Raw genomic sequence first — 144,179 nt, 5'->3', positions numbered from 1 at the left:
GTGTCACACTGGGTTAAACGCAAAAGTCACTATAATTGCATAGGACGAATGTATTCTGTTAGTCCATCTCAAACAGAATTATTTCATTTACGATTATTATTACTTACAATAAAGGGGGCTACAAGTTTTAATAATTTAAGAACTGTAAATGGAGAATTATTTCAATCATTTACGGCAGCATGTTTGGCTTTAGGTTTAATCGAAGATGATGATGAATGGAATCGAGCTATGAATGAAGCTGTTGGATGGATGATGCCACGACAACTTCGTAAATTATTTGTACGAATATTATTACATTGTCAGCCATTACATCCTGAAGAATTATGGGATAACTTTAAAACAGCTTTGTCGGAGGATTATGTTCGACATTTTGGTATGTTACAAGGACAGAAGAAAGCATATATACAAATCAATAATATGCTTTGTACTGAAGGCAAAAGTCTTGCTGATTTTCCACAAATGGAGCAATTATTAGAAACTGAGTTGTTAAACGAAGAGAACCCTGATAGCCAAGCATGTTTTGCAAAATCATGCAATTTGATGTTGAGCACGAGTTTTTGACTAGTTGCTGTGTATTTGCTGAAAATGTAATGCATATTCATACACATTCAACAACACGAGGGCAGATTTGAGACATTTCATGTCATCAAATTCAGAGCAAACGGACAGCAACTGTTGCTCATTCCCCAATAGGAAAGCATTTCTAAAACTATATGACGAAATCTTATAGGCAATTTATGTTTTGCAATTATGTAAATATATTTCAACTAATAGATGTAAAAATATTGATCTTTTATGCCATATTAATTATTGTTTGCGAAATGAAATACTAAATAGTATTTCGGCAAATCTATAACGATATGGCGAATCATCTTAGCAGTATATTTGCAAAGTAAAAGTGTAGAAAGAAATTGCTCACTAATTGAGAAAAATATTTCAGCTATATTATGTTTAAAATACATAGGAATATAATTGTGCTTGAAAGAATGAAAGTAATGCTTAAAGAAATACACAATTATTTCTAAATTATAATATAAAAATATTACAAAATAAAACATTCCACATTAAGTATAGCAAAATTTTAAATAAAGAAATAGTTTCCAATGGGTTGCATGTAAACTGAGTTTTCGAAAACAGTGATGCTACAAACAAAAACGCGGTTCGCTCGCTTCGGCAGTGGAGGGAATAAGGCACAATACGCAAATTGAAAATAAATCGGTTAACGTGTCTTCATATATCATTTTCGGCGCTCAGCGGCGCCTGCGCCGAGCGCACACGTATATATGAAGCTCTTTCCGCTCTTTCCATGTGTGCGCGTCTGCGTGTAGCAGTTGGCAGTTACGAACCGGCATGCCTGACTTCACATTTCACGTGCATTCACGTTGTGGCTTGTTTGGCGTTGTGGCGTCTTATTCGTTATACTAATTCGTATTGTACAAAGAACTGTACAAAGTCTTGTACAAAGAAAGTGTCTCGGAAAATAAGAGTCAATCAAGATTGTGATGAGTGTTGAATCGAAAGGAATACGTGTAATGTATAATCACGTGTCAAGCTAGAAAGGTCTTACATTCCGAATACATAACACGTATGTATTTATTCATGTTTTCTTTAAATTATATAGTTTTATAATATTGTTTTATGACATAATTAACATTTTTAATACATATATAGACCCAGACAGCACAAAATATTCCAATAATATTCTGATATTCTTCCATATATTCTAACAACCACACGTTACGCTGCATGGGTCCTCGGATTGAGATTTCTTTTGAAGCATAGTTAGTTTGGGCCTACATAAGATATTTATAGTAAAACAGTTTGAGTGCATGGGCTTTGGTTGACCATTAGCAGGGCTTCAATGTTGCATCTTTAACTAGCACTTTTGTAATGTAATTTTTTTACCCACTACTTTGCAATAAATTTGAGCAATATTTATCCATATCACATTTATATATGCCTACCAAGTTACAAATAATACACAATTGCTAAAATTAACATTATTATTTACGCAAAAGGCAAAAATCATTATTACACATAAATGATTTGTCTGCGTTTTACTAGTAATGTTACTTTTGGCAATTGTGTATTATTTTTAACTTGGTAGGCATATATAAATTTGTGATATAGATAAATATTGTTCAAATTTATTGCAAAGTGGCGTGTAAAAAGGTGCCATTACAAAAGTACTGGTTAAAAGTGCAACATTGAAGCTCTGCTAATGGTCAACCAAAGCCCATGCAGTCAAACCGCTTTACTAGAAATCTTATGTAGGCCTAAACTATAACTATGTTACAAAGGAGATCTCAATCCGAGGACCCACGCAGTGTAAAATAACGTGTGGTAGTAAGAATATTTGGAAAGAATATTCTTAAAAATATGGAAGAACTTTATTAGAATATTTTCCGAATATTTTGTGCTGTTTGTGTATATATATATAAAAGATTATATTACTCAGAATATTATATTTATTTATTGTTAATCTTTGCACGTGTATAATATCATAAATATTTTTTCAGGTTATATTGTCTTGTTTGGCGGTGTTTATAACAATATTTTATATTCTGTGAGGAAACGTAATAACATTTATCAAGGTATTTTTGAAAGTTATTGTTCATTCATATATTTGTATATAAAATATTTGTAGATGTGAAATGTGCCTTTCAAAGAACATTTATTGTATTTATGTATTGTTTACGTGCTATTAATGCGGTCAGCCTTGTCAGCTTTATTATAACACAATTTAACAAAATTCTCATTTTTTATATATTCATAATTTGTGCGTTAAGTCTAAAAATGTCATATTTGAAAAGAAATTTTTATTTAAAAACGTCAATTAGTCGTAAAAATCCAAACACTGTTGGAATTTGTCAACGTCAAAAAATTCGTAGAGAGATAAAAAGAAATTATATAAAGTTTTCACAATTAAAAATGCCTGAACAAAATAAAAATGATATAAAAGTTTCAATGGAAAAAGAGCAGCTTTGGAGTGAGAGTAATCATCAAGAGAAAATATCTAATACATTATGTTTTTCGTCTGTAAACGGATCCTTTTATCCAAAAGAAATATGTATTCCGATATCGTCATCACATATTAGTAATACTCTAAAAAATGATAATATTCATATTAATACAACCTCCTCCGATATTTTCGAAGATAGTAACGTCAGTTTTACAAATAACAATATTAGAATTGACAACGATGTAGAATGTATTAAACAGAAATTGGCAAAATGTTTTATACAATGTGATTTAAATCATTGTCAAATAGAATCTATATTATCTATATTAAGAAGTCATAAATGTTTAATAAATCTTCCAAAAACTGCGCGAACTTTGTTACAAACTGAAACAAAGCCTGTAACTCTTACAACAATCGGTTCAGGTGTATATTTGCACATAGGATTTGAAAAAGCAGTTAATAATATTTTACAAAATATTCCCTCAGAATTAATACCAAATAAACTATTTATTGATATTAGTACAGATGGTGCTTCAGAAGATAAGAGTAGTAGAATTCAAATATGGCCATTACAATGCAGAATAGTTAATATTTGTCGAGAAAGACCTGAAACAATAGGTATATATTGTGGTAAGAAAAAACCAGACAATGCCATGGAATTTTTTTCACAGTTTTTAATTGAATGCGAACAACTTAGGTCAAAAGGTGGAATTTCTTTTAACAATAAAATTATTTCATGGGAATTTCGAGCGTTCATAGCAGATGCTCCTGCACGAGCATTAATGTTAAATCATTACGGGCACATGTCATATAATCCGTGTTCAAAATGTAAGATCACTGGTGTTCTGTCTAATAAAGGTCATGTCATTTTTCCAAACATTGATAATGAGAATCGTTCTGATAAGGAATATCGGGAACGAAACGATGAAGATCATCATAAAGATGGTGATACACCTATAGCTTCTCTTTTTCAAGATATTGTAGCACAAACTCCTTTCGAGTACATGCATTTGGTACTGTTAGGTATAGTAAAGAAAACATTAAGTGCTTTTGTCACTGGTAAATACGGAAAAAATACTAAGTTGTCGAAACATTATATTGACATAATATCAAACAGATTGAATATTATTAGCTCTTATTGCCCTCGAGAATTCAATCGCAAACCCAGATCAATTTCGGAATATGGAAATTTTAAAGCAACAGAATGTCGGCAGCTTTTACTTTATACCGGTATTGTTATATTCTTTGATATTGTCGAGCAAAACGCTTACAATCATTTTTTATTGTTACATTCAGTTATGAGATGTCTCTCTAATAATTCGCCATCCGAAAAATTATTATATTTTTCTGAACTTGCAATAAAATCCTATGTGCAATTAAGCTCAGTTATTTACAATGAAACGTTTGTTTCGTATAATGTACATGGCTTACTTCATTTAGTAGATGACGTGAGAAGATTTGGTTCGGTTGATAATTTTTCTGCATTCCCGTATGAAAACAATATGACTTTTTATCGAAAAAATTGTCGAAAACCTAATCAACAACTGCAACAAATAGTACGAAGAGCATCAGAAAAAAATAAAATTGCTAAAAAAATAATCAACAATTCCATTCAGAGCATCATCGTTAATAAAATGCACAGTAATGGACCACTTCCAGAACATATTTGTTGCTGCAAACAGTTTTCGAGAATTCGTTATCATCATTTAGATTTAAATTTACGTAAACGCGACAATTGCTGTATTCTTAAAAATGGTGCTATTTGCATCATAGATAATATTATTTTTACCGACAATTCTTATTTCTTATTTGTACGTAATTTCAATCTTATTGAAGACTTTTATGATGTCGGTATAAAATCTTCGACGATCGGCGTATACAAATGTTCAAACTTATCTGACATAAGATACATAATTGCTATACATTCTGTTAAATCAAAATGTTACAAAATGCCTATATGGAAAAAAATTGACGATGATGAAGGAAGCAATGAATACATCTGTACTGAAATTGCTGATGAATATGTTATAATTGAAATGTTACATACTCAAATTGAGCAATATTGCTAATATTGCTAATGTAACATTTCAATTTATTATTGTTAAGTTAACTGTAATAAATAATTTATTAAATAATAATAATTACTATTATTATTATTTAATAGAAAGGTATCATTTCACATGACATGTATTATATATATGAAAATATCTATTATTTATGTGCATAGTTCAAATATTATTTTTCCTATACAAATTGATAAATGTTACGACTTTCCACTTTTAAAGACTTGGAAATAAAATAATCAATAAAGGTACTGCAAGAGTGAGAGATAAATATGTTTATAATTTTATCTATTTTACTTAATAAATTAATTACTATTTTTACTACATTTTTATTTCAGCATGGATAAACGTCAAAAAAGAAAAAGAACCAAAACTAGAAGATACATTTCAACGGATGATGATAAATATCAATATAAAAAAAGTAAGAAAAACAATAATAAAGCACTTGCAGTATTTGATTGTATCAAAAAAGCAATGGCTGAAAACTATGACGAAGAATCAGAAAAACATAGCAATTCAGAAACAAGTGCAGATAGTACAGATGAAGATGAACAAAGAGAAATGGTTACAACCGACAAAGAATACATTCAAAACTCTTCTCTGCCGTGTGAAGATCAAAATACTTCAAAAACCGACACGATACATACATTGTTAAATGTCGGTCAGCCTCATACAAATGAATATAGAAGTACGCACATGTGTAGATACGAAGAAACAGAAACATCAGAATTACAGTCATCTAAAAATCAGTCCAATTCTTCCAATGACTTTATGCAATATTCTTGTAATAATGAATTACCATCTGCAACATCTACATGCACTTCAATTTCTAGTGATTCATCTTTGTCACAGATGTCTCATTCAATAATACCAAATTTCAATACATTTCCAGCTGTATCAGGTATATTAATTTATATCTTATATTGATATATTGATATATTTGTTTTATTAAATTTGTAAATGTTTTATATTATTGTTAGAGGACTTGTATTAATAATAATATTGAATTATTTGTAGAGCAAAATACAGCTCTATTGGTCCAAGATAATACACAAGAACAAGTAAATAATACTCAACAATTACAAAATAAATCGGCAAATGATCAACATAGTATCAGTCACGATAGTAATGCAATAAAAACAGGAATAATTCAAGAATTGAAAAGGTAAATTTATTTATATTGTTGCATATAAATTATGTTATATTAAATATTGTTGCATATAAAAATATAACCAAAGTTATTTTATTGTTATTTTATATTCAGAATGATCGAAGGAGGTTTTCACGCAATAAACAAAATCCTTAGGTAATCTTTAAATATTTTATCAGTAAATAAAATTTTAAAATATTTATATAGTTATTAAATTACTTTATACTTGCAGAAATCAAGAGCAGCATTTAAACGAAATAAACTTACAATTAAAACGGAATAACGATACATCAATTCCGAAAAAACCGGAATACTTTCCGATGCAATCGGTTGAATGTTTAGATAAATTCGAGAATTGCTCTATTGAAGAATATCAAAATACGGTTAGTATCTTTACTAATTTTAACAAATTAAATTAAATTTTTAAATTTGGTTTTATAAAATTCCTATTTTTTATTTTCTATGATTTTTATTTTCTATTTGTATTTGTAGGTTTCATATTTTATTTTCCTTGGTGGATTGAACCCTAAAGAATGTGTAACTGCTATGATTAAAGAAAGTATCACAGACGACTTTTCCGTGAATATTACATGGAGTGGATATGGAAATACAGTAGAAATTGCTAGTCGCAAATTAACAAGAGCTATATATGGTAAATTTCATATCATATACTATGTGCATAAAATTAATACGTTTATGTTAAGAAAGAAAATGTAATTTTCAGAAGCCTTAGCAAGGAACAACAATTTTCCCAAACCAATGGTCACAGAACTTCAAGAAGCTATAACTGAAGGACTTCGCAATGCAAAGCAACGAGTAAGGAATAGAGAAAAGGAAAAAAATGATAAAAGAGAAAAAGGAAAAAGAAGGGTTTTAACCGAAAAAGTAAAAGAAAATTTGAATATCATAAATTAATATAGTTCAATTTTTATTTCTTATTGAATAATTTTACTCAATAACTTCCATTTCGTGCATCTAGTAATTTCTGACTCTTATCTCCATATTTTTAATTAAAAGAAAATATTGTAAGAAAAAGAAAGGTTTTGAAAACGTTTAATTTGATGAAAACAGTAACATTTTATAATTATTTTCCTAAGATATTAATTTTTGTAATCGAAATTTTAAGATTTTCTAAATAACTAAGAATTTTTTTGTTTTAAAAGTTTTTTCTTATTATTATAAGTTTATGCTTTACGTTCTTTATGAGTGTCAGGAATATATTTATATACAATTATTTTCGAGAAGTTTACTTTTTGTTTAAAATTCTATGTACTAAATAATATAATGTACAAGACAATATAATGTATAAGATATAAAATGTATTTAATACTGAATGTACTTAATAAATGTACTTCATTAAATAAATAAACTTGCTAATTAAATAAATAAACGGTTTATTTAATTGTTATTATTTCATAGTTATTTAATTGTTATTAGCTAAATTATTTCCTTAAAATTTGCTGCAAATATTGCGAAATGTTTTTACTGCATTAAATTGTCACAAATATTAAAGGTTGAGATTTTATGTTTTCAAATATTGAAATAATTATAAAATATTTATATACTAAATTGGATTTGTATAATTTTTGACAAATGTATTTGCTAAATTTTATTCTGACAAAACTGTTGCGTTATGGCGAATCATCTTAGTGCAATTAGTGAGAAATTTTTTGTCAAATCATGATGTCATTATTGTGCAAAGTTTCCACAATTTTCCTATCGGGGTTATGTTGTTAACCAAATAACTTCCATTTATGGAAAACTTTTTGCTTTGTCATTCGTTTTCGGCAACGTAAGAGCAACATGATGGTAACAGAAAAAGACACCGATGTTTGTGCTTCTGTCGTATATTTGTTACAAACTGTTGAAATATATTAGGCTTGTTCGTTTTAGCTGCACTGGAGCTGCTCTGGGCTTGCTCTACATAGAATAATACAGGACAGATAAATAGTGTCGAGTAAATCCAGAGCAGCCCCAGTGCAATTAAAATAAACAAGTCTATTAATTTCTATTTTATAACCCATCCCCACCCTATGTCATGTTGGAGACACAAAAGATAAAGACTTAAGAAGTCGGCCATTGTTATGCTACATCTACATAAGATACCAGTCGCAGGTCGCAAGCGTTGCGATCCAATCAGTATCGAGCTAGCCCAAGCTAGCTCGACGCTGATTGGATCGCAACGCTTGCGACCTGCGCGACCGGCGTCTTATGTAGATGTGGCATTATTCTCGCTTGGCACGAGGTGTTGTGCGTTTTCGGTGAATTTGTCAGAGTGTATAAAAAACGTTATAGATCTTTATTTAAAGAAATCATCGCTTCTTGAAGCATCAGTGAATACGGGCGCCATTATTGCATTAGCACGTGCAGGTATTTCGATTTTTTTATATGGATATGACATTGACTTGTGCGATGTAAAGAGGTTATGTCAATATACTGTTATGATTATATATTTTTAATCAAAGTTTATACTGCTACACACACAGGATTAGTAGATATATTGTTATTATTTAATCGTAATGAATCTTATGACGAATACTGTAAATAAATCAATTATATCAAGATTTTATTGCAAAAATTAAAAAATAGTAATAGTAAATTATCTCATTTGAATCGAACATTACTTCTATCTTATAAAAATATGAATCCAATTGCAAGTAAAAAGTGTAAAGTACCTAAACGCCGTAAGCCTATTTCGCAATTAGACCGACAAAGGCGATCAAGGCTTCTCTTTCAGATAAGAAAAGTTTATCAAAGAGATTCTAATGAGCAACTACGTAATATTGAACAGTTTACGCCGTCTCTAGACACAGTATACAAAGATATTCATACAAATGAAGTAGAGTCCTATGATGTAAACTTGAGGAGCGAGCAAAGTATTTCCGACACCTCAGTTATGTATGTCGAAAATGAAGAAAATTTTGAAGTCAATTTGTCAACTGTAGACGATAATATAGTTGATGGTGTATTTATGGATTCTGTAAATGAAGCGTTTCAAAAATCCTTAGCATCAGCTTTTATAAAATGCAATCTCACGCATACACAAGGAAATATAATATTGAATACTTTACGATCTCACGAATGTCATTCTTTCCTTCCAAAAGATACTCGTTCCTTACTCAACACTCCGCGTGAAAGTATTCCGGTTCGTACAATGTACCCTGGACAATATCTTCATATTGGCTTTAAAGTAGCTATTAATAACATTCTAAAAGAAATTTTTCCGAACCAGATTCCTCTTGTTCTCGAGATAGACTGGAATACAGATGGCGCAAGCTTGAATAAAACTGGAAAAAAACAGATTTGGCCAATCCAAATTTCAGTCAATAACATACCTAATAGCAAACCTCAAGTAGTGGGAATTTACATTGGAAATAAAAAGCCAGGTAATATCGATTTATTTATGGAAGAGTTTGTTGCCGATGTTCAGCAAGTTATCGCAAATGATGGTACAACATTTAATAATAAACAAATCCCCATTGTACTAAGAGCATTTATTGCAGATGCTCCAGCTCGAGCCTGGTTATTAAACCATTATGGGCATACATCTCGTCATGCATGTGGAAAATGCTGGGTTGTTGGCATTCGATATGAGCAAAGAATGATTTTCTTAGGTACGAATCATCGTCTAAGAACCGATGAGGAGTATATTCGGATGACAGACTACGATCACCACAAAGGAATTAGTCCACTGTCTCGGTTACCTATGGGGATGGTAACGCAAGTCCCGGTAGAGTATATGCACTTAGTGTGCATAGGGATAGTTAAAAAACTGCTAAACGCGTGGGTTACGGGCAAATATGGGAAGAAAACAAAATTATCAGGCCGAAACTTAGAGTTGACATCAAAGCGACTTCAACTTCTTTCTCATTACTGTCCTCGAGATTTCGCTAGGAAACCTAGATCTTTAAGTGACTTTTCAGAATACAAAGCAACTGAAGGCCGACAATTCATTTTATATACCGGACCTGTAGTGATGCACGGCATTTTGGAAAAGCAAGCTTACATCCACTTCTTGTTTTTACATTCAGCAATTCGTGCGCTTTGTAGTAAGTCACCTTCAAGAACATTATTACTACGACGTGCAGAAGTAGCCATTAAAAAATTTGTGGAAAAGTGCCAAGTGTTTTATAAGCTTTCTTTTCTTTCATATAATGTACATGCATTATTACACTTGGTCAAAGATGTTGAACACTTTCGTGAACCTCTTGATAATTTTTCAGCTTTTAAGTATGAAAATAATATACCATTTTTCAGACAATTTTACAGAAAACCTCATCTTGCTTTGCAACAATTTGCCCTCAGACAGGTAGAAATCAATATACGAAAAGAGCTTCGTCCGACACATATTGTTACATTTACAAAAATTTTCGACAGGCATAGTGAAGGTCCCCTTCCAGTGGGAATGTCACCTCGACATTGTCAACAGTACACGAAGATACAAACTGAGAACATGTTTTTCAATGTTACTTCACTCGGCAATAATTGTTGTGTCTTAAAAGGCTGTACGATATGTGTCATTGAAAATATACTCGAAATTAACGAAACATATCATTTTGTCGTAAAGAAATTCGCAATAATGGAAGATTTATACGATGTCGGAATTTCGTCATCGTTATTAGGCATTTACAAATGCTCTGCATTATCAAACGATCTTTGTACAATACCTATTACCGATGTACAATCTAAATGTTACATAATGCCATATTGGAAAGTCATTGATGATAACGGCTCTGATTCCAGCACTGATTTGGATGCCGATCAGCCGGTTGCTGATGAATATGTTGTATCTGTTCTCTTATAGAAAATTAAATAATTACTCAGAATAAAAATCATTAATAATTAATCAGAAATAAAAATTGAAAGAAGCAATCGAAAGTAAAATGGCAAAAAGATAATTTCCATTAATCGAAACTAATGAATGTATTATTTCGTCACTAATAATTTTTTTAGATGTCTCACATTCTTTAATATGCATATTCTACTTTAAAAATATACAACTTGTTAATGAGATATTAATTAAAAAATAAATAAAATTTTAGAATAATTCATTCATTAGTTTTTGTAATTTGATTATTTACAGACAAAAATACTGTATGTACATTAATGCATTGATCGAGCGGTTAAATTAAATTATATTACGAATCCTGTGTGTGCGATTAAAAAACATAAAATACTTTAATCAAGAATTGTCGTAACCCCACATCGCATGAATAATCATTAAATAAATCTATAATACTTGTACGTAGCGAAATGTTTGATGGTATATGAAAGTAACAACTCATTTGCAAAAGGTAATGATAAAAATGTATAGTTCTAATAAGTGAAATTTTTTGTATGCGATTTTTCAGAGTAAAATCAAATTTCTAGTTTTTATATTTATAGACAGTTCTGTGGCTGAACTGTGTAAGGTGATTGACATGGAAAAACGAAAGGTGATAAATCCTCTCAAGCGCAAACAGGCTTTTGCAGCTACCAGCGTCAATTATAAATATGGGCGAAAGCAATTTTGCTCAAGTCAGTAAGTGCGACACTGAAAACTCCAGTGAACTATCATTTATTTATATCATGGTAATTCATTAATAAAAAGAATATTAGATAGCATAATAAATGTTTGGAAACTTTATTTTTCAATTTTGTTAATATATTCTTTTACTATTCAATGTTCTGTAGTTGTGTATGATATATATATATGATATTTATGTATGAATTTAGTAATTTAAACACATATTAATACTAACAAAATACTAATGTTCAGAAACCCACGGCGTCCTGCAAGAATTGTAAGGAAACCGAAACGGTATGTGACCACTTCGTCGAGTCAGGACGAATTGCAAGTCATATCAAAAAAAAAAGTTACAGAAAAGCCAATAGATCTTCAGAAGGATATAGATGATATTCACAACACATCGTTTGAAGAGCATAAGGAAAACGCAGCAAATATTGCAGAAAATGTACCAAATATTGCAAAATCTCAAAAAACCATCAAACCCCAAAACAGAATTGCAAACAGGATTATCGGAAGTAAATCTTTTCAACAAAATGAAAGTCAGAATGACAACAAATACAGGCAGCTACTTTCAACGCCTTTAACCCCTCTTATACTTGCTGGTATGTAGCTTAATATTCTAAAACTCTCTGCTATACACGATTAACTAAACATAAATTCTTTATAATTTAGTTTTTATAAGTTCCGGACTTCCACAAAAGATCTTGTAAATAAAATGTAACTTTAAATTGATGGACTTTTGATGTTAAAAAAATGTTACATTGAGAAACTCTTCAAACCAACGTAACGATCAATAAATTATTGCTCTTCACCGGTAAATGCCATTCGAAGAGTCATTATGCATTTGTACAACATCAAAAGCCGAGCATTATTTCATCAAAATAGAAGTAATTTATAGAGGCTTACATGGAACATCGAGACATTTTAAAACTGAATTATAAATAATTTATGAATAATTTTGACTTATTTTAATGCTAACGCCAAGCTTAATGTTTTATTTATATATAATAAAAAATCACACTTAAAATTGCAGAACCGCAGCCAGAAGTAGTAGCCAGCAGTAATGAATCATATTCTTTTACCGAAGGAGTGCCTCAGAATAATGACTCGGCAGTTTTGAACCCACTGTTGCATTATCGAACACTACAACATTTGCCGCACGTAAGCGGATACACCGAAGGATACTCGGGAACTATGCAATCCCCCCAAAGAACATGCTCAGCAGTATGGACTGCTACTGGAGCAGGAATATCTTCGTCAAATTGCAACAGCAATAGCTCGCAATATCAGGAACAGCAGCATAATAGACCTAACGAGTTTTCATTTACTCAAAGAGATTATCACTATGAAGCAAATGCCGCACAACGTGAGCCTTCTGCTCATTGGAATGCAATCATTCGGTACATGAAAATTTTGTTTAATTTAATGAAAAATATTCTGCCCATTTTACCCTTTCATCAATCTTTATAAAGGAAGATTAGAAAAAGTACAATACATCTTATATAAGTTAAGTTCAGTTGGGAATAGTAGACGTATCCCCATATATATACTAGTGTTTTACCAATTTTACTTTTCTAACTTAATATACGCCGTTTTTTACATGTAGAAAACATTTTTACACAATAATAATGAGCTTTTATATCAAGAATTGTGCGGCAAAATTATTATGTCTTATGGCTACGTCACATGTTACTTCTTGTCTTGGGCTCAAGCCCTAAAAGAAATGCAATAGTACATAGATTGAACAGTAATGTAAATATTCTTCTATCTTGTAGATAAATAGTAGTTATTTCTAACATATGTAAAGAAATGTATTGTTTGTTTCAGGGAATTGGACACCATCAAGAAAAGGCTCGAAGACATGCCGACAAAACAAGATTTCAAGTAATTATCTTTTTTTTAAGCTATTCCTTGACAGTTTGAAAATATCTAAAAAAAGAAAATCTAGTGACATATTGCAGTCGGAATTTATATTTTTTAAATTGATTACGTCTTGTACGTATGAGAGAAAGAAATTGATAATAAATGTAAAATAAATAGTAAATAAATATTACATAAACAAATAAATAATTTTCAAATAAATTCGTAAATTTATTAAAAATTAATAATAAATAATAATAAAAATAAAAAATAATAAATATATTTAAAAAATATGAAGTAAACGTTAATTGAACGTTTTTCAAATTAACTTCAAAATGATAGTAATAACTGTAAAATCAATATAATGAATATGACATCAATGTAAAATAAACATTAAATTAACACGTTGTACATGAAAAATAAGTACAAAATAAAATTCATATAAATATTAAATAAATAACTTTCAATTTATATATACAAATAAAAACTATATATGTCAAATAACACAGAAAAATCTGCAATATGTCCTATTACATCATACTGTGTGTTTCAGAGTTCTGGACCAAAAATTGATCAAGCTATTGAAATCGAGATCCGCTAAAATGCCGACGAAACCCGATTGCCTTCCTTTGGAGTCTGTCGAGCAGGTGGAACTTTTCGAAAATATCGAAGAGGAGCATAATGATCAAGTCGTAAGTCTTATAACATAATACATTATATACCTATATAATATAATTACATATACATATAATATAATATATAATATAATGTATACACGATGACATGAATATAATGAAGCGTTTGTTCCCTTTCTATAGATTTTTTCGAGTGGAATTTCAGTCTGTATGTAAGCACAATAATTGAGGAACTTTAATTTTAATGAAAATTACATTATGAACTAACTACACTCTGATTGCAGTGATATTACTCATATAGTTATAGAGAAGAAAGTGAACTCCAAGATATCGAGTGAAAAATTATTATAACTAGAGTAAAATTTGTTAGTTTGCAGATAAATTTTAACTTCAATAAAATTTACTTGCATTTCGTGTTAATAGAGTAATAAGATTTTATGAACAGAATAATATTTTTCATGTATAATGAGATTTCTTTATCTATGTCGTCATAGTGTAGAAAATAATTACAGTACTATTAACATATTTACATTTTTATATGCAAATATGTTTTAGGTCGCTTATCTCAAGTTTTTGGGAGGTCAAACAGTTGACGAAAGCGTCAAATTTTGCATGAAGCAGATAATCACAGACAAGGCTTTAAGCAATTATTCTTTGTGGGGAGAGAAGGATGAAAACATTGCATTATACAACAAAAAATTGTTATCAACAGTATACGGTAAGTTTTTTTATTTATATTACTATAATTTAAGGTGGAATTAAAAGAATAAAAAGTTCAAAACATTATGTATACGATAATCACGACACTAATGCTAACTCTTAGTAATATTAATATTTAATGTTCGATATAATCAAGGTACAAAATTATTAGTCGCTTTTATATTACTACGTAAGTTCTCGTGCTTGTCAAATTTTATTTTTTAATCCGAACCGATCAAAAAGGTAGGAAACAGTAACATGGATATTCAACTTCGCATTTTTTCTTATTGGTTTCAATAGATGATATAATTCAGGGCTCGAAATTATTTCATCTTTTCGGCCGATTCTCGTGGTATACGTCTCCTTTCCTCTTCTTACCGCGCGCGCGGCAGCCACTAGGGCCAGCGCTGCCGAGCGTTAAGAGCGGCGCTATCCGATAAATGTTATGTTCTTCTCCCTTAATCATTAAAAATAAAAAAAAAGTTATTAAAAATATTTTTTTCACTTTTAAATTTATTATGTGAAAATATTTTAATAGATTTCCACGTCACCCATAAGGTACTATTGCTATAGAAAAAAAAAATATTTTTAATAAATTTTTTTAACATTAATCGGATAGCGCCGCTCCTAACGCTCGGCGACACTGGCCCTAGCGGCTGCCGCGCGCGCGGTAAAGAGAGGAAAGGAGGCGTATACCACGAGAATCGGTCGAAAAGATGAAATAATTCCGAGCCCTGATATAATTAATCAATATACATTTGAATTTACATTTTTGTTAGTTATATTTATAGAAACGGTAGCAAGCAGCCCATACTTCGCGAAGCCGGATAAAAAGATATTTTTCGAGGCCGTAAAAGAAGCAATACGTTTCGTCAAACAACGTCTCAGAAATGCACAAAAAAGAGTTCCTGGAGAAAAAGGTCGTCGCACAAAAAGGCACGAGGAGGCCGATGCTATATTTGGCGAAAATAAAACTGAAAATGAAAATTAATAAATATTTTTAAACATATATAGTATAGTATATAGTCCGATGCTTCTCGGGAAACGATTTTCAGATCCATGCGTAAAGTTTTAACTAACTACATGTAGTGGAATTGACCCTACAAAACATGTATAAATATGTGTATATACGTATATATATATATATTTTTATATATATAAATAAATATATATATGTATATTTTATTCAAATAATGTGTGTACTTTATTATTAAAAAAAATTTCTTTTTATTTGTCCTAAATCTATTCCCGATTAATTTTATTTATGAAACAAACATTTTTTGATATTTCTGCCAATTAAAAATTAATTAGTGATACAAAAATTCAAACTCGATTATATGTAAAACAATGGAATTCTTATTATTTTAAATATATGCTTATTTCACGGTAATAAATGATAGAATGAGAAAAAAGTAAAAATATTTTAAATAATGAGAATTTCATGATTTTAAATAAATTTGAATTTATTTGCCTTTGGCCAATTTTCCATCGGCAATGGAAATTTTTTCTAAAAGCCACTTTGACCAAGTTCTGATTAAAGTAATCGACGATTAACTTTTAATGTTATTAACATTTCTACCGATATACTGATACATCGCGAACGGATTACTTTCATCAGAACTTGATCGTAGCCCTAAGAGTAATTATTTAAAGCAGATGCAAAAAATATATTCATCCGTTTTCGACATGTTGTTGCATTTTTGCTGAAATTTATGACTCGGCATGTGTTGTTGGCAACTTGCTGTCATTTTGCTCTTTATATACAGCGATAAACCGTTGACAGCAAATACACGACAAATTGTCGGCAAAATATGTTGAATATGTGTGATGTCAAACCAAAAACAAATGCCTGACTCACCTTGTTCTAAATTTGCTGAAAACTCATGCGTTTTGTTTTCGGCAACATGACAGCAAAAACGCAGACAGGTGGCTATCAGGGAATGATTATGTGATATTTGAACAAGCTATGGAAATAGGTACCAAACAATATAAACAATTAAATGATAAACAAAAAGAAATAGTTGATCTTGTGTTGAATAAATTAGATAACAATATTTATAATAATAATTATTGTTTTTATATTGATGGTCCAGATAGATCAGGTAAAACATTTATATATACAACTATTTATCATTTAGCAAAAATTAGAAAGAAACACGTGTGTGCAATGGCTTTTACGGGTATTGCAGCGACATTATTACCTGCTGGAAAAACAGTTCATAAGACATTTGGATTGCCGGTTCCATTATTTGCTGATTCAACATCTGCTATTAAAATCCAATCAAAGGAAGCTCAATATTTGAAAAATACAGAAATAAATAAACACCGACCGGACGGTGTTCGTGTAAAGGTGCCGGACTTTGGCACCTGGACCGTCGAGATTGGGCAGGAGGCGACACAACGCGTTCGCCATCCTGGGAGGTCCACTCTGGGAGCTAGAGCATCGAAATGTTGTATGAACTCTTAGAGTTCATCCAGGGTAAAGCCTAGATATTTCATCTTGGACCCCACAGGGATTCGGGACCCTCCGACGTTGATGTATGTCGGAGGTGGTCTTCCTCCTGTCTTCTTGTAGAAGAACAGGGCTTCTTTTTTCTTGTAGAAGAACAGGGTTTCTGTCTTCTGAGGAGCCACCTCTAACCCTAGGCCCCGTATTACGCGCACTACGCTGGCCACGGCTGCGGTTGCTACAGCCGCGGCCTCTCTTCAATCCTCCCCCCGAGCCATGACAAGTGTGTCGTCGGCGTAACAGACGACGTCAAAGCCAGGGGGAAGGGCCGCTCGAAGCACTACATCGTACCCGAAATTCCACAGCATCAGGCCCAAAACAGACCCCTGTGGAACCCCGCGGTACATCCTCCTCTCGCACACCGCGCCTGTTCCGTCCTTGTATGCGAACGTTCTGCCCCGAAGGTAGTCCCACAGGACTGCCCGGAGATACGGGAGCAGCTGAAGATGTTCAAATGCTGCCCCCAGACAGTCCCAGGGGAGGAAGTTGAAGGCGTTCACAATATCCAACGATACCGCTAGTGCCACCTCCTCCCCCCCCCTCCCCCACTACGGCCTCCGAGAAGAAACGGACGTGGCGTATTGCATCCAAAGTCGACCGTCCCTCCCGGAAGCCGTATTGTTTATCACTTAAAGTGGGACCATCCCGAGACAGGTGCTGAACGAGGCGCCCTACGATTACTCGCTCATAGAGCTTACCCGCCTCGTCCAGCAAGCATATAGGCCGGTATGCGGAGGGTTGCTCCGGCGGCTTGCCATCTTTTTGGAAGAGAACCAAATTGGCTCTCCTTCACCGCGAGGAGAAGGCGCCGGATCTGAGGCAGGCGGTGAACAGCCGCCCCATCCGGTCGCCCAGCACCCTCGTCGCCAGGGCCCATGCCCTGCCGGGAATTCCGTCCAAAGAGCTATTTTGATTAAAATAAAAGATAGAACTATGTATCCGTATTACACACAGAATGATCACAATATGATGTAACAAAGCTTCAGAAGCTTAAGTGAATAATACAATTATATTCCTTAATTTATTTCAAGTAAATTTGAGTTAAATTTAAATTTAAAAATTTAATTCTTTGTTTAGACGTGTGCATAAACAAACGAATATAAAGTTTAATGTGCGCAGTAATTATTTTATAAATATTAATTATTTCAAACACTAATCTGCATTTATTTTTTTATTTTACAGATCAACTTTGTGCGCGTAATCGGTGCTACAAAATATATTCGTTCCGTCGTATAGTATAACAAAATGCGCGTCGGGAGTGCCGTTAATGCCGAGAGTTATAGCGAATCTATAGATGAACGCATTTTTGCTGTATGACAAATATTGGAACACGATTTTTTTTTTACTTTAGGCTTGGCTCGGGGGAGGGAAAGGTCGGTTTCAATCATAAAATCTTGACTACGGCAGGGCAATCTTCGGTTCTACGTACAGCGCGCTAATTGTACAGATAGCCGGACTGTCGAAGGTAGTCGAGGACGGCTACCGGAGTTAGTCAAAGGCTACCGATTGCTTTTCAGATGTCTTGTATCTAGTCGGTTGATTGCATGACTAATCGCATCTCATCTTCTTCGAGCTTACCTTTGCCCTCTGTTTTGAGAGAATCGTGCCCCAATTGATAAATGTGGTCGTTTGAAACGCGGACGAAATTCGCGCGTAACGTCGCAGCTTGGACAGTTCGGTTCGATTCGCCTGCGATGTCGGGAGTGTCGTTTTAAGTATCGCGCGATTTTCGTATTCAGGTACGCATGCGAGCAATGCATGCGCCGCGAACGCGTGTGATTCAGTGTAAGTGCTTCGAAGGACCACTGAGAGGAGGAGGAGGCTCAGGAGGAGCATCGGGCGCCGGCGGAGCAACTTTATGGTAAGCAATAATTCATTTATTTGTTGAAAATATTGTACATTAAAATATTTGAAAGACAAAATATTTACATTAGTTAATATTTATCATTATTAGAATTTATTCGCATATTTTTTTACTTTTTATTTAAATAATTAAACTTTTTTAATAATTCTTTTATTACATATTTGCTTAGAAAACGAATTAAAAGTTCAATGTACTCAATATTTTTTATGATTTCACAAATATTTCATATTGTGAACGCTGCTATAATTTTGATTTATTTCGTGTTTTATAGATCAACTATGCAGATCAACAGAACGACAACTCCGCTGCTGCGCATCAATCGGTGAGTTAGTTTAATTTGTCTTTTATTATTAAGATAATGGATCGAATAATAGTGTGAAAATATATAGACGCGAGACACTTTGCAGGTCGTATAATTTTTATTGTCTTATAGTAATTATATCAAAATTTTATTCTCTCGTATTTTTTAAAAGTATTTTGAGTTGTACGTGCATTTGTTTTTAAAAGAACGAAGTACTTATTTTTTTAGTTAATTTATATTAAATTTAATTATGTGTTACCAATATTATTATATATATCTAGAAAAGATACATGTTATATTAGATTATAATTATAAAAATTATTAAAAAATATGTAACCTGCAAAATGCGTTGTACATTAAAAAAAAGCAAAGTGTTTCTAATTTTGATTTTGATTGAGCCCGAAGTTGAAACAACTTTCATCAGCCTAATTGAATCCATATATTTGAATGCATATATATTAAATATTAATTATATAATATTAAAAATATAATTATACACCAGAATACTTTGAATAAAATTATGAAAAGTACATTATTTCTTCGATTCATTATTTTAAAATGGATAGGCTAGGACTTAGATGCGTTGATGAATATTTAATCCTGGAATATTTCCTAAATGTATTTCATGATTGACAGATCAGAACAAAATAAATTGAATAATTAACAGAAAGTTTGTAGAATTCTTTTATGACAGAATTGAAAACAATTTTTATATGTTTATATATCTTTATTTAATAATGTATGCACAAGTTGTTAAAGATGGCCAAAAATTGTCGAAAACAACGGTGCATATATAATATTACTGTACAAAGATGACTCTAAGCATATAAAAATTGTTTTTAATTTTATTATAAAAATTATTACAAATTGTCTAAATAATCCAATACATTTTTATTCTAAATAATGTACTTATGTTTGTTTATATATTTATTTATATTTTTTTTATATGAGAAAAAATATAAGAAAAAAAATATTTAAAAAAAAGATTATACATAAAATAAAAGAAAAAACTTGTTAATACATGAAAAAAAAGTATTTGCTGCCGCAGTAAATTTTATATAAGCTATCGTAGCAAAATTTTTTAGTTAATTATTATTTGAACAGCAAAGAGATTTGTTATAGATAATAATTTTATTTACCGAAATTAGTTTTGTTAAATCTGCAAATTATATTATAGCAGAAACTGAGCCGAGCTCTGCGCTAGCGTCCTGCGAGAAACATCGAGATAATCGCTCTCGGATTTTCGATGCAAATAGCGGTAACTGAGCTGAGCTCTGCGCTAAGCATCACTCGAAAAACGCCGAGGTCGTTATCCTCGTAATTCTCTCAAGTGAGAGATGTCATTTGCGTACACGAAAATAACGTGATATTAAATCGATACTTATAAATTAAATCGTTAATCGTTAAATCATTATCTCTATCCGCGTTTCTCGGTTTATTTGATTTACACGAGTTTTTAGATATCTACATCTTTTATTAGGTAGGATTTTCTATTAGATAGAATTGTTTTATTAGGTAGGATTTTTTGTTAGGCAGGATTAAACAATTTTGTATAAATTTTGTATTTTTTTTATTTCTGTGCATCGATAAATATTGAAACTTCTGCTTTGACAGTGAGTTTGCAGTTTGTCGATGACAAAGAAAATGACAAAACTTTGGGTGGGCAAACAGCAAGATTTTCTTTCGAAAAACGAAAGAAATTTCTTCCGCAAATAAAGCATTATATTGAAAGTAAGGCGTTTAGATGTTTAAATATATAGAAAATAACTTTCACGATAGGAAAGTTTTCTACAGTTTTATAAGATACTTTACTCTTTTCAAATAAAATTTTTTAAATTTTCCATAAATCTTTTAAACGTTTAAACGTCTTTATTGACATCTTGATAGCAAATAAACTATTATATTAATTTTTATAATTAAAATATTGAGTTCAAAGGAATGCTGAGGGTACATCTTCCTTTTATTTAATATTATTTCTGTTTTATGTTATTTTGTGTATTATTTCGGTGAAAAATTAAGAGGGCAATATATATAAGAAAATATATAAAAAGGTAATATAAAACAAATTATTGTTAATTCTATTTTAAATTATTTTGTTATATATTGTTACATATATTTTCCTCTATTTATTTTTCGATAAAAAAATGTTCCGTTTATTTGAAAATTTCATTTGTATTCTTTTGCGATTATCTACTTATCACTTAAAAGATATGAATGTTCTTTCAATTTCTTACATAATTGCGATTACCGTTGTAGTCGATCTCTTATGTAAAACGATGCAAATGGAATCTTCAATAAATGTACAACATGAATATAAATGTACAAAATAAAATTTCCAATTCGACAATATTCACATTTATTTGTTTTAGGTTATCGGACAATGATATATTATGACAATGAAAAATAAAGAATAGTTTCCTAAAACAAAATAAATATTTTCTGGATTTTTATTAAACGCTTTTATTTTTTAGGTGTAATTTGTCAGGTATGATTTTTCAGACTTTTATTTAATGTTTCTTTATCTTTTATATTTATATATTTGATATGTATATGTATATCTGGTTAATGCTTTTAAGAAAGTTTTTTAACATGCTGTTTGATGTAGCGTCATAAAAATTTTAATTTTTTATCTATAATTATTTTCAGATTTTAACTTAAAATTTTAATTTTTCAGATTTTAATTAAGTTTTTATTTTTTAGGTGTGATTTTGCAGGTATAATTTTTATTTTTATTTAATGTTTCTTTATCTTTTACACTTTTACAAAAATGTTCCATTTTTAATTATCTTCTTAAGTGTATTTTGGTAGAATTATATTAATATTTAAAATGTTAATTATTTACTGTTTACTCATTGGGGGAGGGAGGCTAGATCGAGGCGCTCAAAGATCACAAGCCTCTGGGCACAAATTTTACAAACGCGACCCTGATCGCACCGTCGAATAACTTTTTCAAACAATACTTCCAATTTCTCTTAAAATTTACCATTTTTCCAGTAAAAAATAATTAATTTCCTAACTTCTAGATTTGTTTCTTTGCTTTTTCTGCCCATGATAATGAATTATTAAAACGAGAAGTTATAAATGGAAATCGATGCTTACTGAATGCTTTTCTATGTTATACTGACTATCTTAAGCAACAATCAGAAACAAATACCCATCGAAGTTTGTAGACTGCATTTGTTTTAGTCGGTTCGTAGCGTGAGCAAATAATTTTGTGACGTGAAAACGTGTAAAGAATTGTTATGACCTGTTTTTCTGTAATTATAAACCACAATGTTTCAAATTTTTTTAACGATTCTGTTATATTGAACGGTAAATTACGTATTTCCAAATTAAAAAATTTCAAAAAGTCCTTTGTTGTCTCATTATTTCATTCATTTTTGTTGCATATTTTTATTTACCAATCTTTTATAAATAAGATATTCTTAAAATAATTTTTGACAATATCTGATTTATAAAGGATTGGTAAATACACAATTTTTTAAAAAAGCAATTTTTAGGGTAGTCATATTTTAAAAAATAAACAAGTATTCGATCCGACCAATATAGTTTCAAGTTTTATGACACGTTTCTTTTCAATTGATATACAATATTTGTTTTAGAAGAAATTAAGGTCTTCCAGAACAAGCATACAAAATTGTGTGTATGTGTAGTGTTAAGAATATAGAATTAAATTTTAAAACTTAATTGTTAAATGAAACTTTGTGCGGTGCACAATTTGCACACTTGCTTGCGACGATTCATGACTATAGTCCTCTCAAATTATAGATGAAAAGATTGTTTGTACTGTCTAGCTTGCATTCGTGTTTAATATACGAGTGTTTTTGCATCTATTATAGTTTACGTGTAAACGCCCAACCCTGGCTTTTAATATTTAAAATAAGTTATTGGTCATTACTGTATGAAATATCTATAAGAGTTTATCATCTTTTTAAATATTAACAAAAATGCAATACTTTATTTACACACACGCACGCACGCACGCACACACACACAAAATTATAGAAGTAATTTATTAAAATAATTTAAATGTACATTTTCAAATTACACAGGTTATTGAAAATAACTGATCTTTTGCTAAATAAACAGTAAATGCAAAAGTAAATACTACAATACATGTATTTACAATACGTGTGTATTATTTCAAATCTGATTGATATACATAATCATGTTTTACAAGTATGCATTATCGACACTTTGTAGATATAGCAGATATCAGAACCAAAAAGTCGTGGACGTAGCACGGAAAAGACCCAAAAGATCGTGGACATTACCTACGGGATTCTTGGACATTGGTTACGTAGTTCAATGTGCACGTTTTGTGCATATAGAGGCGCTAGCCCACAGAAACACGTAAAATGCGGGCATGTCCAGTCTCAGTCTTCTCTCTGTTATTACCAAATATTTGGTAATGAGGACGGAGTGATATAGTGATTATTACCAAATGTTTGGTAATGAAGACGAAGTGATATAGTGATTATTACCAAATATTTGGTAATGAGGACGGAGTGATATAGTGATTATTACCAAATATTTGGTAATGAGGACGGAGTGATATAGTGATTATTACCAAATATTTGGTAATAATTACCAAATCACTTCGGCCTCATCACCAAATATTTGGTAATAATTACCAAATATTTGGTAATTGGGACGAAGTGATTTAGTTCCCATTGCCAAATATTTGGTAATTAGGACGAAATGATTTAGTTCTCATTACCATATATTTGATAATTTAGACGAAATTTTTTAAGAGTGGATACAACTTGACAGCTTGAGGTAATGTAAACAATTGTCATAGAAACATTTATAAATTGCTAATCAATATTGCTTTGTCAATCATTTAAATATAAACTGTCAAAATATATTTTTTGCACATGATATTGAGATAACCAATCAGCGTCGCGATAAAACTGCAACAATACACTTCGATACTTTCGAGATTTCGATATATTCGACTATCGACTTCTCATGTCTTTTTTAAGAGTGGTAAAAAACATAAAAAGCAATATTATAAAGGTAAAAAACATAAAAAGCAATATTTTCATAAATGTATTTATAAGTTGAAAAAAAAACAAAATAATTTATTTAATTTATTTATTTGTTCTAATATATTTATTTTATATATATTGTTTAGGTTTGACATGGTTAATGGTGTATAGAACTGAAAAATATCAAAAATTAAAGGCTGAAGTTGAAAAGCAGAGTAAAAAATGTAAGTCTACAAAATATCTATGAGGTATTCAAGATATTTATGAGGTATTATATGAGGAATTGTATATACAAAAAAATATCTGCATAAAGTGATTTTGTTTGCCAGTAGAAAAAAGAAAAGAGGCTCATGAAGACTCTTTGGACAAGCAGCAGAAGAAGAAGATAGAACGCGAAGAGGAAAGATTAAAGAATAATAATCGAGACTTATCTCTTGTAAAAATAAAATCCATGTTTGCTATTGGATTTGCGTTTACGGCACTGTTAAGTATGTTCAATAACATATTTGATGGACGAGCTGTTGCAAGATTACCGTTTGTTCCAATCAGCTGAATACAAGGTTTATCCCATAGAAATCTTCCAGGCGATGATTATACGGAATGCTCATTTATATTTTTATACATATTATGCACCATGAGTATCAGACAGGTAAATTTAATTTGTTTCTTTGAATACATTTGGTTATGTATTAAACATTTAAAAATAATAATAATTTTAATTATTTTAATAATTTGGTTATGTACATATTTAAAAATAATAATAATTTTAATAATTTTAATAATTTTAATAATATCTCAAATAAAGATTTTTATTTGTATTTGCTAAAAGTTTATGATGCAAATGATCAAAATGTATTGAACTATGCATGAACAAGAATTCCAGTATTGTATTTATTATATAATTGTATTTATTGTATTTATTATATATTGTATATTTATATATAATATATAATAAATATATTATATTTATTATATATTATATATAAATATATAATTATTATATTATTATTATTATATTTATTATACAATATATAATAAATACAATAAATATATTTATATTTATTGTATTTATTATATACTGTATTTATTATATAATTTATTATATAATTGCTCAGAACGTCACATTAGCTATTAATTTATTGCTGGTAAAAGTATATATTTTATTTCACGATGTTTTCTGTGCTTTTGCATTTTTTAATATTTACATTTTTTATAATTTTTTTGTGCCATCTTTTTTATTTGGTAATTCTTCTGCTTCTGCAAAAAAAATTATGTATTATTATGTAAATATTAAAATTTGTTTTAAAAAATAATAAAATTATAATAATAATAATTGTAATTTTATACCATCCAGTTTTCTTTTTCTAGGAGTATTTACTCCTTTTAATAGCAGAGGAATCGACATACGTCCTTCTTTCTTTTTTATATCTTTCAAATCATTAACTATTAAATATGGCGGATCAGCTATAAAATCATCATAAAATTATCAAAATTATGTAAACACATGCGTACGTGCGCAAATAATTTTATAAAAATAATTATTTTAAATTAAAAGTAATTAATAAGAAATATCAATATTTTTACCGTTACTTTGCATGCATCCTATTATTTCAATTTTATCTCCCTTTGTCAAATCTAGATCGCTATACATATCATAGGTAAATTCCAGAATATGAACTTCCAGCTTAAATAAACCATCTGTTATCGACCCACAACCAATAATTTTATTCAACTTATTATTAAAAATTTCAGAAAAGTTGGTTTTAACAAATCCTTCCAAAACTGAAATATGTAAATGCATGATAGTGAAAAAAATGTAAAAAGCTTGAATTTTATTAGTATTATCATAATGTAAAAATAAAATAATTATTAAAGAAATAAAATTTATAAAATATTTTGCGTAAAAAAAATTTTCTAAGTAGCAGTTTTGGAGAATTTAGACATAAATAAAAATATAACTAACTAATGCGATCGGTGCTATTCAAAACGTCTTTTATTTGGATTGCTTTAGGTTTACCACTTAATGTTTTTATTGGTTCGAAATATCCAAGATTGGATACAATCGTATTGCTACGGATTAATAACTCGTATTGAACGTTTCCATTATTAAATAGATTATTTTTTGGTAATCTTGCCTGTGCACCATCTATGTGAATTATCTAACAAAAACATTTAAATTTAAAACATAAATTAAAAATTTTTTTTTTGAGAATTTTTTTTTATTTAGAACATTTTTTTATTTAGAACATATTTTTTACTTTATTTCTTATAATAATAATTTTATTTAGAACATATTTTTTACTTTATTTCTTATAATATGCCCCCCCCCCCAAAAAAAAAATTTAAATGATGTGTCCTTAATTCCTATTATTATTTAATTTTATTATTATTATTGAAATTATCCCAATAAAGAAAATGAAGCAGTGCCAATTTATTATATTTACACTTTCCCATTCGAAATTGACAAAATTGACAAATGGATGTGTTCAAAAAGTTCCAGGCTTGATAAATAAAACATATTGTATTTATTTTTAATATTTATTCTATACGATCTTCTTAAAAATAGTTCCCTTTCTGTACAATGCACTTATGCTAACGCTTTTTCCAGCTTTGGAAACACTTTTCATAGGCTGATTTTGATTCTGAGAAAAAAGAATAGTAAAAGAGGAAGTAGATGATCAACCTATAAAAAATGTTTCTGAAGCTAGAAGAAGCGTTGGTATATATACATACATATAATGTATGTGTGATTAAAAAATTCCAGGCCAATTTTTCGACTATCACATCCTAAATTTCAGCAAAAAAATTTAAAACACACAATTTCGATTTTGCTAAATAATTGCTACCCTTTAGAATTTATTTTTTCTACTATTAATAAAAGGATTCAATTCTTACTACATAATAATAAAAATAATACATCTCAATTTAAAGAGAGAGGAACCAAATTTTTTATAATCCCATATGTCAACAATATTTCCGAAAAACTTACGTCCATTTCTAAAAAATACAATTTTAATACTGCCTACTATTGTAATAACCGATTAGACAAATTTATAAAAACTGGCAAAGACTTTCTTGATCCTATGCAACAAAGCGGAGTTGTTTATAAAATTTTGTGTCATGATTGTGATGCCTCTTATGTAGGCCAAACAAAGAGACAACTTCGAACTAGAATCAAAGAGCATCGCAGTGACATTAATAAAAGATCTGGTTCTCCTTCTACCATTTCGAGCCATAGATTAGAACACAATCATGATTTTGAATGGGATCAAATCGAGGTTTTAGATAGAGAACCATCTTATAGCAAAAGGTTAATTTCAGAAATGTTACACATAAAAAAACAACAGAATAGCCTTAATAAACAAAGTGACACGGATTTCCTTCCTAACTCTTACCTACCCATCCTTCGCAAATTTCCCTCCTCTTAGACTCTTTCCAGATCCCCCTCCTTTTCTCCCCTCTTCCATATTCCTTACTTCCCTTCCCCTTTTCCTCTAATAGATCGGCCCCTTGTCCTTCTACCAAAATCTTTGCTCATTTCAATTTCATCATTCATTCACCTGACATATATCCGAATGGACATATCAAAGTTTTATTCTATCCTTAAGGACTTCAACTTTCTAATGGGACACCAAAACATTTTATCAAACTTTGTAATCTTTGGACTTTCTTATATTCAACTGATATTATGATCAAAGGTAAATGTTGCTCTGTTTTCTTGCAAATTATGTGACTAACGTCTTTCCATTCATGTGTTGGGTTAAATTCGTTTCACATTTTTATAATAGTCTCTATTTTATTTCTTTTATTCATATTTCTCATAGATTGACCGATCACTCGTCGGCTTCTCATTTTTTTGCAATCCGTTAAACATAAGGAAAGGGTAGCAAAAAGAAAAATGTCTTCAGAGCGTTGCTGTGCATGTCGCATATTAGAACACATTGATTTATAATTGGTTCGAATTTGAAGACACATTTACTTCTACATTTTATTATATCATGGACACTCAAGTAAGATCTTCTAACCTGCATTTCTTATACGATGACTTTGCGTTTGCGATACTAATTTATTATTATTTTAATTTACTTTTTATATTTTATTTTACAACGAGCGTTCAAAATTTTTCAACCGATATGCGTTAGCCTTGCGGAACATACTTGTTTTATTATTTCATGTTTCCTCTGTAACGTTTGTTTACTTATTTTGATATTATCACTGAAGATGGCCGAAATAAATGTGCCGAAACGTTTGAATTGACATTTTAGTTACTTATTATTTTTTGAGCATCTAACACCCGGCTCTGGGTCAATATAGCCAATCTATTTTTTAATAATTTTTTATTATTATGGCCCAAGATTGACTTTTCTTTTATAATATTTATTTAATTCAAATAAATAATTATTAGAATCAAGTAAATGTTTATTAGAATCAAACCAATATTTATTAGAATTAAGTAAATATTTATTAAATTTTAGTAAATATTTTTTTATTTAAGTAAATATTTTTTTAATTAAAATAAAGAATTTTTTTGATTCAAGTAAATATTCATTAGAATCAAGTAGATATTTATTTGATACAAGTAAATATTTTCTTGATTTAAATAAATATTTATTAACATCAAGCAAATATTTATTAGAACCAAATAAATATTTTTTTGACTTAAGTAAATATTTCTTTGATTAAAGTAAATATTTATTAAAATCAAGTAAATATTTATTTGATTCAAGTAAATATTTTTTATTAATTTTTGGTATAAAATTAAAGTACATTGATGATTTAATTTCATACAAATAACAATCTCCATTTGAGAGATCGACTTTGAAAGATATTCGCAATTGCTCGATGATATTTGTTAAAATTTATTTCTTTTAAATTTCAAGTACATAATTACATTATTTAAAAACTTTAAAGAAATAAATTTTAACAAATATCATCGAGCAATTGCAAATATCTCTCAAAGTCGATTTCTCAAATGGAGATTGTTATTTGTATATAAAATTAAATCATCAATGTACTTTAATTTCATACAAATAACAATCTCCATTTGAGAGATCGACTTTGAAAGATATTCGTAATTGCTCGATGATATTTGTCAAAATTAATTTTTCTAAAATTTTTTAATAATGTATGTATAAATAATAACAAAAAGATAGCAAATAATTTCAGCATTAATGATTTTGTGCTTTGACTTATGTATAATATTTTTCTTACATTGCCTGGATAACTTAATATTGAGCTAATAATTATAATTTGTTACTCTATTTACAATTTTAATACTGAAACCGTTTTAAGCTATAATATTAAGCTATCCAGCCAATGTAAAAAAAAATATTATACATAAATCAAAGCACAAAATCATTAATGCTGAAATTATTTGCTATCTTCTTGTTATTATTTATACATACATTATTCAAAATGTTTAGAGAAATTAATTTTAACAGATATCATCGAGCAATTGCGAATATCTTTCAAAGTCGATCTCTCAAATAGAGATTGTTATTTGTATGAAATTGAAGTACATTGATGATTTAATTTCATACAAACAACAATCTCCATTTGAAAGATCGACTTTGAGAGATATTTACAATTGCTAGATGATATTTGTTAAAATTTATTTTTTTTTAATTTTTAAATAATATAATTAAGTACTTGAAATTTTAAAGAAATAAATTTTAACAAATATCATCGAGTAATTGCAAATATCTCTCAAAGTCGATCTCTCAAATGGAGATTGTTATTTGTATAAAATTAAATCATCAATGTAGATTAATTTCATTGATTTGACTTATGTATAATATTTTTTTTTACATTATTTTTAAAATTTTTTACATTTATTTATTTATTTATATACATACTTTTTCTAAACGTCTTTTCCTTTTTCTACTTATTTCTTCTTAAGAGGATGCTGAAGTCATATTGTTACCGACCGAACTTTTAATTTTCTGGAAAGTATGGCATTTTTTATTGCTTTGATAGAATTACAAATCCTTTGGTGTAAGTAAAGTGCACATGCTAATCTTTCGGTGGATAGTGAAATTTAAACCAAAAAATAAAAAAAATTTTTGAAAATTTATCGACAATGTCACCTCAAAGAATTATATCTTTTATATCAAAATTATACTGCTTTAATCTGCAAAACAAGAGTGTGTGCCGAAGAAGAGCGTATGAAACAATAATGGAAAACCAAAAAAATAGAGCTTAGAGATTTATTTTCAAAATGCCATACTTTTCCAGATTTATGCAAAACATGCGTGCAATATAGAAGAAAATGGTGAAAAAGAGCTATAGATTAGTTCCGCGATTTTGGGATAGAGGCGCTATACAGTTCTCAGTGCTATCTGTCATATGCAGAATCTTTTAGGTTAGTTATGTGTGTTAGTTGTGCGTGTGTGTGTGTGTGTTTGTGTTATGTACTACAAAACCCGGCTGAAAAAAATGGGTTGAAGGCACTCTGAAGGATAAAAAAGTGTATGTATTATACATAAATTTTGCAACATTTTTGCAAATATTTATATTATTTAGTTACATACATTCATATTCTAATTTCTGTAAAATACTTTTATTCATGTGCTTCATGTGTTTATATTATATATATTATGTGCTCCATATTATGTATATTCACATCAAAGTATCTATGTAAACAGTTAATATTATTTTGTATATTGTATATATTTTTATAATAAATGTATATGTCATATAACTTATTTATAAAGCATGAAATATAAAGGTATTTTTAGTTTCTTGTATGTATCACTTGTAAAAAAATTTGGATAAAAAAAACATTAATTTTGTGACTTGCAATAATCTGTTTCAATATATACTTCTTTTAAATACTTACAATTAGCCTTATTTTATGCGTTTACCTTGGTATCTAAAATACACATCAAAATGTAAAATTAATTTCTAGTTCAGTAGAAAAAAAACATTGTAGTCTTACACCAGAGAGGAATGATAAAATATCATGTATATTTAATAACAAATAAATCACTCTTCCACTGACATTATACACAACTTTGCAGAAATAATTTTATTCTGTGAATTTTGAATGTGTGGTGCAGTTTAAAACACACAGTCGAAATATGTTTATATTTTTTAAATAATAGTTCTGATTTTTCATGAATCACAGTGGTTTTATAAAATGTTCAATTTTAACAGTTTTTATTAGACTGTACTTTAGACAATATTATATTTTGCCATTTCTCTCTGTTGTAAGACAAGAATGTTTCGTTTCTACTGTAATACAAATACATTTTCGATTTTGATACGTATTTTAAATACCAAGTTAATCACATAAAATAAGGCTAATTGTAAGTATTTAAAAGAAGCATATAATAAAACAGATTATTGCAAGTCGCAAAATTAATGTTGTTTCTTTTATCAAGATTATTTTACAAATAATAGACACAAAAAAATAAAAATATCTTTATATTTCATGCTTTAGAAATAAAAAATATGGCATATATCATACATTTATTGTAAAAAAAGTATACAAAATGATGTCAATTTCTTAGAAAGATATTTTGATATGAATATAGATAATATGGAGCATATAATATACATTATATATATACATAGAGCATATGACGTAATAAAAATATCTTACAATAAAGAATAAGACAAGCCAGAGGCGGTTTTCTCGTGGACTGGCATTAGAAAATTCTTATTCTTGTCTTCAAGCCAGAGGCGGCTTTTTTGTAGACTGGCAATATAGAATAAGACAAGCCAGAGGCGGTTTTCTCGTGGACTGGCAATATAGAATAAGACAAGCCAGAGGCGGTTTTCTCGTGGACTGGCATTAGAAAATTCTTATTCTTGTCTTCAAGCCAGAGGCGGTTTTCTCGTGGACTGGCATTAGAAAATTCTTATTCTTGTCTTCAAGCCAGAGGCGGCTTTCTTGTAGACTGGCAATATAGAATAAGACAAGCCAGAGGCGATCTAACGTCAGCTAACAATTTTTAATAAATATAGTCAGAGGCAATCTAACGTCAGCTGACCGTTTAGAAAAAAGACAGCTAAAGGCGATTTATTCGTGAACTGGCAAATTGTAAGAAATATAGTCAGAGGCGATCTATTGTGAGCTGACAATTTTAAATAAATATAGTCAGAGGCGATCTAACGTCAGCTGACCGTTTAGAAAAAAGAGCGCCAAAGACGATTTATTCGTGAACTGGCAGATTTTAAGAAATATTGTCATAGGCGATCTATCGTGAACTGACAATTTTTAATAAATATAGCCAGAGGCGATCTAACGTCAGCTAACAGTTTAGAAAAAAGAGAGCTAAAGGCGATTTATTCGTGGACTGGCAGATTTTAAGAAATATTGTCATAGGCGATCTATCGTGAGCTGACAATTTTTAATAAATATAGCCAGAGGCGATCTAACGTCAGCTAACAGTTTAGAAAAAAGAGAGCTAAAGGCGATTTATTCGTGGACTGGCAGATTTTAAGAAATATTGTCATAGGCGATCTATCGTGAGCTGACAATTTTTAATAAATATAGCCAGAGGCGATCTAACGTCAGCTGACAGTTTAGAAAAAAGAGAGCTAAAGGCGATTTATTCGTGGACTGGCAAATTGTAAGAAATATTGTCAGAAATGATCTAACGTCAGCTAACAATTTTTAATAAATATTGTCAAAGGCGATCTAACGTCAGCTGACCGTTTAGAAAAAAGAGCGCCAAAGACGATTTATTCGTGAACTGGCAGATTTTAAGAAATATTGTCATAGGCGATCTATCGTGAGCTGACAATTTTTAATAAATATAGCCAGAGGCGATCTAACGTCAGCTAACAGTTTAGAAAAAAGAGAGCTAAAGGCGATTTATTCGTGGACTGGCAGATTTTAAGAAATATTGTCATAGGCGATCTATCGTGAGCTGACAATTTTTAATAAATATAGCCAGAGGCGATCTAACGTCAGCTGACAGTTTAGAAAAAAGAGAGCTAAAGGCGATTTATTCGTGGACTGGCAAATTGTAAGAAATATTGTCAGAAATGATCTAACGTCAGCTAACAATTTTTAATAAATATTGTCAGAGGCGATCTAACGTCAGCTGACCGTTTAGAAAAAAGAGCGCCAAAGACGATTTACTAATTCGTGAACTGGCAGATTTTAAGAAATATTGTCATAGGCGATCTATCGTGAACTGACAATTTTTAATAAATATAGCCAGAGGCGATCTAACGTCAGCTAACAGTTTAGAAAAAAGAGAGCTAAAGGCGATTTATTCGTGGACTGGCAGATTTTAAGAAATATTGTCATAGGCGATCTATCGTGAGCTGACAATTTTTAATAAATATAGCCAGAGGCGATCTAACGTCAGCTAACAGTTTAGAAAAAAGAGAGCTAAAGGCGATTTATTCGTGGACTGGCAGATTTTAAGAAATATTGTCATAGGCGATCTATCGTGAGCTGACAATTTTTAATAAATATAGCCAGAGGCGATCTAACGTCAGCTGACAGTTTAGAAAAAAGAGAGCTAAAGGCGATTTATTCGTGGACTGGCAAATTGTAAGAAATATTGTCAGAAATGATCTAACGTCAGCTAACAATTTTTAATAAATATTGTCAAAGGCGATCTAACGTCAGCTGACCGTTTAGAAAAAAGAGCGCCAAAGACGATTTATTCGTGAACTGGCAGATTTTAAGAAATATTGTCATAGGCGATCTATCGTGAGCTGACAATTTTTAATAAATATAGCCAGAGGCGATCTAACGTCAGCTAACAGTTTAGAAAAAAGAGAGCTAAAGGCGATTTATTCGTGGACTGGCAGATTTTAAGAAATATTGTCATAGGCGATCTATCGTGAGCTGACAATTTTTAATAAATATAGCCAGAGGCGATCTAACGTCAGCTAACAGTTTAGAAAAAAGAGAGCTAAAGGCGATTTATTCGTGGACTGGCAGATTTTAAGAAATATTGTCATAGGCGATCTATCGTGAGCTGACAATTTTTAATAAATATAGCCAGAGGCGATCTAACGTCAGCTGACAGTTTAGAAAAAAGAGAGCTAAAGGCGATTTATTCGTGGACTGGCAAATTGTAAGAAATATTGTCAGAAATGATCTAACGTCAGCTAACAATTTTTAATAAATATTGTCAGAGGCGATCTAACGTCAGTTGACCGTTTAGAAAAAAGAGCGCCAAAGACGATTTATTCGTGAACTGGCAGATTTTAAGAAATATTGTCATAGGCGATCTATCGTGAGCTGACAATTTTTAATAAATATAGCCAGAGGCGATCTAACGTCAGCTGACAGTTTAGAAAAAAGAAAGCTAAAGGCGATTTATTCGTGGATTGGCAAATTGTAAGAAATATTGTCAGAAATGATCTAACGTCAGCTAACAATTTTTAATAAATATTGTCAGAGGCGATCTAACGTCAGCTGACCGTTTAGAAAAAGGAGAGCCAAAGACGATTTATTCGTGAACTGGCAGATTTTAAGAAATATTGTCATAGGCGATCTAACGTCAGCTGACAGATTTGAAGAAATACGTATTTATTTTAGCTAGCAATTTACTGCACGTGTGGTCTGTTTATATTTTATCAGATAATTTATAAGGTCATTTAACCTTTTTTCTCGCAATTAAAATTCTAGCGTATGGCTGAATGATGTACATACGAGACAAAATAGACTTATACAAGGTGTCTAATAGATATAAGTTAGATATGATAAAAATATTTTATTTGAAAAATGTATGTATAATACTATATATCTAATTGGAAAAATATGTTATATGCTTTTTCTAAATTTATTCTTATGTAATTAATACAAAATAAATAAATAAGTTAATTAATTATTGAATACATACATATACATATTGAATATAGTTATCTTTATTTTGTATTTTATATAACTGAAATGATATATACTTCCATTATTTCAGTCATTATCATATAAAATACAAAATAAAGATAACTATTTATTGAATATATGTGTATATGTATATATTAATTAATTGATTAATTAGTTATTTAGTATTTACTACATAAGGATAAAAATAAGAAAAGTATATGACATTTTTCTTCAGTGATATATATAGTATTATATGTATATTTTTCATTTATTATTTTGTCATATTTAGTTTGTATTTATTTGACACCTTGTATACGCTTATGTTTTCTCGGACATTATATTGCAGCCTTGCAACGAAATTTCAGTCGAGGAAACAAGCGCAAGCATCGTTTGTTTACAAACTTCCGATGACACACGTACACAGACCACACGTCAGTGTAGTGAGTCACCACTACAAACAAATGCGTACACACGGACCTACGCGGCATGGGAGTGTCCCGTTTGCGCACATAAGCGAACGGACACCGGAATTTTTCCCAATCGGACACAGTGGCAATTGGACACAAGTTAGAACGGACACAGTTGCAATCTGACACAGATGCAATCTGACACAGATGCAATCGGACACAGTTGCAATCAGACACAGATGCAATCGGACACAGTTGCAATCAGACACAGGCGCAATCGGACACAGGCTGACCTGACCGTCCTGACCTGGAACTGATTGACAGAACTAAAATAATAGTATAAATGATTATATTGGTATAATGGTATGCTATAAAGGCTTGTCTACATGGTCATCATATGGACAGAGTAAGTATTTTCTAAAGAGTAAGAATAATTCTAATTAAAAAACTAAACGATTAAAACATTTATATATTTTGTAGGTTATAGCGGTAATGTTAATTTTATGCGAAGCACGTACCACAGCACTGTATGAAATAATTTGGTCAAAATAGATCTTGTTCCCAATCTGTTAGTGAACATAAAGTTCACATGACAATGTTTTAAACTATTAGTTCAGAATATGATAAAGTAAAAATATAATTATGAATATAGTATGTATAAATTTTTATTGATAATAAAATGTATAAAAATTGCATAAAAATGTATAAAAAAGCACAACCTTTAGCTGTACTTGTTTATGAATTAATACCAAGTTGCATTATCTTGGATTTAAGTGTGGCTAAATATCTTTATCTTCCATGTTCCTTTATCTCTACCTTTCTGTCAAAATAAAAAAAAGATAGACATATTCGAGTTTAGCTTAAAGCCAAAATAACATTAATATAATCCAGCCTGAATTGAACATCAATTATCCACATAAAGAAAAGAAAGTGTAACTGCAAGATAAAACGCTTACACACTAGTATTTTATTTAATATTATATATTACAATAGCTTATATAATATTAAGAATAATTGGAACTACATGCATAAAATAATCAGTGGAAACACAATTTTAGCTTACATCTTATTTTATTGCAATACAGAATATAACGTACATCATATAATATATAATCCAAACAAAATATTTTTTATATATTATCTTTTTTTCCATATTAAAGAATATGAAAATTGCACAAAAAAAAGTAATTTGTTACTTATAACAAAGTTGAGAAGAAATGCGTGTGCGACATTTACTTAAGAGCTAGGTTAGCTCTTAAGTAAATAAAAAAAATATTTATGACAAAATGACTTTAACGACACTTGCAATTTGTTTCTTGCAAATTGGACATTTTTTTTCATGCATATTTGTTAAAGTATTAACACAACGGGCACACATACACATGTGACCGCATGGTACGATTACTTGATTTGCTTTCGAATCAAAGCATATAATGCAAATTCCCTGCGGTACTTCATTTCTTAAAGCTGTGTGATCATCGTTGAAATTTGATGAAGGCTGCTCTATAGAGTAATATTATACAATATTATCTAAATCATTTGTCATATTCCAAAATCCGTTATCATCCTCCGGAACTATGAGTATATTTTCGGCGACATCTGAAATATATAATACATAAAATATATACACACAAAATAATACGTGCTATACGTGACATACATATATATATACGCGCGCGCATATATATATATATATATATATACACTCACCCGAAAAAAAAGCGGTACACTGAAAATGTGGGAAAAATTCATCAAATTTCAACTGACGATAACTTCGTAAATAATAAAGATAGAAAGTTCTATAAAATATAGAAATGAAGCTAAAAATCTCTACTTTAAGAATCAATTTATTTCAATGTTGCAAAATAAATTTATTGAAAATGGCGGATGACAAAGCGCGAGCATGCAAAATTGAAAAATAATGGTTCGAGTTTGCGACGGTGCACGGTATAAACAAAAAATTGTAGCTTATTGGGATCAAAAGCGTACGAAAGTACAGTCTCCTCTTTAAAATGCTTTTTTATGCATCTTGATACGATGATTTTTCGCCGAGAGATTCGCATTTGAAGAAAAAGGCAGATTCTTACTTCAAATGCGAATCTCTCGGCGAAAAATCATCGTATCAAGATGCATAAAAAAGCATTTTAAAGAGGAGACTCTGTACTTTCGTACGCTTTTGATCCCAATAAGCTACAATTTTTTGTTTATACCGTGCACCGTCGCAAACTCGAACCATTATTTTTCAATTTTGCATGCTCGCGCTTTGTCATCCGCCATTTTCAATAAATTTATTTTGCAACATTGAAATAAATTGATTCTTAAAGTAGAGATTTTTAGCTTCATTTCCATATTTTATAGAACTTTCTATCTTTATTATTTACGAAGTTATCGTCAGTTGAAATTTGATGAATTTTTCCCACATTTTCAGTGTACCGCTTTTTTTTCGGGTGAGTGTATATATATATATATATATATATATATATATATATATATATATATATATAATTTATGTAAAAATGTACACACAGGAGGGAGTACATAAAGTATCGGTGCTCTTTTGGAAAATATTAAAAATATTATATAAAATAAACTAATTTTATTTAAAAAATAATAATAACTTTGAAAAATGATCATAATTAATATTTATCAACTGTATCATCTAATTTTATACGAAATATATTTTAAAACAAAAAATTTTCATCTATTTACCGTGTAAATGACATTCTGTCACTTTTGTTGGCATGCCTTCACTTTCAGGCATTGAAGTCTCACGAATCGTGGGATTATGATCCCCTTCAGACCCAGTTTCAACTGATGTACTGTTTTCTGGTGGAAAACGCGTCCTTCTTCGCCGTGGTCGACGATGTGTATTTTTATGTGTATTGCTTGAATCAGTATTATCACTTTTGTTAAATTCTAGATAGAGAAAAAGAGAAAGAAATCAAAGAAAATAGAGTCATAAAAATGGAATATAAATGTATTAAAACAAAAAAAATAAGTATGTATAATGTATAACAGTATAATGTATTAAAACAGAAATAAATCTATATTTTCACCTTTATCATGTTGAATAGATAATTCTGATAACAAATCGCCGCAAATGTCATCTACTTCATTGTTATGCATTACAGATGAGGAAGTTGCATCAATAAGATATTGTTGAGTCTCGGTAAATTGATGAAAAGATTTTAAAAATTCCGTCAGAGCAATCCTGAAAAAAAAGAATAAATTTTTTTATTACAATTAAACAATATCTAAAAATTTTTAAAGTTTACATACTTATATTTCTAACAATGTATGATAAGATATATTGTATAATAGATAATACCTATTTTGTCTCAGATCTTCTTGTTTTTGGAGTATAAAATCATTTCTTTTTTTGCTAATTTTAAGATTAGAGCGTCGTACTTGAAGATTATTTTTTGCGCGACCAAAATCAATTTGCTGAGTAATGATCAGTTTCTTCAAATTATCTATATAAAAATAAATCTGCCTTTTAACGTTCTCTTAAAAAGTATAAATGTTATTAATAAATAATTAATTCTCTAATAAAAATATTAATCTATCATTGATGATTGTTAAAGACCTGTCGCTCTATATATTACATTATTTATTATTATATAAATACATATTAAATTATTTATTATTATGATATATTATTTATTCATTTATTTATAAAATACTTATATATAATTACTGTATAAATTTGTTCTTTATAACTAAATTGTTTTGCACTGAAAATGAAACAAATATGTTTTTAAAGAAAAAAAGATAAGTGAACAAATATAGAAAAATCAATCGTAAAGAATAAAATCCTTTGTTTTACTAGATATAAAAGTGATAAAAGAAATAACGTACCTATAAATATCCAGATGCTTGTATGTCTACCAAAATGTTTTGATGCTGTATTATGGAAGCTTTCTACGAAATTGTTAGTTCGCACAGGACAGTTGTAAACTGAAACTTTTGTAGATATATCAAGCCATATATTACGGATATACGACATAAACCGCAACACAGCAGGATGATTATCACATATGTTATCAGCAATACGTTGTAATATTGTGAACGCTTCTTGAAATCTGATATGCGGTATTAATGGAATTGCCATTGCCATTAATATTAAGGTTTTTGGAGCGTTGGTTAATCCTAATTGTCGCCACTTGCGTAATATTGCCTGAAAATTGTTTAATTTTAATTTTATTAGAAATGTTAATGAGTTTTATGTGTATTGTATATTTTATATTAAATTTATTAGATTATTATTTTACTTATTGAGATTAAGATTATAATATGTAAATAATATTATATATATATATATATATATATAAACATATAGACAATCACAATGCAATAGCATTAAAAATAGAGTACTAGTCAAACATCTAAAATAGATGTTAAATTCAGATTCATATATAAATTTATTAAAAATAAAGTAATAAAACTAAAATATTGTTCAAGAAATGTTAGCAGATATTTTAATTAATCCATTAAATTCTGCAAAATTTGTTAAATTAAAAAAAAAATTATTATGCAAATAACACAAAATTAAGAAAGAGTGTTAAAATAAGAATCAAGTTAAAGTAATTTTGTGCAAATTTTATAAACAAAGTAGTGCGCGCGCGTGCACACACACACACACACACACACACACACACACACACATGCGCGCGCGCGCGCGCACTCGCGCACGCACGCACGCACACGCACACACACTATTTATATATATATATATATATATATATATATATATATATATAATGTTCTGAAAAATATACTAAAACTTGAAAAATACTTACTTTCTGCAGACACTATCAAATATTTCTTTCAATGGTAAAGATGTATCTCGACAAAGTTGCAGCATTTCCTGTTTCATGATAAAATGCCTTACTTTCCATTTTATTGGAACATGAGTATGATCTTGAACTAAATGTATTTTGCCATCTTTATCAACTTTAAGGGTACCAAAACAATTCGTAGATCGACGAGTATTACATCTCAAAATATTTGGATTACGAGAATCCTTGTTATAAGTATAATCATCATAAACGTAAATTATTGTACCAGATTTCCTCCCATTTATTTCCTCCATCTAAAAAATAATTAAAAAACGTTAAAATTAATAATATAATTTAAAAAAGTAGAATTAGAAATTGCTGGATAATAATGTTATATTGAAATTACTAACAGTTTTGCTATACATAAGCATTTCTCACAAATTCTTAGAATGTCACAGAATTCATTTATGGCATACATATCTGTACTACTATTAATAAGCATCTCCTTAAATGCACTCATAGATATAAACAATACTTCACTCACACTATATACAGATGCTCTGTACTCAATTAATATGTATTTTTTAAATGCAAAAACTATTAAGTGTTACTATTTATTTTCAAAATTAACACATAGTTTTTTCATTAAAATTACAAAATAAGCTATTTTCTTTTAAAAGTATAGTACAATACATAAAATATAATAAAATTTGGAATAGCATAACTTCTTTCCACATAAGCTGAATTTACATTACAGTATATAGAATAATATTCGACTATTATCGAATATTATCTATAATATTTTGCAATTTATTCAGAATCTGTTTTATGCTTAGCAAGCTATATTAAACTGAAATTAGCCATATGCTGATTAAATATTTCATATAAATAAATATATATAACGGCAAAACTAATTTCTTAAGAAAAAGTTATTGTTTATGAATATGTACGTGATACTTCAAACTAGAATTGAATACATTAATACATAGCAAGTAAAAAATTTTTCCTTTAAGTACTATTTTACTTACATTTGTAACGGAATGTTGACAACAGGCAAAAATACGCTTGGATAAGAACAATGTAAAAAAATATTTCGGTATATTTGATATTCTTCTGTAACTTAGAGTTACAACACGAGCACGGTAATTATAACAAAAGCGGTATTACGACAAGAGCATCTCAAGCACATATAACGACATACGCGAGCATAATATATATATAATATATAATATAGATTTAAGGTTATGTACCGCGGAAAAACATCGCAAGAAACATGCACGCATACGCTGCATTTATCAGATACAACGTTGGCACGTTATAACAAAAGCGATTTTACGACAAAAGCACATCAGACATGTAACAACACGAGCTCGTGGAAGATTGACCGCGTTCAGCAGAACAACTGCTGAATTGTCGTCTAGTCATCACTTAACGTTGATTTGTTGGTTCTAAAAGTAAGAGCCAATCACGTTCGATTGCTACCAAGCGATTTGGGTTGCGTTCCGTTTTGCGCATAGCACGCATCGTTCGCATCGCTAATGCTTAGCGCATTGGCTGCGTTTTGTTTCATTATGCGCATGATACATGCTTTGAAACGGAACGATATTGAACGCATTAGAAGCGGAAAATCAAAATGGATTCCACAATAAATGTAATGATACTCTGCGTTTCTTCAATGAAGACTGGGAATTCGATCAATGACTCTTCCATTATGACTCTTCCTATTTTGACACTTTTTATAATATCGCTATCAATCGCCATATGCAATTACGCAATCGCATGGAACGCATAAGCTGCTGCAACTCAAACTTGAGGTAGCTGATGCGTGTATTATGCGCTGCAGGTGGTGGGAATCTAGGGAATTCTAAGCGCTGTTCATGCGCGCATTGAGTGAAACGGAACGTTTTCTATGTAATTCGTGCGCATAATGTGCGAAACGGAACGCAACCATGTTCTGCTGAACGCGCCCATGGTACATGGCATGGCAAAAAGCGCACAAATATGGCGTGGCTCCGAAGGTTCTCCCCTCTTGCGGCTTGCGCACAAAGAAAAGTGGGAAATTAGCGTGCATGCTCATATACGCATTTATTACATGCAGTGATGCCAATTCGAGCTCGCTGGTACCATTGGTACCGTAGTGGAGGGGATACCCATGGTACCAGCGAGCTCGAATTGGCATCACTGATTACATGCTTAGACCGATATTCATTTTTCAATATTATTAGTCACATTTAGCAGATATAACAGTTGTATATCAAATAGTATATTGCAATCACAAATAATGTTTACTGATTACTGTGTTTCAACTGTTGATTCTGCTAAATGCGACCAATGTACTGCAAAGCTAGTCCTACATTGGTTGTTAAATTATTATAACATCGAGATGCCGGCTCATTTTTTTTGTTATATATACGCCCAAAAGAATTTCGAAAAAGCTATGCAGATAATGCGTTTTTAAGTCAGTCTTATAGATACGGTATGTTTTTACTAACTTTTTCCCTTAATAAGAAATAATTTTTAATATTTGATTAAATGCGTTATATACCAAATATAAAAGTAAATATAAATATTTCCATCTTTTCTTCTATGTTTAAATTGTTCCTTCTGTTCCATCTGTAAACATATTTTATCTTTATTAGAATATATAAATTTATACTTTTTAAAATAGATTTTCTTAAATAAAATAATAAAAATAAAATTAAATGTGTTGCTTTTAACATAATCTATTTAAAAAATGTTAAAAATGAATATTTTTTTTAAAATTGAAATACTCTTTGGCAATGTACAGAACATAAGTACAAGTTTAACATTTTTTTAACATATGATGAATATATATATAGCAAAAAAAATTTTTTCAAGATATACAAAAAGCATAAGCTTCCAATTCCATTTTTCATATATCGCTCATTTGCTGCAACAATGACATAATTCAAAATTTGCTAACTTTGAGTCACTTATATAGAAAAGAACAGATTTTGCTTGTTACTAGTAGAACAAAAGTGAAATATTAAATATCTCTATGAGAAAGTTGCTTCACTGTAATATAAAAATTATAATAAATTGTAACATTGAAACTTATTTTCTGGAAAATCATTACTTCTTAATTATATCACTGTTGTGACAAATTGTTGAGTCACTGTTGTTGCAAATTAGCGATACGTTGTTAAAAATAGAGATAAAGAGAAATTTATTTTCTTCATACTTACATAACGTGATAAACATTTCCCACATATGACATTTTACGCAATTATATGCTGGCAAGGCACCATCTATGCGAAATTGCAGTCGTTCCATGCAATACTTGCAATATACATGGCCACAATTCAATGCTTCTATATCCCCATTTAATATTATGTAACATTTGCTACATACTGGGGGAGTATTTACTGAAATTAAAAATACGTTTAATTTATCATAATAATTTAAATTAATAATTAAAATTTTTAAACAGTTAAAGAAGACTTACTGTTGTTGGAAATTGTTCCGCATGATAAGCACGGCCACACACACTCTCCCAGCATATATAATGAGCAGGTGTGTACTCTTAATTCTGTAGGATAAGATTCTCTTAAAATGAAAGCTAAACGTTTCATTTCATTGTACACCGTTTCACGAAACGGTCGTATATTATTATTAATTTCAATTATTTCATCTTCCATTAGATGTACAAATTTGCACACTCTATTGCCGTTGCATGATTCGTTATTACAGGCTATGATTTTATGATACATTTTACAAGGCTTTCTATAACACACGCGTATCATATAATCACGACAAATCATTTTTGCAATTAAAACTTATATTTTTGGAATAAAAGAACGACAATAGCAAAAATAATAATAGACAGAAAATAACGACAATAGCGAAATGTACGACACAAGCAAATATAACCTATACCAAAGTTGCATGCCGATAGTACTATGAACATTATAATATATAGACCACGCGTTGCATGGTCGATTTCATAAAGCCCGTATCAGACTAAAGATTAGAAGATTGAAATTGCGAATTAGAAATTGTAATTTAGCCAATTAGTATAAAGAAATAATAAGAGCTGAGTAAAATAAATAAAACGTATTGAATAAAGTGTTGTGCAAGGGTTCTTTCGAGATGCGATGTCCCTGAGCGCGCGAAATTCTGACAAGCTGATTGGTAAACTTTAAGCCTTTCCCATTCAAATACTATAGTAGCCTCGACATTTTGGTATTAAGATTTTCGTCTCCAAATGACCTCAGGAATCTGCCATTAACGGGTGATACGGTAAGTCTGGGACACCCTGTATAACAGTATTAGGTTGCTTTATACTAATTAATCAAATTACAATCTCCAATTCATAATCACAATTTTTTAATCTTTAGTCTGACATGCACTTAAAGTCTGTTCCTTTGGCAGAACTGGTTGTATTAATACACAGTTTATACTTTTTTTCTCCCTTTGCTAAGAAATCATTATATTTGAGTTATGTCAATGTTATAGGAAACTGCTAAGTTTCACTATAGTAGCAAATAAATGATATTTTATTGAAAGCAGAAATATAGCTTTTGCACACAGGACGCAGTAAAGGCCTATCCAGACAAACTTGCATAGTCGCATAAACATATGCATAAGGAAATTGATTGGTCCATAAGCAAATGCATAAGGAAATGGACCAATCAATTTTCTTATGCATATGTTTATGCGACAATGTAAGTTTGTCTGGATAAGCTCTAACGCTTGCTGTGCAGCAAGAAGCGACGTGATAACCGAACCGTGATAATCGCTCTTATGGAAATATTGTAAATTGATTAGCTATCGCTTTGTCTTTTGTCGCGCGGCAAGCGTTGCCGTTTTGTGTGCAAAAGTCAATAAATATCGTTTGTTCGTATCGCGTGCCCCAACATGTTTTTACTCGCTCAAATGCGCTTTAATTTGTTTGTTCAATCAATTGGAACGCGTTAACCAATTGGAAGCGGGTAAGAGCGTGTTAGAGCATGTAAAAACATTGCGATGCGAACAAACCTAAAAGATGGCTCTTCGTAGTTTGCTGCAACAATAATATAACGCAAAAATGATGATTTCTCAAAGGTTATTGCACACAAAAAAGGTTTTAGTATTAATCGTAAAAAATAAGCAAATCAACCAATCACACTGAGCAATTAAGATTGCGCTCGCGTTATTGCTCACTATGATTGGTCGATTCGTTTATTTCTTACGGATAATGCTAAAATTTTTTTACGTGCAATGGCCTTTAGCAAGAAGAGAAAAAAATTATTAACTGTGTACTGATGCAGCCAATTCAGCCAAAAAGAACAAACTTATAAAATTGGCCATGCAACGCGTGGTCTATATTACGTCTATGGTGCTACCGGAATATGACATATTGTAGCGTATGTTGCATATTGTTGATATAACATTTTCGCTCTTGTCGTTTTCGCTTTTGTTGTTTTCGCTCTTATTGTTTTCGTTATTAATTATTGTCGTTTTTTTGCTTTTGTGCAAATATTGTGAGAATATTTCGGAAATATATTTTATTTTTATTTTGTTTTATATATTAGGTGTTAGATATGTCATTTTATGGCTTAAAACAAGGTAATTATAGCTTTTATATTATTCATAAAATTTTATATTTTATAACACATTATATAGTGATTTATGTTACTTCATAAAATAATACACCAAAAATTTTTCAGAAAATGTCTTGCAGAAAGCTTTCTGTCCAAAACCGAATTGCGCTGATTTGAATTGTGGCTTTGTTCACTCATATAAATACTGTTATGAATACCAAAATACAAAGTGTCCCAGACAGAATTGCCCGTACCTACATTGCACTAGCATTGAGCAATTTCGATACACAGTGACGGGTAAAGCGACAGACAATCTAAAAAGAGAAGTTGGCCGAACGTTACAAAGTGTGAACATATGCGGCGATTTCAAAAAAAATTTATGTAAACGAGCGATTTGTAATCGTCGACATATTCGTCATAATACACAGCAGCTTGAGTGTCCGATATGTCAAGAAACAATTGTAACAAAAACTTTTGGTGCGGCGACTTGCGGACATATATTTTGTTATAACTGTGCCTTACAATTTATAAGTCCTGATGAGGAAGGAATTAGCATAAAATGTCGAATATGTGAGCTACACGTAAAGTACAAAAAATTTATATGAACTTCAAGTATAATCTTTTATCAATACTATTTTTGTCCTTTTTTTGCGTTTATGTACTTTGTATATACTGTTTATGTAAGAAACAGTTATTTGCACAAATTAAATATTTAAAAGAAATATAGTATATAATATTGAGAATATATGTTCTACATATCATATCTAAACTATTTTTTTCTTATTGTATTATTTTCTTTGTATTATTTAATATAAAAATTAAGAATACAATACAGTAATATATATTATATCTATTCAAAAGATGTTTTGTATATTCAAAGCATAAGTTTTTTGATACTGCACAAATCTTATAAAAACTTTACGTCTAAATCTTTGTATTCAAATTTAATATTTACGAAACAAGATATTTGAAATATGCAAAAAGCATCTTATTGTTATGGTTCTAGATAAAGAAATACAGAATTAGATAACAATAAAGAATAATTTCTTCAATGTTTAGTTAAATGCATAACATAAGAGTTAAAGTTACATTATGTGAGTATGAAAAAAATAATAAAATTTCATCGTATAAAGAAATAAAAAACTTCCAGAGTTATCGCAAGGTTACTTTTGCTTTTTGTTCACTTCCTAATCTGTGTATCAATATAATCTGTTTCAGATTAATTTTTATTCTTCTTCAGTGTACATAGAACACATTCTTATGTCTTACCTTTGATTTTCGCCTAAATTTCATAGTCAGTCTCTTACTTGGTTTGGAGTGATGAGTTAGATAAGGTAAAGGGAAAGATTCTAAATAGGCTAAAATGGAAAGAAAAAGAAAAAAAGGAAAAATTAAAGACAAAACAATAGAATTAGGATAAGAAGAGGATAAGAAGAGGAATTTTAAGAAAGAGAAAGAGTAAGGGTAACATACAGAATAGAAGTAGAAGGAAATAGGAGTGCAATAAGAAACAAAGAGCCAATTTAAGTATTTAGATAGTGAAAAATTTAATATGAAATAAATATTATATAAGAACTAGTCGATTAAATGCAATAGATGAATACATGTAAATAATAGGTATAATTGGTAAAATAAGATAAAGATTGTAAAGTAAAAGAAAGAAAATGTAATAAAAATACAAACAAGTAAAGTAAGTAAATAGTAGAAGTAAACAAAAATGTTAATAGTAAATAGTAAGAAAATAATAGCAATAAAAGAATGTACTTAAAGTTTATATAAATTCTCTGTACGTTACATGTAACCTACACATTGGACATTGTATAATTATTTTTTCGTCATTACTTATAAATTGTAAGGCACAGTTGTAACAAAATATATGTCCGCACGTCGCAGCACCAAAAGTTTTCATTGTAATTGTTTCTCGACATATCGGACACTCAAGCGGCTGTGTATCAGGACGAATATGTCGACGATTACAAATCGCTTGTTTACATACATTTTTTTTTAAATCGCCGCATATGTTCACGCTTTGTAACGTTCGGCCAACTTCTCTTTTTAAATTGTCTGTTGCTTTACCCGTCACTGTGTATCGAAATTGCTCGACGCTGGTGCAATGTAGGTACGGGCAATTCTGTCTAGAACACTTTGTATTTTGGTATTCATAACAATATTTATATGAGTGAACAAAGCCACAATCCAAATCATCGCAATTGGGTTTTCGACAAGCTTTCTGCACATTTTCTGAAACATTTTTGGTGTATTATTTTATGAAATAATATTAATCAATATACTATATAATGTGTTATAAAATATAAAATTTTATGAATAATATAAAGTACCTACGTTGTTTTAAGCCATAAAATGACATATCTGACAACCAATATATAAAACAAAATGAAAATTAAACAACAAAAGCGAAAACGACGAGCGAAAATACTACAGAAGCGAAAATACTACAGAAGCGAAAATACTACAGAAGCAATATACAACACATGCTACAACAATGTCATATTCTAGATTCTGGACTCGGGAATACGTAACCCATAGACGTAATAATATATAGACCATGCGTTGCATGGCCAATTTCATAAGGTCTGTTCTTTTTGGCTGAATTGGCTGCATTAGTAAATAGTTTATACTTTATTCTCCCCTTGCTAAGAAATCATCATTTTTGCGTTATATTATTGTTGTAGCAAACCACAAAGCCACATCTTTTAGGTTTGTTTGCGTCGGAATGTTCTTACATGCTTTAACACGCTCTTACCCGCTTCTAATTGATTAACGCGTTTCAATTGATTGAACAAATAAATAGAAGCGCATTTAAGTAAGTAGGAACATGTTGGGGCACGCGATACGAACAAACCATATTTATTGACTCTTGCACACAAAACGACAACGCTTGCCGCGCGGCAAAAGACAACGCAATAGCTAATCAATTTACAATACTTCCATAAAGCCCGTATCAGACGACGCATTGAAGATTGAGATTGAAGATTGAAGATTGGGAATTGACCAATTAGGAAGAAGCAATATTTGTTTGCGATATATGTGCCTGAAATGTTCTAGTCGTAATACCGCTTTTCTTATAACTACCGTGCTCGCCTTGTATGTGATAAATGCAGTACATACAATGTGCTCGATTTTCGCGATTTTTCCGCGGTACGTAACTTCTAATCTTGTCACAACTAAAACAAAACCGTATTGTTTTATCTTTCAAAAAATTGTCGTATATATTAAACTTTTCAAAAAAACCTGTCATATATATTATCAAGAGATATATTAAAACCTTTAAAAAAAAACTTGTATATATTAAATAAAATTTTCAAAAAAGCTATTATATATACTTTCTACAAAAAAATATGATATCAGGAAATGGCACCAAGTGGGACTAAAATATTTAAAAAATAAAAATATTTAATTAAAAAATAAAAAAATATAAAAAATTTAATCAAAATAAAAAGATATTTATTAAAAAACGCAAAAAAACTTGGCGCTGCTACAGTAAACTACATGTTAATTTCATTGCTTTATAATACTTTGTGGTCACGCTTGAAACGTCATAGATGACGTCATTGCGACCGCGTCGAGCTCACGACGTCCGTGGTTCAAACGTGGGTCGTCGTAATCTTAGCTATTTTCGCGCGTGTTTTTAAACTAGAATGTTCGTGGTGTTTGACAGTGTTTGACAATGTCGTCGCAAATAATTCTTTTTTACAATACTGAAAGCGACACAGTTATAGAAGTAAATTTATCAGAAGATGCCGTGGTCGTCTAATGCGTTCCACTAAAATTTTCGCTTGCGACATTTGCGAGCTATTGGCTTAGTTTACACCGATTATTTAGTACGCGGACCAAGCACTAAATCAGCTTCTTTGATTGGTGTAAATTTTACACTAAACGATTTATACCTATCGGAGAAGCAGATTTAGTATTTGCTACGCGTACTAAACAATCGGTGTAAACTAGGCCAGTGGAACGCGCAATTTTGCAGTCGTGGTCGCGGTCGTTGCGGGCGTTAAGTGGAACGCACCCGTAATAAACCGTGCATGCGCATACACGTTCCCGCGCTTCTTCTCACCCTGTCTACAGTTTTCTACCTGTGCGCGTGTCGTTAAGTGTTTGATGTGCTTTTGTCGTAAAATCGCTTTTGTTAAAACATGCTAATATTGTATCCGATAAATACGGCGTACGCGTGCAGAAACATTCTCGCGATGTTTTTCCGGTTCGATTTCGGTACATAACTTTATATCATGCTCGTGTGGTTATGTGTCTGAAACGCTCTTGTTGTAATACCGCTTTTGTTATAACAATTGTGCTGGTATAGTATTTGATAAAAGCAGTACATGTGTACTGTTTTTATTGCTCGATTCTCGCGATTTTTTCGCGGTATGTAACTTTTAATCTATCCTACGCTCGTGTCGTTATATGCCTGAAATACTGTCGTCGTAATACCGCTTTTGTCGTAACTATCGTGCTCGTGTTGTATCTCCAAGTAGCAATTAAAATATAAAATATACTAAAATATTTTTTGCAAGGAGAGTATCGTTTTTATCTAACATATTTTGCCTGTTTGCCTGTTTGCCTGTTTGATTATCATAGTAAGTAATAGAGTATCCGTAGCATGAAGAACTTTATATTTGATGCATATCAATATGTTTAAAGTAGACATGTACATATTCACAGACACAGTATGTTTCTTTTATGCAATTTTCTCTTGTTGATTAAATTCATCAACTATTCATCAACATGAAATATTTTATTAACCTGTTACTTATTGCTTTTGTTAACATGGTTAATTAAATATAAAAAAATTAAAAATAATGTGATTCTGTAATTACTCAATAGTACAATACAATATAAATTTCACTTATAAAGAATTTGTATGTGCAAAAATTATAATTAATATTTTGCTGCATCTTTAAAGAAATATTGTTTATTTTTTATTTTCATTATTCATTTTTAATGGAAGGTTTATATATTTAAAACTTTAATAAGTTACTTTATAATAATTTAATTTAAAAGTACATATTAATTGAGAACTGAGAATATTGACATTATTTCTGCGATATGAAAGATTTAACTGATATATTTTTTTCACTGTAGATGCAAACTGTTCCTGGAAAAAAGAAGGGGACACTTCTTTACGTATATGATGATTATTTGTACTATATAGACAGTCGCTACAACAATGTCTTTCGATGCAATACACGGAGGACAACCAAATGTCCTGGCTCAGTTGCTTTTCAAGATAATATTGTAACTGTTTTAAAAAAACATAATCATTCTAAGAAACCATTTATCAAAGCACAAATTGAAATGAAAGAAGAAATGTTAAAGCGCTCTCGTGAGACTCATACTGCACTAAAAGAAATCTTTGATTCAGTATGCAGAAGGTTTAATTATTTTCTTTTTTTCAATATATTTCATCGAAATTTTTATGATTTATAACATAATAAAATTGAAACTTTGTAATTTCATTATTTTTAGATATCTTTTGCATCAAAATGTTGTAATTTATAGGAATATCTCTGATATTTCTGATATTTTGAAATTTTTTTGATATTTTTATTTTGAAACTTGACATCTTTAGCATCTTGAGTTTTAATTTTTGATGTGCTTAGATTTTTTGATTTTATGTATTTTGTACAAAAGAATAATTACTGTATTGGAATTATTTGTATTAGATGAATCGAATAACATAGGCGTTCAGGTAGAAATGATTGAATCCAAATTAATTGTTTTAAATGGTAAATGATAATAATTAACATTTAAAGTTTAAATAATTTACTACAATTTTTTTACATAATACATTTAAAATAGAGTCTGATATGCATCTATGTATATTATATAAATATTATTATATATAAAACAATTTATAAAAATTATAAAAATAATTTTTTGGACTTAGCAATTTTTTTTATATTAGAACCCACAATAATTTTGTAATATCTTGAACAATTATATCTTATACCTTTGATTTTCAATATTTTGATTTTGATTTAAATGTTTCAGACTTTTAGCAGTTTTCTTATTAATAGAAAGATAAAATATAAAAATCCATTTGTTGACTTGTAAATTTTGTTGTTGACTTATAAGTCCCTAGTAAACAATTGTTTGAAAAAATAAATAGCTACAGTTTTTAATTGACTCTTTTAGAAAACTTCTTTAATACAGTTTTGTATTAAATTATTGTTTACAACTTTTGCATCTTCTTTAATTATATTATTGAATACATTTACTGTTTTCTCAATCATAATTTTGCTGGAATAAGTACAATTTCATGTTCCATATTTTTCAACTCAAATGATGATTTTGAATGTTTACTAATATGTACAATCTAACAATATATTTTTTCATGTTATTATCTTTTTGCTTTAACATATTAGATATATTGTTTTTTTATGTGTTTTATTTGCATTTTTATTGTTAATACAATACAAGAAATTTTATAAGGAAAAATTAATATTGTATAACAAACAGTTGATACTGTATTAAGATATATATTATTATGAAAATACAATTATATAAATTGAATGATTTTTTTCATAATTGTTTAATAAATTTATTCTATTATGACTAATGCGCTGATAAAATAAAATAGAAAAATTTGTATTTATATAAATTTTAATAAAATTGTTAAATTAATATAAATTGAAAAGCAACATTTGAAATTAGTAAAAAAAACGTAATTAAAGTATATTAGCAAAATAATGTTTCTAATAATATTAACAGAAGTATTCAAACAATTAAAATAAACAATCTAAGTTAAAATAAGAAATTAAAAACTTCAACTAAATTTTTTAATTTCTTATGTTAACTTAAATTGTTTATTTTAATTGTTTGAATACTTCTGTTAATATTATTAGAAACATTATTTTGCTAATATACTTTAATTACGTTTTTTTTACTAATTTCAAATGTTGCTTCTCAATTTATATTAATTTAACAATTTTATTAAAATTTATATAAATACAAATTTTTCTATTTTACTTTATCAGCGCATCAGTCATAATAGAATAAATTTATTAAACAATTATGAAAAAAATCAATCAATTTATATAATTGTATTTTCACAAAAGTTTTTCTATCAATATTATATTATATTTACAATATCTCTCTTCTTTTCAGCAACCCAGATGCAGCACAATATTTGAGTTTTGCAGCTATAAGATGCAGTATGCATCGTGAACGAACAAAAAATCAGCCATCCGTACCTAATACATTGGCATCATTATATGACATTTTACAAAATTCTGATATCATACAAAATATCTATAAAGAAAACGTAATTACAAGTGATGGAAAAAGTGCAATAATTTTATCAACCAATTATTTATTACAAGCATTATCTTCTGCTACTGAAATCTACGTCGATGGAACTTTTTCTGTAAGTATATGACTATCTTTTTCTGTAATAAAGAAATTTTATATAAATTTTTATAAGTGTTATAAAATTATATAAGTGTATATAAGTTTTATAAGTGTTTATAAAATCGTGACAGTAACCAAGTTATTATAACATATAGAGCAATATAGAGTCTAATTACCTTTTATTTACTATTTAATTTTATTTAATAATTAACTTTTATTTTGCATATTTTGCCTAAGGTTCTCCCATGTAAACCTCACATTGCGCAGCTTTACTCTGTACATATGCGATATATGGATACGGTAAGATACTAAAATTAAAATTAAAATTTTAATTATTTAATTTTTCCAAGTATCAGGAATAGATGACAAAAATAAGTAACATGACTTTTTCAGGGTATTGCAACATTATTTATATTATGTGATGTACGTACAATAACTATGTATGACGCTTTATGGGATAAAATTACACAACTGATACCACAACTTGAACAAAATATCAAGTTTATCATGAGCGACTTTGAAATGGCTGCAGTAAAATCGTTGAACAAAAAGTTTCCTAGAGCTAAGTTAACTGGATGTTGGTTCCATTTCAATCAGGTATATATAGATTTTTACATATAATCATTAGTAGTATATAAAACACATAAATGTCTCTCTCTCTCTCTCTCTCTCTCTCTCTCTCTCTCTCTCTCTCTCTCTCTCTCTCTCTCTCTCTCTCTCTCTCTCTCTCTCTCTCTCTCTCTCTCTCTCTCTCTCTCTCTCTCTCTCTCTCTCTCTCTCTCTCTCTCTCTCTCTCTCTCTCTCTCTCTCTCTCTCTCTCTCTCTCTCTCTCTCTCTCTCTCTCTCTCTCTCTCTCTCTCTCTCTCTCTCTCTCTCTCTCTCTCTCTCTCTCTCTCTCTCTCTCTCTCTCTCTCTCTCTCTCTCTCTCTCTCTCTCTCTCTCTCTCTCTCTCTCTCTCTCTCTCTCTCTCTCTCTCTCTCTCTCTCTCTCTCTCTCTCTCTCTCTCTCTCTCTCTCTCTCTCCTCCCTTTCCTTTCCTCTCCCCTCTTTCTCCTTCCCCCCTTCCCCTCTATCCTTCTCTCTTCCTCTTTTCTCTTCCTCCTACCTCTTTCCTCCTCTACCTCTCTCATCTACCATTCCCCCTCTCCCTCTCCTCCTAGCACCTCTCTTACTACCTCTTGCCAGATTCCCTCTCCCCGACTCCACTCCCTACATTCCTGCCACACATGTTCCCATGTCTCCTCCCCCCACCCACATATCCTGCACACTCTCTTCTCCTCTTCCAACCAATACTTCCCTTCACATACCTCATTTCCCAATCTAAACCTTGCCACCCTCCTGCACCTACTTTCCCCCCATCCCTTTTTTAAATATCCTGGTATTCCTTCTTCCCTAATTTCTTTATACCATCTGTTATACTTCGAATCTCTTATCCTTTGCTCTCTTTCCTTTCCCTGCATCTCCTTATCTCTCCTGATCATCTCTCCAAACCACATTTCCTTTTCGTCTCTCCTTTTTTCAATCTCCTCCATCCCCATTCCTCTCTCCTCAAAAAACTTTCCCCTTTTCCTTTCCCATGTTGACTCCTTTCTTCCCCTCCTCGCCCTTTCCTTTATCTCTTCCCAGCACCTCCTCGCCAGCTCACCACCCTTTCCCTCTTCTAGCCTTTTTTCATATCCCCATGCCCTTATCCCTGCTCTTCCTCTAAATTTCTCTCTCTTCAGTTCCTCTCTTATCATATATCTTGGTGTCTGCCTATCTACTCCCAATATCCATCTTAAATACCTTTCTTCCAGCCTTTCCATCTCTTCCCTTTCTTCCCATCCTCATATTTCCACCCCGTATGCCATCACCGTCCAAACCAACCTATTAAATAACCATAATCTCCTCCCCCAATCCTTTCCAAATCTTCTTTTTCCTATCCCCCATACTTGCCCCATTACTGCCGCTGCCCTTTTTACTCTGTCCCTTACCTGTGCTTTCTGTTTTCCATTGCTCTGCATTACATACCCTAGATACTTTATCTCTTTTACCTTTTTTATTTTTCTCCCCTTCCACCTCCAATCTTTCTTTTTCGCTCTTCCCCCCCTTTTCCTAAATCTTACTATCTTTGTCTTATCCGGATTTAGTTCCATCCTTTTCCTATCCAAATAACCCTCCAGTCTACTTATCATGCTTTTCATCTCATCCTCTCCTTCTGCTAATAAAACCATGTCATCCGCATATGCCAGCGTATATATCCTTTTCTCCCCTACCTTTACTCCCCCCCATTTAACCTTTCCCATCTCTTCCTCTATATCCGCCAGTAACAGATTAAATAGCAAAGAACTTAAGGGGCACCCCTGTCTCACCCCTTTCGCTGTCCAAAATTCTTCCCCCAAATCCTCTCCCACCCTCACTCTACTTATTGTCTCTTCTAACATCTCCTCTATCCTTTCTATCAATCCATTCCTAATCCCCCTCTCTTTCATTGTTTCTAACAACACTCCCTTGTCCACCGAATCAAACGCCGCTCTTAAGTCCACAAATAATGCCACCATTTTTCCTCCTCTTTTCCCCACTTGCCTATTTATCAAATAAAGTACATATATGTTGTCGATCGTTCCCATCCCTTTCCTGAACCCCCGTTTGATTCGGTGGTAGAATTCCTTTCCCCTCCACCTCCTCCCTTAATCTTTCCATAAGCACCATCATATACACCTTGTATAGCGTTGGCATCAATGTTATCCCTCTGTAGTCTTCCACCACCTTTCCTGCGCCTCTTTTTATTATCGGCACCACTATTCCTTCCATTCTTCTGGCCATCCCTCCCCTTTCCATATCCTATTACAATATCCCCATATCCATTCCTCCATTTCCTCTCCACCATATTTCCACGCCTCCCCTGTAATCCCATCTATCCCTGCCACTTTTCCATCCTTTAAATTTCTTATTACCTCCTTTATTTCCCCCTTGCTTATTCCTTCCTCCTCTTCCCCCTTTCCCCTCCCTTTTCCTTCATTCCCTTTCACCACCCTTACCTCTACTCCCCCCATTATCCTTATGAAGTATTCCTTCCACTCCTTTATCTCAATTTCTCCCTGTATTCCCCTTCTTTTCTTTCTTTCTCTATTTACTATTTCCCATACTTCCTTCTCTCTTCTAGCTCCCGCAGCTTTCTTTTCCCACCTGTCATTCTCTTCTTTCTTTTTCCGCCTACATAATTCCTTATACTCCAATTTACTTTTCTTATATCTCTCCTCCTCCCCTGTTCCCTTTCTCGATTTCCTCATCTCTCCTCCCACCTCCCTCTTCTTCTTTTCACACTCTTTATCCCACCACCCCCCTTTTCCTTCTTCTTTCTTATCTTGTTCTTTCTCCGTTTCTTTTATTGCCAATTTCAATCTCCTTTCCAGTTCCTCCCATTCCTTCTCCATATCCTCTTTTCCTAATTCTATCTTTCCCAGTTTCCGCCTAAATATTCTTTTCTCTTCCTCATCCCATCTTCCCCTCCCATCTTTCCTTTCCTTTTTAGCTCCACCCTTTTTTCTTCCCTCTCCTCTTATTCTCACTTTTACCGGTTGATGATCTGAGTCTATTTCATTCCCTATTTCCATTTTCTTTATCCTCTCCCTCACTTCCTCATTTCCCATCACATAGTCTATAACCGTGTTGCCTTTCCCTCCTATAAATGTATATTCCTCCTTCTCATTCCCCTCCATATTTCCATTAAACAGGCTCCATCCCCTTTCTTCTACAAATTCTATTAATATCTTTCCTTCCTTATTTACTTTCCCGTCCTTTGATTTCCTCTTTCCCTTTTCCCTCTCCTTATCCTCCTTTTCTATTTCCACACGTCCCCCCTCCCTTCCTGTTCTTGCATTGAAATCTCCCCCTATAATCGTTTTTATACCTTCTCCTGCTTCCTCTACCCACCTCCCCAATCCCTGTAATCTTTCCTCTATATTTTTATTCACATACACCCCCACTATCCCCCCTCCATCTTTCCTCCCCTTGCTTCACACACTCTGCCCACTATTATCCCTTCTCTTTCTGTCTCTATCTTCGTCCCTTTTTCTACCATCTCTCTTCTTATTCCCATTATCATTCCCCCCATTGCCCTTCCTTTCCTATTCTTTCTGCATGCAAATTGCGCTTCCCACATATATCCCCCCCGGTAACCTTCTTCTTATTCTCTCTCACCCTTTCTTGTCCATCCATGTCTCCAATAATACTATAATATCCCACTTCCCCAATCCTCTCCAAAAATCTTTATCTTTATTCTCTATACCTGCTACGTTCCAGAATACTATACTCCATCCTCCTTCTCTATCTCTTTTTCCTTTACCCTCTGCACTCCCCCCCTCCTTTACTTTATTCCCTCTATTTTCTCTTCTCTCCCTTCCCCCTGCTCCTTCTTATATTCCCCCTCCCGTCCCTTAATATCTCTTCTTCCTCATCCCAACTCCACCACTGTTCATCTATTTTTATCCTCCCATATCCTACCCATACTCTTCTTCCCTTCCTTTTTTCCTTCCTTGCTATTTCCTCTATCTTCCACTTCATCTTCCTTTCTTTCTATGTTCTGTCCTCTGTTATTCTTTCTCTCCTACCTCTCAGACTTCTCTTCTTTTCCAGAACTTCTCTCTTTTGTCCTTCGTTTCCCAATTTAATTACTATCATTTCTCCCCCCTCTCCCATACTCTCTCCTACTTTTTTGATTTCCTTTATCTCTACTTTTGCTCCAATCTCTCTCAGGATCTCTTCCACTGCCTCCTTCCTCTTTTTCTCTTTATTCCCCTCTTTCACTTCTATTCCTTTTATTATTATATTCTTCCTTCTCTCTTTCCTTTCTTTCCTCTCCAACCTCCTTTCTATCTCTCTTATTTTCCTTTCTACTCCCCCCTTTTTGCCCTCTCTTTCTTCTTCTTCCCCCTTCCCTTCCTCTCCTTTACTCCTTCCTATCTCTTCTACTTTTTTCTCCAATTTTTGTATGCTCCTAACCATCTCCTCTCTCTCTCTCTCTCTATCTACCATCTCTCCTCCCTCTCTCCCCATTCCCTTTTTATTTCTCTTATTTCCTCTCTCATAATCCTTCCTTGTTCCTTTACCCCCTCTCTTACCTCCTCTCTCATCTGTCTTATCTCTTCTTTCCATCCCTTCATCTCTCTTATTTCCTTCATAATTTCTTCCATTTCCCCTCTCCAACTTCTTATTATCTCCCCCATGCCTTCTTCCTCCTCTGCTCTCCCCTTTATTGGTGATCTTGGTGTCTTTTTGCTTTTATTAAACATAGTCCCCTCTCTCTCTCCTTCTTTCTCACCCCCTTCCCCCCTTTTCCTTTTTAACATCTCCTCTATGTTTCCAAAACTCCCACCTCTCTCTCTTACTTTTCTTCCCTCCTTTAGTTCCATCTTCCAGTTCCCATCCATCCCGCTTCAGCGCTGCCGTCCCCTTTTCTCCTAGACCCCACCTCTGTCTCTATACACTCTATACTTCGTGCTCGTTCCTCCTTTCTATTTTCCTTGTCCTTTTTCCCTTTTACCCTTCCTTATCCCATACCCTCCACACTTCCATTCACTCTCTCACTCTCTCTCTCATTCACCCACTCTCTCTCACCTTACCCACCTTGCTCTCTTCCACTCTTTTTGCTCACAAAACTTTCACTCTCTCACCACGTGTCAACGTCTAACGCACCGGAAACGGAAGTCCAACACTATCATATTAGTAAACATTAAAATAAAACTCAATTGTTTTAAACAATTGCTTGTGTATAAGAAATAAATTTTTTAATTACTAGAGAAACATTTTTATTGCATTTTTATTACATAGTTGCTTTAAAAAAAAAAAAATATGTAATTTGCAACATGCAACTGCATACTTTTTTTTTAAAACCAATGTGTTTTCTTTATACCAATTGATTCGTCTCATTATTTTATGCATAAGAGTATTAAGGTAAGATTCCCAAAAATTGAATGTTTTACAAGATATTTTGTATTTTTTGTCAAAATACTGTAATTTACAAGCCTCATAACTCGAAAAGTACTTAATAAAAAATAACTTCATTATAGTGTTTTGAAAAGCTCTTGACACCAGCTATTAGATTTTGGAATTAAAAATAGGGGTTTCCATTTAAAAAAATAACTTTGACCTTCAAATAGTCTTGAAAATTGACTTCAAGGTCAAAGTCAAAGGCACAAATAGGTGACCCCCATTGTCCTGAACAACTTTTGTCTAAACCATTTTTCTGTTTTTGGCTTACTTACGGAGAAATTTGGGTGCATAGATTAAAATGGCCCACCCTGTATACAGGGTGTTTTATAATGTCCGTGCCAACGCTCGTGTGCGAATAGAGTGCGGTAAACTGAATAGAAAAGTCCTTTACCGTTTTGCAATTTTTGCAATAGTAATTGAGATATTAATTAAAAGGGATTGACGAATAATCGCGCGTTGCGCGTAGCTAGATCGTAGGCTGTACGCTCTAGGCGTGACAACAATGAGAATCGCATGGCAACAAAAAATAACAACGCATATCACTCCTGCTCTCGCTACGTGTTATTTTTCGTTGCCATGCGATCCTCGTTGTTGTCACGTTTAGAGTGTACAGTCCACGATCTAGCTACGCGCAACGCGCGTTTATTCGTCAATCCCTTTTAATTAATATCTCAATTACTATTGCGAAAATTGCAAAACGGTAAAGAACTTTTCTATTTAGTTTACCGCACTCTATCTGTACACGAGCGTTGGCACGAACATTATAAAACACCCTGTATATATATATATGTAAATTTTAAAAATAAAAACATGTTAATTATATAATTGAACTAAATTTATTTTAAAAAACATATAAAACTATTATGTGATATATATATTATATCACTATAACATCTTTTTTATATCACAACAATGTCATAGTGATATACAAATAATATTACTATAACATTTTATTTTATATTACAACAATGTCATTGTGACATCACATCTGCGATTAAGCGGACATTTGCATGTTGCCATGACTTTGTTGTGATTTCTTTGTGACATATTTGATCGTCACATTTAATATCATTGTAATATAACTGTGACTTTTTTTGCTATGGGGGATACTACTTTAATTTATACGTAACTAGTCTAGGATAATTTTTTTATACCTATTTAGACCCTATTTTTGTTACTTTAATAAAATTTGTATTTAATTGTTTTGAAATAAAAAATTAAAGTTCAAGTACAAAAATTGTTAAACTACCTTAACATTATTAATAGTCTTTGTTCTGCAGGAAGTGCTCGATAGTGGTTTTTTGTTAAATAAGGTTCAGTTAATTGAAGTAGTTTGTTAAATATTGGTAAAGTCATTCTTGTATAACGAAAAAATAAATCTTCATCTTTTTTCAAATCTTGAAAAAGTGTTTCATAATCTCCGTTATTTGTACCTTAATTGATTTATAGGTCTCACATGCCATTTTCTTTCATACTTTACATGTCTTTTTTTACGTTTTAATTTGTATATAAACATCCAATATAAAACAATCAACAAAAATTGTTTCTTTCTTTGCATTATTTTGCACTAGAAATTTTTCTGTAAAAGATGTAATTTTAACGTTAAGATTGTGTGTGGGGGGGGAGCGCGTGCTAACACATATTTATTCCTATAATTATATTAATCAAAATTTATATAAAATAAAAAAAATATAACAGTATGTTCTAGTTTTAATTTTATAAGTTTAAGCATAAAATGTCTTGTTAAACTGTTTAAAAAAAAAAATAGTTATATAATTTTAATACCAAAATAATTTAGATTACATATAAAATAATTATATATACATATAATTAGATTTCCAGTCACATCAAAAGATTATGTATATCACTGCTATGTAAACCTGTGATGTACACTGTATGTGACATTGTTTACGTATGATATAATATAAACATTGTGATGTACTTGTTACTCACTTCATATGTAACTTTGTGATGTTTTAAAGCTGAAACAGGTATATGTAACATTTACATAACAAATGCTCTATTGCTGTACGATTCATATTCTTGTAAATATATTTCATTCTCATTCTTGCAAATATCATAACTGTTATAGAACTGCTTTAATATGGGGTTTATAACAATGTAGCATCACGGCTACACAATACACATTATATATTCTCTGTAACGATTATATAATATTTTAAACATCCACGTGATGTAACGTAATCACATAATTGGGAAAGCCTGGAATTTCTTTGTCGTCTATTTATGGAGTATCTCTACGGTGACCATCCGTCCTTTATTTCAAAGGACAGTCCTTTATTTCAAGTAGTTGTCCTTTAGATTTATTCATTTCTTGAAAACTTAATTTTGTCCTTTTTTTTAAATTGTATCCTTTATATTACAATTTTGTCCTTTATTTACAAATTTACAGTCTTAATTTTTTTTACTTAGTGTATCAATGTCTAATGTCTTACTAAAGTGAAATTTTTACGAAAACGATCGATAAATATAAGGTTTGTTCCTTTATTGCTGCACTGGGATTGCATTATAACAGGATAATACAAGACAGATAGATAGTCTGATCTGTACTATCTTGTTTAGTACAGTTCCAGTGCAGCTATAAAGAACAAATGATTTCCTGCAAGAGCGAAATTAGTTATTTGATACCACCAGAGAGAGCGGTACTGTCAAAGTATTTATGTCAAAATATTGTACATTTCTTGCAAATTATTTTAATGAAATTATTGCACATAGACATAATTCATTAGACTTTATTGACAGCAAGGTACTCTTGATCTAGTTATTAATAAGATTCTCTCTTACATTTTTCTTTTTGTGATAAATATATTTTGTTCCGATTGAACATTGAAGATGTAAGTTGACTATTACGATACCTATTCAATATACAATTAAATATTTATAAATCTTTATACTTAATAATTCTTTTTACATAAAAGATATTTAGTAGTAATATAATTGCGTATAACATAATAATCGTAATATTGTAGTTCTAACCTCTAACCTATATCTTTACTAAGTATCCCGACAGCATAAATGCCTTAAAGACATTTGTAACGATGCAGCATGCATCGTCACGGCTACGGACCGAACATCGTCCGTAGCCAAAAAGGGCGCATCGCGCGCCGACAAACTTTTCATATAAACACCGACGGTCAATCGCCGGACGGCCCCCCACACCCGACCGTTTTCGAAATTTACCAGGTGGGGGTCCACCGGCTAAACCGCCGATGCTTGCCGATCCTTCGCCAGTCGGGCGGCAGCCGGGTATAAAAGAGGCCCGGCTGTACGCTTTTCTACCAGATCCCGTTCACTGCTCGCCAGTGAACGTCCTGTTGCGAGAGCACTCGTAATCCTTCGAGAATACTCGAAGTCTATGTCCAGCAGCCTCACGAGCACGAGCATACTCGTGCACCAATCGAGCATACTCGGCCCCAGGAACCGCTTCCACGTTACGGGCACACCCGTATCTTCGCCGAGCATACTCGGCTCTAGCCCGCGATACGAGAATACTCGTATTCCTGCCGAGCATACTCGGCCGCCAGGAACCGTCCTCCGTTCCGTCGTGCGAGCATACTCGCACGTTACCGAGAATACTCGGTTTCGTCTCCTCGCATACGAGCATACTCGTATATTACCGAGCATACTCGGTTTCGTTTCCTCGCATACGAGCGCACTCGTATTCTAACCGAGCATACTCGGTCTCGTTACCTAAATACGAGCACACTTGTATATTACCGAGCGCACTCGGCTTCATTCTTACATACGGGCCTACCCGTATACCACCGGGAATACTCGGCTCCACGTTAGAACACCAGCCATTTCGAGACGCGGGCAATACGCGCGTCTTCGCTCCCGTCTTCATCCTTTTAAAATCGGGTCCTCAAATCCGGCAGGCAATCGCGAACTAATCGAATCAACAGCGAACATCGAAATCACCACGCACGCGCCCGAGCATATCGATCAGTCGATCGACCATCGACGCCGCTCGAACGTATCGATCTACGCGCTCGCAGTCGCCTAGAGACAATTACGGCACCCGCGCTTGCGCCGACACTTGCTCGTCACCGCACGACCACCGTTACACATTGTTCGACACCACCGAGATAAAATTATAACCCGCGTTCAAACAAAGATATTAAACGCTTTGTATCCACGCGGATTTGTATATAGCAGCCCCTTCATCAGTTGAGAAATAAATCTTATTTTATTTTATTCTTTCGCTTTACTCATTTCATCCGAGCATTCTTTTACGTGCCCCCAACCGACCGAACTCCTGACTCCGACGAGTTATTCCGCGTAAAACACCGTACCGTTTCACATTTAAAAAACTAAGAGTTTAAAAGATGTCTTTAAGATACTTGTGCTGTCCGGGTATATTTTGAATTTTGACGTTGTAGAATAATGATCAATCTCACCTCGATAGCACAATATTTATACATCCAGCGTCTCGAGAGATCTAATTTGTTTAATCAACATTCCAATAACTTTTACGCATAGAACTCTTCGTAAAAATAAAAAGTGATTACAAACTGACACGAAATGTCACTTGAAATCGATAGAATTATCGACATACGACCAGCGTCTCACCTTTATACTCGAAAAAATACGTTTTTCAGCCAAATAATTTTTTAAAAAAAGTTCTAATTGTTGTAACTATCAGAACTCTTTGGAAAGACATTGTGCATGCCCAGAACTATACGAGAGCTAAGTTGGAATAAACAGAACTCTTGAAAATCGATCAGCGTCTCATCTTTATACCTGAAAAAACACGTTTTTCGGGTAAAATAATTTTTTTTTATATTTCTAATTGTTGTAACCATTAGAACTCTTTGGAAAGACATTGTGCATGCCTAGAACTATACGAGAGCTAAGTTGGAATAAACAGAACTCTTGAAAATTGACCAGCGTCTCACCTTTATACCTGAAAGAATACGTTTCTTGGGCAAAATAATTTTTTTTTTAATTTCTAATTGTTGTAACTATCAGAACTCTTTGGAAAGGCATTGTGCATGCCCAGAACTATACGAGAGCTAAGTTGGAATACACAGAACTCTTGAAAATCGACCAGCGTCTCACCTTTATACCTGAAAAAATACGTTTTTCGGGTAAAATAATTTTTTTTTTTAATTTCTAATTGTTGTAACTATCAGAACTCTTTGGAAAGGCATTGTGCATGCCCAGAACTATACGAGAGCTAAGTTGGAATAAACAGAACTCTTGAAAATCGACCAGCGTCTCACCTTTATACCTGAAAGAATACGTTTTTTGGGCAAAATAATTTTTTTTTTTAATTTTTAATTGTTGTAACTATCAGAATTCTTTGGAAAGGCATTGTGCATGTCCAGAACTATACGAGAACTGATTTGGAATAAACAGAACTTTTAAAAATAGGCCGGCGTCTCATCTGTATATCTATAGATATAAGGATTCGCTTGTTCTTATTTTATCTTTATTGATATTTTTTTGCTTTTAGAAGGCAGAACTCTTCTTAGAACTCTTGTAGAACTATAAATCTTTTAATTTCCAACAATTATTGATAAGGAAAATGTCGTAGGACAAAGTGAGACGCTGCGTGAAGTTGGCGTCTCAGTTTGTCCTGAGGCATTTTCGTTGGTTTAATAGCCAGAACTATTTGTTTAAACTATCAGGAACTCTAGAACTATTGAAAATAAAGTCAGAACTCTTAATTATTTGTGAGTTTCCGCGAAATAATACGCCAGCTTCACACACACGATAACACCAATTGTAATTTTGGTGGCGCTCAAAGAAAAGGCAAAAATAATGTTTTTTATAAAATTCAAAGAATGTGTGACAATAAGTTAATTGGTGTCAATTGTGCCGCCCACATATGCAATAATTGCATTTGCACTGGTTCGGAATGTCTCCCAATTGATATTGAAGTTATATTAGTAAAAATTTATTCATATTTTTACATCTATACAATCAGAATTGAAAATTTTAAGGAAATTTGTGATGATGTAGATGTTCAATATCACAAATTACTAGGTTACAGTAAAACCAGATGGTTGACTCTGTTACCAGCTTTAGAAAGGATTTTGAAATTGTTCCATCCTCTTAAATTGTATTTTTTGGAGCAAGAAAAATGTCCTACAATTTTAAAAATCTTTTTTAACAATCCTTTTGCTGAAGCATGGTTATTTTTTGTTCACAGTCAAGCTTATACTTTTCATACACATATTCTAAAAATAGAATCTCAAAATATTTCTATGTGCGAAACTTTCCATATTTTAAAAAAATTAAAATTAAAATTAATTGAACGTAAACAACAAGAGTTCCTACCTATAAATGTTAAAAAAATTATTTTAGAATTAGAAATATACCAAAGCCATAAAGTTAAATTATTTAAAGAAAATGTGCAATTATTTTACCAAATCTGTATTGAATATTTAAATCAATGGGACAATGCTTTCCTAGAAATGGAAGTATTTGAATGGATTCTTTTACGAGAAATTCCATTATTATGGTCAAAAGTGGAAGAGAGTCTTTCTCTTATTTTAAATAAAATAGAACTAAATATTGATGACGGTGAACTATTTGATGAAGTTTGTTGCATAAGAAGCTATATTACCAAAGAAAAACTTGAAGAGTGGCAAAAAAATACAAGAATGCCTTGTGATAAAAAATGGATAGAAATATTTAAGCATTTTAATGAGAAACAAATATCTTTTAAAAATATATTAAAAATTGTTGAATACTGTTTATGTCTTCCAGGCTCAAATGCTCCAACTGAAAGAACATTTTCAATTATTAATAATTTTTGGAGCAGCGAAAAAGCACAAATAAAAGTTGAAACTCTAGAAGCCTGCATTCGCACAAAATTCAACTACGATATGAATTGTTTGCAGTTTCATGATTTTCTCAAAAATAATCATAAACTTTTAAAAAAAATCCATTTATCTGAAAAATATCATTAAATAATATTATATGAATATCAAAATTAATATTATAAAAATTATTCATCCGGATTGAACATTAAAAATGTAAGTTAATTATTACAATACCCATTCAAATATGCACTTGAATATTTATAAATCTTTATACTAATCTTTTTACATGAAAGATATTTATAGTAATGTAATTGCGTAGTAATATAGTAATTATGATAATGTAGTACTAACTTATATCTTTATTAAAGGTACTTTTTTATGCTGACGTTTGATACTGAATTTCAGCGTCAAAAGACATCATGTGATCAAAAATCGCTGCAATGATTCGTTATTTTTAGTTACGTGATGTCTTCTAACGCCGAAATTGAACGTCGAGCGTCAGCATGAAAAGGTACCTTAAGTATATTTTGATGTAAAACATTTAAATAGTAGTTTTAATGAAATTAATTTTTATTTTAGCTCATGACGCCTAAAAGAAAATGCTTATTTAACGATAAATTACAAGAAGAGTTCCTTTTTATGAAGAAGATAACCATAGAAAATGATATTAGATGTGAGAAATGGCTATTTCAATATCTCAAACAGTGGAGAAGCGGCAATAAAATAGCACAGCAGCACATAGAACATAGAGACATTTAAACATTAAAGAGGCTGTGTGTGTGTGATCTAAAGGTTTCATTGGGCTTGTTCGTTTTAGCTACACTGGGGCTGCTCTGGGTCTGCTCTACACAGGATAATACAGGACAGATAAATAGTTTGTCCTGTATTATCTTGTTTAGAGCAAACCCAGAGCTGCCCCAGTGCAGTTAAAACGAACAGGCCCATTATATCACAGATAAAATCACTTTTTAGAAGTGAAAAATTTTGTGCTAAAAATCTTTGGTTCTTAATGAAGATAGTTGGAGCTATCATTTAGCAACATAATCATTTGTTTTGTTCAAATAACTGCACTTAAAAATAAGAATAATAAAGAAATATGTTTTTATGTTTATTACATTAAATTTTTGTCATTAAAATTATTCACATTTAAATCGTTATTTTTTTTATCGGAAACCTATTTAGGAAATATATGTATAAGAGGCGAATTAGTTTGAAATAGCCACGAACGGAGTTAACTTTTTTTTTGTTTGTCGACGCACAGTGTTAAAATTCTGAATGTCAAGTGAACATTATTAGTCATAAATTCATTTAGAAGCATATCGGAACGAAAACCCTGAAATTTTTTGATTTGTCCTTTATTTCCTTTTCGAAAATATGGTCACCGTAAGTATCTCCCAAAACGGATAGTTTTGGGAATATGACCGCATTTTAAGTGTTATAAAATTTTTAAACTATTATTTTTGTTATTAAACTTCAGGGTATTTTGTTCTGTTCATTTTGAATTAATTAATCGCATTTAAAATAATTTGTTATATGAAACCGTCACCTGCATCATTGAATATAGTTGCCGTTTAACCTAATACATCAAGTTTTATTATTTACTATAAAATATAATGTGACATCAAGTGTTAATAAAAATAATATCGTTACATAATGTTTAAACAGATATATTAACTCAAAATAAGTGCAACATATTCATACATTAATATAGCACAAATATGCCACCCAAAATAAAAAAAGATTTAAATTACATTGGCAATCACCAAAAACGCCGATTAATCGAGCAAGGAATTAAAAATATTATAAGTGGTTGTAAAAATGAACCTACTGAAATTCCACCACTTTCCCCTCAGTACTACAAAGAATCAGCTCTAGAAATTGTGTCATTGCCATCAGTTATCAGTCCTACAGCAACATGTAGTCAGTCCGAAAGCATTACAGTAAGCTCAACAATTTTTGAGAAGAATCAAGAAAATATCAATAATCACGCACATAATATCCTGCATACTAATTATTATAGCGAAAGTGATGCAAACAGTTTTGCAACGCAACCTTCGAATAGAATTTTTCCCCAAGATCTACTTTTCCTCAAAGAAGTGTAAGAGAGAACTCTATATTATTTTCTTTCTTTAGTTGAATGAGTCTCTCTCTTTCTAACATTGTAAGCCGAGAGCACAAGCTTTTACATAAAGCATAACGCATAAGCATAAGGAAATTGATTGGTCTATATATAAGCATAAGCAAATGCATAAGGAAATGGACCAATCAATTTCCTTATGCTTATGCGTTATGCTTTATGCAAAAGTCTGTGCTCCGGCCAGTATACTGCACGCGCTGCAGTTGCCATGCGTGCGATAGGTCGTTGCTGCGCTACGAGAAAGCGCTAGCGCGTTGCAATCTGATTGGCTCATGCCGATGTAGCGGTTGGGGACATGTGAACATCGGCATGCTGGGTTCGAGGCCTTTTGGTCTCCGTCCGTGACACGGATAACATTATATTAGAATAAAGTTATGAGTTTTCTGTGAAATACGGTTCTTAGCTCTGTCATCCCTCCGTCCCTCATTGTGAAGTTCAATCTCCTTCGGATCCTGACAACCACCTCGTGCATACTCAATGAGCTATCTTACAGTTCAGAAGTGGGATGACCGGATGATCTACGATATCGAAGATCTACGTGTGTGGAAAATCGAAGATATTCGTAGTGAAGTGACGGACAGAACTTTCGTATTAGCATCTCAGTCAGTGCGTGTCGCCTTTAGACTCTTTTATTTCGTCGTGGCTAGTGCACGCAGCACGTGATCGGTGCATCGCCTTTTTCGACCGTGTTCATTGTAAAATCACACGATCGTGGCTCGCACCGCCATCTTGTGCATCTGGTACATCGCCTTTTTCGACCGTGTCATTGTGAAAAATCACGCGATCGTGGCTTGCACCGCCATTTTGTGCATTCGTGAGGGAAGCACTCCCATTGGCTGTGTCTTTGTTGTTATCTGTTACCGCGTGTTTTTGTTTGGTGAAACTTACGGGTAACAGCCTTGAAAAATAAAGAACGAACGATATCAGGAAACGTTTTGGTTCTTCAAAGAAAAAAAAAAAAAAAAAAAGACGCTCGCGAGTTGTCGTGTCGTCAAGCGGACATTTTGTGCGTAAAAAGCATTTATTCGTAGATCGCACTGTTGTAACTGCGCTGTCTTCGCTTATAGTGATTGTTCACGTCACGCAATTCCATCAGACTTGCCGGGCGGTAATAATTCGTGTCACGTTAAACAGTTTTTCGATCTTTCAGTGCTGTGCATTTGTCTTTGCGTTAATATACGTCTCGCTATTACGGACTTACGATCTCGCAGTGTTCTGCTTACTGTCTTTGCGTTAGTGGTGATTCTCGTCGCGCAATATTTTCAGACTTTTCGTACAGTTACACGTCACGTTTTTATTTGTGATCATGCTTCGACGTCGTCTCGAAGGTTGTACGGTGAAGCAACTCAGAAAAGAAGCACTGTGTTACGGGTTGACACCTCAAAAACATCGTGATACTTTGATCAACCAGTTACAAACGTATCTCGAGAGCATTGGGCCGCTCCGAGATGAGAATTGTGAACCATTTTTGGGCTTCACTCCGTCATCAGCTCGCAGACAAGAATTTCCAGTTCTCGGTTCGGAGCACGAAGAGGACTCCCATTCCCATGTGTCGAATCACGAAGAATTTATCACAGCATCTACTCATCCTCAGATGGACACTAGAAGCAATCCACCTCAATGGTTCACCCAGTTTGCTGATCTCATGCGTCAACAACAAGAAACGCAAAGCGCACAGCAGACGCAGATGATGACTCAGTTCGCCCAAATGATTACCACGATCAATTCGAGAGGAAACGACAGACGTACAGCTCCTCAGGTAACGCCTAGTCTAGCTCCTCATAATTCTGATTCAAGTTCCAGCGCATCCGGCCGCGAGAGTGGTACAGTGTTAGCCACGCTTCCCACGGCACAAGCGATTACGCTTTTAGCGTCGCAGATTCCATCTTTCTCGGGCTCCGACGAGGATAACGTCGAATTATGGGTGAAAAAAGTTGAGCGAGTTGCACACATACACGGTGTCGCAGACGAAGTAATTCTTCTTGCGGTCTCTGGAAAACTCACCAAAACGGCTCGTGATTGGTTTGACTTAAACACAGGCACAATCAACGAAACCTGGCTCAGCTTCAAAAGAGCGATTCAAGGAAGGTTCAAGAAAACTGTGCCGTATCACGTGGCAATGCAAAAGGCTGAAAGTCGTAAATGGTTATCCGGCAAAGAATCATTTCATGAGTATGCGATGCATAAACTTAAATTGTTACAGAACCTTAATCTTCCCGAGAAAGAAGCCATCAATTTTTTAATAAATGGAATAACCAATCCGGCGTTACGTGGCATGGCCTTACTTCTGGGCGCAGGATCAACGGATAAATTTTTGGAACTGATGCATGAGCTGATAATCACATACGGTGATGAATACAAACGGTCGCCGCCTCCTACCAAGAAGTTTTTCAAGGAAAAATCTAATGGATCAACCACGACAATTGGAAAGTCTGCTGAATTACCGAAGGATGCTTTCTGCGTCTACTGTCGTACGAAGGGGCACATGAGAGCTGACTGCTTTCGGCTGAAGAAGAAGGAGCAGGCCAAGCAGCCTTCATCCTGTTCTTCAAAGACAGCGGTTGCGGTCGTCGAGGATTCTGCTGCGGTCTCCGAGGACGCTCCGTCTTCCAGCTCATCGGTTGCATTGATAAGTACACACAGGTTAGAGATTTCCGATCCGATTCTTAAGGTGATTAAGATTAATGATATTTCGTGCGAATTAGATTCTCTCCTTGATTCAGGTAGTCCGGTCTCTTTTGTACATCCAACAATTATTAATCGGTTTGTAAATCAATCGTCCAAAATCAATAATAAGATTTGTCTGTTCAAAGCGATCAATGGTACTTCCATACCGGTTCTCGGTTCTATTACGGTTAATATTCAATTAAAAGAACTTCCGGGTGTCATGCTTAATGCAGATCTTTTTATAATTAAAGATAATCAGTTTTCAGCTGATTTGTTACTTGGTAGAGATTTTATCTCAAATAATAATCTTTCAGTTACTTACACTCCGCTGAAAGGTGTCTCAGACACAGTAAAATTATTTGCGGAAGTCGCCTCAACGGAAATTGTAAATGATTCTTTTGATAATTTAGAATCATCTGTATCGGATATCAGTATTGATTTTAATGAATCAGAGAAAAAGAAATTGATCGACTTGTTAAAGGAAGTCGATGAAACTCCGGTTCAGCACGTTGACGACGGTCACGCGGTAACTGTAGCTCTTAAAAATAACACTACTTATGCATATCCGCCTAGACGTTTTGCTTGGTCCGAAAGAATTCAAATCCGTGATATTACGGACGATTTGATGAAACGGGGTATTATTAAAACAAGCATTTCTCCGTATTGCGCTAGAGTTGTTCCGGTCCACAAAAAGAATGGCACTATGCGGTTGTGCATTGACTTACGACCTTTAAACGAACGGGTCATAAAGCAAAAATACCCATTTCCTTTCATTGAGGATTGTCTTGCACGACTTAGTGATAAAAAGGTTTTCTCCCTCCTAGACCTTAAAGATGGTTTCCATCAAATCAAGGTGCATCCCGAGCATACGAAGTATTTTGCATTTGCCACGCCTGATGGGCAATTCGAATATACACGGTTACCTTTTGGATATTGTGAGGCTCCGGCCGAATTCCAAAAAAGGCTCATTCAAATTCTTCAGCCTTTAATCCGGGAAGATAAAGTATTAGTTTATATTGATGACATTTTGGTTCCTTCCGTTTCGACGGAGGAAAATTTGTCTATTCTAAAACAGGTTCTATTGTTACTAAAGCAGTATGACTTTCAATTAAATTTTAAAAAATGCCTCTTTCTAAAGAAAGAAATTGAATATTTAGGCTATATTCTGTCTTCCGTTGGAATCACTCTGAGTCCGCGTCACACTAAAGCGGTACAAGATTTTCCTCAGCCACGAAAAATGGTTGAAGTCCAACGTTTTCTCGGGCTTACTAACTATTTTCGTAAGTTTATCAAGGATTACACGGTAAAGGCTAAACCTTTACAAAACTTAACTCGTAAATCTGTTGAGTTCGATTTCAATAAGGATTGCCTTCGTGCATTCCAAATACTTAAAAGTGAGTTGGTTTCCTCACCGATCTTACAGCTGTATAATCCTCATGCTGTTACCGAATTGCACACGGATGCAAGTGTTGTAGCTCTTGCAGCTATTCTTTTCCAAAGGCAGAGTTCTGGTCAATGGGCACCAATCGCCTATTATAGTCAGGCAACCAATAATGCTGAAGCGAAGTACCACAGCTTCGAGCTAGAAATGTTGGCTGTGGTGAAAGCCATTGAGCGTTTCCATATCTATCTTTACGGTTTAGATTTCACGCTGGTTACAGACTGCCATGCTTTGGTATACGCTATTAATAAAGCGCATATGAATCCGCGAATTGCAAGGTGGACACTTCGTCTTCAAAATTATCGGTTCAAGGTGGTACATCGTGCTGACCATAAAATGGCACATGTAGATGCTCTCAGCAGGGTAGCATATTCCAATGTTTTGTCGCTTGAGCGAGAGCTCGAACTCAAACAGGCCATGGATCCTCGGCTCAAAGAGATTGCCGAAAAGTTAGAATTTTCAGATCACGAAAAATTCGAGCTGATTGAAGGTCTAGTTTATCGAAAGGGTCCAGACAAACCGAAATTCGCAGTACCTGATTCTATGGTAAACAATGTTATTCGTGTTTATCACAACGATATGGCGCATTGTGGAGTTGAAAAGACAGTTCATGGTATATCTTCCAATTACTGGTTTCCGGCTTTGCGCAAAAGAGTACACGATTTCATTGGAAATTGTCTTGACTGCTTGATCTCTAACACTGCAGTTAACGCTAGCGAAGGTGAGTTGCAGATCACTGAAACTCCCACGCAACCCTTTCAGATCCTTCATACGGATCATTTCGGTCCGTTGATTGAAACGTCTCACGGGTACAAGCATATTTTGGTGCTTATAGATACATTCACTAGGTATACTTGGTTTTTTCCCGTCAAAACTACTTCTTCTAAAGAAGTCATAAAACAATTTGTTCCTCTTTTCCGCTTTTTAGGCAACCCTAAAGAAATAGTTTCCGATAGAGGCACTGCCTTCACCTCTCAGGAGTTCGGCGAGTTCCTTCGTTCTAGGAACATCAAACAACGATTAGTTGCTGTCGCTGCTCCATGGGCAAATGGTTTGGCCGAACGGGCGAACAAATTTCTGAAATCTTCTCTGAAGAAACTAGTTGAGGAAGGACAGGATTGGAGTTCCTGCATAGATACTGTCCAGTATGTTGTTAACAATACGTTACATTCTTCTCTGAAGGCTTCTCCTTCAAAATTATTACTTGGTTTTGACCAACGAAATCATGCTGACGCTTTATTAGCTCAACGTCTCTCTGATATCGCCAAATTTGAATTGGATGTTGAACAAGAAAGGGAATCAAGTCGAAGGTTGGCATTGGAAGTAGCTGAGAAAATTAAATGCTACAACAAGTCAATTTACGATAAAAGACATAGAAAACCAACGGCATACAAACCGGGCGATTTGGTTTTGATTAGAGACACGACTATCAAACCGGGTGAAGACAAAAAGTTAAAGTCTAGCTATAAATGACCTTACAAGGTCACTAAGGTCTTGGATAAAAACCGGTTTGTGGTTCAAGATATTCCCGGATCAAGCCTAACGTCTAGGTCATATAATTCAATTCTTTCTCCAGATCGATTAAAGTTATGGATTAAGCCGCCGATAGAACCACTACCAGAATCAGTTAAACATTAAGTAGTTTTTGTTTGTGTTCAATTTTGTGTCTTTTCTCCGCCGTTCTTGCGCAAAATTCAACTTTTAATTGTGGTATTGTGATTAATTTTACACCGCTCTAGTGTAATCTCAACATTTAATTTTGGTTTATTTTATTTTGGTTTCTTTTTCGGTTCTTGCTTTAGCATTTTTAAATTGGTTTCGCATTTAATAATTTTTTCTTCGCATCAATTTTAAGGGTATGCGGAAAATTTTGCGTAAAGTTTATATTGGTTTGCGTTTAACCTGCGTAGAAATAACCAATTAGTCTTACGCAGAATGTGATATGTACAGTTATCTTGCGATAATGTTATGAAAAACTGCGATATTTTGCGTTATTTCCTGCGTCGTTTCTTGCGTTATTTTCTTGCGTTCATTTTACATGCATACGTAGCATCGTCAATTGCGTTTTATGCGTCGTTTGATACGTTATTCTCATGCGTTATTTTCATGCGTTATTTTCTTGCGTTAATTTTACAAGTACGCGTCGTGACATAATTAAGGCTGTATAAAATGCGTAGCGATTGTAATAACCCTTTCAAAAGGAATATTTTTAATGATAATCCGAGCCAAAGACAAAGTCATATATTTAAAGTGTAGTTTGTGATATTATACCAAAGATCTGACTGTGATTCGCAAAAAAAAAAAAAAAAAAAAAAAAAAAAAAAAAAAAAAAAAATATTGTGATTAGTTTAAGACTGAAATTAATTAAGATTTAGCAAAATACTGTTATGGTATAAGTTATTGTAATGGTTTGTCATTATTAATAATTGTAATAATTTGTTATTATAGAAGTCGTTCGGGACGAACGATATTGTCAGGCTGGCCGAACTGTAAGAGAGAACTCTATATTATTTTCTTTCTTTAGTTGAATGAGTCTCTCTCTTTCAAACATTGTATACTGCACGCGCTGCAGTTGCCATGCGTGCGATAGGTCGTTGCTGCGCTACGAGAAAGCGCTAGCGCGTTGCAATCTGATTGGCTCATGCCGATGTAGCGGTTGGGGACATGTGAACATCGGCATGCTGGGTTCGAGGCCTTTTGGTCTCCGTCCGTGACACGGATAACATTATATTAGAATAAAGTTATGAGTTTTCTGTGAAATACGGTTCTTAGCTCTGTCATCCCTCCGTCCCTCATTGTGAAGTTCAATCTCCTTCGGATCCTGACAACCACCTCGTGCATACTCAATGAGCTATCTTACAGAAGAAAATAAAAATACACTTACAGATGATCTACGAAACTGGGCCATTGAGCATAATATCTCTAAGACTACTGTGTTGACGCCTTTATTAAAAATCCTGAAAACACATGGATTAGATGTACTTACCGATGCAAGAACACTACTTCATATTCCTCAAAAAGTACAGTTAATAAATATGTCTCCTGGTCAGTACTACCATTTTGAGTTAAAAGCGCCTTTGTTAAGATCGATTAAAAAATATTATGCTCTAAAACAAGTGCCACCTGAAATTCTGCTTTCTATTAACGTCGATGGCCTTCCTTTGACAAAAAGTTCCGGTAGTCAATTATATCCGATTTTAGGAGCTGGTTGAAGTTTGGAACGTTCCTGAAACGATTTTTTAAAAATGATTTGTCGCTCTTGTCCTTTCGCAGGGAGGAAGTTTTGAGACCCACAAACAAAGTACAAAAGAGACCGATCCGATACATGCGTCGGAAGACACCCTTATACCCGAAAAACCACCCCCAAAATCACTTAAACAATTCTAGCCAAGCTAAAAATGACTTGTCGCTCTTTTCCTTCTGCACAGAGAAAGTTCCGAGGCCCTCACACGACATGCAAAAAAGACCGATTCGATACATGCGTCGGAAGACACCCTTATACTCAAAAAACCACCCCAAAGCGTCTAAAAAATCCTCGCCTAACAAAAAATAACTTGTCGCTCTTCTCCTTTAGCATAGAAAAAGTTCTGAGGCCCTCACATAACATACATAACAGACCGATCCGATACATGCGTCGGAAGACACCCTTATACCCAAAAAACCACCCCCAAAATCACTTAAACAATTCTAGCCAAGCTAAAAATAACTTGTCGCTCTTTTCCTTCTGCACGGAGAAAGTTCCGAGGCCCTCACACGACATGCAAAAAAGACCGATTCGATACATGCGTCGGAAGACACCCTTATACCCGAAAAACCATCCCCAAAATCACTTAAACCATTCTAGCCAAGCTAAAAATGACTTGTCGCTCTTTTCCTTCTGCATGGAGAAAGTTCCGAAGCCCTCACACGACATGCAAAAGAGACCGATTTGATACATGCGTCGGAAGACACCCTTATACACAAAAAACCACCCCAGAGCGTCTAAAAAATCCTCGCCTAACAAAAAATAACTTGTCGCTCTTCTCCTTTAGCATAGAAAAAGTTCTGAGGCCTTCACATAACATACATAACAGACCGATCCGATACGTGCGTCGGAAGACACCCTTATACCCGAAAAACCACCCCCAAAATCACTTAAACAATTTTAGCCAAGCTAAAAATGACTTGTCGCTCTTTTCCTTCTGCACGGAGAAAGTTCCGAGGCCCTCACACGACATGCAAAAAAGACCAATTCGATACATGCGTCGGAAGACACCCTTATACCCGAAAAACCACCCCCAAAATCACTTAAACTATTCTAGCCAAGCTAAAAATGACTTGTCGCTCTTTTCCTTTTGCACGGAGAAAGTTCCGAGACCCTCGCACGACATGCAAAAAAGACCGATCCGATACATGCGTCGGTAGACACCCTTTTGGGGGTGGTTTTTCGGGTAAAAGAGTGTCTTCCGACGCATGTATCGGTTCGGTCTCTTTTGCATGTCGTGTGAGGGCCTCAGAACTTCCTTTATGCGAAAGTAGAAGAGCGACAAATCATTTTTAGTTTGAGGAGAATCGTTTAATTAATTTTGGGGGTGGTTTTTCAAATATAAGAGTGTTTCCGACGCATGTATCAGATCGGTCTCTTTTGCATGTCGTGTGAGGGCCTTGGAACTTTCTCCGTGCAAAAGCAAAAAAGCGACAAATCATTTTTAGCTTGTCTAGAATTGTTTAAGTGATTTTGGGGGTGGTTTTTCGGGTATAAGGGTATCTTCCGACGCATGTATCGGTTCGGTCTCTTTTGCATGTCGTGTGAGGGCCTCAGAACTTTCTCTATGCGAAAGTAGATGAGCGACAAATCATTTTTAGCTTGAGGAGAATCGTTTAATTGATTTTGGGGGTGGTTTTTCGGATAAAAGAATGTCTTCCGACGCATGTATCGGTTCAGTCACTTTTGCATGTCATGTGAGAGCCTTAGAACTTCCTCTATGCAAAAGGAGAAAAGCGACAAGTCATTTTTAGCTTGGCTAGAATGGTTTAAGTGATTTTGGGGGTGGTTTTTCGGGTATAAGGGTGTCTTCCGACGCATGTATCAAATCGGTCTTTTTTATATGTTATGTGAGGGCCTCAGAACTTTCTCTATGCTAAAGGAGAAGAGCGACAAGTTATTTTTTGTTAGGCGAGGATTTTTTAGACGCTCTGGGGTGGTTTTTTGGGTATAAGGGTGTCTTCCGACGCATGTATCGAATCGGTCTTTTTTGCATGTCGTGTGAGGGCCTCGGAACTTTCTCTGTGCAGAAGGAAAAGAGCGACAAGTCATTTTTAGCTTGGCTAGAATTGTTTAAGTGATTTTGGGGGTTGTTTTTCGGGTATAAGGGTGTCTTCCGACGCATGTATCGGATCGGTCTCTTTTGTACTTTGTTTGTGGGTCTCAAAACTTTCTCCCTGCAAAAGGACAAGAGCGACAAATCATTTTTAAAAAATCGTTCCAGGAACGTTCCAAACTTCAACCAGCTATTTTAGGTGCATTACAAACCAAATTTTATACCGAGCCATTTATAATTGATATTTATCATGGCTTCGAAAAGCCTGCTGATAGCAATGAATTAATGAAGCGTTTTGTAGATGATCTTGTGGACATTCGCTCACATGGACTGTTTGTTGCAAATAAGCGAGTACAAGTCAATGTCTGTCATTTTGTATGCGACACGCCAGCAAAAAAATATATCGCAGGTACCGTAGGACATAACGGGTATTTTGGATGCGATAATTGTATACAAGAAGAGGATTATATCCAGAACCGCATGACTTTCCCTGAAATTGATAGTGCTTTAAGAACCGACGAATCATTTCGCAATAAAACGCAAGAAGAACACCACAAGAAAACCTCAATTTTAGAGAGAACAGGTGTCGGAATGGTGAGTCAGTTTCCCCTTGATTATATGCACCTTGTGTGCTTAGGAGTCATGAAAAAAAAAATATTATTTTGGATAAAAGAAAAAAAAATGTACGCATGAATAAAGAGAATATAAAAATAGCGTCTAGAGATTTATTGGGATTAAAAAATTTTGTACCGAATGAGTATGCGAGGAAACCAAGGACATTGGATCAAGTAGATCGATTTAAAGCGACTGAATTAAGACAAATTTTGCTTTACACAGGTTTGGTTGTATTTCAAAATACTTTGAATAAAGATCAATACACACATTTCGTGTGCTTAAGTGTGGCAATTCGAATACTAGCCAATGAGACTTTAAACGAACATTATCACGAGTATGCACAGGAATTGCTAATCTACTATGTGCAAATGTATCCTATTCTGTATGGCGCAAAACATGTTTCGTACAATGTACACAGTTTGATACATCTCCCATACTATGTGGCATTATTTGGCCCCGTAGACAACTTTAGTGCTTTCAAGTTCGAAAATCACTTACAAAAACTTAAAAAAAAAATCAAATCTTGCACTAGGCCACTAGAGCAACTTGTGAACAGAATAACCAAAGAAAATCTACAAAAGAAAAGTGTAGAACATCAACAGAAGATATATCCATTAATATCGTACAAAGGTGTTACTAATAGTGCAAGTAATACTACAAATAAAGTGATAAAATCTCTCCAATTCGAGAACTTTATTTTAAAAAATAACAAGCAAGATCGATTTTGCACTTTAACCAATGGATATGTTTTTGAAATAGACAAAATCATGTCTCACAATAACAAAATATACCTAACTGGATACGTATATGCAACATGTAAACCTCTTTTTGAAAAACCCTGTAATTCAACAAAGGCATCAAAGTTATATGTAAAAACGATAATGTTCCTTTGACAATTAAGTTATGTCGCATAAAATCTAAATTGGTATCACTACCACTTAATGAAGAGACATTCGTCGTATTAACATTACTGCACAAGGATTAAAATAAATAATAATATGCTAATCATGTATTTGCATAAACAATTACTTGTATTTATTATATATTTTTAAACAAACAAAATAATTTTTATAAAGCACTTAATGCAAATAACTCATTATTCAATTACTTAGCGACTCAGTGCTTGCGCAGAGCGCACATGTACGCGGTCGCACTTGTGTGTATTATCCCCTCTACGTGCTACCGCATACTACCGGAGTCATAGAAACGTAGTTCAATATTTTCGGCCGAGCGACTAATAAATGCGTGGTTTTTGAAATAAAAATTGTGATAAAAACTTAGAAGACGATAAAGTAGTACTGCGAGATGAGTGGCGGAAACAAAGAAAAAGTATGAAAAATTAGAATGTAATATTTTTCATAGTTTCATAGTATTATCGTTTATCTAAATTGCTATACCTTTGCAATTCGCTATACCTTTGCAATAAGCTCACTTTTCCTTCTGATTTTTGTAAATTTACACGATAAATAAATACTGTTTACGTATTCGCCTATAATTTCTCCTGAAGCCAGGATTTGCGGTAGTTTCATTCATCGACGATGATTCAGATTGCTCTGATGAAATAACATCAGAGGTGCCTGAATGTTGGCTAACATCAGACAGAAAAAAGTGTTGGTGGCCCAAAGCAAAAGATGTGCGTCGTCTCATTGCTAAATCAACAAAACCTTCGACAAAAGACAAAAAATGGACATTGTACGATATCAACTTTGAAGGATTGTATGGTAAGATTTTTCGATAATACTAGTTTACAAAAAAAAATTTTTTTTAATTATTTTAAATCAGATAAAGTGTTTCTTATAGATTTTTGAATGCTAAAAACGATGCCGTAAACCAAATTTCACCAGCATGTCAGGTTTCCAAAATAATTGAGGTTTAATATGTAAAAATGGGGTTTTTTGCGATATTTGATATTTTTTTGTAAGCAAGGTTGACGTTATCTTGAATTCTGATCAGAAATCATAAATGTATTGTTCATCCCCTATAAAATGCATTTTTTTTAATTTCGATATCTTACTTTTTATGCCATGTTATGAAGGATTAAAGCTAGGAGCCTCAGGAGCGCGCGCGCGCGTTCCCATATTAGAAATAGCTCCTAAATTTAATCCTTTATAACATGGCTAAAAAGTAAGATATCGAAATTTAAAAAATGCATTTTATAGGGGATGAACAATACATTCATGATTTCTGATCAGAATTTCAAGATAACGTTAACCTTTCTTACAAAAAAATATCAAATATTGCAAAAAATCTTATTTTTTACATATTAAACCTCAATTATTTTGGAAACCAGACGTGCTGGTAAAATTTGGTTTGCGGAATTGTTTTCAGGATCCAAAAATCTATAAGAAACACCTTGTTTGGTTCAAAATAATTTTTGACTGTAAACTAGTGTAATATTTGCAGAAGTAACCGTGTTCATGTTTAATTCTGATGTTAGGCATTATGTAATGATATGTGCTATTTTGTGTTTTGGATACCTTAGACAAGGCCCGTAGACGAGCTGATGATATATCATCCACCGATGAATGTATCGAAGAAAATTTAAAAGTCCCCCGTACCAAAAAAAGTGTTCTTTACACAAACAATGATGATACAACATCGGATGAAGAGCTGTTAAAACTTCTGGAATCACCAAAATTGAAAGAAAAAGTTAACTTATCTTTTCCTCAGTCATTAGTGGATAATAATATCATGCAACTTGACCTGCCAATTACAAACGAAAGTGATATTCTATCACTGAAGGATGCCCAAGTACTTGCAACAGGATTATTGACACAAGGTAACGATCAGTAATAATGTATTATTGCTAAACAATAATGTTAATGTTATTATTTAATTTTATTGTTAAATTAAGTCTAATCTATGTATTTAGAATTTGTAATTATATAATGCATATAATTATAAACACATATAATGTAAACATATAAGCATATAATTATATTATTTTATTCAGGGGTTGAATTAAATGTGAATAATTACACTAAACCTAAAATTGTAGCTGATGTCAATTTAACGAATTCTACTGTCGTACACCATCCATTTACTAAAGGTTTTTATAGTTGGTTCTTATAGTTTCTGTAGTTACATATAATGCTTTTAAATTACGTACAGTATTATTTTCACAGATTTTAAATTAATCCATTTGCAAAATTCGGGAAAGCAGAAAAGCGTGACAGAGCCTGCTTGGAATTCACCACAATCAGCTGGAAAAAGAAATGTGATAAATCCATTTAATAAAGGTTTACATTTCACTCTTATTATACTCAATAATAATTAAACAATAATTAACCAAATTCTTAATTTTTATTTTAAATGTGATACATATTTTAACAGAAGGTTTTGCAGAACCAAATTTATCTTCTGAAGAACCATTTCGTTGCATTCTTGGTATGTTAACTAATTTTGTTTATAATTAAAAATTTATATTTATATTCATTATACACGATTTTTTCAGATATGATGATGGAAATAGTGAAAAACATGGCCACAAAAGGTATAAACTGCTTATTTTGATGAAGTTATTTATATGCAATAAAAAAATGTGTAGTTTTCTAGTTTCAAAGCTTATTATTTGAATTAAATTATAGATCTCCACGTTTCCACGTTGGTGGCAGAAGTAACTAAACAATCACTAGAACTTGCCGCTCTCAAAAAATTATTCTTAGATAATACACTAGCTCAAAAAGTTGTCCATACGGAAACAAATAAAATTGTCAAGAATTTGCCGCTGGGATCTTTAGCAGTTTTATAAACTTTTAATCAAGAGCTACAAAACGATAAAGCTTTTACTGCAAATTTTGTAAGTTTTTAATATTTAAATTTATAATTGTAAATATAATAATGACATAATAATAATTCTTTATTTTTTATATTATACATTATAACATACTAATTACAATTCATAATTAATTAATAATATATAATGTAATATTGTAATTCAATGTAGAATACTCCTAATTGACGGAAATATACAACTCACACGCACACGCACACATGCACACATATATTTATTTATTTAATATTTTTATTTTAGACGAACTATTTGCTTGGTGTGGGCGGCAAAAATGCTAAAGATTGCATTTTAAGGATGCTACAAAAAGTATTCTCTAGCGCAGTGGCCAAGGATTGTTCTTGGTTAGGACAAAGAAACAACTTTAAATTACAAGGACTTTACATCATTGAAATTTTACGAGATAAATCGAATAGTAATTTCTTATTCTAATTTTTAGAGTTTAATATTTAAATTCTATTAAACACAAATTTGCTCTTTCAGCTAAGTTAATAATTTATATGAATTAAAAATGTTTTCATTTATTCTATAGATACTGGCACAGCCCATTATCAATATACAGAGACGGCTTTTGAGGAAATCGTGAGCGAATGGTTCCGTCAAGGAAAACAAAGGGATTCACGCATAAATAAAAAAGCTGTTCGGGCGCCCGTTGACAAGAATAGAAATACAGAATAGTTTTTTATTACTATATTCTTCTTATAATGTAACTTATAAGTTTATTTTCATTTTTTATATGTAATTGTCAAAAAAGTTTAATTTTGTTCTATTATTATATATAACTTTTATAACGACAAGTTATATAAAAAGTTTTAAAAACAAATAATAAGTTTTGTTCGCATTATAAATATATTTATTATTTTTATTTCAGGTTAATAAATCATATTTAATTATTTTTGAAATCTCGTAGAAAACTTGGGAAGAACACTTAGTTGATTTAATAATAATGCTTTGTATGAGCATATTATTATTTTGTTGTTCTTCTTAACGTTTTTCTATTAGATTTCATAAATAATTAAAATAATTTGAAATCTTTTCTTTTTTCCCTCCCGTATATAACTATAATATCACCGAGATATATACCTAACTCTCTCTATACTACATACTTGTTATAAAACGGTATTGATGAGATAAACATTAATATTCTATAAATGTTACCTCTGATATATAACCACATTAGACCGTCAAACAACCATAGACATAATTTTTGGTAATTGTTACCTCTATGATACATCAACAACGGTTATAACCGTGATGTCATTGTTCCCTGAAATGTGGCGGACATTTTGGAGCTTCGGTACTTTCCATGTATCTTACATTTGACATAGCTATTACTTCCGAAAGAACAGCCGTTCTATCATAGTTACATTATTATTATAAATCATTGTTGACTGGGTTTAGACATATAATATTAGATCAAAAATTTGATTTATAAATCCTTTTTATAAAGAAGTTAGGTTATATTCATTTATTGAAATACATTGCAATGCATAAAATTGTTATTACATATTTAACAGATTTAAATATATTATATATTATAAATGTTTATAAAATATTTACCTTTTATTAGTTGTTGTATACAGGGTGCGTCAGCTAAATCCGGACAAAACAAATTGTTTATTAAAACACTCTTTAGACTCAGAAAAAACTTGAAATTATGAAATATTTTTTTGTACGTTGCTTAAGGGATCCTCTCTGAGTGCAATTATTCTATATAACCCCCGTTTGCTGCGATCACTGCTTCAATCCTTTGCCTGAAGCGCGAGCACGCTCTTTTCAACTGCTCCTTGTCTAAATCAACGAATGCTGCTTCAATAGCGGCTTGAAGAGTTGCCACATTGGGGTGCCTGGACTTGTTAGACAATCTTTCAATAACGCCCCAAACATAATAATCTAGGGGGTTTAAATCCGGACTATTAGGAGGCCAGAATTCCTTGGACCAAAACGCATCCACGTTATCGTTAAGCCAATTTTGCACTAATTGGCTTGTGTGAGCCGGTGCACCGTCTTGTTGAAAAATGTACGGCCTCCCGGAGGCCGTAGTTTCCATCCATGGCTTTATTACAGTCCTCAAAATCCGGAGGTAAACCTCCTTCGTGATGGTTTCTCCCTTTTTAAAGAAATACGGCGGCATGACATCACCCTCATTAGAGACGACGCTTAAGACGTGAACATTGGCTGGAAACTTCGTCCTGCCTATTATGGGGACATCCTCGGGATCACGGGCGAGCCAACGGTCGTTCCTTCGACTCATTTTTGTCGATCTTGAGTACTTGAAGAACCGAATAATTTCGATCGGCGAACGTCCGGCGCGAAGCGCTTCAATTATCGCCGCTCTTCGATTGTATTCCGCACTTGATTTTATTAACTCGGACATTTTAAAGGTTATACACGTTTTACACAAACATTTGACTAACGCGAACATTAACAATCATTTGTTCCTAAATTCACACGTAGCAAGGAATTCTAATTTAATTTTGTCCGGATTTAGCTGACGCACCCTGTATATATATTGTTTTTTTATATATATTCGTTTATCACACGTACTTTTTGCAGCGTGACACGGTGTATATACGTTTAAGACTCGAAACACAAGACAGTATTGTGCGTCACTTCAAGACAAAGACTTAAGGCTGTCTTAAAATTACAAGACAGCCATTCTGCTTAGGCCCTAAGAGTGGAACTATAGTTATCAATCTATAAATCTAAAATTAAAAAATGTTATTAAAAGTTATTTTCAATATCAATGTTTTAAAATATACATGATCACTTATTTTATTATACAATAAATACAATAAGTTACATTAAATTTGTTTTTTTTTTATAAATTACTCTTGTAAATAAATTTATTAATTGCTAATCTACATGCGTATGAACATTTTTTTGTTATAACTAAATTAATTTATCTTTCAATTAATTTAATTATAACAATTAACGTATTTAATATGATAAGGAGGATGTTAAGAGGATGCTGGAGTGCCTGACGAACTCCGACGCGAAAGCGCCATCATTTCGATGGAACTAAAAATGAGAGTGATATTATTTGCATAAGTCATAATCTAAGTATGAATGTATTGTGTATGCGTATGTGTGGTGCGTGTATATATTCGCATATTATTGTATAGCGCCTCTCTGATATTATCCTGGAACTAATCTTCTGTTATTTTTTCATCTGTTATACCGATATTGGACGCACACGTATGTAAAAATAGTCGGACAAGAATATTTTTTAGGTCTATATAGTTGCCCCCCCCCCTAACGCAAATCGTAAAAACATTTATATATTCGAATTGTACATTGTTTGTACATGAATGTACTATGATTTTTATTGTTTGTACATTTTTCGTTAATTTAAAAAAAAATTACAAAGTTTTCGTAACTGTGCCAATGATAGTTAGCCCCCCCTATGTCGCAATTACGTCACGTAAACTATATCTTATGAATTTATCGTGCTTAATCGTTTGTACGTCGTTTGTACATTATTAATAATTGGTTAAATTTATAATTCCAACATTTGTTTTTGTTTAAAACGCAAAATAAATAATTTTTATTTAAATATGGCGGGTACGGAGTACGGAGCGGGTGCGCATGCGTGTGCGTGCGTATGCGCGCCTGTGCGTGCATATGCGTGTATGTGCGTGCGTGTGTGTGCTGCATGTATCGTGTAGGTGTGTATGCGAGTGAGTGGTGGGTGTGTACGCGCGTGTGTATATACACACACAGCATATACCCACACATACGCACACATCCACTCACACACATAGCATCACATTAGACGGCATTATATCACGGCTATGTCATCACAGCATAGCAAAAGTTAAAAGTTAAAGACTTTTAAAATATCTCTAGACAAAAAACTATTAATTTTTAAGCTTTGTTTCCATTGAGACTTTCGATCAGCATCAATAAATGATACTGCAATTTCGGCGAATTTAACCAATTTTCATAATGTTTGTGCGGGGTCCTTTTATAGAAATCTTTTAATTATGATTAAAAATTATTTGAATCAATTTTGAAAAGATAGATTTCCTCACAATGTTTTTAGTTTGTGCTTTACGAAACAAATAATTATCGCTAGCCAATCAAAATCTTTGTCGTTGCGACAAATGTAGACATCTCTCGTCAATGCTGCTCTATGTTTTTTTCACAATGTTTTGTTCATCTCCACTCTTTTAAGGTTTACAGTAGTCATATATGTAGTCATCTATGGCTTAGTTTACACCGATTGTTTAGTACGCGTACCAAATACTAAATCTGCTTCTCCGATAGGTATAAATCGTTTAGTGTAAAATCTACACCAATCAAAGAAGCTGATTTAGTACTTGGTACACGTACTAAACAATCGGTAAATATTCGCACATGATCCCCTTTTAATAAAATTAAAAATAAATTACATTGTCTTGTTGGCATTTGATTCTATTGATGTAAAATATTGTGATTTATCCATAACCGCTGTGGATAATATTTGTATTATAGAATCGAATGGACAAGTATTTCTTGTAAAATAGGGTTGTTTATCAATTAAAATCGATTGATTGACGTTATAACCATTTTTTAAAAGCATTAATTTTTTAATATCTTTAATACGATTGTTACGATGACGAATATCTGGTTCAGATTTGTAATAATAACTACATCTTTTCTTTACATTTTCTTTCTCTTCACTTAATTTTTGATCACTGATTTGATTATTAATATTTTATATACAATTTCTTCAATGTTAGGAGATTTTAAGAAATTTCGACAGTTTTTCTGATTTTCTATACTCGATAATATTGATGCTGATCGAAAGTCTCAATGGGAACAAAGCTTAAAAATTAATAGTTTTTTGTCTAGAGATATTTTAAAAGTCTTTAACTTTTAACTTTTGCTATGCTGTGATGACATAGCCGTGATATAATGCCGTCTAATGTGATGCTGTGTGTGTGAGTGGGTGTGCGTATGTGTGGGTATATGCTGTGTTGTTGTGTATACACACGCACGTACACACCCACCACTCACTCGCATACACACCTACACAATACATGCAGCACACACACGCACGCACATACACGCATATGCACGCACAGGCGCGCATACGCACGCACACGCATGCGCACCCGCTCCGTACTCCGTATCCGCCATATTCAAATAAAAATTATTTATCTTGTGTTTTAAACAAAAACAAATGTTGGAATTATAAATTTAACCGATTATTAATAATGTACAAACGACGTACAAACGATTAAGCACGATAAATTCATAAGTTATAGTTTACGTGATGTAATTGCGACATAGGGGGGGCTAACTATCATTGGCACAGTTACGAAAACTTTGTAATTTTTTTTTAAATTAACGAAAAATGTACAAACAATAAAAATCATAGTACATTCATGTACAAACAATGTACAATCCGAATATATAAATGTTTTTACGATTTGCGTTAGAGGGGGGGCCAACTATATAGACCTATATTTTTTACATTAGACTTTTCAGCCCAATTTTAATGGTTCTATAACATTCTATTCTGCAGTCCGCAATTCGGGCTGCTCTTATTCAGCGTCTTAAAACTGTTAAACTTTTATAAAAAACGAAAATAGATAGCTCTATACAATATGTTATCCTAAAAGCAGAATAGAAATTAATGAATAGAAACAAATTTTGTTATTAATTCTTTTTTTTCCAAATAAAGTCGAGCAGCCCGAATTCCGTTTTTGTGTACACTTTACTCCTGCAAAAGGATTTACAATTCTATGCAACCAATAAAAAGATATTCTTGTTCGAAAAAATATAATGTCCGGCCGGTAACTCCTGGTGTGGAACCAAAACTACAAATAATTTCTTATAGATTTCATACCGTAGAATCACGTGGTAAAGTTTGTTTTCCTCCAGACACCGGGGAAAGTACGGAAAAATTGAAAAAAGACCATGAAAAATGGAATTTTCCGAGCTGGTTGAAGCTTGGAACATTCCTGCAGCGATTTTAAAAAAATGATTTGTCGCTCTTGTTCTTTTGCAGGGAGGAAGTTCTGAGGCCCTCACATGACATACAAAAAAGACCGATCCGATACATGCGTCGGAAGACACCCTTATACCCGAAAAACCATCCCCCAAAATCACTTAAACGATTCTCGCCAAGGTAGAAATGATTTGTCGCTCTTCTCCTTTTGCATAGAGAAAGTTCTGAGGCCCTCACATGACATACAAAAAAGACCGATTCGATACATATGTCGGAAGACACCCTTATACTCAAAAAACCACCCCAGAGTGCCTAAAAAATTCTCGCCTAGCAAAAAATAACTTGTCGCTCTTCTTCTTTGGCATACAGAAAGTTCTAAGGCCCTCACATGACATACAAAAAAGACCAATCCGATACATGCGTCGGAAAACACCCTTATACCCGAAAAACCACCCCCAAAATCACTTAAACGATTCTCGCCAAGCTAGAAATGATTTGTCGCTCTTCTCCTTTTGCATACAGAAAGTTCTGAGGCCCTCATACGACTTGCAAAAAAGTACGATGCGATACATGCGTCGGAAGACACCTTTTTATCCAAAAAAAACCACTCCCAAAATCACTTAAACGATTCTCGTCAAGCTAAGGGTGTCTTCCGACGCATGTATCGGATCGGTCTCTTTTGCATGTCGTGTGAGGGCCTCGGAACTTTCTCAGTGCAGAAGGAAAAAAACGACAAATTATTTTTTGCTAGGCGAGAATTTTTTAGGCACTCTGGGGTGGTTTTTTGAGTATAAGGGTGTCTTCCAACACATGTATCGAATCGATCTTTTTTGTATGTTATGTGAGGGCCTCAGAACTTCCTCTATGCAAAAGAAGAGCGACAAATCATTTCTACCTTGGCGAGAATCGTTTAAGTGATTTTGGGGGTGGTTTTTCGAGTATAAGGGTGTCTTCCGACGCATGTATCGGATTGGTCTTTTTTGTATGTCATGTGAGGGCCTCAAAACTTCCTCTATGCAAAAGGAGAAGAGCGACAAATCATTTCTAGCTTGGCGAGAATTGTTTAAGTGATTTTGGGGGTGGTTTTTCGGGTATAAGGATGTCTTCCGACGCATGTATCGGATCGGTCTTTTTTGTATGTCATGTGAGGGCCTCAGAACTTCCTCCCTGCAAAAGAACAAGAGCGACAAATCATTTTTTTAAAATTGCTGCAGGAATGTTCCAAGCTTCAACCAGCTCGGAAAATTCCATTTTTCATGGTTTTTTTTCAATTTTTCCGTACTTTCCTCGGTGTCTGGAGGAAAACAAACTTTACCACGTGATTCTACGGTATGAAATCTATAAAAAATCATTTGTATTTTTGATTCCACACCATGGGCCAAAATCGACCTATATTTAACATCCTCCTTTGTGTTTCAGAGTGGTGTTACTGGGGGTGTTTACGATAATTCAAGTTCGAGTTAGTTTCACTAGGACCGACAATGAGATATACATAACCATCTAGAACCTTTATGATTCATGACAACTCAACGCTGTCTTGTATTGCTTGAGTTAAATTCATTGAATTTGTTGAGTTTAATAAATATAATTATATACATATATATATAATTATATCTATTAAAGAGGTATACCAACATACATACCAACATTATTTGTTTCTTTCATAGACTGATTTGCAGTTAACATTTTATTGTAATAGAAAAATGTCATTTATTATTATTATTAATTATATTATTATTAATTTATTAAAGAGGTATACCAACATACATACCAACATTATTTGTTTCTTTCATAGACTGATTTGCAGTTGACATTTTTCTATTACAATAAAATTTGCTTAATAAACTCAACAAATTCAATGGTCGGTATTCATAGTCCGTTCTTATATTTAAGATTGTCTTAAGCACGGACTTATATTCGCTCTCTTCGTCACACATAGATTGTGTCTGACAAAGAGAGCGAATATAAGTTCGTGCTTAAGACGATCTTGAATATAAGAACGGACTATGAATACCGCCCAATGAATTTAACTCAAGCAATACAAGACAGCGTCGAGTTGTCATGAATCATAAAGGTTCTAGATGGTTATGTCTATCTCATTTTTCGGTCCTAGTGAAACTAAGGCACTAGATATGTAGGTATTCTTATCCGCCATTTTGGTTCCTACTAGATGGAGAATTATAGCGTATATAGTATAGCTTAGTATAATATGGCGTACGCCATATTTAGACCTTTGCGCCGCCGCGCCACGCCGCCGCCGCCGATAAATTATTATTCGCCGATTTCGCCGCCGCCAATTTTGAAATTTTTGCCGGACGCCGCCGCCGCCGCCGCCGAAAATTAATATGACACGCCGAGAAAAAGCAAAATGCTATATATAGCCCCCTTATCCGGATAAATTTGTAAAATCGCATAAATATATGCATAAGGAAATTGATTAGCCCATAAACAAATGCATAAGGAAATGGACCAATCAATTTCCTTATGTATATGTTTATGCGACTATGCAAGTTTGTCTGGATAGGCTCTTAAGGCCATAACATGTACAAAAATTTTAGTCGTGATCGTAAGGGTGCCGTCACATGAAGCGTAACTTGCGTAAGCGTATCTTGTGTTAGCCAATCAAATCGTTCAGATACTATACGCAAAATTTTGCATATGATAGCTGAATGATTTGATTGGCTGACATAAATTACGCTTACGCAAGTTACGCCTCATGTGAAAGCAGTCTAAGAGTGAAAAAGGAATGAACGAGGAATTAGCGGGATAACCGTTTAACGATCGAATCAGCGATGAAAATTGATGGGCGATTAGCCTCTTTAATCCAGTACAATCAGTTTTCGCCAAAAAAGTGGACGAAAAAGAGAAAAATTCTACGTAAGTAATAAATATATACTTTACTTATATACTTATATACTTTACTGTATCAACTAATCATAGTCAAGCAATAAAATAGTATAAAACAATCACTGCCTTACTATTGTATGTTTGTGCTACTTAATTTAGGTTATTCTGTTATAAAATTATCAGACTTATTGGTATTTTATTGTTCTCAGATTGTTTATATGCAAAATGTCATTTTTCAATGAAATTGAAGAATCAGCTGAAATACAGGATACCGATGAATTCAAAGAAAATAGAAATCTGGTTGTGAACATCGAGAATTCCTCTCGTACTCGAAGTATTGCTAGAGAATATTTTGGAATGCTAAAAGATAATGAGAAAGGTGCTTTCGTTGACAAATGTCATGTATATTGTAAAATATGCTTTATGCATCCTGATGGACGAAAAGTTTATAGATATAAAAAAGCAGTTAGCACAGGAAATTTACTTACTCATTTGAGAGAAGAGCATAATATAAAAGCAACACATTTATCAAATGAAAGAATCAATATTAAAAGATTCTTTGAACCTAAACAATCTCAACAATCAAGCAAATCTTCAAAAATTACTGACAAACAAAAAGAATTATTTGATAGCATGACCATCTGGTTTTGTAGAGATTTTATTCCATTCTACGAAGCTGAAAAAAGTGGACTAAGAGATTTTTTAAAAATACATGGTGTTATACAAAATGAATCAGATCTACCACATCCAAGTACACTATCTCGAAGTTCACTCTCAAGAGTGTACAATGACTGCGTATTTGCTGTTAAAGCAAAAATAAATGAAGACAATCCAAGTGCAATTTCTATAACTATGGACGCATGGACTGACAATTATCGTCATATTCCATTTATGACTTTTACATTACATTGGATATCACCTACAGAAACACAGTTGAAATCATGTACGTTACAAACAAGTTTTTTGCCACATCCTCATACAGCGGATAATATTGTTGAAGAATTAAAAAGAGTGCTAACGCAATTTAATTTAAACAACAAGATTATAACTCTCGTAACTGATGGAGGAGCAAATATGGTCAAATCTGCAAAAGATATGAAAGTTGACAGAGTACCTTGTATTGCACATGGACTCCACAATTTAGTGACAGTAGACACTCTTTTTAAATTACCAGAAATTAATAGTTGTATAACTAAAGCTAGAAGTATTATAAAAATTCTTGCTTTTAAAACTCAAGAAATTGAAAAAACAAAAGAAATTATACAGCAAGAGGAAATAAACAACATACTTGATAATGTTGAAAATCTAGAAGAGATATTAGAAGCTGATGTAAGATTTAATTCCACACTTAATAGTAATAACGAGCATTCCTATGCGCAGACTTTTCCTTCATTTATGACATCTTCAGGATTACATAAAGATGTATCAACTAGGTGGAATAGTACACTAGAGATGCTAGCGAGTTTACTTAAAAATAAAGGTAAGTTGAATGTGTTAATGCATATATTCAAATGCAGATATAATTTATTTATCTGAATTTGAATATTGCACTTATAATATTAAACTTGTAAAATATTATTTAATATAATTATATATATTTACTATTAAATATAATTATAATTTATTTTGTAGAAATAGTAATACGCTGCTTGGAAATGCAAAAACGTTATGATGCAATTCCCACAGATAGTGAATGGAAGAATATTGAAGATATAGCAAATTGTTTAATAAGTATTAAAACAACAACAGAAATTCTTTCTGGAGTAGAATATCCTACAGTAAACTTAGCACTTTTATTTAGGTTTGTTATTTTATTTAGATTTTTAGGTTTAATATATTTTTATATTTTATATCATAAATGTATCTTATTATAAATTTAAAGAAGTTAATTGTTGAATGTGTTGCATAATTTTTTTTTCAGGGCAGAAATTGAAAGCAATATGTGTGAAAATGAAGATGATTCATTTATAATAAAACAATTTAAGAAAACTATTTTACAGAACTTAAAAAAGCGATTTCCAATACACGAAGCCCATGTTTGCGGAGCACTTCTAGATCCGACTCTTCAAAATGTTAAAGGTGTTGCAGAATATCTTGCAGATAAGCAACAATCTGCTGAGGAATTTTTAGTATATATGATCCACAAGATGGTTCCTTTGAATATTAGAAATAAACAGGTAAAATTATTTTAATTAACATTAAGCGATATTTTATTAAACAATATTTAATTATTTAGATCAAATTAATTAGATCAAACAATATTTTAAAAAATTTTTATTAAAATAAATCATATAGTTTACTAATAAATATAAAATTGTTGTTTTTATAATATAATTATATTTTCATGTTTAATTCTGCTTTTTTACAATAGGTATCTAAGAGAGAAACAGATATTTATTCTAATAAATCATGTCAGCTTCTTGGAGTCAAAAAATTACGTTTGGAATTAGCTGCGAAACACGCAAATATTATTCCTCCTGAAGATCCTATTCTTATTGAAGTTAAGAAGTATTTACATATATCAGAATCTATCGAGGATCCTCTACAATAGTGGAATAAAATGAAGTTATCACTGCCAAATTTGTACAAATTGATGTGCTGCATTTATGCTATTCCGATCACTAGTTCAGCATCTGAGCGTGCATTCTCTTCTGCAGGTTTACTTATCACAGCAAAACGTTCTGCGTTAAAACCGTCAAAATCTAACAAAATCCTATTTATTCATGATAATTTTAAATTAATAAAAGATATATATTTAAAATCTATAAAATAAGTTATATATAAGTTATCCAAAAAACATTGCTACAGTTATATAATTATTACTTGCAATTTCTTATTAATTAATGTATAATTTTTAATGAAAAAGTCTTTCATATGTAAAAAGTTAAAAAGTGATTGATATTTTATTTTTGTTACATATGATATTAATGATTAAAAAATGATGTTATTTTGTTTTTTCACGAGTAAACATTAATAAATATATTTTAAAAATAAATATTGTGTTTCATCTTTATTTATCTTATAATCTTATTATAAATGTTATAATATGTATTGTTATATGTACGTATGTAGTTGTACGTAAGTTATATATGTATATGTATGCATAATTATATATTGTTTGCTATTTTTATTTATTTATATTATCTGTACTTATTAAAAACTAAAATTAAAGTTTATTCTAAATTAGAGAAATGTAATTAACTTTGAAATTTAATATATAATTTCTACCATTATTGAACATAATAAACAATTAAAATAATTGAAAGGTAAAAGATTTTGAAATGTAAAAGTTAAATAAAACTAAAGAGAACAATATAAAATAAAACATATATTTATGTTTCTTGATAATTTTCAAATATTATATATCTATAATCAGTCTGTTTATTAAATTATTATATAGTTTAATTCCTTTATTTAAAAAAAATATATATATACGTTGACGCCGTTATTCGCCGCCGCCGCCGATAAATTATCATCCGCCGATTTCGCCGCCGCCGAAAGAAAAAATTGTCGGCGAATTCGCCGCCGCCTAACTATTTAGTATCGAACGCCGCCGCCAATATAAAGTAAAACGGCGCACAGGTCTAGCCATATTATACTAAGCTATACTATATACGCTATAATTCTCCATCTAGTAGGAACCAAAATGGCGGATAAGAATACCTACATATCTAGTGCCTTAGTGAAACTAACTCGAACTTGAATTATCGTAAACACCCACTATTGACTAGCAGTAATGTCGACATATTCGCTTTACCTAAATATTTGGAACAAGAATTCCAGTCAGAATCGTCTCATGTTAATATCAGTGAAAATTCCGAATACACAGAACTTATTACAGACTTCTGCGATGACTTGATGATGATGAATGTATCTATAAAGAAAATTACATGCGAGCGAAAGAAGATAATATCCAAAAAATTCAATGTAAAAAATTATCATCTTCTGAGACCAGGGTTTTGGATCAAGACATTCAACAATTTGAACATTTTGTAAATTCTATCAAGTTAGAATATCCAAATGCTGAGATATATTATAGCATAAAATAGAGTATAATTATCAAGCGATGAGAAAAGCCAATTAGATTTCTTTTATCAAATTCTTTATATCAAATTCTTAAATTATTCTTTATATCAAATTCTTAAATTACAGAGTAGTTTATTTTTTTGCAACGAGTTACATACATTTTTGAATATCAATCTTTTATATGATAATTTATAGTTCTTTCACATACAATATAGATATTTTTTAGTTTTATTTAATGATGTATTAAATTTTATATTACTAATTGCAAATTATTTTTATATATAAAGAAAATTAGATTCAGCTGTGAATTTTACTAACTGATATTAATTAATTAAAATAAATACAGATAATTAATAATTGTATACTAAGCATATACTAAATAATTAATTTGTGTGATTGAAAACTTTATTTTTTTTTATAATAAAATAAAAATATTAATTGAATATATAATTAAAAGTTTAAACTATATGTGCATTACGTATACATATATTGGTGTTTACTGTATGCATAATACACATTATATACATATATATTTATTTAGTTTTATGTATCCATTTTAATATAATTAAAATAATTAATTTAATATAAGTAAAATTAAAATTAAGATAATTTACTTTAATAATTTTTAATTAATTTTTTATTAAACTATTAAAAATTAATTTAATAATTATTAAATTAAATTAAGTTATAAATATATTTGTACTAAATGTAATCTTTGTAACTATAATTTTTTAAATTAATTTTAACAAAATTTAATTTTTAGGTTTATAAAGTTACATTATTTGTTTTTATTATATTGTTCTGCAAATAATAAATACATATATACATATATACATTATACATTTCTTTCACTATTTATGCAAAGACGTCGATTTGTCACACAGCCCGTAAAAGAAATGCACATCTACACAAACTAAACAAACTAAAATTTTAGGAAAAATAGAATAATATATTATGCTGATGATAATTCATCTTTTCAAAGAAGCGGTATGTTTTCTAATGCGCAACAAACATTGACATTATCGCTTAGTGCTAATTATCTGCAACTGTGGCATAAATGATAGGCTTCTTAGCCTAAGTCAGGCGCCGCGGAAGTATTTTTCATCTAAGGGGGCAAAATTTATAAAGGGGATACATAATACATTCATAATATGTAGATGTATATAACTCCATTCAAACATCATATATATAATAGGCCGCTCAGTGGGTAGTATAAATATGCAAAAAATATGCACAGGTATTTTGTTCTAATTAACTTAATGCGCTTAATTTTCTTCGTTATGTAGTGTACTTCAATTGAACGAATAAATAATCAAAAAAAAGAAAGAAAAAAGAAGGAAAAAAAGAAAAGAAAAGAAAAATAACCCATTTTTTCACCTTTGATGTAAATATCTGATACTCAATATTTTCGGTCATGAAATACCTGAAAAAAAAAAACAGAAAAATTTCAGGGGGGGGCTACACCCCCCCCCTGAATTATCTCTGGGTGGGCGGTCGCCCCCTCTGTCTCCCCGGTTCCACAGCATCTGGTCTAAGTAATCTTTGACTTGGTATTTTCGTATGTTGACAGAGGGAAATATGTTAGAAATGTCCAGTCATACAGTCTATAAGATTGTGACGAGATAAAGTAATTCAATATTACAGCTTATGAACAGCTTTAATCGAGATGAAAAAATATCGCATGATTGACCGTCTTTTATGTTAAATGTATTTCATAATTAGCTCAAAGATATTAATATTAAAAATTTTAGCATTTTTTTATCTCATTTAATTTAAAAAATTGTAACTAGAGATAACATTACTATTTGATTTTTCTATTGGTTCATAATAAAAAATCGTTGATTTCTTCTCTCATGTTTTTTAAAGCCATTCTTTGTTGGACTTCAAACAGTAATGATGCTGGAAAAGTATTTAAAATCTCTGAATTCCGAAATATCTGTCCACAACTGTAACAAAGACATCTCCAAATGTCTTCGTCAGTTAATTGTATTTCTTTACTTTTCTTACAATCACATTCGCCATTAGAACATACTTTGTTGTTTAACTGTGGTAGTATGCAATGTGATGTTCCATTTTCTTTACCATTAGGAAGAGTCTTCGTATCACCACATTTGGAAGATATCCATTTAGAAACTGCAACCGCCCGCATAGCGGATACTTCGTCACTAAAAGGTACAGAGTTTAATCTTATGTCACACAGCACACAATTATTTTCCATGTCTTGCTGCTCGTTGAACTTCGCGCTTACTTTTTCAGCTGTACGAAATATAGTGGACACTGTACCAGAAAACTGAGAATCCAGTTCTATTGTAAAGTTGCATGCTAATGTCTGTATAGATGTTGTCGGTATTGTCACAATTAATTCTCTCAATTTAACAGACTCTATTCTATGATACTTTGAATAATACAATAATTCCTGCTGTGTAAAATCTCTCAGCGGCTTGAGTATCTTGACATCGGTGCACCGAGTATCGCAGAAGTTTGCGAGCACAGAAAGTTGCGCACCACGTCCTAAACATATATCTCCAAGAACTTTCGTGGCAATGTCCATAGCTGAATCTGCTATGAACACTTTATTACAATTGAGTTTTCGAGCTGCTGATAGCAGCAATCTTCGACGTAATTGGCTGAGTAAATCCGTTCTTGAGGTTTCATCTGATAGATTGGCCAATATTGTATATAATTGATCATCATTTTCATTGTTTATTTGTTGTTGATCTATTGGTATTATACTTAAAATATCCTCCTTGCTCAACACTTGACTCAACGATACAACATAACCATTGAATCCATAATCCTTTATTTCCTCAGCAATTTTATGTTGCAGAGTATTCCTTTCTTCATTTGTCCTTCCCATTACAACACTATCTGTTAAGATATTAAAATCTTCTACAATCTTTCTTCAATTGATATGAGAATAAAATTATTCATTTATTTGTAAAACTTACCATCTATATACAAAACTATTATCTTAAAGATAAGCTTCTTATGAGCTGACTCACTCATACCCGCTCTAATGAGATGTAAAAGTACAGTGGCATTTAATTCACCAGAATGATCAATCAATATCAAATCACCATGGCGAATAATCTTAGATTTACCAAGCGCAGCTCGAAACTTGTGATTTGTAACAGTCAGAAAGCATGTTTTGCAGTAACCACTTTGACCAACTAGCAAAACATCAACATCTTCAAATCTGCATTTTCTACATTGAGTTGCATTCCTGTCAACAATAAGTATTAAATGAATAGAGAAATCAGTAATAAAAGATACCAATAATATCCATTATGTCATTTTTGTGTTATTATTTGTTGTAACTATTTGTCACTTACATTACTGCGTCTTTAGCATTATTAGGTGTTTCATTGTCATCATTATATCTGCAATCGTTTAATGAACACATTTTTTTCCTAATAGATTATTAAGCAAGATTTGTCACAAATTAATTACTTCCTATAAATTTTGCAAAAGCGGTATTCACGCATAATCTTTCTTTTATATTGAAATGAAATGTCTTCAAATTGTTTTTCAACTTTTTTGACAAAAAACTTATAAATTTTCGTACAAAATCTGTTTTTGGGTTAGAATATGGCACGTATATGCTAGATCCATGAAGTAAGATATAAGGAGACTCCACTCCGTAAATGGAGAATGGGTCAAGTTTACGTCGAAAGTTTAAGTTCCAATTTTTGCCACTCGCAGCGCTTGTGAACTGTTTAGTGTAGAGTCCCTATATATAGAGTCTGGCCCACAGACTTCTATATATTACTAGACTGCTAACTTCCCAAATTTCGCTTATGTGCTATGGCCCCAAAAAGCATGTGTTAAAGTGTCTCATTGTGCACATGCGCAGAAGCAAAAAGATATATATAGTCAATATATTCTCCATAATACGGTTCTTCTAACCTATAATTCTAATCTTTTTACATGAGAAAAGTGATCCGCGATACGTGATAAAAACGTCATAAAAAGAAGTCAACAATGCCATTTAAATGTGCTGTTTTAAATTGCAAAAGCACAGCAGCATACAGAAAGAAAAATGACAAAATCTCTTTCTTTAAGTAAGTATTATTTAATAAAAATATGTGGTAGAATTATATTGTCGTGACACTGCTGTTTTTTGATCATTAAAAGAAATTCTAAATATATTTAGTATCAATGTTAATAAATTGTTAAATAATTTAGATTTCCTATAAGTATACCTTATTTATTGGAACAATGGATAATAGCAATTAATAGAACAAATTGGATACCAACATCATCAAGCCGTATTTGCCAATTTCATTTTACTGATAGTGATTTTGCAAATACATCAAAAGTGAGAAGATTAAAAGCAGATATTATACCCACTCAAAATTTATATGATCAAAGTTCTGATAAAGATTCAAGTAAGTATATCAACAATTGCACATATAAAAATCAGAAAATTATTTAATATATGAATTTTATTTTGATTTATCTAGATTCAAATGAATGTAATAGCGAGAATTTGGATGTCCAAACTTTAAGTGAAACAGATATTACTGCACAATATGATACTGCTGATACAACATACAATACGATACAGCTAGGTACAAAAATAATAAATTATAATATATATTATATAAAAATCAGAAAATTATTTAATATATGAATTTTATTTTGATTTATTTTGTAATAATTTTATATTTTTATATGTAATTAATTAAAATAATATAAAAATAAAATATAAATGTAAAATGTGTGTATTTTTTATTTATCCTTAAAATATTTTATATACATATATCAATCATTTTATAATATCATTTAATAAAAATATTAAAAATAATATATTTTATATACAAAAACATTAAACATTAAAAATAATATTTCTTATATACAATTTTAGTGTTATACATTAGTATTTTTATATAAAATGTTTTGCATACTACACATTTTATAAAGCTTGATTCATTTAAATTAACTTAGCTTAATAATATTATTTAATAATATTATTATTTTTTTAATAGATTTCTGTTTTTTGGACGAGATATTAGTTAATTGTATTATGTATGTGTGTTTATATGTGAATGTGTAGCATGTAGGGACATACATCACAAAGCGCATGCGCAGAAAGGAATACTTTATGTATCGTTTCGTACATAAGAAATGAAGACGCCTTATACATAAGGAGTTAGCAGTCTAGTAATATATAGAAGTCTGTGGTCTGGCCACGCTTGTGTTTATTTTTATTGGTCGAAACAAAGTTTGGAAAAACATGGCGGAACCAATAGGAATTCTTATAGAAAGTATAATACTTTGAAAAGAAATAGAACAAGAAAATTAATAACAATTAATATTATTTTTTTCTAGAAATTTTTAATTGAAAAATAAAAAAAAATTAACTAATAATACTTAAAATCATATCATTACAGTATATATTATTATTACTTATATATTCAGTATCACAATAATGTTTGTATCACAATAATAAATAAAACTCATTTAAATAAAACTTATTATAAATAAAACTCATTGTAAATAAAACTATTAAAAACAATGTAAGGTTAGAATTACAATTTTTATGACAAATTCTACTTCTTTATAATATCATTATTCTTAGATATTTTATTTTAGAAACCATATACCAAATAATTGTACTTACTTTTATAGGCTTCACTCTGCTTTTATTAATACTATCAATTTGTAGTCGAATAAGGTGTAGTCACGGACTAAGGAATAGAGGGACCGAGTCTAAAGTCCTAGTTTAGGCGAGAGGGGATGGTAATTTAAGCGTGCGGGGGGGACTGCTTTCCGCCATATTGATGTAGCGATTCTCACACAGAGATTCTGTGTCTGTGACATGGTTACACTCGTGTAGTGGTGCCACTAGACATAACGAGTGACAAGCGTAAAAAGGTTAGGCGGTTTTATTATTGTTGTACTATAATTTTGAAATTTATTTTGAAACTTTATTATAATGTGTTTAGTTTTTACATTTTAGTAGACATTTTATTTTTCTGTTTTTGACATTTTTTATAAAATAAATACTTTAACTTTTATTACTCTGAGGCTCTGCATACAGTAGACAAAATATTAGAAATAGCAATAAACATTTAATATTAAAAAGAGAAATTATTTTACATCTAACAAGAGAATAAAATATATTAATTAGTTGCAATTCTTATTTCTTAATTCATGCATTAATTTTTTCTATTCTTTTTATTTTTAAAATAAATAATTCCAATTTCTTATTTCTAATATTTAATAATTATTCCTATTTCTATTTCCTATTTTGTTTATTGTGCGCAGGATCTGACTTTCATTTCTCACACATACGCAAATAGTGAGTTCTATGTGTGGTGATTACTAAACGAATATGGCAGCCCCCCCCCCCCCCCCGCCGCAAACGTGCTCCCCCGATACAGCTTGTGCTCCGTCCCTCTATTCCTTAGTCCGTGCACTAGACTGTTGACTTCCTTATTTACTGAGCCTAAAAGATGGCAGCAAAATCTATGTATTACATAGCGTGACGTAAGCGGTAAGTCACATATCATTATACACATATTTTATGTGTATGCGTACCGCTTGCTTCGTATGCATGCGTCATGTTTTGTACATACTTTCTGCGGCCATGTATTTCAGACAAGTCAACAGTCTAGGTATATTATAAATGTCTATGGCTGGCTAGCATGAGTGAAGTCAAGATCTATAGAGAGAAGGTTACCTCATGCGCAAAGAGTGACGAGGGGCAAGAGGGGCAAATGCTGAGCGGGGCAAGCGGCAAGAGGGGCAATGATGATCTCATCGTCAAACAGTAGCTGTCTCTCTCGCACGCTTTAGTGTTTTCTCTCTTGCTCTTTTAATATAAAAATGCTTTGAGTTTTTATCGAAAAAATACTTTTATTTTGTAAAATATTGATAGCACTGGAAATTGCGTAATAAAAATTGAAAAGTAAATTAGAAAGGCGCTATAAATTACATATATTGCAAATTATAGCGCTAGATATTTAACGTTTATAATGTTAAATATCGCTGCAACAGATGCATTTGTAATACAAATTGCTTTGTACTCGTATTTAGACTGTAATATCAATGAAAATAAAATATAATTTGGGGATATACACAAAAAACATTATTTGTAAAGTAGTAAAATAAAAGAAAAAATAGTACATATTTAAAAATTATTTTTAAAATAATATTTACTGTTTATATGCATTATTTACAAAAGAACAAACTTAAATAATGAAATTGTAATATATGTTTCAACATTGCAAATGTGAATATTTATATGATAAAATTTACAAAGTGTTAACAGTTTTCAAATATTTGCTAATAAAATATTATTGAAATGTTTCTGTTGAAATCTTAAAATAATTCTTTAAAACAAATATGATGGGGTATATATTAGGGATCATTAAATATGCGGCAACATTGTGATTATAAAATTTTATAAGTATCTATAATAAAAATTAAGTATAATAAATATAATAAGTATATAAGTATAATAATAAAATTGTTATAAGTATCTATAATAATAAAAATACATATATGTTGTATTAATCTGTTAATATAAAAAAATTATTAATTAATTTAACGCAAATAAATTTCTTTATATTAACAGATTAATACAACATATATGTATTTTTATTATTATAGATACTTATAACAATTTTATTATTATACTTATATACTTATTATATTTATTATACTTAATTTTTATTATAGATACTTATAAAATTTTATAATCACAATGTTGCCGCATATTTAATGATCCCTAATATATACCCCATCATATTTGTTTTAAAGAATTATTTTAAGATTTCAACAGAAACATTTCAATAATATTTTATTAGCAAATATTTGAAAACTGTTAACACTTTGTAAATTTTATCATATAAATATTCACATTTGCAATGTTGAAACATATATTACAATTTCATTATTTAAGTTTGTATCATAATAAATTTGTGTATGATGCTTTTTATATTATCCTAGAATTGTACTTACATTCATGAATTTCAGTTACAATTTCTTGACAATTTTTGAGGTTTTCACAATTAAATATAAAAAATAAATTTCTTTATAGTATTTCTTTTGTAAATAATACATATAAACAATAAATATTATTTTAAAAATAATTTTTAAATATGTACTATTTTTTCTTTTATTTTACTACTTTACAAATAATGTTTTTTGTGTATATCCCCAAATTATATTTTATTTTCATTGATATTACAGTCTAAATACGAGTACAAAGCAATTTGTATTACAAATGCATCTGTTGCAGCGATATTTAACATTATAAACGTTAAATATCTAGCGCTATAATTTGCAATATATGTAATTTATAGCGTCTTTCTAATTTACTTTTCAATTTTTATTACGCAATTTCCAGTGCTATCAATATTTTACAAAATAAAAGTATTTTTTCGATAAAAACTCAAAGCATTTTTATATTAAAGGAGCGAGAGAGAAAACACTAAAGCGTGCGAGAGAGACAGCTACTGTTTGACGATGAGATCATCATGCTCTCCTCTTCCTTCGTCGCCCCTCGCCAACAAGCTGTTTCTAGCTCCCCCCTTACTTCGTCGCCCCTCGCCTACAAGCTGTTCTAGCTCCCCCCTTACTTCATCGTCCCTCGCCCACAACCGGTTTGCCTGAGGTAACCTTCTCTCTATAGATCTTGGAGTGAAATCTCCTTATATCTTACTTCATGGCTTGATCACATGGTTTCACATTGATGCCATCTACCGTAACTTTTATTAAAACTTTTGAATTATCGATGAATGATAAATGATAAATGATGTTGTAACTCTAGGCTGCGTTCCCATTTCGTCTCACTCAGTGCAGTATCCAGTGGCCGCCATTTTGCTGGATACTGCACTGGAGAAGCGTTCCCAAATTACTGGACTGGCTAGTGACAATCGTACCTCGTTCAGAATGTCGTCGGCCGGGAAATGTAAATAATAAATAATAATAATAATAATATAAATAATAATAAAAAATCAATGTGTACTGAAAAAATAAAATTATGTACAATAATTATATACAATAAATATTATATACAATAATTTATTGTTTTTAAATGTGAAGTTATACAAGCAAATAATTGGTATAATCGTCGTTATAATATTTAAAAATAACGCTAACACTTATTAATACATTGCTAATTGAAATATTTACTTACCGATATAATAATCTTTACTAGCAATAATTGCTTCAACACTATTTACATATTGGGTGTTTACGATAATTCAAGTTCGAGTTAGTTTCACTAGGACCGAAAAATGAGATAGACATAACCATCTAGAACTTTTATGATTTATGACAACTCGACGCTGTCTTGTATTGCTTGAGTTAAATTCATTGAATTTGTTGAGTTTATTGAGCAAATTTTATTGTAATAAAAAAATGTCAACTGCAAATCAGTCTATGAAAGAAACAAATAATGTTGGTATGTATGTTGGTATACCTCTTTAATAGATATAATTTTATATATATATATTTATATGTATATAATTATATTTATTAAACTCAACAAATTCAATGAATTTAACTCAAGCAATACAAGACAGCGTCGAGTTGTCATGAATCATAAAGGTTTTAGATGGTTATGTATATCTCATTTTTTGATCCTAGTGAAACTAACTCGAACTTGAATTATCGTAAACACCCACTAACTAACAATTTTATTTAGGTTATGAGCTAATACGTGTGCGAGGCTGTCACTAGTCACTAGCCAGTCCAGTAATTTGGGAACGCTTCTCCAGTGCAGTATCCAGCAAAATGGCGGCCACTGGATACTGCACTGAGTGAGACGAAATGGGAACGCAGCCCTACTGTTACGTCTTGTCGCTAGACTAACGTAGGGAATTCTGTAATATCGGCGATTAGCGCAAAATTTGAAATATCTCCTTATTTTTAGTCACCCTGCATTCACCGGGTTTACTGGGGATACAGGAAGGAATCATCTATCGTGCAAAAAAAAAAGAATAAAATAATAATAATGGATTAAATCTACTCATCTACTTTTATTTAGTAGTGAACCTTATAATTACACTTGAATAATGCAGAGATTACAATCTGCAAAATACGAACTGAATAATGCAGAGATTACAAACTGCTAAATACAAACTGAATAATACAGAGATTTCAACTGAATAATGCAAAGAATAGTATATAGAATACAATCTGACTTAACAGTGAGACTGATGAAAGAGCACTGTGCGACGAGCAATGACGGTACACTGGTCACAGAAATGCCTTAACACATGAGGTCTGTTCTTTATAGCTGAACTGGCTGCACTAGTTCAGAGTTATCTTTTTCCCTCCATATTGGAAAAAGAAAGATAAACTCTGAACTAATGCAGTCAGTTCAGCTATAAAGAACAGATCTATGAACTTGCACGGGTGTCAAGGCATATCGAGTCGGCGTGTTCCGACCATTGAAATATATACCATACTGGAAGGCGCACAGACTACCCCCTCCATTCGACAAAACGGTCAGACAAGGCAGTGACTCGGTACCGGATTTCTCTTTCTATCTCGTCTACTCTCGACTAATAGTAAGGCACTAGATATGTAGGTATTCTCATCCGCCATTTTGGTTCCTACTAGATGGAGAATTATAGCGTATATAGTATAGTATAGCGTACATGTGTAACACGTCAATTATTAAAAATGATTCAGGACTTTTTTCGACTCATTTTTTGGCAAGGAATAACGCTATGTACTTAGTGGGCAGTCTTTAAGTGTCACCCTGTATACGCTATAATTCTCCATCTAATAGGAACCAAAATGGCGGATGAGAATACCTACATATCTAGTGCCTTACTAATAGTATGGCGTACGCCATATTATACTAAGCTATACTATATACGCTATAATTCTCCATCTAGTAGGAACCAAAATGGCGGATAAGAATACCTACATATCTAGTGCCTTACTAATAGTAGCTGTGAACACGTGACCGAGACTGTTGGTTAGATAGAGAGATCCGGGTCCGAACAGCTATCTCCATCTGACCGGTCGAGAACAAAGACGTGCTCGTTCCAGTATGATATATATTTCAATGGTTCCGACTCTACATATTTTTACATCATAACTGTGGTTATGAACACAACATAGACATAGGAATCAGGAGACGGAGTGTAAGCCGCGGGGGGTGAAGTCGCTTTCGGGGAGCGGGGACTACGGTCACATGGTACTTTGGTGCCGCATTTATGCTACAACTAATGCCAATGGCTTAGTTTACACCGATTGTTTAATACGCGTACCAAGTACTAAATCAGCTTCTTTGATTGGTGTAGATTTTACACTAAACGATTTATACCTATCGGAGAAGCAGATTTAGTATTTGGTACGCGTACTAAACAATCGGTGTAAACTAAGCCAATGTGGCATCAAAGGGTGTGTTCCAAGGGTGTGTTCCAAAATTGATTGTCAGCGCTGCAAGTATGTCGTCATAAAAGCATGCTACCAACAGCGTTCCAATTTTGGTAAGCATGCTAATAGTGTAAATACGGATTTCGAATTGGAACGATATTTTCAGTGCTGTCGGTGAAAGTTAACCTGTGAATATGCAAAGAAACGTGCAAAAAATTTTGTTCTTCGAAACAATGTTAAAAGTGACACTTGAGTCTACTGATGAAGAGTCTAGTGATTCAGAATCAGATTTAGCAGAAATAATATATGATTATTACGAGCGAAAATCAAAAATACCCAAAATTCGTTGTAAAAATTATATCGAAGATGTTGTTTGGCAATATACCGATGTTGATTTTAAAAGTCATTTTCGGTAAGTTATTTATTAAATTATTGGTTTAAATTGAAAATAAAATTTATATTTAATTAAATTTTTATATTTTATATATATTATATATATATATATATATAAATATGCAAAAATAATTTTGGAAAATTGAAAGACACTTACATACAATATACAGTTTAAATCCAATAAATATGATAATATGTTAATGTAATTTGCATAGCCTCAGTCGACCAACATTTCGGATTTTATTGGAATTATTAAGTGAACAATTATCGAACAAATTTGAAGGATGTGGCAGACATACCATATCACCAGAAAAAACTTTGTTATTAGCGATATGGATGATGGGAACTCCTAATTCTTATAGGTAAGTTAAATTGATTATAGTTAGGATTTCTTATAAAAAATATGCAATATTAAAATAAATGACATTAAATCTTTTAATTATAGATGTGTTGCTGATCGATTTGATGTTGGCAAAGGAACTGCTTGGAGATGTGTAGGAAAAGTTGTAAATGCTTTGTATTTACATCTTGACAAATTTATCACATGGCCGAATAGAGAAAAAGCTGAAGAAATTTGGACATGCATTAAAAACAGATACAAATTTCCCAAAGTAATAGGAGCAATAGATGGCACTCATATTAAAATTGCTACACCAAAACTGCATCCAGAGGCTTACATAAATAGAAAGGGCTATCACTCTATACAATTACAGGTATATTTAAAATTGTTAAAGATATTTTTTAACATTATACTAACAGCACAAAAATCACTAAAAGAACGTTTTTAAAATGATTAAAAAACATCTGTTAGTCATTTTTTAGACGTCTTTTTAAAACTAATGTCCATGCTACTAGAAATCGGTCCGAGATATTGCAAGTTGATTGATTATACATTTTTAGAGACATATCTGGATAGTTCTTTATTCTAAAAAAATATAATTTTTTTTTCAGGTAATATGTGATCATGAATTAAAATTTACTCATGTTTATGCAGGACAGGTAGGGTCAGTGCATGACATGAGAGTTTTCAGATTATCAGGATTTGAAAACTTATGCACAGAGCAACACTTTCCTGAAAATAGTCATCTATTAGGCGACGCAGCATACAGCATTCAGAAATGTATAATGGTTCCTTTTAAAGACAACGGACATTTAACAAATGCACAAATTACATATAACACAAGGTTATCTCAAGCAAGAATGATGATAGAAAGAGCTATAGGCTTATTGAAAGGAAGATTTAGGAGTCTTTTGGATACATTGCCTATGAGAAGAACCGATTTAATACCGAAATATATAGTTGCATGTTGCATTCTACACAATATTTGTATAAATCACGATGATTACATAGATGTGCCTGTTATTGTGCAAAATGAATGTCTACAAAATGTTGCTCAAAATGTAATACAAGGTCTGCGAGAGGAAGGTGTCGAAAAACGCAATACAATAATGTATTATTTGCAAAATGAAAATTATAATTTGTAATAAAGTTATCTTGAAAATAAAGTTATAGAAAAAATACTATATTTTTCATTATTATTCTTTACTTTGAAATATACAAAACTTTCAGTGTTTAATAGAATCCAATAGATATAATGTTATTATTATATAAATACACAGACATTGTAAAACATTAATATAATAAGAACAATATTTATACATTAAACATATTTATTTTTCTTATCATTTTCTTTACAAACTTCTTTTATAATATATATATTGATGAGAGGATCTCAAGCCCAAGTAGATTGTATTTCTTGATATATATTTTTTATTAATCAATGTTTGAACAATTTTTTGACACGCAAATCAATTCTTTTATAATATTTGTATTTTTATCAGTCTTTATTATTACTTATTGATAATCCTATTATTATTTATAATAAGCGTAAAGAAAAACTATCACAATTTCATGACATAAAATTACATATGAAATAATAAAACTTAAAAAAGAATATCACAATTACATACATCTTATTACATAAAATAAAATTTTATGAAACAAATATATATATTAAATAAAAAAAATTTGGTAATACTGCAGAATATATATATAATAATGTATAATATGTATAATAAACTAAAATACGCAGCAATAATAGGATTATTTAACATATTTAAAATATAACAGTAAAATGAAAATAAGTTTAGATTATAACTTATAACGGTAACACATATGTTATTTTTCAAGCATCTTTGTCATTAAGTTTTCTATATTTCTTAGATAAGCCATTTTTTCTTCATGTCTTTTCTGAGCATTTTTCTCTTTTTCTTCTTTAAATTGTATAGATTTTTCAAAATAATTTTCTACTACGTGATTAATTTTTCGTTTCTTTGGCGCTGCAACAAAAAAAGTAATAATTTGAGATAAAAATAATAACAAAATATTTTTTTAAAAAATTTTAATATTATTTATATATTTCATATAATTTTTTTTACGATTCTAATCACTTTTAAAAAGTAATTTAAAATGAGTCCTACACTTGTTCAATATAATTCTGTATTATAAAATATGACCATTGATAATCTAATCATTGTATTTAATAATTTTATTATTATATTTTATAATAAATTATGATACCTTCTGGACTTTCTGAATTATTTTCTATATCAGTTTTTGTAATAGCAACATTAGACCCAGCTATTGCTTGTGGTTCAATCCATGGTTTTGTACCAAATATCTCGTGCATGATCTAACATAAAAAAGATTTTCTTCGTTCTATAATATGTATTTCATTAATAATTATAAAAGATATAATAATAAATTATTACAAAATAATAATACACTTTACTCAAAGTTACTAAAAGTAATAACATTACTTAACTTCGTATATAATTTTGTAATATATATAATTGATTATTACAATTGCTATTTTGTAATGATTTATTATTACAAAACAATACATTATCCTTAATAATAAATCATTTTTACTTCCAAATTTTTAATAAATAATATACCTCATAATATTCCCACTGCTTTCTACTATTTCCAGATTTCTTATTGTGATCTGTAACGGACTTATATGACCTTTTTAGACTTTGAAATTTTGTTGCGCATTTTGTAGGAGATATTTGATATCCTGTATGTTCCATTTTTTTGGATAACATGCTCCAGCATCGTTTTGTTGAAATTTTAGGATTATTGAAATCTGCCATATGTTCTTTATATATATTTATAAGCAGCATTGTTTCTGGACGGGTCCATATATGTTGATCTAGACAAATAGAAAACAATTTTAATGTTCTTTCTTAAAAATTAATTAAATCTTAATCTATATTTTAATTTACCTTTTAACTCGAAAGTTGAATCGTTTTCACTACAGCTTGGGTCGTTTACATTAGCAACTACGTCCGTGTCTGTATTTTCTATAAAATATTAATTTGATATTTTTTTAGATTCAGAGGAATATTTCTTATTAAACTTTTTATAATATTTAGGAAAATATTTAGGATAAATGTAATATTTAGAATAATATTTAGGATAAATGTTACAAATAAATAAATCAATAATAAACATAAATATAATTTTACCTGATTCTGATATAACTCTTTTTTTTAGATTTACTTCCATACGATTTTCTTTTTGCTTCTTTCTTTTTGCTTTTTCTAATAAGGCGTATGCAAATTCGTGATCTGTTAATATTTAAATATAAGATAAGAACAATAAATAAATATTAAATTAATATATAGGTTATGTCAATTTTTATGTAGATAGATAGATTTTTAAAAATTATAAATGTACTTACCATTTCTTACTTTCTCGGCGTCTTCCAACGACACAATTATTGAATATTCAACATTATTTTCCGCGTCAATTAAAGTTAATTCTTTTGACTCCATGTTTCGTATTGCACTCGTCATCATGCTGTAGCTGCCTCACCTCTGTAACCGCAGTAGCCACAGCAGGAAGTGACGACAAAATTAATGACGTCATTAGTCTCTTGCAGCACTGCCACAGCGTGCTATGGTGAATTTTGGAACGGCATTTGCAGTGCTGCCAGCGCTGACAATCAATTTTGGAACACACCCATCGTATCACGTGACTGCTATTCCCCGCACCGCGGAACTGACTTCACTCCCCTCGCCTAAAGTAATGGCCGGAGCACAGACTTTTGCATAAAGCATAACGCATAAGCATAAGGAAATTGATTGGTCCATTTCCTTATGCATTTGCTTATGCTTATATATAGACCAATCAATTTCCTTATGCTTATGCGTTATGCTTTATGTAAAAGTCTGTGCTCCGGCCTTAAGATTTTATGCTCTGTCTCCTTATTCCTATGTCTATGGAACACAACGCAAAGCTGTTTTAACTGTTTCAAAGCAACTGGAGCAATTGACAAATAAAGGTTAATATTTATAATATCACGCAGAATCCAAAGTACACAGGATATCCGAAAAAAATAATTTAGAAACGGATAAAAGTAACAACATGATAAATGAATCACTTTTGACGTTTAAAGAACAAAAAAATCAGCAGAAATTCGATATGCCGTGTTGATCGCTGATAAAAATATTTTCCATCAAACAGCAATAGATATTCTTAGATTGTTTAAATAAATAGGAAAAGGTTATAACGTATTAAAAAATATGACTATGGATCAAACGAAATGTAAAAGTATTATTTCAAATATGTTGTGTCCGAGACGGATGTGGTTAATTGTATTCAAAATATAAAATTTTCTATTTTTATTGACAAAACGTCCGATATTTGTAATGAAAAATGAATGACGTTTCTTGTGCGGTATGTTGATCCAGAAAATTTAAACGTACGCTCACAATTGATAAAATTAATTAATATTGATGCAAAAATAGTAGCGCGGAAAAATTATTTAACGCATTTAAGTTAAAAATGTGAAGACTAAACATTCCATTCTTTAATATTATTACTCTGTCGTGCGGTAATGCATCCGTTATAATAGAAAAAAAGTCATCATTTAAAACAAAGCTAGCTGAGGTTTGTAAAAATTTATTAACATTTTCATATCCGTGTCATTCTGCTGCATTGGCTGCGCATTCTGCATGTGCTAAAATACCGGAATATTGCAAAGAATTTCTAAAAAAAATCGCAAATTATATTAACGGTAGTCCTAAGCGTTCGGCTATTTTTCTAGAATTTACAGAATGTTTTCAGAGAACAAACCGCAAAATTTTAAGATTGGCTGATACACGGTGGCTTTCTCACCATACGTGTATTGAAAGACTTCAGGGGGTAGATTGTGTATCTTTGTCGACTTTCCTCGCCTCTCGTATTTTCATCTCACATGAAAAAATACGCGCGATTGGCTATAAGCGTAGTGAAAATGCGATATCCCTAGGCTCACGAGAGTGAAAATCACAGATGTGAAATGTGAGTGCGAGCAATGGTCGAATGTTTGTATATCATATTGTATTATCATATATAACCAAGTACAATCGGCTGTGTTCCAATATTATTTTTATCATTATAATTCATTATAATTTGAAAATAATGAACGTTACTGAGAAACAAAAAGACTTAATGATCCGTTTCATGCAACAACACCCCGATTTTGGACGGATAATGTAGATACAAATAAGATATAAAATATAAATATGTCATATGAATTTATATCCATTGTGCGTTACGTTTAATATCTATATATACCAATTTTTTTTATTTCTCTAAAATATTTAATATTTATTTTGTTCATAATATTTTTTTATATTGTCTAATTTTAAATCGAAAATAAAATATAATTTATTTGTATCTATATACCTGTACAATTTGAGAAATGTATTATCCGAGATATCAAATGGATCCTGTGTATCCCTCAATCTTCTCCTTATTATATTTAAATTTCTTTGCTGCCTTTTATTCCTATTTCTCTCATTTTCTTCTATCATCAGCAACATAACCAAATCCATTTTTTATACGCTGGCTCCGTGAGACTGCACAATACGATGCAAATTCGACACAATTTGACTGAATTCGACATCTAAATACTTGTCGAATAATCTCACGTGAAATAATTCGCATTTTCACTATAGTGAAATTTACACAATCAAGTGAATGTTCACTTTTGTTATTTTCACTAGGTTTTGAAATACACAATCGACCCCCTTGAGTTTTGGGATACTATCAAACATTTTTTAACTGAAAGAGTTGATGAAAAATCAAAATCTGGAGAAGATTTATTAAAAATAATGCAATACTTAGATGTAAAAGCATATTTCTTATTTTTAGAACATATTTTAAATTCTTTTAATTCATTTAATGCCTTTTTTCAAGCACTAGAAACGAGAATTTATTTATTACACCAAAAATCAGTAGAGTTTCTAACCACAGTTTGTAAACACTTTCTAAAACTTGAGTTTTTAAAAACCGTATGCAATAATATTCAATTTTCTGACAAAAATAATAAAAAATTTTTAAATGAAATAAATTTAGGATTAGAATGCGAAGAATACCTCAACGAACTGACAAAGAACGAATACTTAGACATAGTTGCGAATGTTCGAGAAAATTGTTTACAATTTTATGTGACAGCTGCCGAGGAAATTAGTAAAAGATTATCAATTAATGATAAATTTTTGTCAAAATTGAAAGTTTTTAATTCAGACGTTGTTTTATTTGATTTAACGTCATTCAATGACGTTTCTTTTATCGTTCAAACTCTCGGTGGTTTTGACGAAAATGTTTTAAAAAAAGAATGGTTTATTATACATCTCAATTTTACAGAAACAGAAAAAACAAATCTTAAAAAATTAAGTTTTGATGACATGTGGAAACAGATTATACAAAGTAAAAGCTCCAGAAATTTTGTAAAATATCCAAATCTCAAATTCCTTATAAATTCTGTTAGATCACTTCCAAATTCTAATGCCGATCCAGAAAGAATATTTTTAATTTTATCAGACTTAAAAACGAAAAAACAAAATAGCCTTTCATCCGTCTCTGTAAATGCCATTTGCGTTTTAAAATCAGCTTTGAATGCAAGAAAAAAATTTATTTTAGAGATGGAGATTAATGAAAAACATTTGTCTCTCATGTCATCGAACAAATTATATTCTACATGTTCTAAAAAACACAAAAGTTGTCTTAATCTACATGCTGCAGACGTTGATGATATAGCTGGTCCCTCAACATCTAATGATACGCAATAATAATGTTACAAATAAATAGTATTTTTTATATAACACAAAAAAGTAACTGCTAATTTTATTACAGAAGTGTAATAAGTTATTTGTCTGCAAATGACATCACACTTGTAAATGACAAGTGTAAAAAGAGTATCTTGTCTGCAAATGACATCACACTTGTAAATAACAAGTGTAAAAAGAGTATCTTCCCTGATAAAAATACTTTTCTGAAAATTTAACGAAATTTTGCTGAAATGTATTTGAAAATTTCTCTCAATTGACCCCATTAATTAATTTCATAAATATTTCAGCAATTTTTCATTAAAAAGTAACAGTTTTCAGTTTAATTCAGTAAATTTCATAATGATAATTATTTCAAAACTCTTTTATTACTTTTCAGCAGTATATTTTAACTTTCCTTATATTTCATAGTATTACATTAAATTTTTATACAGAAAATTATGATTTATTTTGAAATATATTCAGTAATTTTTCAAAAACTTTTATTTTACTTTTTATTGATTTCATAGTACTTGCAGCAAAATATTTCCATCAGGGATATTCTTATCAATAAATATAGATACAGATAGGCTAACAAAGTAGAGATAAAATTAATACAATAAAATTACAAAAATAAATATAGTTATGCAAACTTTTTTTTATTAATCAATTTAGTCAAAAAATATATAAGAGCAAAGAAATACTCTATATGACATATGATATAATATACCCAGCAAACGCAGCGATGTAATATATATATTTCAGATTCATAACGTTAAATATCATAAAGTAACCAGTTACATAGTAAGTAACACACATGTATGTTACATGTACTTCTGAATGTCAGCAACAAAAGCTCTGATATATCACAGAGATATGTATCACTGTACTTTAAATATTATATTTATGATATATAATTGTGCCATTATATATCACATAACAGATACATTTCAGATATAGAACGTTAGGAAACATATACATTTCAAATGCATAACATACAGGGTGTCTGGCAATAATCGCCCCACCGGTCATATACAGGTAGAGGAGGTCAAATCGAGTAGAAAAGTCCTTTACCATTTTTTGATTTTTGTAATATGTACTAAGTAATTAACGAAAAAAGATTGGTGAATCCGTGCAAGTAAAGCGCGCGCAGCGAGAAGGACATCCCACTGCTATGCGATCACTAGGCGCGCGATGAAGCGTTGGGAGGAGCGCTCTACAAATGACAATGGCAACATACGAGCGGCGCGTAACGCTAGATCCTTGTGTCCTAGTGATCGCGTAGCAGTGGGACGTCCTTCTCACCGCGCGCGCTTTACTCGCGCGGATTCGCCGATCTTTTTTCGTTAATTATTCAGTACTTATTATGAAAATTAAAAAATGGTAAAGGACTTTTCTACTCGATTTGACCTCCTCTACCTGTATATGACCGGTGGGGTGATTATTGCCAGACACCCTGTATATGTTATAAATGCGTAAAATCCGTATCCGACTAATTTGAAAATTCAGATTAAAGATTGAAATATGAAATTTGACCAAATAAGACAAAGAAATTTTAGCTACTTACATTAAGTACTTTTTTGTCTTGTTTGGTCAAATTTCAATCTTCAATCTTCAATCTTCATATAAGATAAATTGCTTATTTAACCAATTCGCAAATACATAAATAAAAATGAAAGAAAAAGTATAAATACTATGCATGTATTTAAGAAACAGAAAGAAGAGAAAAACTAAAAGAGCACTATTAAAATTTGATAATCTATTCATAATTTATAGATATTTCAATTTATTTTTTCTTAAAAAAAGCAAAAAAAAATTAAAAAGCACTATCAAAAGTTGATAATCTTTTCATAATTTATTGATATAACAATTTACTTCTTTTTATAAGTATAATTTGACAGTGCTTTTTCTCCTTTTTTCTATTTTTTAAATGTATGCATAGTATTTTTACTTTTCTTTTTTATTTATATACTTACTAATTGGTTAAATAATAGTTTTAAATAATCTAGTATCTTATACAAGGTGTTTTATAATGTCCAACGCTCGTGTACGGATAGCGTGCGGTAAACTGAATAGAAAAGTCCTTTACCGTTTTGCAATTTTCGCAATAGTAATTGAGATATTAATTAAAAGGGATTGACGAATAATCGCGCGTTGATCGCGGCTAGATCGTAGGCTGTACGCTCTAGGCGTGACAGCAATGAGAATCGCATGGCAACGAAAAATAACAACGCATATCACTCCTGCTCTCGCTACGTGTTATTTTTCGTTGCCATGCGATCCTCGTTGTTGTCACGTTTAGAGTGTATAGCCCACGATCTAGCTACGCGCAACGCGCGATTATTCGTCAATCCCTTTTAATTAATATCTCAATTACTATTGCGAAAATTGTAAAACGGTAAAGGACTTTTCTATTCAGTTTACCGCACTCTATTCACACACGAGCGTTGGCACGGACATTATGAAACACCCTGTATATACAAAATAATTGATATTTTGTCACATAGTAAAATATCAAAATATTTATATCAATACATCTATGTTAGTGCTCGGAATTAGTTGAACATTTCAGCCGATTTCCGCGATATACGCCTGTTTTTCTCTCTTTACTGCGCGCGCCGACGCCGCTAGGTCCTAGGACCAACGCCGCCGAGCGTTAGGAACGGCACTATCTGATTATGAGTAAGTTCTTCTCCCTATTTATTAAAATTTTAAAAAATTTATTAAAATTTATTAAAAATAAATTTTTATTTTTAAATTTATTAAGTGGAAATATTTCAATAGATTTCTACGTCAACCCATGAGGTACTAATGCTGATGCGTTTTTTAAAAAGTGGTTTCTATGTACATTATTGCATCAATTGTTCATTCTCATAAAAGGCCAAGAAAATCTAATTAAGAAAATCTTTTTTATATTTTTTTTTAAATTGAGAATTTGTTATTTTTATCTTTAGTGGAATAGGCCTACGGGGGAAACCACTTTTAAAAAAACGCGTCAGCATTAGTACTTTATGGGTGACGTGGAAATCTATTAAAATATTTCCACTTAATAAATTTAAAAATAAAAATCAATTAATATAATAGAAAGGCATAGAGAGCCGTCGCGGGATGTTAGTGCGAAATTATAATTTTTCTTAAAAAAATTAATTTGTTAGTCTACGTGAGACAGTTAAATTTGTACACCGATCTCTGGTTCGAGATACTTAAAGTTGTTGTGGGTCCAAAGAACCACAACCAATTATTAATAATAAAATATATATATATTAATAAAATATAAGAAAATATCTATTGCATATCAGATTAAGATATCTAATATTCAGTTTCCGGCTCATGCGAGACACCGGATAAATCGCGCAGCGAAAATTAAAACCTAATTCACTTTTTACGCGACAATGCTGACGAACGATCGAATTTCGTCAGCAAGTTAGATCGTTAAAACTGCAATCAAGTGCAGTTTCACATATATAAAATCGCCGTCGCGAGATCACGACGGCGGGTCTAAAACTATCAGTCACAAGAAACGGACGTATGTCCGTTGGGACCACAAATCTAGAAGAACGCGAATTATAACAATTCGTTAAAAGTGAATAAGAGTAACTTGGGGCTCCGTGATACTACACTAAGGCAAGGATTCCTGACGGAACCTAGATTACATAGAAGTAAGGGAATTTGTAATGAATCAAGAGATCAATAAATATGTGGAAGACTGTTTTTTATTAAAAAAAAACGTCAAAGGATTATTCCCGGATTCCCGGCCTAACTCCTTGGCAGATCCCGAACCCGTGCCCTATCACCAAGGGCACAACAAAGTGTACGAAAATTTTAGTACATTGTTCTCACATATGGAGAATCAGTATGTACTGATAGGAATCTTGATAGGATAACTTGATTGTTATCATTTGAGCCATTCCTTTATATGTGTTAAATTGTTTTAAATCACGCGGGCATTATGACGCGTTTATGTCCTACAGATTTGTTGATTTCCTAAACTAAGAGAAATAAATGTTAGAAGCGTGGGGTCTGAGTAGTTTAGTGGTAAAACATTCGCCCGACAAGCGGAAGACCCGGGTTCAATTCCCGGCTTAGCCACTCGCGCCCTGATATTTTTTCTCTATTCCCTTCTTTCTAATAATTCCTATCAGTACATACTGATTCTCCATATGTGAGAACAATGTACTAAAATTTTCGTACACTTTAAGTATCTCGAACCAGAGATCGGTGTACAAATTTAACTGTCTCACGTAGACTAACAAATTAATTTCTTTAAGAAAAATTATAATTTTGCACTAACATCCCGCGACGGCTCTCTATGCCTTTCTATTATATTAATTGATTGTTATCATTTGAGCCATTCCTTTATATGTGTTAAAAATAAAAAATTTATTTTTAATAAATTTTAATAAATGTTTTTAAATTTTAATAAATAGGGAGAAGAACTCACTCATAATCAGATAGTACCGCTCCTAACGCTCGGCGGCGCTGGTCCTAGCGACTGCAGCGTGCGCGGTAAGGAGAGAAAAGGAGGCGTATACCGCGGAAATCGGCTGAAATGTTCAACTAATTTCGAGCACTGACCCATGTGATAAACTTTATTTTAAGTTCTGCCTACGTTTTACGTGTGTCTACATATTTATAATAAAGCAATAAATACTCATATATATTCCAAAGTTAAATATTTTAATATTAATCTGTGCTAGTTCATCTATTTTGAGGCAATAAGTTATATTTGACATTTAACATTTGTTAAATGTTTCATATATTTGTAATGATTTTTTATATATTCTTTTATTAATTTTTTTAAATTCAAAAGTGTATATCTAATATGAAAATTTCGCACAAATTTACATTGTTCCCAAATTAAAATAAGAATAATTTGCTGGCATACAATGTGCAGCAACTAAGTTGTAGCACACAGGTGACTTGTAAAATACAAATACAAATTTACATTAACAGAATTTGAAATAATAAATGTTTTAAAAATAATTATTGCACACATTAAATATTTTATTAGTCTTTCAAGTGGATATTTAATGAAGAAATATATAATTTTGGTAAAAATTTTTTACATATATAGATTTTATAAAATATTTGATAAATAAAATTAATTTAATGCTTGTACAAATATTCGAAATAATTACAAATTTTAAACATGTAGAAAATATTTAATATTTATAAATTTTATAAATATTTTACTGGATTTTATAAGCATTTTACAACTTGAAATATTTCATATATGTATATTATATTATAGAAGAATGAAAAATATTGTGAGAATAAACAATTATTCTAGAAATAATAAATAATATATGGATTATAAATTACCTTAAGGTTGCTGCACCGTCACTAGATGCCCCCAGGGCCTCCTTCACCCTCAGTGGTCCATCAGTGCTTGCGAAATTATGATTGCGTGTCTTTATACAGCATTCTCGACTTTATCAGCATTTTATACGACACTCCCGACGCATATTTTTCTACATATGTGTAACAAAGAGATAACTCGAAAAGCACGATCACATGGAGGTACGAATTTGGCATTTGTAGCATTCGAAACAGGTGGCAAGAAAGGAGAAAAACCAAATATTGCGCCGACAATTTTGCTGTCGTAATTGTGTTACATTTAAACTACTTTTGTAAGCTTTTCGCATTTTCCGTATATGAAAAATAGTTTTAATATCTCGTATAGTATAATTTCAAATAATTAACGTTTTTCAGATAAATAATAGAAGCTAAATTTGAATGATATATATCCGCGCAATAAAATATACAAAATCTTAATCGCAGTAGTTGATCAGTTGCGAGCGAATTGACAATTATTTGCAGAAAAGAATATTTCAATTTTAATAGTGGTTATATGATTTGAGAAATGATAACGCGACAATTAATAACGAAGCGAATCTCGCTGCCACCTGCTCTGCTTGAACGCCGCCATGCGAATGTGAAAGGTAGCGGACGAACAACGGCATATGCCGCGTCTACGCGTTACAAAAAATGTAAACACGTCGTGAGCTACCACCGAATTCCATACGCGTGACGTTGATTGTTTTTGTTTTTCTTTTGCGATCTATTCTGTAGTACGTACTTTCACCTTGCTAGCACTCGTATGGCGGCAGTCGAGCAGACAACACAAGACAAAAGTCGCTCCGTATTTTCGCGTTTCTATATCGTAATTGCGATAAGTACTTACATTATTTTTTATGAATAACTGTTGCTTAATAATTAACGATATTAATTAGTTGCCGCAATTAACAATTTGTCTGTTTAACATCGCGAACAATTATTTTCAATTTAATTTGAGTGTCTATTCACGTTTATATGTTCGAGGAGCGAGTAGTTCAAACGTAGCATAGCTCCGACGGGTAGTACACAAAGTTAATCGCGTAATTTTCAATTCTTTTCTGTCGTTGTTGTCTGCTTCGGATTGTCGAACGGATCGTAGCTGTGTGATCGCGTTTTTCGAATTATTCCTTTATTAAGATTTAATAAAGCACGCGCCAGGCAGCCGTATAAAGCGTTGCACGATCGTTGTGATAAAATTCGCGTTGGTGGTGCCGTAAAAGAAAAACCAATTGGACCACTGAGAGGTGGAGGAGGCCCAGGGAGGCATGGGGCAACGGCGGAGCAACCTTAAAGTAAAATATCATTTATATTATTTGTTACTTCTGGAATATTAATTGTTATTCTTATAACTTTTTGTATTATGTGTAATAAAATACATATAAAATATTTTATATTGCTTTAAAATACTTTCAAATAATTAGAGTATCCAGGAAAATAATTACAATTTTACATTTGTGAACATTGAATATTTTCTACAAGTTTCATATTTTTAATTATTTTAATTGCTTAATTAATGGTTACAAATTTAATTTATACAAACATTCGATTTTATTTATGAAATATTTTATAAAGTTTTATATATGTATAAAAATTTTTTCTTCTGGAAATTATATAGTTTATTTATTAAAGATTTGTTTGAAAGACAAATAAAGAATTTAATACCAGCAGTAATTACTTTAAAATATTAATTATTTTAACAAATATAATAGAAGGGGCATCCAGAGATTAATTATTTTGATTATGGCTATAATGTGGGTATGTATTTGTATTTTACAGATCGACACTCTACAACTCCACTGTTGCGCATCATATACCGGTAAGTAACAAATTATCATTATTTTAATTTGGTGATAATGGATCTATAAAATATATATTAGATATACTAAAATTAAAAAAGATAAAAAGATAAAAAATTACAGAACATAATTATAAAAAATATTTAAAAACATAATTATAAATATATCAAATATGCCTATTTAATGGATCCATTGTCTTGGCTAGAATGGGCTAGAATAAATTGGTTCTAAAATATTTAATTATTGAATATATTCTTTTCTTAATTATGCACATAAGATTGCACGTTTACAGAATGAAGCTCATTACATTCAATAAGCAATGACGTAGAATAATTTTTGCAAAAAGAGAAAAATCTCTAAAGAATTTTTGCTGTTTTTTATATTTTTGATGTATGAAGAATTTTAAGTATACTAAGAACACTAAGCACGTATGAAATTTTGAGAGAATACAACTAGGAACATGAAGTAATATATTACTGATTTTATATGAAGACACATTATTTAATATACTACTTGAATATTTTACTTAATATATTAAATTTATAACTTTGATCATATTTGTAAGTTTGCTACTTAGATAAATAGCACAAAAAAAGAGAAATAAGTAAAACTATAATAAGTCAAATAATATTTTAAAAATATTTAAAATTTTTTATAGTTTATATTAATAGTTTTAATTTTTAAATATATATATACATATATATTTCTTCATTGAGTCTTCACATCTTATGGAAAATAACAATTAAAGTGCTCTCATTTATTGTATGTATTTGGATGTGAAAAATAAGTTGAAATAAAAATAAATATTTGTACAATTAATTTATAATATAATAAAAATAATTTGAATACGTGCTTTTTCTTTGTTTTTCTTGCTTTAAATATTTCTTGAATAATTTGAGATAAATTTTGGCTTTGATATTCTTCCCAAAGTTAAATATTAATTCATGCAGAAATGTAATATATAAAGAATTTCTTAAAAAATTTATATATTGTAAATAAATTAAAATCAAAGAGCAAATATTTTACATAGAGTCTACTTCAATTAATTTATATAATGAGAAACCATGTACTTGCAATTAATAAGTATTATCTGTAATATAATTGTATTTATTTTTACAATGTCAATTTTATCCTAATTTTTTCTAGCCTATTTATATATGTTTATATTTTAATTGCAAAATCCATTTTCAAGTTAGACTTACGTTTATTGTCATATAATTAAATCTGTGAAGTATATTCTTGATCCACAATTTCTGAATATAGAGTACAGACATACTACAACCGATAGTGCCGTTTGTCGGCAATATAGAAAAATGAATGTTTTGAGTTTTGTTACGTCTGGTCACAGGTCTATATAGTTGGCCCCCCCCCCCCCTAACGCAAATCGTAAAAACATTTATATATTCGGATTGTACATCGTTTGTACATGAATGTACTATGATTTTTATCGTTTGTACATTCTTCGTTAATTTTAAAAAAAATTACAAAGTTTTCATAACAGTGCTAATGATAGTTAGCCCCCCCTATGTCGCAATTACGTCACGTATACTATAATTTATGAATTTATCGTGCTTAATCGTTTGTACGTCGTTTGTACATTATTAATAATCGGTTAAATTTATATTCCAACATTTTGTTTTTGTTTAAAACGCAAAATAAATAATTTTTATTTGAATATGGCGGGTACGGAGCACGGAGCGGGTGCGCATGCGTTTTAGTAACTTCCTGCTAGAAAATGGCAGATAAATCTTCAAAGTGCATTTACATTAATGTCAATTTTACCAACATCAAAACTGAAATATGATAGTCAATTGCTGAAACAAAAAAAATCACTGAAGTATTTCATGTAAATGCTGAGGGCCATGGCGCTTATAGAAACGTTAGCAGTAAAATTTAAGCGGTAAACAAATTGGCTAATCAATCTTACGTTTTCGAGAATACTACACTGTAATTGGTTAATTTGTTTACTAATTAAATTTTACTTATGTTTCTTATGTTGTCATTGCACTCATTTACAAAATCATTGGTAGGGCCTATCCGGACAAACTTGCATAGTCGCATAAAAATATGCATAAGGAAATTGATTAGTCCATTTCTTTATGCATCTGTTTATGGACCAAATTTTATCATATGTTTATGCGATTATAGCAAGTTTATCTGGATAGACCCTTATGCATCTTCGTCTTGAGCTTCGAGAGCGGGCAGCCATGCCGCTTTGTTAATCGAGCTCAGAAGTTATTCAGTGCTTGTTCTTTTTTGAACAATGGCATCATTTTTTCACATTTTTTGACACCGAGATTCGGTTTTTTTTTTCCAGTTTTATTCAATCCATATTCGTATATTTTCTCTCACCAAAAACCATATGGTCGAGAGATTGATATGTTCACGTGGTATTACATAGCTCTACGTAATAAAATATTCCAGTGATAATTCTGGCCACCAAAATCAGTGGAGACAAGTATAATAGCTGTTACATAAAGGTATAATTAAATTTTTACTTTTACAATATTCATTTACCTAACATATTTATCTAAACATTTACATTGATTTAAAGCATCGTAATATTCGTTGCTACATAAGGACATATTACATTCTCAAATCGATGAGAAACGATTCTCAATCAAAAACAGTGTGGACTTAGATGATACAAATACAACAGAGGATTTGGTTGACACAGATACTGTGAAAGTGATTCAAATATTACAAGTGAAGAATAAAAGGTACGTTGCAAGATATTTTGAAAATTTATGCTAAAAATTATAATATAATATAATCAAATGAAATTCTTGTTTCTTGTTTCTTGCACGCAAATAAAACTTTAATTCTAAATTAAAAAGCATAATCTTTTTTTCATGTCTTGTGTCTTACATATACTCTTGAATTAATATATACTATCCCTGAAATTTTAGGAACACTCAATAAAATGACTTTCTTGGATCAAGTACCAAATTTCAAAATCTACAATCAAGAAAACTGTACAGACCATCTGTATTGGATTATGGAATTGATTATGGAATCATTGAAAAAAAATATTCCAAATGTACAAATATGGGACATCGGCAATTTGGATTATGAGTAAGCTTAAAGATAGCGTGTGCGCACGATAAATTGATATTAATTGTGCACGTGTGTATGTATGTGTATTATGAGTGATATTTCCACTTAATAATTTTTATTGGTAATGATAAAAATGATACAAGCTGTGAATTTCTCGACAAATTAGAATTACTCTTTTCGGCTCAAAGGAAGTTAATATTTTATTTTTAATAACTGAAGTCAAAGCGTGTGATACCTATTTTTATAAGAAATAAAGTAAAGTTACATATATAACAGTCAGCTTTTAATGCAAATCTAAGAATACGAAGGAAAGTGTACTCAGTAAACAAGAAAATATTAAAAGTTCAGAAATAGGATCGAAAATTTTTGAGAAAAATTAAATAGAATTCGGCATCATCATAAATGAATTCTTTTCAATAATTTTCAATCCTATTTCTGAACTTTCAATATTTTCTCGTTTACTGGGTAGTTTATTTAGATGATAAAAGCCTTTTGTCATTATTCTTGTTAAATGAAAATAAAAATATTTTTTTTGTGCTTTAACATATGTAACAGCTATTTTATTTTTTCGAATCTATTGCATCGAACATCTTTAGTATTCATATTATTACAGAGTTTTTAGGTATTGTTAATTTTCCGACAATAAGAAACGTCCGAGAAATGGACAATAATTTTTATTAATCTAGAAAGAAATATAAACAATAAGACACGTTTTAAAATAAGTAAACAATAATTTGATAATTTTAAATATAAAATAATGTTTAAACTTGTACTCGTCATTATTTGAATTTAACTTTTTTAATTATATATGATTAACATATTAAGTGAAAATAGGTAATGAATAAGTACTACATATTGAACAATAATATGTATGATGAATATCTGTTTAAGATTTGTAACCACATTTTTTTCTTCACATGTTCTTTCTGCTTACTTTAATTTTGATCACTGATTTGATTATTATTATTATCGACAACTTCTTCTTCAGTGTTGATATTCAGAGAAATTCTTTGACGTCAACAACTTTCAGAACATTTTTTATGGTATTAATAACTTTGTTGAACGTTTAGAAAAAAAATAATGCCTTCTGAAGTACACTAAGTTCATCTTTTTTAACACAAAATAAAAATAGATGAATGAATTTATGTTAAGGCATTTTATATTTCATTTCAACAATGTCTTACCGATTTAAAAGCTCAAGTTTTTTGTCCACATACTTATTTTTAATTTGTTAGTTTTAACAGAAAGTTGGATTTCTACATGTTTTACAGTTTCCTAATGCGATAAATTCAATAAATAAGTGTTGTTTTTGGTAGAGCAGTAGTAGCCGTGGGATGTCTGTTTTCTTGCACATTTATTATTGTTGCGCTTGAATGTATGAGTGTGTGCGCCCTTATGGAAATATTTTAGCAATTTTTCATTAAAAAGTAACACAGTTTTCAGTTTAATTCAGTAAATTTCATGTCTAATATTTCAAAACTCTTTTATTACTTTTCAACAGTATATTTTAACTTTTCTTATATTTCACAGTATTACATTAAATTTTCATACAAAAAATTATGATTTATTTTGAAATATATTCAGTAATTTTTCAAAAACTTTTATTTTACTTTTCATTAATTTCATAGTACTTTCAGCAAAATATTTTCATCAGGGCATGCACATATGTATGTTTATGTAAGTGTGTGTCTGTGTATGTGTGTAGTTGTTGGATGGGTGAGTGCGCGTGCGTGCGTGTGCGTGTGCGTGCGTGTGCGTGTGCGTGCGTGTGCGTGCGTGCGTGTGCGTGTGCGTGTGCGTGCGTGTGCGCATCTACGTCTGTGTGCGTGCCTGTACGTGCGTATGCGTGCGTATGCCTGTGTGTGCGTGATGTGCGTGCGTGCTTTGTGCGGGGTCCTTTTATAGAAATCTTTTAATTATGATTAAAAATTATTTGAATCAATTTTGAAAAAATAGAATTTCTTACAATGTTTTTTAGTTCGTGCTTTACGAAACAAATAACTATCGGTAGCCAATCAAAATCTGGATTGTTGCGACAAATGCAGACATCTCTCGGCAATGCTGCTCTATGTTTTTTTCACAGTGTTTTGTTCATCTCCACTCCTTTAAGGTTCTCAGTGATATATGTATTCATTTTTATCATCTATAACAGTGAAAATATAATAGTAAAATATTCCAAAATGCCGCGTCGTTCAACCGTTACTCTGGAAGAGAGGATTACGTTAATTGAAAAATATGTTGATTATTTCAAAAAAAAACCGTATCCTATATCTACATCTAATATTTGGAAATTAATGAGTGAAGAGCTAAATGGACGATGGTCTGCTTTCAATGTTTATGTAAATGTAAGTCAGAATCGAATGGGTATTTTATCCACGGCTTTATCCAATAAGGGATTATCTTTTCATAACGATACTAATGCCGATACTAACGATACATGCAGTTCTATTATGAATTTGTCAACATTAAATAACAGCAATGAAAATTTAAATGAGTTTGAAACAGAATTATACGATGTAGATGAATTCAAAATATGTATTACAAGTGAAGAATGGAAACTGATGAAAGAGGACCAATTATGCAATATAATGGCAAAAAAAAATATCCAATTTTGCAACCTGGTGTATGGACAGATATTTTGTCTCTTGCTATTTATCATCAAATAGAACTTCCTTGTGCATTTGTCTTCAAACATTCTAAAATCTATGAAAGTCCAGATAGTCTTCATTATTTACGCATTACAGGACATTGTAAAAGCAAAAAATGTAGAAATCCAATTTTCTGTTACTTAGATAAAAATCCAGGAGATAATGATTTTGATTTAACAGTTAAAACTCGCGACACTCTGTGGGATAATAAACATGAAAATGTAAAAAGACCACTTCGAGGACTTAGACGTCAAAAAATCGGACAAGAAGTTTTTTATCAAGAATGTGGTAATTGGCAAAAAAGTCAAATTACAGATGATACTAAATTTGGACATCGTATTGGACCACATATTCCCAATTTAAATGTTCTTCGACAAGCTAAAAAAGAGTATGTGGACAAAAAACTTGGAATTGAGCTTTCAGATGGGCAAGATGTTGTTAATACCATAGAACAAATGAAATACAAAGTGCCTTACCATGGATTTATTCATGAAGTAAAACGAGATAAATTCTTTGTTTCATTTAGTACTTCATCTCAACTGTATACTTACAAAAAATATTTACAAAAAATGAAGAAAAATTCAGCTATACAAGTTGATGGGACAGGAAGTATTATCAAGTCTCTCACACGTTACGATGGATCTCGATCTGGTCATATCTTTCTGTATTCGATAACGATAAATTTTAATGGAACAACTCTTTCAGTTCACGATATGTTAACTGAAAGTCAAGACACTAATACTTTATTAGGATGGCTTAATCAATGGCAAAGATTGGGTGCACCAAAACCAACTACTGCTGTATGCGATGCATCAAGAGCTTTATTGAATTCATTATCGTTGACTTTTAATTATCAGACAATTAAAGCTTACACTGAAACGTGTTTTTTGTATTCATCTAAAAACAAAGAGTATTATTATAGACCTACGATTAATACGTACATCCGAATTGACGTTGCTCATTTGATGAATATGGTACGTAAATGGTTGTGTTTTAAAACTATGCAACATAAAACAGTTTGTCGTTTTTACTTGTATGCTTTAGCTTTGATGGTTGACAGCCAAAAACTGGAAGAGTTTCGTGAAATTTTTTTGTTAACTTGTACAGTTGCTTCGCATGAATTTTATGATACAAAAATTGAGTCGATATTTGGTGAAACTGTTATTGATGTTAGAAAGAAATTGGAAACATATATAGAAAATCGGCAATTTCTTGTAAATATTGAAGAAAATATCGCTTTTGATGATAAAAACGAAGTACACTGTAAAGATAATGAAGATGATATAATATCAGGTACTCATCAAAGTCGAATTAAAGAATATATCGATAGTTTGTTGGTTATTGCTAAGAGTTCAAAAACTCTGGGTACGGAACCCAATCCTTTCTTTTCTAATGATTTTATTGATAGCTTCTTACCACTTGCGTATGAGTTTCCATTATGGTCTTCTGCTGCTCTTCCTAAGTTTACAAAACGTGCAAGTACTGCTTTAGTGGAAGGACATTTTAACGATTTAAAAAATCGAGTATTGAAGAATTACTCTGGACTTTTGAGAGCAGATAAATTTTTGAAAATAATATTTGAACATTATTCTGGTAATGCTACAATATTAGCATCAAAATTAATAACATGTAATCAGGAAAGAAATTCAAGTGTTAAGTCACCAATACTGTCAAATTTAAATAATTCAGAACTTGCTTCGCCATCACATGGATTCCAAATATTATCTAGTATAGAAAATCAGAAAGACTGTCGAAATTTCTTAAAATCTAACATTGAAAAAGTTGTCGATAATAATAATAATAATCAAATTAGTGGTCAAAAATTAAGCGAGGAGAAAGAAAATGTAAAAAAAAAATGTGGTTATTATTACAAATCTCAACCAGATATTCGTCATCGTAACAATCGTATTAAAGATATTGAAAAATTAATGCTTTTAAAAAATGGTAATAACGTCAATCAACCGACTTTAATTGATAAACAACCCTATTTTGCAAGAAATACTTGTCTATTCGATTCTATAATACAAATATTAACCACAGCGGCTATGGATGAATCACAATATTTTACAACAATAGAATCAAATGCCAACAAGACAATGCAATTTATTTTTAATTTTATTAAAAGGGGATCTTGTGCAAATATTTACAAAGAAAGATGTAAACTTTTACAACAATTATTTAGCTCAAAAATTCAAGCTAATTTTCAAAGGCGAAATATTTCGTCGTTTTCCATTGATTTGTGGAATAATCCAGCTGTTATCTGGAAAACATGTTTTCCATCAAGTGCCTTAGATACATATCATTGTTCAATATGTGATACTTACTCATCACCTATTCCCACGTTATGTGTCAATCATAATATAATTAAAAAAGATGGACTTGGTGCACTTCAGAAAGCATTACTTTCTTCTAAACATTTCACAAAGTTACTTCAATGCCAAAAAAAGTGTTCTGGAAGTTGTTCATGTCAAAGAACTTACAATGATCAAATATTTATTGAATTGGATATTCGGGAAAGCATTACCAGTGTTACAGGAATGAAGTTCGCATTAAAAGACTTTCCAATAAAATTAAATTTAAATACTGACGAGTATAGGTATAAAAATTATTTTATATTTCTAATAATCAAATTATTGTTATTTTAAAACGTGTTATTTGTTGTTTTCATTTCTTTCTAGATTAGCGGGAACTATTGCCCAACTCCCGGCACATTATGTTTCTTATTGCCGGAGAATTGACAATACTTGGGAACTCTGTAACAATATGAGTACTAAAGTTGTTCGATGCAATAGACTCGATAAAATAGAACCATCAGCTGTTTTATATGTCAAAGTAAACAGCAGAAAAAATGAAATATTTTTATCTACGTTAAATGACCAGAGTAATGAGGAGAGTTTCCTAGTGCAAAATACCTTTGATGACTCCGATACTCAATCGCAAGATAACTGGCGCAACAAGGGTAAAAATGAAAAAATTTCTTGGGAAGAATCACCAATTATTAACGGTATAAATGAAACTCTAATTGACAAAAATACATCACAATTCTCTTTATTATCAGAAAAGAGTTTTGATTCAACGCTAACGGTTGATAACAAAGTTTATCAAATAATAGGAATAAAAAAAATTGTACCGTAGTAATTTTTACAAAACGCAATGATTTATATTTGATAATATTTATTACATTTGTGTTATGTTATAAATTTTATAAGAATTATAGAACATTATAATATATAAGAAAAGTTATGTTTGTTATAAGAAAAAGGTCATAATTTTATATAAGGGAGTTACAAATTACAAGAAAAACGTTACAATTTCGTCATAAGTTTATATAAGATATCTCAGTAAACGAGAAAGTATTGAAAGTTCAAAAATAAGATTGAAAATTATTGAGAAGAATTCATTTATGGTGATGCCGAATTCTATTTAATTCTCAATAATTTTCAACCCTATTTCTAAACTTTCAATACTTTCTCCTTTACTGGGATAAGATAGTTATATAAGAGATAAGTTACTATAAAAGAAATATCAATTTGTATAAGTATGTTACAAGAAAAATGTCATTTTATATGAGAAAAATATAATTTTGTTACAAGAGAAACGTTACAATTTTGTCATAAGTTTATATAAGATATCCCAGTAAACGAGAAAGTATTAAAAGTTCAAAAATAAGATTGAAAATTATTGAGAAGAATTTATTTATGATGATGCCGAATTCTATTTAATTCTCAATAATTTTCAACCCTATTTCTGAACTTTCAATACTTTCTCCTTTACTGGGATAAGATAGTTATATAAGAGATAAGTTACTATAAGAGAAATATCAATTTGTGTAAGTATATTATAAGAAAAATGTCATTTTATATGAGAAAAATATAATTTTGTTACAAGAGAAACATTATAATTTTGTTATAAGTTTATATAAGATATCCCAGTAAACGAGAAAGTATTGAAAGTTCAGAAATAGGATTAAAAATTATTGAGAAGAATTCATTTACAATGACAATTATCAATATTTTTATATAATATTTATATGATATTTTATATGATTATCTAAATAAAAAAAGTACTTTTAATATTTATTTATCCTATAATATAAATTTGTAAGAACTTATAAAGAACATATACAAATAAAATAATTAAAATTCTTATTAATATGAAGCAATTAAGCCTTCACAAAAAATGTAATCTAATAATGAAGATTTATAAACTTAAAAACTCTTATAATGATGTTGGAATAATGTATCATACATTTCTGACAAATTTATTGCTTTGCAAGCTTCATCTACTTCTTGCGTCAAAGCTGGTGTGCCACAACTGAAAACATCAATCTTGTTTGTCTGAAAGAAAAATTGTTTTAAGAACATATTACATAATGTAATAAATAGATTAAAAGATTACACGATAAATATAATTTATATTATCTGATAATGATGAAATGCTTACAGTAGGATACAACTTTTGTATAAACATAAAAAATTGAGGAAACTTTGGGCGTCCAAAATGTGTCACTGCCTTCAGTCCAGTGAATAGAGACTTATTTGAAATCTTTTGAAAATGCCGTTCGCAAATGTACTAAAAGTGAAATTAGTTAGATTATCTGTGAAATTCTTTCGAATTAACAATAATATTCAGATATCTCACCAAAAGTATTGTACGTAGGTCAAATTTTTGATAAAATTGAGTAACAAAAATATGAATCGACACTGTGTTGTTAACATCTGCTTTTTCGGCCTCTCTTAACACATCAACCAGCCATTCAAATTGCTTCTGCGTTCTTGTTACCCAAAGAACATATTACATAATGTAATAAATAGATTAAAAAATTACACGATAAATATAATTTATATTATCTGATAATGATGAAATGCTTACAGTAGGATACAACTTTTGTATAGACATAAAAAATTGAGGAAACTTTGGGCGTTTAAAATGTGTCACTGCCTTCAGTTTAAAATATATCTAAAGTGGAACATTTTGATATATATATCCTTCTCTTTACTATAATGTTAACAATGGTGTGTTGTTATACCTTCTTGCAACCAAAGTTTACATTGCAATTTGACTTGTAAACAACATCTTTGAGTATTGATGCAAAAGGTATAACACCTATTCCACCACCAACCATGATTGCCACTTCGTATTTGTCCCAATCTTGATGACTTTCTCCATATAGACCATCTACGTGAATCTATCAGTACAGATAATAAAAGTATTATTAGTAAAATAATATGTAGATATAAATAAATATGCAAAGTTTTATAATATGAAGAGTTACCACTGGCAGACTTTCATTAGATATTATACACTGCTCTAATTTTTCTCTAATGTTTGTAGTCCACGGTCCAATTGTCCGTATATGTACACTTAAACTTGTTTCGTATGGTGCAGAAGATAAAGTAAATGGATGATACTCATTTGTTTGTAATGCTGGACATGCTATTCTAATCCACTGACCAGATTTATATTGAAAATTTAAAGGTTTTGGAAATGTTATCCATGTTACATCTACAATATATATATGTGCAGATAAAATTACAAATTTGTAGTATGTGAAAAGTTAGATAAGAGCCTAATTATAGATAATCTAGTAATACAATTTGAAAAAAAACGTACCTGATGGTAAGATTTCTGCTTTGAGCAATGGTATCTATTGTTTTCCTAGTCAAAGTTATGACTTTATCGAAGATAAATAGAATAGCTGGTCCCAAAAAGAAATAATGAAAATATGATTCCTGTTGTGGTGCATCAAACATTTTTCAGTTATGTAAGATTATTGTGTGATAATCAAATTTTTGTAAATATAAAAACGTTAATTACTTGTACTAGTCTTCCACTGCCGTGTAAAATCATGAGTATGTAGAAAACTGGATATAAGGAGTGAACAAAAGAGAACCAATTGTAGAATGATTTTCGTACCATTGGCAATGAACATATGAATATCGATCCAGTTACAATTGTTAAAAGTACTCCCGTTACACCTGCCATTGTACCCCAAAACCAATAATGAAATTTGGGAAGTTCATGTGTCCTAAATGCCAATACGGTTAATAAACGCGTACAGATAATTGAAATATCTAAAAAGAGACATAAGACTTATACAAACTTACGCGTGGAAATAATTGCGAAACAAACATGTTAGATCGTCAGCACTTTGCGTAAATATATGACAGAAGTTGAAGCCATGTCCGATTACATGTAACACTGAAAATTTTCATGTATAATAGTAATCGTGCGCACACGCTATCTTTAAACTTACTCGTGATCCAAATTGCCGATGTCCCATATTTGTACATTTGGAATATTTTTTTTCAATGATTCCATAATCAATTCCATAATCCAATACAGATGGTCTGTACAGTTTTCTTGATTGTAGATTTTGAAATTTGGCACTTGATCCAAGAAAGTCATTTTATTGAGTGTTCCTAAAATTTCAGGGATAGTATATATTAATTCAAGAGTGTATGTAAGACACAAGACATGAAAAAAAGATTATGCTTTTTAATTTAGAATTAAAGTTTTATTTGCGTGCAAGAAACAAGAAACAAGAATTTCATTTGATTATATTATATTATAATTTTTAGCATAAATTTTCAAAATATCTTGCAACGTACCTTTTATTCTTCACTTGTAATATTTGAATCACTTTCACAGTATCTGTGTCAACCAAATCCTCTGTTGTATTTGTATCATCTAAGTCCACACTGTTTTTGATTGAGAATCGTTTCTCATCGATTTGAGAATGTAATATGTCCTTATGTAGCAACGAATATTACGATGCTTTAAATCAATGTAAATGTTTAGATAAATATGTTAGGTAAATGAATATTGTAAAAGTAAAAATTTAATTATACCTTTATGTAACAGCTATTATACTTGTCTCCACTGATTTTGGTGGCCAGAATTATCACTGGAATATTTTATTACGTAGAGCTATGTAATACCACGTGAACATATCAATCTCTCGACCATATGGTTTTTGGTGAGAGAAAATATACGAATATGGATTGAATAAAACTGAAAAAAAAAAACCGAATCTCGGTGTCAAAAAATGTGAAAAAATGATGCCATTGTTCAAAAAAGAACAAGCACTGAATAACTTCTGAGCTCGATTAACAAAGCGGCATGGCTGCCCGCTCTCGAAGCTCAAGACGAAGATGCATAAGGGTCTATCCAGATAAACTTGCTATAATCGCATAAACATATGATAAAATTTGGTCCATAAACAGATGCATAAAGAAATGGACTAATCAATTTCCTTATGCATATTTTTATGCGACTATGCAAGTTTGTCCGGATAGGCCCTACCAATGATTTTGTAAATGAGTGCAATGACAACATAAGAAACATAAGTAAAATTTAATTAGTAAACAAATTAACCAATTACAGTGTAGTATTCTCGAAAACGTAAGATTGATTAGCCAATTTGTTTACCGCTTAAATTTTACTGCTAACGTTTCTATAAGCGCCATGGCCCTCAGCATTTACACATGAAATACTTCAGTGATTTTTTTTGTTTCAGCAATTGACTATCATATTTCAGTTTTGATGTTGGTAAAATTGACATTAATGTAAATGCACTTTGAAGATTTATCTGCCATTTTCTAGCAGGAAGTTACTAAAACGCATGCGCACCCGCTCCGTGCTCCGTACCCGCCATATTCAAATAAAAATTATTTATTTTGCGTTTTAAACAAAAACAAAATGTTGGAATATAAATTTAACCGATTATTAATAATGTACAAACGACGTACAAACGATTAAGCACGATAAATTCATAAATTATAGTATACGTGACGTAATTGCGACATAGGGGGAGCTAACTATCATTAGCACTGTTATGAAAACTTTGTAATTTTTTTTAAAATTAACGAAGAATGTACAAACGATAAAAATCATAGTACATTCATGTACAAACGATGTACAATCCGAATATATAAATGTTTTTACGATTTGCGTTAAGGGGGGGGGCCAACTATATAGACCTTCTGGTCACTAGACGTGTGTAGAGAATTCTGTAATATCGACTATTAGCGCGAAATTTGAAATGTTTCCTTATTTTTTAGTCACCCTGCATTCACCGGGTTTACTAGGGATACAGGAGGTAACAATCTATCGTATGAAAAGGATATGAATAAAATCAAATAAAATAGATTAAATTAGCTTACCTAATTTTAATTAGGAACAAAGCCTTATAGATACGTTTTAATAATGCAGATATTACACTGCTAAATATAAACCAAATAACTCAGTGTTTTCAACTGAACAATGCAGAGAAAAATAGTATGTAGAACTTAATATGACCTAACAGTGAGTCTGCTGGAAGAGAACTGTCTCACGAGCGATGATGTACGTTGGTCCTCTTGTGGTGGGGAGTAGGCCCTCAAGAGTATCGCATAGATTTTTAATCGTTACATCGGCTTCTTGATACGTTGTAATATCGTTTGGCTGGAAGTTGATATGCAGCTCGTTTTCGTTTATAGAAGATAGCCGACGGATAAGATGGGTGTCTGGTAACCTTTGCTTATTTTATTGTTATCTCTTCACTTATTTGTTCAATGCATTGTTCAATTATGCAGTATTCTTATAGTTATAGTATAATTAATATTTTTATAAATTTGATAGGAGCGTAAAGAGCCAACAGCCAGATATTCGTGCGAAGGTTATCGTGTATTAATTTATAACCATTGAACAATACATTAAAATAATTCATTCTATCACGTACATTGAGGTTTCAACCATCACATTATATGGTTCTAAGTTTTTTCTCCTACCTCGTTCCATCTTGTGTGGACGAGCTTTCTACTATGTTTAACACAATTTAACGTGGTTTTAACTACTCTTCAGTTTATTATGTCAATTTTACTTCGTTTTTTGTATTTAATTTTTGCGTTGCGTATTTATTGAATTTTGTAATAACATTGATAAAGGCCTGATGACAGGCTGAAACGTTTGTATTTTAATGTATTGTTCAATGGTTATAAATTAATACACGATAATCTTCGCACGAATATCTGGCTGTTGGCTCTTTACGCTCCTATCAAATTTATTGATTTTAACAATCATCAGAACCTGATACATCTATAATTTTTAATATTTTTATAACTAATAATACAGTTAACACTAATCATAACTTTAATCTTGCTCTTTGGATGAATTTTAGATGGACTTGTACAGATTTCTTTAATAATGTTCTGTTTTTTGAATTTTACCATTGTCGGGACATCACAGTTTCAACTCTAAATGAATGTAGGTAGGATATTGAACAAGAGTCGGTAAAAATCGCACGAAAGCGCAAGTTAGCCACTCTGCAGCTTCTCTCTGGAACTATGTAGGACCAACCACGTATTTTCCCAATGGGTAACAGCTATCCACGGTTCGATTCTGTGTCCTTTTCATATTATTTTGTTACCTACCTGCATTTTTATAAAGCGCAAAACATGAAATTTTCTTTTTTAACTGATTTCAGCAAAAACTATTTACGCTTTGATGTTTTTAAAGTAAACATTACTTTTTAGCATACATTAGAGACGTGCTTATTTTTATTCAAATATTTCTGTTACATGATAAAAAATGTGTAGCAAAACTCTTAACAGATTTGTTTCAAAAATATTTTTTTATCTAACAAATTTAGGTTGTTTCTAAAATCCGTATGTTTTGTATTCAGTCTATTTATTTAAAGCTTCTGTTCTCAATTAAAAGTTAAATAAAATGTCAAAATTTTATTATGATGATGCTAAATACTAATTATCAATATATTTCCGATAAATGTTAGTTTTGAACTCGCATATTTTTGATTGCTCTCTTTGACTATGAACATCACCATTTCGCATAGATATACATGCTTAAGTACCAAATAATCGTACATACAAACGAGCACAAACGAGCGTTTGAGCGATATAGAATAGCCAGAATTGTCATTAAGCCCCGTGGATGGTTTCCCATTGGGACCCGTGGGATTTCCCGGCTGCGTACTACACTCGCGATGCGCGTATGTGCGGACGCGCGTGTATGTGCGTACACGCATGTCTGTACCCCGATTCCCCTGATTCTTATATCGATCCGACAGATCTGATATCATCCAGCGTTATCCCTTGGGCTCGCACTCATCTGCCGACAAAAGAGCATCTGTGCGAGCCGATCCGTAATGCTCTTGCAACCTGTTCACAAGTAGCTTGGCCCTACTCGCAGCATGAATTCATTATCAGTCTAGTATAAACATATTGCCCGTATGGGCGGGGTGCTGTCAGTCAACAGTGCCGTATTTTTGATCCGCGAGTCATTTTTGTATATCGTAACTATGATCCTCCCCGCCGCGTTTTCCCATCTGCGTTCAGCGCGGAAACAAAGTCGAAAGATTTGATCGCTTCGCTACCTACTTCGCTGATTAGGCGCGTTATAATATTATAATATATGATATATCTATTTTTGATTTTTCAATATTTTATTTGTTCTGATAACTTCGCTGCCTTGATTAGGCGCGAAATTATAACATATGATATTTATTTCTGATTTTTCTATATTTTATTTATTCCGATTATTTTGCTACCTTGATTAGGCGCGAAATTATAACATATGATATTTATTTGTGATTTTTCTATATTTTATTCATTCCGATTACTTCGCTGCCTTGATTAGGCGCGGAATTATAATATATGATATCTATTTATGATTTTTTAATATTTTATTTCTTCTGATTACTTTAGTAATTTATATAATGCAGTGATAGAATACATTGATTGATATAAGGAAAACATAATTACGTACTACATTGATGCATTTCTGCAAACATTTAAATCATTAATATTTGTTTAGAATCTTTGTTAAAATTTGTACACATGTATAAAAAAAAGAATTTTAATGTTAAACATTTTGGATGGAAATAGCATGCAATTTTGATAATGGAAAACTAATTGCCGCAGACAAGAGATCTTCTGACTTTTTCATTAATATTCCGAAAATTAGCAATACGACAGTAATAGTCGTAAATCGAATACAATGAGCTTATAGTCGATAAAGTTTATAGACGCACCGCGATCATTATTTCAACTGTGCAACTTTTATCATTCTAGCGAGTGATAGCGCGATGAGGAGCCGGTTGTATGTAGACGCAGTTATTTTTATTGTAGGCTTAGACCGCCACACATACGCACATTATTCCTGCCGGTCGCATTCGTGCATGCACGGAGCACGCGTGTGTGGTCAATCCCGACCTGGCTGTGTATGCAGGACTGCGGTGGCAGGTGACGGCGTGTTGTGAGCTGCATAATGAATAATGCGAAAGCCGAACCACAAGCCGTTCCTGTCCTTCCACTTGGCTGACTGAATGACAGCCAGTCTAGGAAAAACCACTGATTGGCTGTACATACCCCCGGCTCTCTCGTGCTTGTCACATCCTGTGTGTGTCTACCTGCGATCGAAATCAAGCTGCACGACGGGACTTGATTTTCGTATTTCTGGGACACGCTATCGGCGAATCCACGATGGATTTCGCGGAGCGTCGCCGGCGCTTCTGTAAGGAGAGACGGTCGCGAATATCGAAAATAACACTCCGTGTCTGGGACACTAAAATTTATTAAATTTATTATCGCGGTAGAAGAGAAGAGGGAGGGATTAAGCGCCGTTTTATTATAGCATAATGAGAGACTCGTGAAACGGTTTGTTTTTGTTGAAGAACTGCAAATAGCACATTAGATAAAATAAGAGAATGTATCAACTGTGTCAAAACTAAAATCTGAATTATAAAATAGCGCTTGATTTTTTTTTCTTGTTTTGTTGCAGTGAATCTAATAAATTTTACTCAGATTTTTCATACTTAATATTTTTGCTATTATCTCTCCTTACAAAGCATTGTAATCCATAATAAAGTGTACGCCATAATAAATTTGGTATGTCAAAAATATTAAAGTCAAGTCTTGTCGCGTAGCTTGATTTCGATTGCAGAGGAACACAAATAGGATATGACACATGTTTTTTTATTCCCTCTTTTTTTAATAAAGCTTTGTTTTCGCAGAAAATGCATCTGAAAATTGAAAAATTAGTAATATTTTTTTTGTATTTTTTAAAATAATATAATATATGATTTTCATAGAACAACAATCAAAATGATTGAAACATTTATTGCAAAATATCGATAGTATTATATCCATGCTATATTAAACACATATTTAAAAAGAATTGACACATAGATCTCATTTAGATATCGAAGGCATTTTATAGTAGTATTCATCATTAGTAGATTTAAAAATTGCTAAATGATAATTCTCTACAGAATACCTATTGATGTTATTAGTGAAATATTTGCATTGTTATGCATAACTCATAATAGCGGTATTGAGGCAATGATAATACCCTCCATTGAATTTAGCGAAGCAGTTTCTGGCACTAGTTTTAGGCCGATTGTTGATTCGAGAGGACTTGAGAATACTGAGCTAATCCCACTCGATTTAGCACTCGAAGGACATTTCTAATGGGAACGGGCAATGGGTTGGCATTTCTAATGGGGACGGGTTGACTATCCTTCTATTATGTTAAAGTAGTTTTTAATACCTTCCACCTAATCGCGATCACGAGAGACATTTAGTGTTAATATCTTTTTATTATTAATGAAAAGTATTTGTACTTTACAAATATGATAGTTCGTCGAAAAAAGTTATGGCGATAAAAATTCAGGAAAAAATTATTAGACATTATTATTTTATTGGACAGCAAATTATAGAGCTTGCATTATTTTTATTTATGAGAAGTTAAAATTAATTATAAGAAATTTTGTTTAGGAATATCATTTCAGTTAAATATTGAAAATAATTGTAGAATGTTGATCATGTTTTTAAGAAATTTTTAAGTTGAGCTAACATATTAGCACACAATGTTATAGGTAAAAAATTAAATATTGAAAACAGAGAGAGGTTCGGTGATTACAAAATCAAAAGTAAGTAAATTAAAAACTAATACGAGTCGGAAACATAGAATAGTAATGCAGATGAGATTGAAAAAAAACAGTATTCAAAGCTAATGAACAAAAATTAAACATTTTATCATCTGACGCGGTCGATGTAGCAGACGTTACTTTTAACACAATATTTTTCTCTCGGTTTATTTATTAATTATTGCAAGGCAAGTCTAATAATACTTCCGGAAAAGTAAAATACAATTTTTGATATCTATCTTCTTTCTTACAATAGACAAAAGTGATTTTCCGGGAAGCTTCGCGCAGAATTCTTCTTCCGGATCTGCATACCATCGTGCTTTCCGTTTCCTAGAACACTCCTTGCACGCAAATTGGGGTCAACGTGAATACTTAATGCGAAACTGTGGTCGAGCAGGAGTCAAGGTGCAGTGATGGGAGGCAGAGAGGAAAAGGCCGTTTGCCGTTCGCCCGGCGTGCCAACTTAGTTAGGCTGTCTAATCAAACGACTTCACACGGTACATCAGCGATGATGTATGCAAAACGGTTTCTCTCGTTTGCAAAAATTTCTGAAAATCACGATCAACATAGTTTGCAATTATTTTGAGTATTTTCGATATAAACATTTACGTCTAAAATCGGGTGTTTAATTTATAAGTTTTTATACAACTACTCAGCTGCAATCTTAGCAATTAGAAACATTATAAATAGCAGAATTTATGATTGCATAATAAGTTATGAGATTATGATGCAAAGAATAAGTTGGATATTTTTATACAAAAAATTCTATTGCAAAATTGTGACATGTTTTTTAATGACTTCAGTGCAAATTTGTTTCAAGTCAGAAAAACGGATTATTATTTATCGTAAAGTTTCAATCTTTTATATTAAATATTTGTTGTATTGAATAACTAATTAAAAAATTAATTTAAAAAATTATTTAACATTTTATATAAAACCAGTGGCAAATTTTTGGAAAACAGTTTGATAAATGTACAAACAGAGTTACGTAAAAATATGCAGATAATATCAAAAAATTAGTCCGCTAGATGAAACAAATTCGAATAGTCTTAGCGATGAAATATGTTATGTGGAGACTTGCAACAGTTCAATCTGCCTATATCGTATACCGGAAATGCGGTTCCGCTGAAACGGAATATCTAGCAAGATGGAATAACTCACATAATAGATATCGTGAATAAATTATTTCAAAGAAGATAAAGTTTCTTTAATTTAGTCAACGTCTTTATCGAGTTACAAATAAGCCAACTTATATATCCTTGCCGGACCATGCAACATTATGAGATTCTTATTAATATTTACGCATGGATAGCGAATATGGAAATAGATGCACTTCGTATTCTAGCCATCTGCGAAGATTTCGTTGCAACACTCGTTAAAAATGCAACATCTTTCTTCGTTAGTTTTATTTCTCCCAGTTCTAACCATATCATCCCAACATTTGAAATACTAAATTAACAAACTGCTGTTAAAAATTCAGTTTTCATATACTGAATTTTCCTCAACTTATGTGCACACGAGTCTTGCAATAGAACGGATGAAGAACAATATTATCCTAGACTCGATATTCTTCCATTTGAATGATGTATTTTTCACGTATTTCGTCATTTACGCAAAAAGTGCAGTTTTAATTTTAATATTTATACAAAAATTGTCCAATTCCGAGCATTATAACGCTCATAACTTATGTAAATTAGTCAACATAAAAAATAGGAAAATTTTCACAAACTGCGTTAAGAAAATGAATATACGAGCTCCATTTTTGCCAGTTAATTTTAAATAATTGCTTTAACACAAGTTTAAATATAATACACAAACGTTTAGTACTATTCTTTATCAAAAAATATACCGAGATCCTATAATTGTCCACAATCGCTCAGCTATTCCGAAAAATCCAGCGTCGCATGGCGACGCGTTGCGTCGCGTCGCATAGCGCCGGTCGTTGCGCGCATTGCCGGTGTAATCGCGAAGGAAAGATGACGCTTATCCTCTAATACAACATTCCGGCCATCCTCGCCATCGTGGTCACTGCAGTCGCATTAGTTAGGACTAACAACGCTGGCGGACAATCAAAAGCTGATGGGCCATGATTCGCTATGATAATGAACCATGAATATCGCATGAGGCGAGCGAGCTGGGGACGCCAACTCCTCGCTTCGCTCGCTAGGCTCTATACCCGTGGCCAATGGTCGGGGTTAAAGGGAACTGAGGTGGGAATATAAAGGGAAGGACAGAGAGAGGGAGAGAGAGAGAAAGAGAAAGAGAGAGAGAGAGAGAGAGAGAGAGAGAGAGAGGGAGAGAGAGACGGGGCTATCGATGCGCGGTAATGCCTCTGTTGACGCTCGGATTAAAGTCCTTTTCGACACACGCGGGATGTCACTTCCGTGAAAGTATCATTACTGATCATTTCTCGAATAAATAAAAACCTGTTCGATGTGCGAATGTTCAAATCGCGGATGCGTTTCTACGATGGTTGCGATTGCAAAGAGCTGCTGAATTGTAATTCGTGGTTATTAATTGGGAAACCCCAGCAACAAGTATCGTTTGGATATTTGAAATTATAATAGCGAGGATGCATATGCATATAAAGATACTTTTGCAAAGCTTTAGATTGTATTATTGATATGTAATGCAGCCAGTGATCTCTGTTGCGCCACACGCAACGCTCTAATTATTTGGATCGCGTCGATCGCGAGATATATCTGGAAGCTCTTTGAGACCGCAAATCCAAGGGACAAACGTTTCTGATTTACGACTCCGAGCCTCGGCTTCCGCTCGTTCATTATTGATCGTTCGTTTATGTTCACCCCGATGCCGGACAAGTTCGAGATATACTCGTGGCCACAAACGGACGAAAAATTGAAGACCGCGCGCGCGAAAGGAGGGCGAGCGTTAAATAAAATAAAAGCGCGGCCAGAAGAGAGAAGAAGTAAAGGAGGAGAAAAATAAGGGTCAGGGAAAGGACCTAGGGCGAGAGAGCGAGAGCGAGAGAAAGAGAGAGAGGGAAAGAGAGGAGAAAAAAAGGATAGGAATATGTTTACATGCGCACGTTTTTGCGGAGCTGGCGGCGTGAGCATAAGTACGTATCTATTTACGAGGTTTTTGGAGAGACGCTACGGGCGCAGAAACGACATTCGGAAGAAACCACGCTCGCAGCAGCGGTTAGAAACTTGGCAGGCTATGCAAGTCGAAACACTCACTTCATGATAAAGTACGGTTTTGAGTTAGATCGAATTATCATTACATTGCCACTTTTTTATGAGAAGATTGATAACATTAACATAAAATTAAATCGATGATGTGCTATAATACAGCATTGCATAGTCAAACAGAAATAATATTTGTTACAACTTTAAATTGTTATTTGGATTTTACTGCAAATTCATGCTTTTATTTTAATTTTCTTTGTATCACATTGTTCTGTTTAAAAAATTTTTTTTATTATATTTTCTAATTTCAACATTTGTAACAATTGCTTTGATTTAAATCGAGAAATTTGGATCTACTTAAATCAAAACTCTCCATGCATATTTTGGGTATTGCATATAATAAAAAATTAGACTGCATAGGAAGCTTTTTCTTCTTTTTAGCCTTAAATTACTTAATGTTGCGTGTCGAAACTATTTGTAAATAATTTCATATTTATTTTTGGATTACATTAATTTATTCCTTTTAGTCTTATTTAAAGAAACGAACAATAGAAGGACGAATATGATATATTCGTGACAAAAGTTATTAAAAATAGATTTGCTAAATATAAATATACTTATTTTGTAAAAATTTTTACTTTTGAATTTTGTAATTTTAACGGGTTGAATAACGAACACCGTTGCCTACTACGATATTCAACGTTATTAAGCCGTCGATTGCCGCGTCAAAATTACTACGTATTACAACGCGCCATTAATTTATTATCCTGTAAATGTCAATCAGTTAAATTTTTTGCTTTTAGGTTTACGTTTATTTTTTGATAATTGTTTCTTAATTTGATGATAAATTAATCGATACATTAGGCTATAAGTAGGAGACAAGCAATGTGTCAATGAGATTATCATATATACGTTAAAATTTTATGCAGTTTATGCAGTTTATGCAGTTATCGTAACAATATTACGATTGGACTTTTGAATATCAGCAGAAGTGCTGAAAAGAGTAGATGCATCTCAGTTAATCTCCAAATAATTAATATCTCTTAATTGAAACTACCAGTAGGAGGTCAGTGCGAATAGGAAGGATGTAATTGGTAATCAAAAGAGAGGTGGATACGCGCGGTTGGAAATTTCGGTAATTTATTTTTTGAAAAATGGAGATCACTCTCTAGGGAGGTCGAAGAAAAGGGGTGATGTCCTGCCAAAATATAATACAAATATTTCTTTTGGTAGTGTGATCCGATCTAATAACGAGACAACCGATATACCAAACGCCGGGAGGAGCGCACGGGGGTCGGCAGCGGGGTCGCAAGGGTCGGTCGCGGGAGAAAAAGGGGAAAAAGAAGCGGGTGGCCGCCGCCGCGGAATATGCGTGCACGCGAGGCCGAAGGCTCGATGCGTGCGTGCGTGCGTGCGTGCGTGCGCGCACTCTAAGCACCGTGCCACTGTTTTCAGCTACCGTT

The 144,179-nt window shown here is 31.6% G+C and overlaps 10 protein-coding genes, 6 long non-coding RNA genes, 1 other non-coding gene and 1 pseudogene across 38 annotated transcripts; 12 read left to right on the top strand and 6 right to left on the bottom strand.

The window, feature by feature from the left end:
* Nucleotides 1-810: 810 nt before the first annotated feature.
* Nucleotides 811-7,565, top strand: LOC136997347 (uncharacterized). Of its 3 annotated transcripts, XM_067348027.1 has the most exons (8): nucleotides 811-1,585; nucleotides 2,520-2,594; nucleotides 5,364-5,926; nucleotides 6,043-6,190; nucleotides 6,290-6,331; nucleotides 6,408-6,558; nucleotides 6,668-6,827; nucleotides 6,900-7,565. In XM_067348027.1, exons 3-8 carry the CDS (start codon nucleotides 5,365-5,367, stop codon nucleotides 7,088-7,090), a joined length of 1,254 nt encoding a protein of 417 aa, XP_067204128.1. In that variant the 5' UTR covers nucleotides 811-1,585; nucleotides 2,520-2,594; nucleotide 5,364; the 3' UTR covers nucleotides 7,091-7,565. The 3 variants fall into 3 exon arrangements, with proteins under 3 accessions (XP_067204128.1, XP_067204129.1, XP_067204127.1); XM_067348028.1 differs by lacking the exon at nucleotides 2,520-2,594; XM_067348026.1 differs by lacking the exons at nucleotides 811-1,585; nucleotides 2,520-2,594 and adding an exon at nucleotides 3,074-5,273.
* A 148-nt stretch (nucleotides 7,566-7,713) lies between these two features.
* On the top strand, nucleotides 7,714-11,419 carry LOC136997344 (uncharacterized). Of its 6 annotated transcripts, none has more exons than XM_067348021.1 (4): nucleotides 7,714-8,545; nucleotides 9,280-9,320; nucleotides 9,408-9,561; nucleotides 9,679-11,419. In XM_067348021.1, the coding sequence occupies exons 1-4, from the start codon at nucleotides 8,260-8,262 to the stop codon at nucleotides 10,977-10,979; spliced, it is 1,782 nt and encodes a 593-aa protein (XP_067204122.1). In that variant the 5' UTR covers nucleotides 7,714-8,259; the 3' UTR covers nucleotides 10,980-11,419. The 6 variants fall into 6 exon arrangements, with proteins under 6 accessions (XP_067204122.1, XP_067204120.1, XP_067204123.1 ...); XM_067348022.1 differs by having other exon boundaries at nucleotides 8,403-9,561; nucleotides 9,679-10,224; nucleotides 10,433-10,484; nucleotides 10,553-11,419; XM_067348019.1 differs by having other exon boundaries at nucleotides 9,280-9,561.
* On the top strand, nucleotides 11,160-16,072 carry LOC136997345 (uncharacterized). 7 transcript variants are annotated; one of them, XR_010888134.1, is made up of 9 exons: nucleotides 11,160-11,469; nucleotides 11,546-11,696; nucleotides 11,934-12,286; nucleotides 12,718-13,084; nucleotides 13,512-13,568; nucleotides 14,098-14,236; nucleotides 14,363-14,387; nucleotides 14,735-14,897; nucleotides 15,658-15,798. XR_010888134.1 is itself a non-coding variant. In XM_067348023.1 (8 exons), exons 1-8 carry the CDS (start codon nucleotides 11,436-11,438, stop codon nucleotides 15,867-15,869), a joined length of 1,476 nt encoding a protein of 491 aa, XP_067204124.1. In that variant the 5' UTR covers nucleotides 11,188-11,435; the 3' UTR covers nucleotides 15,870-16,072. The 7 variants fall into 7 exon arrangements, 3 of the variants coding, with proteins under 3 accessions (XP_067204124.1, XP_067204126.1, XP_067204125.1); XR_010888133.1 differs by having other exon boundaries at nucleotides 11,165-11,469; nucleotides 15,670-15,811; XR_010888132.1 differs by having other exon boundaries at nucleotides 11,177-11,469; nucleotides 14,363-14,391.
* A 20,829-nt stretch (nucleotides 16,073-36,901) lies between these two features.
* On the bottom strand, nucleotides 36,902-45,220 carry LOC136997959 (uncharacterized). Of its 2 annotated transcripts, XM_067349531.1 has the most exons (9): nucleotides 43,993-45,220; nucleotides 43,733-43,912; nucleotides 43,019-43,139; nucleotides 40,548-40,840; nucleotides 39,607-39,925; nucleotides 39,077-39,221; nucleotides 38,805-38,959; nucleotides 38,458-38,664; nucleotides 36,902-37,347 (listed from the first exon to the last, which is right to left on the bottom strand). In XM_067349531.1, the coding sequence occupies exons 5-9, from the start codon at nucleotides 39,863-39,865 to the stop codon at nucleotides 37,265-37,267; spliced, it is 849 nt and encodes a 282-aa protein (XP_067205632.1). In that variant the 5' UTR covers nucleotides 39,866-39,925; nucleotides 40,548-40,840; nucleotides 43,019-43,139; nucleotides 43,733-43,912; nucleotides 43,993-45,220; the 3' UTR covers nucleotides 36,902-37,264. The 2 variants fall into 2 exon arrangements, with proteins under 2 accessions (XP_067205632.1, XP_067205640.1); XM_067349539.1 differs by lacking the exons at nucleotides 43,019-43,139; nucleotides 43,733-43,912; nucleotides 43,993-45,220 and adding an exon at nucleotides 41,555-42,537.
* A 733-nt stretch (nucleotides 45,221-45,953) lies between these two features.
* Nucleotides 45,954-46,610, top strand: LOC136997963 (uncharacterized). The gene is made up of 2 exons (XR_010888510.1): nucleotides 45,954-46,094; nucleotides 46,196-46,610. It is a non-coding gene; the product is annotated as an uncharacterized lncRNA (long non-coding RNA).
* An 812-nt stretch (nucleotides 46,611-47,422) lies between these two features.
* Nucleotides 47,423-48,853, bottom strand: LOC136997961 (uncharacterized). The gene is made up of 2 exons (XR_010888508.1): nucleotides 48,413-48,853; nucleotides 47,423-48,310 (listed from the first exon to the last, which is right to left on the bottom strand). It is a non-coding gene; the product is annotated as an uncharacterized lncRNA (long non-coding RNA).
* Nucleotides 48,854-52,503: 3,650 nt separating this feature from the next.
* On the top strand, nucleotides 52,504-54,157 carry LOC136997962 (uncharacterized). Its single transcript, XR_010888509.1, has 3 exons — nucleotides 52,504-53,456; nucleotides 53,678-53,740; nucleotides 53,834-54,157. It is a non-coding gene; the product is annotated as an uncharacterized lncRNA (long non-coding RNA).
* A 2,062-nt stretch (nucleotides 54,158-56,219) lies between these two features.
* LOC136997335 (regulator of nonsense transcripts 3B-like) lies at nucleotides 56,220-57,140 on the bottom strand. The gene has a single exon (XM_067348007.1). The coding sequence runs from the start codon at nucleotides 57,138-57,140 to the stop codon at nucleotides 56,220-56,222; it is 921 nt and encodes a 306-aa protein (XP_067204108.1).
* A 4,811-nt stretch (nucleotides 57,141-61,951) lies between these two features.
* On the top strand, nucleotides 61,952-67,354 carry LOC136997638 (uncharacterized). The gene is made up of 2 exons (XR_010888287.1): nucleotides 61,952-62,267; nucleotides 66,783-67,354. It is a non-coding gene; the product is annotated as an uncharacterized lncRNA (long non-coding RNA).
* A 7,938-nt stretch (nucleotides 67,355-75,292) lies between these two features.
* On the top strand, nucleotides 75,293-80,452 carry LOC136997334 (uncharacterized; annotated as a pseudogene).
* Nucleotides 80,453-81,696: 1,244 nt separating this feature from the next.
* Nucleotides 81,697-82,832, top strand: LOC136997477 (uncharacterized). Its single transcript, XR_010888218.1, has 4 exons — nucleotides 81,697-81,750; nucleotides 81,818-81,856; nucleotides 81,951-82,162; nucleotides 82,397-82,832. It is a non-coding gene; the product is annotated as an uncharacterized lncRNA (long non-coding RNA).
* A 7,971-nt stretch (nucleotides 82,833-90,803) lies between these two features.
* On the top strand, nucleotides 90,804-93,933 carry LOC136997475 (E3 SUMO-protein ligase ZBED1-like). Its single transcript, XM_067348380.1, has 5 exons — nucleotides 90,804-90,968; nucleotides 91,148-92,418; nucleotides 92,571-92,739; nucleotides 92,860-93,115; nucleotides 93,310-93,933. The coding sequence occupies exons 2-5, from the start codon at nucleotides 91,164-91,166 to the stop codon at nucleotides 93,487-93,489; spliced, it is 1,860 nt and encodes a 619-aa protein (XP_067204481.1). The 5' UTR covers nucleotides 90,804-90,968; nucleotides 91,148-91,163; the 3' UTR covers nucleotides 93,490-93,933.
* Nucleotides 93,934-96,562: 2,629 nt separating this feature from the next.
* Ctu2 (Cytosolic thiouridylase subunit 2) lies at nucleotides 96,563-98,614 on the bottom strand. Its single transcript, XM_012362712.2, has 3 exons — nucleotides 98,297-98,614; nucleotides 97,913-98,187; nucleotides 96,563-97,832 (listed from the first exon to the last, which is right to left on the bottom strand). Exons 1-3 carry the CDS (start codon nucleotides 98,365-98,367, stop codon nucleotides 96,787-96,789), a joined length of 1,392 nt encoding a protein of 463 aa, XP_012218135.1. The 5' UTR covers nucleotides 98,368-98,614; the 3' UTR covers nucleotides 96,563-96,786.
* Nucleotides 98,615-98,755: 141 nt separating this feature from the next.
* On the top strand, nucleotides 98,756-99,683 carry LOC136997476 (uncharacterized). Its single transcript, XR_010888217.1, has 3 exons — nucleotides 98,756-99,025; nucleotides 99,150-99,352; nucleotides 99,428-99,683. It is a non-coding gene; the product is annotated as an uncharacterized lncRNA (long non-coding RNA).
* Nucleotides 99,684-106,210: 6,527 nt separating this feature from the next.
* On the top strand, nucleotides 106,211-108,224 carry LOC136997547 (putative nuclease HARBI1). Of its 2 annotated transcripts, XM_067348474.1 has the most exons (5): nucleotides 106,211-106,379; nucleotides 106,477-106,722; nucleotides 106,919-107,065; nucleotides 107,149-107,416; nucleotides 107,655-108,224. In XM_067348474.1, the coding sequence occupies exons 2-5, from the start codon at nucleotides 106,505-106,507 to the stop codon at nucleotides 108,186-108,188; spliced, it is 1,167 nt and encodes a 388-aa protein (XP_067204575.1). In that variant the 5' UTR covers nucleotides 106,211-106,379; nucleotides 106,477-106,504; the 3' UTR covers nucleotides 108,189-108,224. The 2 variants fall into 2 exon arrangements, with proteins under 2 accessions (XP_067204575.1, XP_067204574.1); XM_067348473.1 differs by lacking the exon at nucleotides 106,211-106,379 and having other exon boundaries at nucleotides 106,397-106,722.
* Nucleotides 108,225-108,451: 227 nt separating this feature from the next.
* On the bottom strand, nucleotides 108,452-110,688 carry LOC136997548 (uncharacterized). Its single transcript, XM_067348475.1, has 6 exons — nucleotides 110,450-110,688; nucleotides 110,235-110,336; nucleotides 109,992-110,069; nucleotides 109,662-109,918; nucleotides 109,285-109,396; nucleotides 108,452-109,043 (listed from the first exon to the last, which is right to left on the bottom strand). Exons 1-6 carry the CDS (start codon nucleotides 110,565-110,567, stop codon nucleotides 108,883-108,885), a joined length of 828 nt encoding a protein of 275 aa, XP_067204576.1. The 5' UTR covers nucleotides 110,568-110,688; the 3' UTR covers nucleotides 108,452-108,882.
* Nucleotides 110,689-117,821: 7,133 nt separating this feature from the next.
* TRNAV-GAC (transfer RNA valine (anticodon GAC)) lies at nucleotides 117,822-117,893 on the top strand. The gene has a single exon. It is a non-coding gene; the product is annotated as a tRNA-Val (tRNA).
* Nucleotides 117,894-129,777: 11,884 nt separating this feature from the next.
* LOC105676037 (dual oxidase-like) lies at nucleotides 129,778-133,930 on the bottom strand. 7 transcript variants are annotated; one of them, XM_067348044.1, is made up of 12 exons: nucleotides 133,494-133,930; nucleotides 133,254-133,419; nucleotides 132,899-133,064; nucleotides 132,750-132,843; nucleotides 132,460-132,670; nucleotides 132,256-132,374; nucleotides 131,918-132,147; nucleotides 131,672-131,830; nucleotides 131,515-131,601; nucleotides 131,284-131,416; nucleotides 131,086-131,214; nucleotides 129,778-130,979 (listed from the first exon to the last, which is right to left on the bottom strand). In XM_067348044.1, exons 3-7 carry the CDS (start codon nucleotides 132,933-132,935, stop codon nucleotides 132,102-132,104), a joined length of 507 nt encoding a protein of 168 aa, XP_067204145.1. In that variant the 5' UTR covers nucleotides 132,936-133,064; nucleotides 133,254-133,419; nucleotides 133,494-133,930; the 3' UTR covers nucleotides 129,778-130,979; nucleotides 131,086-131,214; nucleotides 131,284-131,416; nucleotides 131,515-131,601; nucleotides 131,672-131,830; nucleotides 131,918-132,101. The 7 variants fall into 7 exon arrangements, 4 of the variants coding, with proteins under 4 accessions (XP_067204145.1, XP_067204144.1, XP_067204146.1 ...); XR_010888142.1 differs by having other exon boundaries at nucleotides 131,515-131,830; nucleotides 132,256-132,340; nucleotides 133,494-133,844; XM_067348043.1 differs by having other exon boundaries at nucleotides 131,515-131,830.
* Nucleotides 133,931-144,179: the final 10,249 nt, after the last annotated feature.

The sequence above is a fragment of the Linepithema humile genome, chromosome 1, assembly GCF_040581485.1.
Source record: "Linepithema humile isolate Giens D197 chromosome 1, Lhum_UNIL_v1.0, whole genome shotgun sequence".
Taxonomy (NCBI): domain Eukaryota; kingdom Metazoa; phylum Arthropoda; class Insecta; order Hymenoptera; family Formicidae; genus Linepithema; species Linepithema humile.
Note: the sequence above shows the minus strand (reverse complement) of the source record. Positions and strands in the feature narration are given on the sequence as shown.

Bases quoted from the DNA above. Each gene is read 5' to 3' on its own strand.
- LOC136997347 (XM_067348028.1), top strand. From the start codon at position 5,365: ATGGATAAACGTCAAAAAAGAAAAAGAACCAAAACTAGAAGATACATT. The intron at 6,332-6,407 runs GTAATCTTTAAA...TTATACTTGCAG, and splicing joins GCAATAAACAAAATCCTTAG to AAATCAAGAGCAGCATTTAA. The intron at 6,559-6,667 runs GTTAGTATCTTT...TTGTATTTGTAG, and splicing joins TTGAAGAATATCAAAATACG to GTTTCATATTTTATTTTCCT.
- LOC136997344 (XM_067348016.1), top strand. From the start codon at position 8,817: ATGAATCCAATTGCAAGTAAAAAGTGTAAAGTACCTAAACGCCGTAAG. The intron at 9,562-9,678 runs GTAATATCGATT...CATTTATTGCAG, and splicing joins CATTGGAAATAAAAAGCCAG to ATGCTCCAGCTCGAGCCTGG.
- LOC136997345 (XM_067348023.1), top strand. From the start codon at position 11,436: ATGGTATATGAAAGTAACAACTCATTTGCAAAAG. The intron at 12,287-12,717 runs GTATGTAGCTTA...TTAAAATTGCAG, and splicing joins AACCCCTCTTATACTTGCTG to AACCGCAGCCAGAAGTAGTA. The intron at 13,569-14,097 runs GTAATTATCTTT...TGTGTGTTTCAG, and splicing joins CCGACAAAACAAGATTTCAA to AGTTCTGGACCAAAAATTGA.
- LOC136997959 (XM_067349531.1), bottom strand. From the start codon at position 39,865: ATGGCAATGGCAATTCCATTAATACCGCATATCAGATTTCAAGAAGCG. The intron at 38,960-39,076 runs GTATTATCTATT...CTTTTTTTTCAG, and splicing joins GAAGATCTGAGACAAAATAG to GATTGCTCTGACGGAATTTT. The intron at 37,348-38,457 runs GTAAATAGATGA...TATATATTTCAG, and splicing joins GACAGAATGTCATTTACACG to ATGTCGCCGAAAATATACTC.
- LOC136997335 (XM_067348007.1), bottom strand. From the start codon at position 57,140: ATGGAGGGGAATGAGAAGGAGGAATATACATTTATAGGAGGGAAAGGC.
- LOC136997475 (XM_067348380.1), top strand. From the start codon at position 91,164: ATGTCATTTTTCAATGAAATTGAAGAATCAGCTGAAATACAGGATACC. The intron at 92,419-92,570 runs GTAAGTTGAATG...TTTATTTTGTAG, and splicing joins GAGTTTACTTAAAAATAAAG to AAATAGTAATACGCTGCTTG. The intron at 93,116-93,309 runs GTAAAATTATTT...TTTTTACAATAG, and splicing joins TGAATATTAGAAATAAACAG to GTATCTAAGAGAGAAACAGA.
- Ctu2 (XM_012362712.2), bottom strand. From the start codon at position 98,367: ATGTGTTCATTAAACGATTGCAGATATAATGATGACAATGAAACACCT. The intron at 98,188-98,296 runs GTAAGTGACAAA...TATTGTTGACAG, and splicing joins AATGCTAAAGACGCAGTAAT to GAATGCAACTCAATGTAGAA. The intron at 97,833-97,912 runs GTAAGTTTTACA...ATATCTTAACAG, and splicing joins AATAGTTTTGTATATAGATG to ATAGTGTTGTAATGGGAAGG.
- LOC136997547 (XM_067348474.1), top strand. From the start codon at position 106,505: ATGCAAAGAAACGTGCAAAAAATTTTGTTCTTCGAAACAATGTTAAAA. The intron at 106,723-106,918 runs GTAAGTTATTTA...TAATTTGCATAG, and splicing joins GATTTTAAAAGTCATTTTCG to CCTCAGTCGACCAACATTTC. The intron at 107,417-107,654 runs GTATATTTAAAA...TTTTTTTTTCAG, and splicing joins ATCACTCTATACAATTACAG to GTAATATGTGATCATGAATT.
- LOC136997548 (XM_067348475.1), bottom strand. From the start codon at position 110,567: ATGATGACGAGTGCAATACGAAACATGGAGTCAAAAGAATTAACTTTA. The intron at 110,337-110,449 runs GTAAGTACATTT...AAATATTAACAG, and splicing joins CGCCGAGAAAGTAAGAAATG to ATCACGAATTTGCATACGCC. The intron at 109,919-109,991 runs GTAAATTAAAAT...CTATTTGTCTAG, and splicing joins TTCAACTTTCGAGTTAAAAG to ATCAACATATATGGACCCGT.
- LOC105676037 (XM_067348043.1), bottom strand. From the start codon at position 132,935: ATGTACAAATATGGGACATCGGCAATTTGGATCACGA. The intron at 132,671-132,749 runs GTAAGTTTGTAT...ATTGGCATTTAG, and splicing joins TTTCGCAATTATTTCCACGC to GACACATGAACTTCCCAAAT. The intron at 132,148-132,255 runs GTACGTTTTTTT...TATATATTGTAG, and splicing joins AGCAGAAATCTTACCATCAG to ATGTAACATGGATAACATTT.